Below are 144,179 nucleotides of genomic sequence, written 5' to 3'. Positions count from 1 at the left end.
AAAATGCTTTTTCATTCTCATCTACTTATTTTTTTCTTAGTGCTTAAATCTATATAAACAAACAACAGAAAAAACAGTGTTGTTCAATGTTGTCTCATTCTAGCAGGAAATTATATTGCTCCATGGAGGCATGAGTTAGTTTTTTTCTAAAGCTCTTTATATCATTAAGGAATACATTTCCAATGAAATGTTGCTTTTATTTTCCAAATTTGCAATTTATGTTTTTTAACCATAAGCACATAACAATTATCATGATAATCACTCAATTCTAAAGAGAAATTTATTATTTATATCCTTCCAGTTCCAGGAGATAAAAAATGTTTAATTTCCATTTGTATACATATTTTTGTTGCTGGGAAGTATAAATAGTGTGATCACAAAGTGATGTCAAATGTAAAAGAAAATTCCATTAAGATAAAATTCTGTGGGAAAAGTTCAATGTAAGTCAAATTCAAGAAGTGCTATAAAGTTTCCAATGGTCACCTAACTACGGTATTTAGATTACATTGGTTAGATTTAAAAGAATGATGTGACAGTTGTATTGAAATGTTTACAGTGAACTTAAGGTGATGTCCTTTGAAACTAATTAAACATCATGGAAAACTTCAGATGTCAACTTAAAAATATATAATGTGGTGCACGGTTTTCAAAATCCTTCTAGGGAATATGTAAGCAAAGAGTTAGAAGGGCGTCTTTCTTGCCTGAGGCCCAACGATCTTTTGAAAGTCAGAGCCAAGACCACATTAATTCTCTGCAGAGAATTCTGAGCCTTCTTACTTTTAGAAACCCCATTCCACAACTTTCAAACAAACTAAAATGTTTGCATGCCTCACATTAAATATAAGCTTCCTGTTGCACAACATTCTGAAAAGATTGTTGTAACTTTGATTTTTTGAAAATAGTTGTCTACAAGTACCTTATTCAGCTTAAAAGTGGCTAAGATTTCTCAGCAAGATGGAAGGATGCTGACTTGGAAACTCTGGTGATGTGAAAAAATCTACTATGAAAATTCATTTTAAATGTAGTGGACACTTGAAACTTTATGGATTTTAAATTAAACAATTAATAAAAAATCAACCTAATATTATATTTAATGATGTTTTATTTCATATTTCTACTTTATACTTCACATGTTTCTTTTTCATATGTTACAACCTTACTTCCAATACTCAAACATTTTCAAGGTCTTTGAAAAGCTTGGCAGCCCTGGGCATGATGTTGGTCATGCCAAACAATAAGTTAGTGGGAAAAGCATCCAAACAACTAATGCAATTGCAATTTCCAACAGAGTACCTGGCAAGGATGGGTGATATAGGTTTATTAAATCAAAGAATGAGAATATCTGGTGAACTAAACAGACACTTCTGGAAAGAAGAAATACAAATTTCCAGCAAATACATAAAAGATAATGAGCATCTTTACAATGAGGGAAATGCAAATCAAAACTATACTTAAGCAGAGTGTGGTGGTGCATGCCTGTATCCCAGCAACTTGGGAGGCTGAGACAGGAGGATTACAGGTTTGAGGTCAGCCTTTGCAACTTAGCAAGACCCTGTCTCAAAATAAAAATGAAAAGGGCTGCATGTGTGGCTCAGGGGTTAAGCAACTTTCGCTTCAATCCCCAGTACCAAAAACCAAATAAACAACAACAACAAAAACTACACTTGGATTTCATCTCACTTAGTTAAAATTGCAGCCATCAGGAATACAAATAATAATGCTGGAAAGGATGTAGGGGAAAGGAACACTTTTACACCATTGGTGGAATTTTAACATGAAAATTAGTATTGATGTTCCTCGAAAGACTAGGAATGAAACCACCACATGACCCAGCTATACCACTCCTTGGTTTATATCCAAAATGACTAAAATCAACATACCAGAGTAATAAATGCATACCAATATACGTAGCAGCACAATTCACAGTGGCCAAGTTGTGGAGCCAGTCTTGGTGTTTATTGATGGATAAATAAATAAAGAAAAATAGAGTTTTATTCAGACATAAAGAAAAATGAAATTATGTTATTTGAGGGAAAATGGATGGAACTTGAGAGCATTATGTTAACTGTAATAGCCCAAACTCAGAAAATTAAGGGTCATATTTTTTCTCTCATATGTGGGAACTAGAGAGATAAAAAGAAAGAAAAGGTGGAGGAGAAATCTCATGAAAAAAAAAGGGGGTCAAGGGGAGGGAGAAAGGAAGGGAATGGGGAGGGATTTGGGAATGAAATTAAATTATATTATTATGTTGCATATATGTACAAATATGTAACAATGGATTCCACTAGTATGTATAATTATAATGCACCAACAAAAAAGAATGAGTATGTCCAAACAAAGAATGATGATCATTGAGTGGAAAGGGCTTAATTGGGGGTTTGTTTCTCTAGAGCAAAGCAGTTGTTAAATTCTTGATTTTATAAGTTCTATTTGAATTTACATTCTTGCATCTGATTGATGTTATCATAATTTTAAAAAGACAGACTGTGCATCAAACTAATTAAAATGATTTAATATAGTATTTTGTTGTTCATCAGGTTTAATTGGGTTCAAATTTATCCACTGGGAACTTTCAATGAAGTACTTTTGCTATGCAAATATTACTTTTTCTGCAAGCAAATGTCTGTGGTATAGTATGCGAAGAAATCTGAATGTGTGATGCATGTGAATAATTTGCTTATTTGAATGTGTTATCAATATTTGTGATTAACAGAAAGAATCTTGTTATATTGAGACATATTACTGGTAATCAATGTTATGCTCTTTAGGGTAGGTTTAATTTCTTAAGCTAGCCTATCCTGCTCTTTGCTCTGATTTCCTGAGGAAATTGGATACATTCAATATTCTAAAAACCATAACAAAACTTTCTAAGTTATAGAGAACAGTTGAGAGAAAGGTGGAGAACAAGCAGAAAGGATTCAGTCCCTGTGGTAGAATTTAAATGCTTTGATCCAGCAGTCTTAGAAGATTCTCTCTTGGCTATCTCTGTTCAGAGTAATTATATTCAAAAGGAGTTTCTATACTGGACTTATCAGTCAGCCTGAGTAGGGAAGAGGGCACAAAGTATGGAAGTTAATGTCACAAATGTAAAGCATTGTAGATACATAGCACAAGTTCAAGATGAAGAGTCAGTTTCTAAAGCAGTCAAAGATCCATATAATGAAAACTTTCTACAGGTAATACTGTTCCAACTTGTTCTTGACAGGATATTCTCTGTTCTGCCAAGAATATAACTACGTTCTTATAGTCTGTCCCAAAAGCATAGATCTTAGGAGGCAATCCAAGGTATGTTGATGTGTTGTTTGAATTATGTGAAAAATGATACTGAAGGCCACTCTAAATATGTACACATCTGTGTTCTCAAGTCAATGGTGTGCAGCTTTATATGTGATTGAATCAAAACCTAAATATATCGAATGAAAACAAAGTCACTGGGTACGAATTTCACTTCTTTTACTATTCTAAATATACTAGACACCAATAAGTTGATTAAGATAAATTAAATTTAGGAGCCATGAAAATGCAGATGCATTGGCTCAAAGATATATTAACTACGAGTATTTAATACTAGAAAATTTGAAGAATGTGGCATAATACTAGAATCATTGGAAAAAGCAGCCATGCTTTTTATGACTGTTTACTATTCTACTGAATGGATAGATCACATTTTATTTATTTTTGCTTTGGTTTATTTAGATTATTTTCAATTTTCCCCCACCGACTAATGCTGCAGTGAGAATTCCTTTGTCTTTCTCCTTGTATATATGAGCAAGAATTTCTTTCAGAAATGTGCCTGAGTGGAATTGCAGGAAGGAATAATTTAATGAGTATGAGTGATATCAGAATATGTCACTATTTATTTTAAAAAACATTTATTGAGCACTTGATAGGCTCTAGAAATATGATGGCTAACGAGATTCAGTCCTGATGTCAGTGCTTCTCATTGTTCATGTGCATATGAATCACTTGGAATCCTGCTAAAATACAGATTTTAGTTGGTGAGTTCTGTGTGGGGTCTGAGATTTTGCATTTCTTACAAGCTCCTGAGTAGCACCAATGCTGTTGGTCCAGGGACCACACTTTGAATGGCAAAGGATTTGAGGATGCCTAGATGAGTGTTATGATATGTGATGAAGCATAGGTAGCATCTGCATTGGCACTATCTGAGGATTGTGTGATATCTGAGTTAAGTGTCCATGTGTAACATTTAGGTGATCATAGATGACAGTTGGATAAAGAAGAGATAACATTTGAATAAACATGACAAAATTTGAATAAATGCATGTGACATCTGAATAAGAAACATGTAAGGATGAAGGAGGGGAGATATCTAAAGGAGTATGTATGAACATTTGAAATCTGAGTGAGTGTATGAAACTTGAGTAACTGTAGATCCTGTGAATAAGTGTAAGTAGTTCATTGGCGTTATTAAAACTTAGGTTGTTCCACTGTATTATGTGTAATTTATATTAACTCTCTTTTTTATAGCTTGTAATAATTTTCCAATTTTTAGCATACAGAGCTATCATCTACAACTTCCTCTCTTCTTTGCTTGGCATTACTTATATCCAACTACTTTTTCAGAATCCATTTGGTTCCATTTCTTGGGTGGGGATGTTGAGAATATTCAGTTATCTTTTGGTGTCCCTTCCAATTCAATGCCAGGGAAAGTAAGCTCCAAATATATTAATCCTCCACTCCCTGAGCTGCCCTTCCTCAACCTCAGTGCCAGAATCATGCATTGTAAGAGGTTTTCTGGGTATTCAGCAGTCATACAGTTGCATTTCCTCTCTCAGCCAAGGCTCTTCTCTAGGCAGATGAGCAGCACGAGTTGTTAAGAGAGTAGCAGATGGTTTATTTAACTTAGCATGATGTTCTCTATTTCCACCATTTACCAGCAAATAACATAATTTCATTCCTTATGGCTGAATAAAACTCCATTGTGTGTGTATTTTATCACATTTTCTTTATGCATTCATTTGTTGTCTGATACCTAGGCTGCTTCCATAACTCGGTTTTTGTAAGTTATACTGCTAGAAACATTGGTATGAATTATCACTATAATAATATGCTGACTTTCAGTTTTTTAAATATAAATACCAAAGAGTGGGATATCTGAGTCATATGATTGTTCCATTACTGGTCTTCTGAAGATTCTCCATACTGCTTTCCAAAGTGGTTGCACTAATTTGCAGTCCCACCAGCAATGTTTAAGTGTACATTTTCCCTCACAACAATAATTGTTGTTTCTTGATGATTGCCATTCTAACTGGAGTGAGATGAAATTTCAGTGACTTTTGATTTGCATTTCCTTGACTGCTAACATTGTTGAACATTTTTTCATATGTTTGCTGGCCATTTGTTTCTTCTTTAGAAAAATGTCTGTTGAAATTATTTGTCCATTTATTGGCTGGGTTATTTAGTATTTTTGTGTTAAAATTTTTGAGTTCTTTATATGTTCTGGATATTAATTTCCTGTTAAAGAGTAGCTGGCAAAGATTTTCTCCAGTTCTGTAGTCTTTCTTTACATGCTCTTAATTATTTTGCTGTGCAGAAGCATTTGATTTGATGGCATCCCACTTTTCTCTCATGTGTGGAAGCCAGAGAGAGAAAAAGGAATAAAAAGGAGATCTCCTGAAAATGGAAGGGAGTCCAATAACATAGAGGAAGGACATTGAGAGGGATGGAGGAGAGGAGGGCATGGGGAAGTACTGGGATAGAAAATCTACCAAATGATGCTATTTCCATGTATAAGTATGCCATAATGAATCCTGCTTATATACATGATTATAATTCACTAATTAAAATAATAATAGTAATAATAGAAGTGGTATCAATACAGTGGACAAGTGAATTGGAGAGGGAGGAGGGCAGAGGAGGGAAAGGTACAGGGGGATGAGATTTATCAAATTATGTAATGTGCTTATATGAATATGGCACAATAGATCCCACTATTATATATTATTATAAAGTACCAATTAAAATAATAATAATGAATACTGCATTAAAACATAAAAGAGTGTATCAGATGGTGTAGAAAGGTGAGTCCAGGGTCCAGGCAGTTTATTGCCCAGTGGGAGTAACCACTCAAAACCTGGGCCATCTTCTATAGGTTAACAGGTCCCATCAAGACCAATAGAGTAGACCAATTGGAATAGAGCTTCCAATTTTTTTTTGTAGGCAAACAGAAGGAAAAATATATTGCTAACATCATTAGTCCAGCATCTCAGGACTGGGTAAAAGACCTTGAAATTTATCTGAAGCCAACTATTACCCTCCAGTTACTGTCAAGGTGCCTGCCAAGGAATAATCATACTCTGGACAACTCCATGGGCATAAAACTCATTTTAGAAGCAAACTATGACTTTGCTCTCTGTCAACTTGAGAAAAATTAGAACTAATCTGAGTGGATTGGCAAGAAATTCCTCACTTCCCCCAACCAAAAGAAAAATCTCTCTTACTGTCCTTTTTGCCCAGTGCCTGAAATATCACAATTTGTAAAAATAATTTCTCTGATTAAGCATGGCGAAGAGATTAATCTGCCAGGGTGGTAACTCCACTAAGACTTGTCATCTTCTTTGTGAATGAATTTCCCAAATGACTGGTTTACAGGGGAAGAGGATGGGAGGGTAGGAGGCACGTATTCAACTTAAACTTGGTAGGTTTCCTGTTTGTGGAGTCTCTGCTCCAGCACCCATCATTTCCAAGGTTGACATGAAATTGGTTTCCAGATCCACTACTATGGACTTCCTTCTGAGAGTTCCCTCCCTTGGGTCTTCCTGTTGATCTGTCTGCTTTGAGCCTTAGCATTCTCTTTTATGTCCTCCAAAATATCACCTGATTCCCTAGAAAACCCCCCTCTGCCATCATAGCCTGATTCTGTTTAGAACCATTCAGTGGTGACTCATTGCCAACAGAGTAAGACCCACATACCTCAGCCTGGTATTCATGCAGGGGCATAGGAAAGGGAGAATATAGGTCCATGGACACAATTTATGAAAGTGTCATGAAGATGAGAGCCAAGCAGGTATTGTGACATTTAGATGTGTTGAACATTGAATATATGAACATACCCTAGTTTGTTCTGCATTTATTCAGTTCTTTTTCTTAACTGCTGCCATATTGACCTATATTTATTATTATTAAAAGTATCATTGCTGTTGTTATTAACACAAGTTGACTGTGATCATTAATGGGACTCAGTGATATTTCCATACATGTATGCATCATTCATTGATCATGTCCACCCACTCTTCTTCTACCCTTGACCCTGCTCCCTCTAGCACACTTTCTAGCTTTAGAGTTTTCTCTTAGTTTCTATCTGTCCCCCTCCCTCCTATCTTTCCTCATCTATTGTAACCATTATTTTATTCCATACTTCTTCAAGGTTGGCTTCTTGGTTTCCATGAATGAGTTATAACATGTGGTATTTGTCTCTCTATGTCTTGCTTGTTTCATTGAACATAATAATCTCTAGTTCTGCTTATAATGCTAAAAAGACAAGATTTCATTTTTTTTTACAGCTTAGTAGTATTCTATTGTGTAAATAAACCACATTTTCTTTATCCATTCATCTACTGAAGGGCATTTAGGTTGATTCCATATCTTGGTTGTTGTGAATAGTTCTGTAATAAACATAGGAGTTCATGTACCTTTTTGACATAAAGATTTCATCTGTAGAGGAATTTATTCAGTTCTGAGTTATTCTAGCACCCGTGTAAGGAGAGAGAGAGCACAGGCACATTACATTGAGCTCAGACACCATTTTCCCTCCTCAATCTTTCCACTCTCTCTTTCCAGTCTTTTCTTGTAGTTGGTCTATGTGTATGTGGAGTACTATGAAAGAAAAGACACTTTCCCATCTTGCTGCAGGGGAAGAGGGAAAGTGCGTCAGTTGGGGTGTGGCTGTTTCTTTTATCAGGACCACTTTTCTCTCAGATAATTATAGGGCTCCCTTCCTTACCTCCTTCTGTTCTTAGGGCAACTAACTGCCTTAGTTTGTCTAGAATTGAAGTGTTTCCCAGGGCATGGGGTTTTCAGTGCTAAACCCAGGACAATTCCAGGAAAAGCAGATGGTTGATCACTCTAGTTGCTCAATTGTCTTCTTCTCAGTAAAGCCTTCACTGACAAACTACCTTGTCCAAGATAATTCATACTCCCTTCCTCACAGTTTCTGCTTTATTTTTCCGTTTCAAGTATTTGTTTATTTTCAGTCCCCCCCCCATTGCAAAATAAGCTCCCTGAAGATGGGTTATTTTTGTCTGTCTTGCCACTGCTGTATACCTAACATAATAATCGATCAATACTGATTGGTGCATCTGGTTCATTTCTAGAAAGCTTGAGATATTTTTTTTTTAAAGGCACTGAACTCCATCAGGCATGGTGGCATACATTTGTCATCCTGGCGGCTTGGGAGGCTGAGGCAGGAGTGTCCAAGTTTACTGTCAGCCTCAGCAACTTGGTGAGGCTCTATGCAACCTAGCAAGACCTTGACACAAAATAAAAAATGAAAAATGGTTGGGGATGTGGCTCAGTGGTAGAGCTCCCCTGGGTTCAATCTGCAGCATATATATTTAAAAAATCACCAAACTCCAAGACCAGGAAGCTTACTACCTGTCACAGCCATTGGGGTCACTCTGCCAGGTATCCTATTAACAAACTTTGACCTGTCATTTAATTTTATCTGCTTAGGTTCCATTCTGTAATTTTGAGCTGTTTATTCTTAAAAACCTTTTGTATCAATCTCTTCCTTTAAATTCCATTGCCCTTGCCCTAGATCAGGCCTTATCACCTTTAGAGCACTGACTCTTACAACAAATCAAATTTGTCATGCTTCAATTTGTTTCCAGCTTCAGGGTTTTGCTTTAGTTGCTTTCTCTTGCCTGGAACATTATGTCCTGGATCTGCCCATGGCTGGGCCCATCGTTTCATCTGAATCTTAGCTGAAATGTCAGCTCTTTAGGGACGATTTCCCAGATTACCTAACCAAAGAAGCCCTACTACTCACTCTTTCTTTTCCCTATTTTAACATCTATTATTTTCTGAAATTAATTCTTTTTACTTTACTTATTTGGATATTGTCTATTCTCTCTCCTACTAGCTGCATAAGAAAAAGATTTTTTTCCCTGTCTAGTTCACTGTCCTATTTCTAGAGGCTAGCACAGTGCCCAGAGTATAATAGGAGGTTCTAGGCTAGTCCCCTCCAACCCATCTTCTACCATCATCTCTAGAGATCTCTCCCTAATGTGCCAATCTGAGCATGTCAATCTTCTGCCTAAAATCTTCACAAGCTCCCTCTTGTCCCTGGGATAAAGTCACAGCTCCTCAGTGCAATGTTCAGTACTGTTTAGGAACCATGGGTACAGATGGTCCACAGTTTATTTCTGGTTCTCTCCCCATCTCCCCAGCTTAAATCCTCTAATTCAGACATATTGAACTAAGTACAGTTCCCATGGTCCAGGCTTTTTAATGTTCACATGCCTTTATTCATGTTGTTTCCTTTGCCTGGATGCCTGTCCTTTGTTTGGGCATTATGGAAACTCCCACTTCTTTAAGACTAAAGATAACAATGTATTTTATGGGCATCCTAGTTGGAAGGGGTTGGGGGTGGGCTGCTAAAACTTTCTTGCATCTGTACATGTATAGCAAACTCACTAGATTTACTTATCTGGGGTGTTGTTGATTTAAAAATGCTGCCAAATATTCACAGGATAGATTTTTCCCCTTTAAAAATTATAAATATTACCTCATATTAATTGTACAAATTAATGGGTTTCACTGTTATAAGTCTCTACATGCATAATATAATCCTTTAATCATTCCTGCATAACTTTTTTGGATTATTTTTAAATTTGTTCTAATTAGTTATACATGTCTGTAGAATACCTTTTGATACATCATACATAAATGGAGTATAACTTCTCATTCTTCTAGTTATACATGATGTAGAGTTACATAGGTTGTGTAATCAGGAAACACTGATTTAACAGACCTGTGGAGGTCAGAGGTAGGGAGTGAGCATGGGTAAGCACCTTCCAAATTCTATGTTCTATGTAATTGGCATGCTTTAAACTCAATACAATAACCAGACCTTATGGAGCTACCTTGACCCCTATGAGGTTGATATGCTAAATAATATGCAGGTTTTGTTTTGTTTTTTGCAATACTGGGTATGAAATCCAGAGCTCCATGCATGCTAGGCAAGCACTCTACCACCGATCTGTACCCCTGTCATTCCAGGATAACTTTTAAAAAACAGCTATATGGAAGTCTAACTCATATGCCATAAAGTTCACCTTATCAGTGTACAACAAAACAATTTTAACAAGTTTATAAGATTGCGTGATCATTACTGCATTTCATTTTAGAACATTTCTATCACCTTACAAAATTCCTTCTTACTTGTTTACATTTAATCTGAACTCCCACCTCTAGTCCTAAGCAATAATAGATCTTTTTTTAAAAATAGAATAAGGTCTTTATTCTTTTTTAATATTTATTTTTTAGTTACAGGTGGACACAACATCTTTATTTTACATTGATGTAGTGCTGAGGATTGAACCCAATGCCCCATGCATGGTAGGTGAGCACTCTACCTCTGAGCCACAACCCCAGCCCCATAGATCTGTTTTTCATGTCTATAAATTTGCTCTTTCTTCATATATCATATTTCTTTTTATAAAAGCACCATATAAAATGTAATATTTTTTATATAACTTCTTTTGCTTATATGTTTTTTGAAGTTCTTCCAGATTGTATCAATACTTTATTTCTTTTTTGCTGAATAGTAATTCATTGTGTGCATATACTACATTTTATTAATCCATTTATCCATCGAAGGACACTTGTGTTGCTTTTATCTCTTGGCTGTTGTAAATAACACTGCTGTGAACATGTGCATATGAGTATCTCTCTGAGATCCTGCTTTTGTTTCTGTTGGTTATGCCTCTCTCTCTCTCTCTCTCTCTCTCTCTCTCTCTCTCTCTCTCTCTCTCTCTCTCTTTGAGAAACCACCATACTGTTTTGTGTTGTAGCTTTACCATTTCACTTTCCTACCAATAATGCACTAATTGTTCTGATTTCTCCACATCCTCACCAACACTTGTTTTTTTTTTTCTTTTTTTCTGCTTGGGGTAATAGTCCTCCCACCTCCTTTTTTTTTTTTTTTTTTGGCACAGGGTATTGAACCCAGTGACACTTTACCACTGAGCTATATTTCCAGCCCATTTTACTTTTTGAGACAGGGTTTTGTTAAGTTGCTTAGGGCCTCATTAAATTGCTGGGGCTGCCCTGGAACTTGCCTCAGCCTCTCAAGTTGCTGGGATTATGTGCATGAGGATTTCCTTAATGATTAGTAGTGTGGAACACCTTTTCATGTATGTATTGGCCATTTGTATTCTTCTTTGGAGAAATGCCTGTTCAAGAATTTTGTTCATTTTTAAATTGAATTGTTGCCTTTAAATGTTTTAGTTTTTATTCTTAGAAATTTGGGGATTTTTCAAGACTTATTTCCATTGTTGATTTCTAAGCTAATTTCATTGTGGTCACACAGAACACATATTCTTCAAGTTTTATTGAGACTTGCTTTATGCACCAGAATATGGTTTATCTTGAAGAGTGTTCTATAGAAGCTTGAAAAGAATGTCTATTCTGAAATTGTTTGATCTATATACCTACCCTATATAAAGATGTATGACACATACCACATGTGTATTTTTTCTCCCTTTTGATATTATTTTAATATCTGTTACATTTACACATTATAAACTCAACAATATAGTATCATAGTTATTATTCAGTCAATCTTAACATTTTAAATAAATTAATAGAATAAATTAAAATCCCAGTTTTATACAGTCTTATGTGTGTGTCTACATATTTATCATTTCATTGTTTATATTTGAGTATATTATCTGGTGTCATTCCTTTCAGCTAAAGCACTTCCTTTAATAATTCTGGCAAGGGAGGTTAGTTAGTCACAAATTCTCTCAATCTTGATTTATCTGGGAGTATTTATTTCACTATTTTTGATAATTTTATTTTTTATTTCAGCACTTTGAACATGTCATTCTACTTACTGTCTCTGGCCTCCTCCATTGTTCCTCATGAGAAGTCAACAGTTAATATTGTTTCTTTCTTGTACATATTTCATTTTTTCTTGCTGCTTTTCATAATTTTATCTTTGTCTTTGGCCTTCAAATGTTTGAGTATAATTTATTTGATTACAATCAAAGCTTCCTACAAATCTACCCTCCTTATGACTCTCCCATGTCCTCCCCACTCCCTTTGTCCACTTTCCTGTCAATGGATAAATGGATAAAGAAAATGTGGTGTATATATACACACACTGAGTTTTTATTCAGCCATGAAGAAGAACAAAATCATGTCATTTGCAGGAAAATGTATGGAACTGGAGGTCATCATGTTAGGTGATATAAGCCCCACATAGAAAGACAAGTATCACATGTTTTCTCTAATTTGTGGAAGCAAATGAACAACAACAACAACAACAAAAGACTTGAAAGTAGAAGAGGAACTATTAGGGAAGGGGAACAGAGTTTTCTTTCTAAAATATTTCATTGTTTAGTAAAAACTGGCTTTCTAGCAGTTGCTCTTATTTCTGCATAGCTTATTGGTGAGCCAATGACTGGACACAAGTTGTGCTCAATCAACTTGAACCCAGTAAAGCTTCCTTCCTCTACCACTGGATGTATGTATGAGTAGGGAAGGGAATTCAAAGTTCAGACTGTTTCAAAGCCTGCTCCAGGTTTTATTTTCTCTTTTGAGGTAGCCTAGGTGCAGGTGGACTTTCAGGCTCCATCCAGGAATATGTTTGCTTCAACCAGGACTATAACTTCAGGGTAGTAGCATCTAAGCTATTAGTTTCTCACCCACTTGCCCATTGTTAAGCAGTCACTTCCATTTATGGTGCTGTTGGTCCTGGGTATTAACTACTACTCAAATTGAGTGATCTCTCTTTGACAGTGGCAGAGAAACTTCTGGTGTTCATGGTCTGTACCACTCTGGCAGAACTTCTTTACTGGTCTGATTGAGGGATGACGATGGGAAAACCTAAGGCCAGAATGCCATAGATTACCCATTCTTATTCCAAGTTCAGAACTTTTTAAAGTAAACACTTATTAAATTGTTATATAACTTTAGGCTCTTAAAAATTTGTTTATTTATCAATTTTGCCAAGATTTTTAGTTACTTTTTGGTGGGAAGGTTTGCTGATCTCTTCATTCAGCCAGTGCTAGAAATCTCTCTGGAAAAGACAGAAGAATGAATTGGATAATTTTCCTATATTCATACATGGATATACTACCAGTGAAACTCCATATCATGTACAACCACAGGAATGGAAACCTAATTAGGATAAGTTACTCCATGTATGTATAATATGTCAAATTACACTACTGTCAGGCATATCTAAAAAGAACAAATAAAAATATCTCCAGATTATTTTAGTCACACTTTACATAAGCTCAAGAAACTGTAATTATCCATATCCAAGAGTATCATTGTCATTCAATTTATATGAAATGGATGTGGAGGGGTTGATGGACTTTATACAGGGGAAGGCTAGTATCTCCCAAAGCCAACTACTACCCCTCTAACTACCTGGTATACTTATAAATCTTTGTTTTTGGTTGTGTTCCATCTCTTAGGTCATGGAATATTTTAGGGCTAGGGATCAGATCTAAGTGCTCTCTGGTCCCCAAACTTGTCCAGCAATAGTTTAGAACATAGAGGTTTTCTGTAAATGTTAGATGAATAAATCTACCAGCTGCAGACAAAAAGGTCAATCAATACCCAATAGAGAGAGAGGTGACCCAATGACTTTATCCCTGTAGTGTTTTCTTTCATTTGTGGAAACAAAAAAAGAAAGTGGCTCTAAAGTAGAAGAGACACTGTTAAGGAAGGGGAAAGGAGTTTTCTTTTTTAAATATTTCTTTGGGTTCACTGTTCCCAATGTGACTCAGCTAGACAGAGTAAAAAACAGCTTTGGAGAAGTGCTTAGCAAGAAAGGGTTCTTTCTGTGCTGCTTACTTGTGTGAGCCCTCAGTCAAAATATTTTCCCTCAAAAGCACACTCATACATTGCTGGTGGGACTGCAAGTTGATGCAACCAATCTGGAAAGCAGTATGGAGATTCCTTGGAAAACTTGGAATGGAACCACCATTTGACCCAGCTATCCCTCTCCCAAAGGACTTAAAGTCAGCATACTATAGTAATGCAGTCACATCAATGTTCATAGCAGTTCAAATCACAATAGCTAAACTGTGGAAGCAACCTAGATGTTCTTTAATAAATGAATGGACAAAGAAACTGTGGTATATATACACAATGGAATATTACTCAGCATTAAAAGAGAATAAAATTATGGCAATTGCATGTAAATGGATGGAATTGGAGAATATCATGCTAAGCAAAGTAAGCCAATCCCCCAAAGACAAAGGCTGAATGTTCTCTCTGATAAGTGGATGTTGATCCATAATGGGGAGGGGAAAGGCATGGGAAAAATGAAGAAAATATGATTGGGCAAAGGGGAGGTAAGGTGGGGAGGGTGCATGGGGCAGGAAAAATAGTAGAATGAGATGGACATCATTACCCTAGGTACATGTATAACTGCACATATGGTGTGACTCTACATCATGTACAACCATTGAAATGAAAAGTTGTGCTGCAATTGTGTACAATGAATCAAAATGCATTCTGCTGGCATATATACCTAATTAAAATAAATTAATTTAAAAATCCATAAAAGTATTTTCCCTCAACTACTCAGTTTGAAAAAGGAGAGTATTGGTGTGGATAGTCTTTAAGGTTCCTCCAAGCTCTGAATTTTCACAGGAATAATACCAAATACTGTTGTGTGCCAGACCTTGAAGTGAGCACTATAAATATGTATATGTGCATGTAAATATATATTCATTCTTATAACCTCACAAAATAGGATTGATTATATTTTACAAAGAGACTGAGAATTAGAGTAATTGACCTGAGGTGACATAGCAGAGGAGAAGGAAATAGTGTGTGTGTGTGCTGTGTTCTATCCCAGCTTTCACTGGTCTCTTGGCTATTGGCCCCAGAGTGGTTTTGAGATCAAGTCCTGAACCCCTGGAAGTGCTAGTTCAACCATCATTGACATAATCTAAGAGTTTTATGGCTCTGATAGAAACAGGTCCTCAGCCAGTGACTAGGTAGAGTCAAGATTGGAAAGAAGAGTTAAAGGGTAGGGACCACAATGCCATTCTCTCCTCCTCTTCTTTTGCCTTCTGAAATCTTTTTTTCAAGGTCCAAATCAAGGCTTGCTTCCTCTGGAAACCTTCCCAGTCTTAAGACTCATTCCAGAGTATTTGGTGCTATTTTCCAAAGAGCTTATATGTGGATAAAGCACTCCTAATCACCCTGAGAGGTGGTAAGGGAGGATATCATTTTTCTACCACCCCTACATTTCCACACTAGCCTTTTGACTTACTATCCTTGGAGAATGTTTATAGAGCATCTAGTTTAAGAGTAGGTGGCCCCATTGTAGAAGTCCTAGATAAAATCTTAGTAAGCCAGATATAGTGGGTATTCACTAATGGTCTTGGTTACCAATTTGTTTTCTGTACCTCATCATGCACTATCTTATGAGGCAGAGTCTACCTGCTACCAGAGAAGTTGAGAAGATCAGAAAAGCTACATATTTGCCTTGTATTCTTTGAAACTGGGGCTTGGGCACATGAGTAGTTTCCATTAATTAAATTAATTTATCGCTTGGAATCAGGTTTCAAATCTTAAGGAAAAAACCATATGGAATCTTTTCTGGTGCTGGGTATATGCAGCTACAGCAGCTCTATCTGGTTTCTACAGGCAGAAGAGTCCAGTATCAGTGATATGGTCACTGAAAATGGTGCCATCCAGTTTATAGTGGCATCGTGAGCAGTGTTTCCTCTTGGAAATTTCTTAGATGGGATTTGGGGCATCATTTTTGATTACACAGCCTCTGTATCTGATTCTCTGGCCCATCCAGACTCTTTGGGCTACTCAATACTTTTTTACCCAATTCCTTCTGCTTAATCCAGTCAAAGTTTTTTTCTATTGCTATTAGCTAAGAAATGACACATTGGGGATTCTAGTACTATCTCTGTCATTGCCTTGTTTTGTCCTCCAAAGTAAATCACTCACCTCTCTTGGTATCACTTTATCTTCTGTTAAGAGTGGCATTGCCAAATTGCAGATTCTACCTGACTTACATAAAGGAGGAAGGGGCTGTGACAGTCATTGGTTACTATGAAGAAATAGCTACATGAAGATCACCCTCAGAGTCATCACTATTTTGTCACTTTATGCCCTACTTCTTAAGAAGCTCAAGTTTTTGGGCTGCATAGTTATAGCTTTAACTTCCTTGAATCTTTTGGTATAATTGCTACTCCATCATTACTGTGTACTTATTCCTTTAATTTGGTTATAGTGTTTATTAGTGTTTTATTTAGTGTTTATTATATTAATTCTAATATAATGACTTCCTTGATGTTCTATTCAGCATCTATTTCCTCCCTTATCCAATATGTAGAAGTCATATAGTTGGATGGGGTTGACACAATCCTTTGATCCATTAATGGGCCCAAATTTCCACTAGGCTAGTTACCACAAACACATATTCCAGGACCCAATTATTGATTCTGAGATGGGCATGTACCCAAGGTAAAGTGAAGCTCAGTACTTTTGTTCAGTGGTTGTTGCCAATGTCAGTCACCCTGTTATCAGGAGAGCCAACTTTAGGATACAGTGGCTTTGTGGAGAAAGAGAAAAAAGCTGGATTCTTATTTAGTGACATCATTAAGCAATTGGACTGGTTCAGTATTCTTCTGAAGTCCATCTTACTTCTGGATTCTTTTTTAATTATATGAGCCAATAAATTCCTCCTTATTAAAGCAGTTTGAGCTGGATTTTCCATTACTTGCAACCAAAAGCATCTTAACAAAGAAATCTATGAAATTTCAAAAGATTTGGAGAAAGAGGTAAGAATGAATAATGAACAAATACTTGGGAGACCTCAGATACCTTAAACAAATGTATTCTCACCAAAGTCCACTTCTTCTCCTGTGTTCCTCTATCTTAGAAAATGGCTTCAACATTCACCCTATTGTTCAAGCTAGAAATAAACATGGAAGTCATACTATACTTCTTTCTCTCCCTCACCTCCAATCAAGTAATCCATCATGACACCTTCTACTTTATCATTTCTGCGAGGTTCCTTTATTTCTCTAATCCATTGCTTCTGGCTTAGTTCAAATACTATGGTCCATAATAATCTCTGTGACCTGGCTCCTGTTTCTTTTCACATATCTTCTCATGCTTCCCCTTCCCTTGATTTCTCTATTCCTTCTATGCTGATCTATTTCCTGCACAAAATTTGGCAGTTTCATCTATTCCTTTGTAGAAGGTAAACTCTATGGAGTCCATGGACTGTATTCATTTGTTCACTTCCGAATTCTCAGCATCTAACACATTGCTTGTACATACTATGTGCTCACTAATATTAGTAGAATTAATGAATGAAAGAATGAATCTTTCAGACTTTCCTCAAGATAACCTCTATATATGAAATATTATTTCCTTCCACTGTCTTTTCTTTGACTAATTCTTTGTCCTTCTCCACTAGACCTGGATCTTGCCTCCTCTGGTAATCCTGCTCTGACTTTTGGGCTGGATTCTTTGATCATTAAGTATTCCCACAGACTCTTGTGTTCACCTGTGTCCTAGCATTGGTCATATTATATCATCATTGTCTGTTTCAAAGTCTATATCTCCAAGTGGGCTTATTGTACTAGAAGACAGGGCCTAGGGCACATAACTTGTTTTACTCTGGAAGCCCACAATGAAAGTTTGTTGAATGAAGACTGTGCATGTGAGTGGAAGATGGAACATTTGTGTGTATTTGTTCCCACTTCCTAACACCTCAATTTGCTCTTCTCTCCCCTCTCTTCTCCCTCATTTGGTTCCAAACACCTCCATTATTTTCCACAGACTACATTTTGTTCTCCTGATGGCAGGAGAAAGCTTACATTTATTATTCACATTCCCTCTTTCCAATTTACTTGTTTTCTCCTGCCATCCACCTTCCACTCTAGTCACCACTCCCTCACACAGAGCACTCTCATGCCCTGTCCTCTCTCAAGACTCAGAATTAGGTCCTTCTTCTGCTATATTTTCTTTTTCTCCTCTTTGCCAGAAGAACACTGATTTTGCAAGGCTTAGAATTGAGAGCAGCTCAGATTCTTTGTATTCTGTTGTCTGTGTATCCTACTGCCTGTGTGTCCCATTTGTGAATCTCAGTGTCTTTGTGCTCCAATGTCTGAGTGATGTAGTATTTGAGTAGATCTCAGTGACTGTGTGTCCAAGTGTCAGTATGTTTCAGCTTCTGTGCATTCTTGTTTCTTTATGTCCTAGTGTCTGGGTTCCAGTGTCTCAGTATTCCAGTGACTGTGTGCCCAAGTTTTTTCCTCTATCTGCATCCGAGTGTCTATGTGTCTTTAGAATCAGTGTTTATGTATTCTAGCATCTATATTTCCTGGCATTGGTATTTGCCTCTTTGTATAGACGTCAGTATCCCTGCACCCCAGTGTTTGTGCACGTCCCAGTGATTGTATTGGGCAGTGTTTGTGTGTCTCAAAGTCTGTATATATCTCAGTGCCTTTGTTTTTCCTGTTTTTAATAAGTTCCAGTGGCTGTGCCTCTCATTGTCTGTGTTTCCTAGTGACTGTCACAGGGTCTGGGTATGTTCCAATAATTATGTCTCAGTTTTTGTGTTCCAGTGTCTCTTTGACCCTGTGTTTGTGTGTTCTAGGGTCTTAGTGTCTGTCTTTTGACCACATATGCTTGGGTTTGTGTGTCCCAGTCAATGTGTTCCATATCCCGATGCTTGTTTCTCTTTCATTTTTTTGGGGAGAGGGGGGATACCAGGGATCAAACCCAGGGGCACTCGACCACTGAGTCACATCCCCAGCCCTATTTTGTATTTTATTTAGAGACAGGGTCTCACTGAGTTGCTTAACACTTTGCAGTTGCTGAGGCTGGCTTTGAACTCTCAATCCTCCTGCCTCATCTTCCCGAGCTGCTGGGATTATAGGCATATACCACCATGCCTGGCTCCAATGTTTGTTTCCCAGTGCCTGTATATCTCATTGTATATGTGTCTGAGGGTTGTGTATTTCTCAATGACTATATATCTCAATGTGTGTCTTGGTGTCTTTTGTGAGTTCAAGTGTGTGTGCTTGTATATATGTGTTTATGAATCTCAGTTTCTGTGTCACGGTGTCTATGTACCCTAGTGTCTGTATACCCCAGTGTTTCTGTGCTCCAATGCCTTTTTCCTGGTGCCTCTGTGTCCTAGCATATTTATGCTCAAGAATCTGTGTATCTTGATATGTGCATATTACCATGTCATTATGTCCCAGATTATATGTGTGTGTCAATGCATTTGTTTTTCTGTGCCTATATTTCTTTGTGTATTTATGTCAAAATGTCTGACTTTCTCAGATTCAGTGTCCCAGTGCCTGTGTATGTACCTCAGTGTATATGTATGTTTCAATGTTTGCATATATCAATGTCTGGGTGTCTGATGGGCTATAAGTCACAATGTGTATTTATCAGGTCTGAGTCTGTGTGTCCCAGTGCCTGTGTGTATCTGGGTATCTGTATCTGAATCGTGATATCTGTTTTTCATTATCATTGTGCCCTAGCATCAGCATGTCACATTTTGTCTTTCAGTTCCTCTGTGCCTCTATGTATCCCAGTGTCTGTGTGTCTCTGCATCTGTGTATCCTAGTATCTGTGTGCCCCAGTATCTATGTGTCTCAGGTGTATATCCCCCAATGTTTATTTTATTCCATATCTTTAAGTAGCAGTGTTTTTGTGTCCCAGTGTCTATGTCTTAATGACTATATGCCTCAGTGTCTCTGTGTTACAGTATCTTTGTAGTCTTAGTGTCAATATTGTTAAGAATGTGTGTGACCAAGAATTTTTGTGTTTCTACAAGTCAGTTTCAGTGTATCCCAGAGCCTGTGTTTCAGGCTGTCTTTCTTATATATCAGTGTCTGTATGTTTCTGGGCCTGTGTATGTTTCATTGTCTATGTTTCTCAATGTCAGTGTGTCCCATTGTCAAAATTCTAGTGGCAGCATGTTTCATTGAGTCTCCAGTTTCAGTAGTTCTGTGCTAAGTGTCTTTGCATCTCTGTGTCCCTATGTCCCTATGTATCAGTGTTCTACGTATATGTTTATATATGTTCAACTGATTCTATGACCCAGTGTCTGTATATTCAATAATTTTTGTCTTCGTGTCTGTTTATCCATTTTTTTTTAACCCAGCGTCTGGCATGTCTCAGTGTCTGGAATGCTAATAATCTGTATATCTCAATGTCTGTGTATGTCCTGGAGTCTGTGCTATTTAGATTCTGTATATCCCTTTTTCCTGTTTATTAGTTACTATACATCCAGTGTTTGTGTGCTCCAGTGGCTGTGTATTCCAGAGTAAACATGTTGTGGTGTATCTATGACTGTTTTTGTGTGTGATGGTTTCTGTACCTCAGTTTCTATATGTTTTTGTCTACATATCCCTATGTCTACGTGTCCCAGTGTTTGTGTGTCCCAATGACTGTGTGTGAATATTTTCCAGTGCCTGCATGTCCCAATTTCTGAGTACTCCAGAGTTTGTGCTTTTCAGTATCTGTGTATTAATGCATGTGTTTCTGTGTCTCTGTGTCCCAGTGTTTGTTTGTCCCATATCTGTGCACTGCTACTTTTTTGTTCCCAGTATCTGAGTGTCCCAATGACTGTATCCTCCAGTATCTTTACATCCAATTGTCTTTGCATGTCATGACTGTGTCCCAGTGTCTGTGTATCTCAAATTTTCTGTATCCCAGTGCCCGCCTACTCCAATAGCCATAAGTTCTAATATTTGTGTTTACCCCTATGTACCAATGTTTATGAATCCCAGTGTTTTGGGATCTATGTGTCTGCTCTCAAAGTCTATAGGCACCAAATGACTGTGTGTCAACACTGTCTGCATATTCTTCAGTGTCTGAACAACACAACCTGTTTATCTGCCTGAATAACCCAGTGTCTGTTTGTTCTAATGATTGTGTGTTCCAGTATCCATCTCAGTGCCTGTGTATGTCCTAGTATCTGTGCTCCTCAGGTTCTGTATGCCAGTGTTTGCATATCCAGATTAGCTGCATGTCACTTTGTGTCTCTTAATTTCAATCTGTCTGTGAATTTCCATATCTGTGTCCTAGTGTCTGTGTCACAATGTGTAGAAACCCAGTTCTATGTAATTCCATGCCTGTATGTGTATGCCTCAATGACTATACGTTCCAGTGTTTATGTGTCCCAGTGCCTGTGTACTTCAGTGTATAAATATATCTCAGTGTTTGCTTGTTCCATTGTTTGTGAATCTCAGTGCCTGTATGTCTTAATATATATATCTCCTTGTGTCTGTGTGCCTCAGTATCTGTATGTCCCAGGTCAGCACGTTTCTGTGTCTTTGAGCTTCATTTTCTATGCCCCAGTTTCTTTGTGCCCTAGTGGTGTGTGTGTCCCTCTGTCTGTATATGCCAGTGAATGTGTGTACCTGTACCTGTGTACCAAGTCTCATCCCATTGTTTTTGTATGTCTTGCATATGTTCTAGTGTTTGTGTGTGTTGAGTATTTGTTCATACCAGTATCTCTGTGTGTTTTAGTGGTTGGCTTTATTTCCTGTTAGCTATAGGGATCTTATTATCCGTATGACAAGTGTCTTGCTGGGATCCAGTGTTTACATATTTCATATTTCAGTTTCTGAAGGTTTTTTATGTCTCAATGTCTCTGGAGCTTTCATTGTATACTGTGGTCCAGTATGTATGTCCTTGGTTCTCTAAGCCTGTGAATGTGTCACATCCTTTATGCATCTCTGTGTCATCATACAGCTTACAAGTCTCTGTTTCAGTATCTGTATATCTCCATCTCTGGGTGACTCTAAGATTCTTATATTCTTTATGTCTGTTCTTTGTCTCTGTGTCCCAGGTCTCTGTGTTTTAGTGTCTCTTATCCTTGAGTTTTGCATATCTTGAGCCTCTGTTCTAGTGTCTGTGTCTCAGAGTCTGGTCATTCAGTGAGCTTATGTGTTTGAGAGTGTGTGTGTTCCTTTTGCTGGAGATCACTGAGTTTGTGTGTTCATGATACTTTACATGTCCCTGAATCTGCATATTCCTGAATCTTTGTCTATCCTTGAATCTTTGTGCATCCTTGAATCTACATGTCTCTGAATCTTTACATGTCCCCAAGTCTTTGCATATGACCTAGTAGCTATATACCTCTATGGCTGGTTGCTTATGAAATTTTGTGTTCCATTATCCATTTGCCCCCATCTCTGTGTACTCCCAAGTCTTTTGTGCCTCTGAAACATTGTAATCCAGTGTACATGTGTCTCTGAGTCTCTATATTCTTGTATCTGGGTATTGCTGAGTCTTCGTGTTCCAGTGTCTTAATGCTCATGGGTCTGCATATGCCTCCTTCCATGTACTTGGTGTCTGTTTATTTCCAGAACTTTGTTGTCCATGTCCATGCCTCTATTGGTGTTTTGGTAGTTATTCTCTTGTCCATCTATTTCTCCCTTATTTTGTCAGTGTCTCTGTAGTTTTGCTTCATTTTGTTATTGTGGCTGTGTCTTAAGTTGCTCTGTTACTTGATGCCTTTCTTAGTCCCTAGGTCATTTTCTCTGGGTCTCTATGAATATGTTCCAGTTTCTATGGGTTTGTCTAGGTGTCTTCCTGTATCTCTTTCTATCTTACTCTATTGTGGTTTTGTTTTGATCTGATTCACCACATCTGTGTTCTCTGCCTCTCTGTATCTAGTTCCATGTTTTTTTTTAAATCTTTGAACCACTATCTTTAGGCCCCTGTGTTGAATTCACTGTCCCCATCCCTTCATTTGTGATATTGGTTGCCTGTTTATGTGTCACTATTCTCGGTGTCCCTTCATTATGTGTGTCTTTGTATTCCTCCTCTCTGGATAGATTTCTTTGTCTCTGTGTTTCTGCCCATTTGCTTATATTCTGTGTCTAGGTTTCTTTGTTCCTTTCTCTACCTTTCCAGTTGTGTTCCTGTGTCTAGCCTCTGTCTCATGTGACTGTGTTTGTGGGTTAACATTCCCATGTCGAACTGTTCTGGGTCTCTGTATTTGAATTCCTGTGTTCTTTTTGTCACTGGTCACAATGTACCTGGGTCTGCACCTTGCCTATCCTTCCTTATGTCTCTCTTATATGGCCTAAACCCTATCTCTGCTGTCGTCACTGTTCAAGTACCTTAGACTCTTCTCTTTGTCTCTGGATCTCTGAATATACGAATCTGTGTTCCTGTCTGACTCTTTGTGTTCCTTTGCATGTGTCTATGTCTCTGAGTCTTTGTTATCAAATCTAGGACCGTGTAATATCTCTGTTTTTACATCTTTATATGTCTTTGGCTCTGTGTCTCTATGTTCTTTCATCTTCTTCCCTGTCTGCAGGTCAACATGTCAGTGTATCTCTGTTTTTTTTTTTTTTTTTATCTTTCTGTCATTGGTATCTTGAACTTAGGTCCTGATCAGTGTCTCCCTAGTTGCCTTTGTGTCCCCGTATCTCTGTGTGTTTTGATTTTTCTGTTCCTATGTCTAGATCTCTTTGTATATCTATTACTAAGTTTATATGTTCTTATGGCTAAGTGTCTTCACATTAACCATTGAATGTATGTCCCTGAATTACCTTGTTTTTATCTCCTTGCATTGTTGTGACAGGGACAGTAACTCAAAATCATGGGGTCATAGAGGCTCAGCAAGAGAGCATCTGTTTTTCTCTCTAGATTTTTATTCCTGATTCTGTTGCCTTTGTATGTCTAAATCTTTCTTTGTCTGTCTGTATGTTCCTATATCCATGGTTTCTTTTGTTTTGATATCTCTGTGGCTTGTGTTTCCATAGTCTCTGTCCCTGTTTTTTTCATGTTTGTGTCCTTGTTGCTATCTTTCTGTGTGTAATTCTGTGTCTTTCATTGTGAGAATATATATTTGTGTATGTACTGCTATTTCATGGGATCTCCTTGTTTATTTCATTCATCAGCAGATATTTACTAAGCACCTACTATGTGCCAGGCACTGGGGCTACATGGATAATTCAGAAAAGGCCCTTGCCCTGAAAGAGCTTACATTCTAAGTTAGGGATCCAGATGAGTAACTAGATGATTATTACACTGTATGATAAGTGTTATAAACAAGAAGGGGTTGGGATTAGGCTATGGGAACATGGAAGAGGGAGCCAAGCTCAATCTAAGGAAAGGGTCAGAGAAGGCCTCTTAGAAGAGGTGGCAACTGAGAGGTGAAGGGTGAATTAAATTTACTTACATGAAGTAAAGAAAGAGTGTCCCATGCAGAAGGAAGAAATCATGCAAAGATCCAGTGATGGGAGGGAGTGTGGTTTGTTATGGAAACTCCAAGATCCTTAAATATACCCTGAGAGCCAGAGAAAGTTGTGACCAGACAAGAGACTCAGTTTTTGTTTTAAGAAAGTCACTTCCATGGGTGTTGTGAAGTATGGATTTGGAGGGAGTAGAGACTGCAGAGAGGAAGGACTGTGCAGAGATAGGAATCCCTAAGCCTGTAGGTCCACAGGTCTGCATATCTATATGTTTATATATCCTAGTATATGTATCTCTTAGCACATGTGTGAGTGTATGTCTTTGTGTCACTAGGTCTTTGTCCCTGGCTCACTCTATGTGCTGCCTTCTGGATGTCCCAAATTCAAGTCTTCTTGTTTTGGTGTTCAGGAACCATCACAGGACATAGGCAAGGTAGGGCTGGCCCAGCAGCTGCTCTACATGAGAGCGTTTCACCAGCCAGCAGGAAGCCCAGCGGGGCAGCAGCCTTGGTGACTCCTTCAGCAGCCTTTTGCCTAGAACTACAGGCACATCTGGATCCTGGTGCCTCCGCAGACAAGGCCCATTGGGCCCTCTCACTAGTTGAATATCTCTGTGCTGGAACTGTCCTGAGAAAGAAAATATCAGAGTTGTGTCCTTAGTCCCTGATCAGAGCTCTGAGAAGATCCTAAAGTAGGAAAACCAGAAGGAAAAGTAGGCAGGTGGATGGGAAGCAAAAGCCTGGAGAAGGGAAGAAGATGGTCACTGTGGGAAATATGGAGGATCCAGATGTGACAGGGGTGTAGTATGGAAGTAGGAAGCTAAGACAGATAAGATATCAGAGGAAGGAGGACAGCCAGATTTGGAGGAGAGACAGAGCAGATTGGAGGGAAGGAGAGAAGTACAGGGAGACCCAGAGGAGGAAAAAGTATCTGTCCAACCCAATGTCACTGTCCAAACTGTTGGGGGCCTCTTCCTCAGGTTCTACTAGTATCTCTGGATCTGCAGTCACTTTCACAGTAGGATAAAGATCCAGAGAGAACTTAATAATACTCTCATCTGACTGTGTCTCTTCTCTGCTTATAACCTTTCATGGCTTCTCATTGTCTTTAGGATAAAACCAAATTCTTCATCTTGGCACAGAGTTCTGACCACTCCAGTTCTAGCTTCTCCAGTCTCTATTCCTTTCACCCATATTCTTGCTCAGCCTTCTAATGCAATGTAGGCAGTTCTCTTTTTCTCCTGTAGAAGGTCTTTCTTGAGCTTTGAGGCTGAGCAAGATCTCCCTCCCTGGGTTCTTCTAGTTCCCTAGACTACTTTCTATTCAGGATTGATCCCTCCCTGTGATCACTGTTCATGTCTGGACCTTTCTTTTTCTCAGACCAGGAGTTCCTCAAGGGTATAGCCTGCTCTGATTCCTCTTTGTGATTGGGTATTCAGAGTGCTGGGAGCCCACTGGCCTTTCATCCTGCCAAAGGTCTCTCTTAGGACTGGTGTACCCTTGCTCCTCTCAGCCTTAGCAGTACTTACCTATTAGGCCACGGGCTGAGGAGCTGAGACCTGAGCCATTGGCCACATAGAATCCCAAGTGGGGTAGTTGTAGTGTGCTGGGATGTCTGTAGCGGTGCCGGAGGATGAGGAACTCAAGGTAGTTTCCGATGTGGAGAGTGAGGCGGGCTGCAGCAGCTACTTGGAGCTTTAGTTGGGGCTTCCTCACCAGTGCAGGCTGGTCCCAGGACAGGCGCAAGGTGCTCTCACCTTGCACAGATATGGAACTACGGCTGATGGTGATAGTGTAGGCCTGAGGTTTGTCTGTAGTGATTTTGATGATCTGGAAGTAGGTGCGGGTCTGGTCCTTGTGGCCCGGTCTTGGTGGTGCTCCAAGCAGTTTCCCACTGACATGCAGCCCTGGAGCAAGGGGAGTGTGGGTCCAGAGCATGGGCTTTCACCTGAGCATTCACACCATCACCCACAGTATGAGCAGGGATGAGGTCTTGGGGCCCAGGGTCCAGATGAACTACTACAGATTTGTGGCTGGAAGTCTAGCTCGAGAGAAAATAATTCCACCATGGTCCACCCTCAGTTTTTTGTGTGTGAGGACAGGTAATATGTGTGCACATGCTCACCCCAGTGTGGTGATTTGCACATATATGTATGTGTTTACGAGAGAGAGAGAGAGAGAGAGAGAGAGAGAGAGAGAGAGAGAGAGAGAGAATGTTTGGTTATATTGGGAGGAGTATCTCTGGGCATGTAAGTGTATCTCCATGTTTAAAGAAGGTGGCATGATAGAGTGTGTCTTTTGTTGTATGTTAATGTATGCTTGGATATGTTGGTGTTCTATGATTTGGTACAATAGTGTATGTTGTGTGTGCCTGGTTGTGTGTTGTATATACCGATGTATATCTGGGATGTCAGTGTGCATGCATATGGATATGTGTCATCACATGTGTGACTATGTCTGTGCACCATTGCATTGCATTTTATATGTCTAGAGTACTAGAGAATGTGTGCTGTCTTTGTGTGCTGAATTCCTAGAAATTGGGATGAATCTGGGAGTATCAGTTCTTGTGTGTCTGAGTGTGTTTATTGTGTATATCTGGGCATGTATCATGTGTTGCTGTGTGTCTGGATGCATATTTGCATATTTTTAGTGTGAGGAATGTAAAAATAATTTACCATATGCCCCAGTGTGTGTGTTTCTGTGAGTATCTTGGTGCTTTTGTGCATTTTTGTGTGTGTCCTCATGTGTTTTTATGGGTTACTGGGTGTTAGTGAGGTGCTAAATATCTGGGGATATTCACATGAGTATATTGGCTGTGGTGTTGTGTGGAGATGAAGTTACTGTGACTCTCACCTGCCTTTGGGTCCTCTATGAGCTGCAGCAGATCTCCTGGGCGTCCATCAAGTGTGAAGCAGATCCTCTCTTCTGAGTGTGGGATGTGGATCACAAAGTGGGGGTCCCCATCCACTGTAAGGCAGGAGATGTAACTCTGAAGTTATGGTCTTGGAAGGAATGGGATGGAGGAGAAGAAAAAGAAAGGAGAAGGGAAGTGGCTATATCTATTGAGAGAGAGAGAGAGAGAGAGAGAGAGAGAGAGAGAGAGAGAGAGAGAGAGACAGAGAGAGCCCAGCCCCACCCAGTCCCAGTGCATGAGTTGTCCTGTACTAAAGAAGGAGGGTGATGGAGATGGCTGGCTTACCAGAGGATGAGAAGGTGAAGATTCTTGGAAATGTGCCTGCAAAGGAGAGAGAGCCTGAATAGTGAGGGACAGATCTAACACATTTCTAGGAACCCTGAGACACCATGGCCTCTGAATCACCTCATCCCACACAAGGGCCAAATTCCTGAGTTCATCATTTCAGGCTTTTCTGGAATCTAGCCCCTTCCTAACTCTCCAATGTTTTATTTATGCTGTAGCTCAGCTGAACTGACTATTCTTATGAGTGCCCTGCCTTCTGGAGTGATCTTTTTCTCCTGTTTTTCCTGCCACCTGGAATGTTTTCTTTTTCCTTAACTACCAAGGAGAAATTCCTAGTTATTTTTCTATTAATGGATTAATGGGTTATCAAGAAATGACTTTGTTGTAAAAATGAACTCTGTCTACCTTGCTCTGTTTCACTGAACCACTTTGGGACTCTGCACAGGGTTCCTACCACCAAGGAGGTTCTCAGAAATGTAGCTCTTCAACCTTGGACTTCTCAGAATCCAGAACTGTTGGATGAACAAACCTTTACTCTTTATAAATTACCTAGTCTATTGACATTCAGTTATAGCTACCTAAAATGGATTGAGATAATGGGCATTGCATTAAGCTGCTAAATTTATGGTTATTTACTATGTAAGCAATAGAAAATGAATACTTCAATTTTCTCTGAGTTCCCATAATGTCATTAAGAATTCTAATTAAGTGGAAATGAAGGCTTAAGGGCTCCTTGCTTACCTTTTGCTGAACCCACAGAACTTCCCGGAGTGTCCATGCTCCCTCCAGTTTCTCCCAGAATTTCCTCAGAATCGCCATCCCAATGTGGATTTCCTGCCACACTCAAAGAAATAAGAGAAATCCTTCATACTCTCAGGGCAAAAGTTCTCTGTTCACCAAAGGGCCCGTCTTCCTACTGACTAGGAAAGCCCACACTGGCTTCTCAAAACGACCATATCTAGGACTGGGAGTTTATGTTCTTAACAATTTCTTTGTCTTTCAAGCCCAGATATGTACAAAGTTCTTCTTCCTAGCATTCATACATAAATAATACACTAATTCATTCAAGCATTGCTTAGGCTTCAGGGATATGATGTTGGAAAAGAGACATGGTTTCTGACCTGGTGAATTTGATAGTTCAGTCAGGGAGGCAGGCATAAAGAAAATCATAATTACAAATGGTGATAAATGCTGTACATAAAACAAATAATGGATTGACTGAATGAGTAATAGAGGCCTGAAGTGGCCTGCAGGGAGGGCTGATAAGGAGATCTGATCTAAGATCTAAGGCAGAACTGGAATTTTAGAGGCAATGGAAAGGAATGAAAGTAGTAGGAAGGGGGAGGACAAGTAGAGGAAGTAACTTGAAAGCAGTTCCTGAGTGGAGGCTAGGAAAGAGCCCATGGGAGGAGCAGAGAGAAGACCAGTGGGGCCCCAATTCTAGAAAATGAGTGAAGAGTGGGAGAAGATGAGGACAGAGAGTTATAGGGGTAGGGATCACTGAATGCAAGGCTTTGAAGGCCATGAAGAGGACTTTGGATTTCATCCCCAATGTGATGGGAAATGCTTGGGGGAAATTAAGTAGAAAAGTAACCTGAAGAGATTTGTGACTTTAAAAGATTCCTTTGGCTGCAGGGGGAGAATGACTTGTAGCAGGACAGGAGAGGAAGCAGAGACCAGTGATGAGGCTGGAACAGTTTTCTAGATGAGATGCAATGGTGTTCTGCTCTGAGATAATGACAGGGTTGTGATAAGTGGGTGGATTGGGGAAATATATTAGAGGTAACGTTGCCAGGAACTGGGGATGGATGGGATATTGGGGGCGGGTGAGGGAGAGGGATGTGTTGAAGAAGATGTCATTTCCAAATTTGCATCTCTATAATTTACTGCCACACTCAACTGTTTTAAATCTTTCCCTATAAGATCACCCAGGATGTGTCACTCTTTCCTATAGGAAGACAGAAGAGTGGAGTGGTGAGACACATTTATTTTGGGACCAGATTTTATGGGTTCAAATCTCTGACTAGCTGTGTAACATTAAAGAAGTTACTTTACCTCTGTGTAATTTAGTTTCCTTATGTGTAAAGCATTTATAAACAGTCTCTTGTGAGAATCAAATGAGAGGCAACAAGTACAATATGTAGAAAAGTACCTGCATGTGGAAAGAGCTAAAAATGTTATTACATTATAGTCTTTGGGAAACTTAAAGGTAATTATCATCATCTTCCCAAATTTTTATGCCCCGCTTGTTAAGCAGGGATGTTCACGGAACACAGAAAAACCAATCAGACCTCTGCTGCCAGAGATCCTCCAATTTATAATCCTATATATCTCTCTCGCTTTGGAATTATCATAAATTCTCTTGTCCAACAATGCAAATTTCAAGACTACAGCTTGACTAGTTTGTTTCTGTTCAACCTTCCCAAAGCCTTTAATTCTGTGCTTATGTACTGAGGCCCAGAAATGTTAAGCAACTAGTCCAAAGTCCCAAAGCAACTAAGCAAACAGCTAGAATCTGCACATGTCTTTTAGATTCCCAGTTCCTAGTGGTCTTCATTCACATTCTCCTTTGCCCACCATGACTTGCCCTTTTGCTCACGGCACTTACCATCTTTATCAGGAGTGAGGAAGGTATAGAAAGCTGGTGGGTTCAAGGACTCCACAAACTTGGACTCCACCATTGACTCAGATAGCAGCTCTAGCTCCTCTGGAAGAAGGAGCAGACTGATGGCCTCAGAGAGGGTGCTGGAAGGCAGCAAGATTGGCAGGTTTGGAGGGCTGCCTTCTTGCTTAGAACTGGAGTTGTTGGGTAGGACCATTGTTGGGACCCCCAGCACAGATGGTCCCAGTGCTTGCCTTGTGCCCTGGGGCCTTAACAACAGGTCTTGCTGAGGCCAGAGCCTTCCAGTGGGTAGCAGAGAAGGCGGAGTAGGGGTAAGGGGGGCAGGGAGGGGTTCTTCAAGGACAGAGGTGGTCATGGTACTGCTGGGACCTGTAGAACTTGAGACTGTGTTTGAGAATGTGTTAAAGCTCTGAGAAGGTGGGGACCTGGGTCTGGCAGGTCTAGGGGGTAGTGGAGTTTTTGGTGTATGGGGGGTTGGGGTTCCAGGTTTGGAAAGTGATAAGTTTATAGAAGTTTGGTGAGGTAAGGTACTAGGTTTAAGAGGTGATAGGATTTTAGGGGTCTTAGGCAAGAGGATACCAGGTCTAGGGTGTGGCAGGTTATTTGGGGTCTTGGGAGCAGTAATTTTAGGTCTGGTATGTGGCAGGTGTTTGGGTATCGGAAGTATAGAAACTCCAGGTCTGGGCTGTGACAGGCTTTTGGGTGATTGTGATGTGACTACCCCAGGTTGTGAGTGTGATGGGGAGTCTGTTTTAGGTTGTGATGGATTATCAGGTTTAGAATGCTGTGGGCCACCTTTGGTCTGGGCCAGGATGCCAGAACTCAGAGGTAGAACTTGTGTCTTGGAATTCATGGGTGATGTAACACCAGGATTCTGATGTGATGGAGTGCCAGTCTTTGTAAGCAATAGAGTACTAGAATTTGAGGGTGTAAGGGCAACAGGTTTTGTCTTGAGAGTTGGGTGGGCCAAGGTGCCAAAATCTTGCACTGGAGTTTTGGGCTTTGGGTGTGCTGAGGTGGATAAAGCACTAGAGCTCTGACCCAGTGGCTCTAACTCATTGGAACTGGACATCTTTGTAGAAGCCATAGCAGTTGAAGTTGGTTTTATAGGCCTTGATTTGGGGGAGACCTTGGGCACCAAGACTGGCTGAGCTGTGCCAGTCCCTAAGCCATGGCTGCTGCTGGATGACGGCATGATGGTGGTTGGCCCAGCTGTGGTGGATGGCTGTCTCTTGGCTTCCTCACTGGCTTCCTTGGGCTGCACCATGACCAGTGAAGTCAAAGGTGTGACAAAATTGTATTCAAGGGATAGGTTGAGGATTTTAGCAGCCAGCAGGTGGCGAGTGGTGGTGTCACGGGCTTGAAAGCGTGCCTCCAGCAGCTCTCTAATGGTGACATAGGCCCAGAGACGGCGGATGAATAGGGCTATGTTGAGGGCTGGCTCTCCTGGGCAACCAAATGCCTTCTGGCTGCTGTTGGTGGCTCCTTCACTGTGGCGGGCCACAAGAAGCTGACCCTTGGGGCCATGGGCTGCTAGGTGGACGCCCAGTTCCTGCTCACCTGGCTGCACCTGGCCAGCTACCACTAGCTCTGAGCCACCAAAGTAGTTGGGGAAGAGAGCCCAAGAGGAGGTCCCAACCATGCCGCCCAGATAGTCCAGACGCACATCTGCCAGCAGAGGCATGGATATCTCCTCATAAAGGCCCTCTAATTGCAGGGCTGCATCAGTGTCCTCATATATGCGTCGGGCTACTCCCCGGTTTTCCAGGGACAGGCGACGCAGCAGTGGGAAATCAGCATCATCCCCAAAGGCCAAACTGAATAGGGATACTCTATGACCCAGTGCCTGCCGAATGTTGGAGAGGATCACACTGGGGGTCGTCACGCCGGCTGTGGGCTCCCCATCTGTTAGGAAGATGATCAGAGGGATCCTCCCCATACTGGGGCCCCTCCCAGGTTCCTGGTTGCTATGGTTCAGCACTGAAGCAGCCGCCAGCAGAGCTGCATTGATGTCAGTCCCTAATCGGAGAGAAGACTGTGAGACCACGTTCTCTAGTCACTTCTACCCACACTGCAGACACACTGGATACTTCACCAATCTCCCAGGCTTAGTCATATCTCATCTTCTCTCTTTTTGCTGCTTATCCTTCCCAACTCCTTTGGTCCCACCCAGTATCTCTGAGACCTGATGGTAAGGCCCATACATCCTTGGCTTTTATAATTTTCTGTCTTTGACTGTTCTTCAATTGTTTTTTTTTTTGGGGGGGTGTCTCATTTCCTAGTCATACTGGTAGCTACCCAAAGATAGCCCCCCCACCTTCTTGCTACAGGGGAAGAAGTTGACAGGAGGGGTGGGTGGGAGAGACTTCAGTAATTGAGAGGGGATAGATCAAAAGCAGAAATTTGCTCAAATACTTAAAAATAAATATCTAGATTATTGATTTTAAAAGTCTTAGCAAATTCTTCTGAGTATTTGCTTTGAGGAGGAAGAAACTCAGGACCTAAGATAAATGTGCCCTAAGATACATAGGGAATCAGCTTTCTATTGGGAAAGGGAGATGGGAGGGTAACACAGAGCATGAAGGGACATATTTATATAAAATGAGACAGTTTCAGGCACTGTGAGAGGTGAGGAGGATGGGAAGTAAAGAGAGGGTTTTGGGAATTTTCAAAATCACCAGTCTGCCCATTTGGGTAGGGAGGTCTAACACTTACAGCCATCAGCTTCCATGTGATCCAAGTAATCCTTGGCACTGTGGACATTCTGGATAGTAGCCTGGATCGAACCTCCAGCTTTCCAGACACTAACTGTGTCAGAAAAGGAGATAATGTTGAAGTAGTCATTGGCTTGCAGGTCACTGAGGATCACATTCATGGCTTTTTTAGTCTGTGGGATATGGATGAAGTAAAGAAGATGGGACAAGATTTGAGGTTTGTGAGCTTGAAAGGCTCTTTCTATGCAAGGCACTAAGGTCTAAATGCTGTATGGCTTTAAGACACTCTGACTTCAGCATTCAGTAAGTCTAGTATTATCAAGTCAAGATGCTCTATGGGCTTTTCAGTTCAAGGCCTAGAATTGTATTATCCAATATGGTAGCCACTAGTCACATGTAGCTATTTAGACTGAAATGTGAATTAGTTAAAATTAAAGAAAATTTAAAAATGTAGTTCTTTACTTGCAATAGCCACATTCCAAGTGTTCAATAACTACATGTGACCAGTGGTTACTATAACTAGATAGCACAGAATTTTAGAATATGTTCATAATCAAGGAAGTTCTAATAGACAGCAATGGTCTAAAAAGTTCAAACTCTGTTTTCAGAGCCCTAGAATCCATGTGTTCCATGGTTCCTAACCTTATGACCCAGGACTCAATGAGTCCAGGACTCTAAAGTTCAGGAGTCTTCAGATTTCAGGTCTGTGTAGCTATCTCTCAATGACTTTGTTTTGGTTTTGCTCTAACCTGTTATCATTCTCACTCTCTGTTTATTCTAGGCTAGTCTTCTCAGCAGCCTCTAGATAACAGAGATTCTGCTTTATCTCTAAAACTATGTTCTTGTTGTGCCTTTTAGTACACCCTCCCACTTCCTCTTTATTTATTCAGATCTTCATTATTCTTTCAGTTGTTCCTTCTCCAGAAAGATCATCTTTGAGATGTCTAATTTTACCCTTCTCACCCAGATAGTCCTTGTCACAGACTGTTCACTCTTCAGATACTTATCAAATCCTCTGAGAACAGGGCTTAGAATGCTGCTTCTTCCTGTCTCTTTCCTCCATGACAATACCTAACATAGGGCCAGGCACATAGTAGGTTCAGGGAATAGGCTATGCACATTATAGTATTGAGTATCATTTATAGAACACTTACTGTGTTCCAGACACCATATTAAATACTTTAGATGCATCAGCTTATTTGATCTTTACAGAAACATAATGCAGAAGGCACTGATATCACTCCTGTTTTTTTACTGAGGCTCAAAGAGGCAAAGTGACTTTCTTATAGTCACACAGCTAGTACTTGATGTGTCAGGCACTTAAATTCCTATTTGAGAGATGCCAAATCCAGCGATCCTAAGAAAATATTATACATCCTTTAGACAGGTATGTATTTCAGAGATCACAAGAAGGACATTTGAGATTTGCCTTTCTGTACACCTTAAACTGATAGGAGATGTCTTGAATGCTTCTACTGTGGTGTCTTTCTTACTACTGGGAGAGCTCATGGGTTAGGTCATGGATCCTGGAGTAGGGAGCTGAGTGTTGTTTCCCTTGTGAGAGGGCTGAGACTTAAAATTATGGCCTTTCATATGACTACACCACCAGTTTAAATCCACATTATGTACATCCACAAGAATGGGATCTTAATTGGAATGGGTTGTACTCCATATATGTCAAAATATACTCTACTGTCATGTATAACTAAAAACAACAAATAAAATTTTTAAAAAATGAAAAAAAAGATGGCCTTTCCTGAGAATAACAGTAGAAAAGTGAGTGGCTGGGGACCTAGAAGGTCGAACCTCTTGTCAATCAGGGACAAAATATGTTTTTATAAGTCTGTTGTTTAATATCCACTTGTTTTGAAATTTCCCAGCTATCTTAGTTATTGACTACTAGTTTAATCCCATTCGGTCTGAGAGCATAGTTTGTATGATTTATATTGTTTTACATTTGTTAGGCTGTGTTTTATGGCCCAGAATGTAATCTGTTTGTAAATGTTCCTTGTGAGCTTGAGAAGAATGTGTATCCTGTTGTTGGTAGAGGAAGTATTCTACAAATGTCAATTAGATTCTGTTGATTGATGGTGCTGTTCAGGTCAACTGTATCCTTACTGATTTTCTGCCTGTGAGATTTGTCAATTACTGAGAAAGGGATAGTAAAGTCTCTAATTATAATAGTGAATTCATCTTTCTCCTTTCAGTTATATTAATTGTTACCTCATGTATTTTGGCACTGTTGTTAGGTGCATTCACATGAAGCATTGTTATGACTTCTTGGGGGATTGAATTCTGTATCAAAAATAGTATGCATTTGCTTCTCTGTTAATTTCCTTGTTCCAAAGTCCATTTTATCTTAAATGAATATATCTTCCCCAGTTTTCTTTTGCTTTGAGTTTGTATGGTATATCTTTCTCTTTTTCTTTACTTTTATTCTACCTGTGTTTTTATATTTGAAGTTTTATGTTTTTAGAGGAAGAGAGAGAGAGAGAAAGAGAGAGAGAGAGAGAGAGAGAGAGAGAGAGTTGAATTTTGTTTTATTATCTACTTTGGCAATGCATCTCTCTCTCTCTCTCTCTCTCTCTCTCTCTCTCTCTCTCTCTCTCTCTCTCATACTGGGGATTGAACCCAGGGGTGCTTAACTACTAAGCCACAAACCCATACCTTTCTTTATTTTTTTATGTGTTATAATTAGTTATACTGACAGTAGAGATAGGGTCTCACTAAGTCACTCAGGGCCTCACTAAATTGCTGAGGCTGCCTTTGAACTTGTGATTCTCCTGCCTCAGCCTCTCTAGTTGCTAGGAATATAGGAGTACACCACCATGCCAGGGAATCTGTCTTTTAATTGGCATATTTAAAACATTCATTTTTAAAGTGATTTCCTGATATACTTGGATTAATATTTGCCATATATAACTGCTTTCTGTTTGCTGCCTTATTCTTTATTCCTGTCTTTGTCTTCTACTCATTTCTGAGTTCTGTAGTTTTAATTGAGTATTTTACACTATCTAATTATTTCTCAACTCTTATCATATCCAGTTGAAAAAAAATTAGGGGTTACCCTAGATTTTGCAATGTGCACCTGCAACTAATTCAAGGCCACTTTTAGATAACACTGTATAGCTTCATGCATAGTGCAAGAACCTTGCAACAGAGTATTCCTAATACTTCCCTCTCATCCTTTATAGCATTGTTTCATTAATTGTACGTATACATAAGTCATGTTCATTCAGTGCATTTTGCTATTATGATTTTGAACAAATTGTTACCTGTTAGATAAATTAAAAATAAAAATAAAATATTTTATTTTATCTTCATTTATTCCTTCTCTAACGCTTTTTCTTCCGTTATGTGATCAAAGTATTTAAATAAATTTAAATTTTTCTCCTTACCAAAAAACTGCTTTCAAAAATTCTTGCAAAAAAAGGTCAACTGTTGGTGATTCCTGCGATTTTTGTTTGAGAAAGTAAGTCCTTAGTTCTTTTACACTGGAAGGAAAATTTTGAAGTATTGACAATGCTAAGCTGGGGTGGTTTTTTGCTTTGACACAAAATATTTCACTCCGCTCTCTTCTTGTTTCCATGATTTCTAAAGAGAGGTATCATGTAATTCATATCCTTATCCCCCTAGAGGTAAGGTGCTTTGTTCCTATGGCTTTTTTTTTTTTTCAAGATTTTCTCTTTCCCTTTGATTTTCTACAGTTTGAATGTGTTATATCTAGGTGTAGTTTTGTTTGTTTTGGTTTTTTTTTTTTTTTTGCTTTTATCATGCTTGGTGTTCTTTGAGCTTCTTGGAGCTATATGCTTTGGTGTCTGTCATTTCTTTTGGAAAATTTGCATCCACAATTACTTCAAATATTTCTTTTGTTACTTTCTCTATTTTTTGTTACTTTTTCTTCTCATTTTATTATTCCTATTCCATATGCATCATGCTTTTGTAATGGTCTTAGGGTTGTTTCATGTTCTGGGGTATTTTTTCCATTCATTTTTGAGAAGTTTCTATTGATATATTTTCAAGCTCACTGATTCTTTCCTCAACCATGTCCAATCTCCTGATGAGCTTATCAAAGGCAGTTTTCATTCTTTTTTTATTTCTAGCATTTTTATAGGGCTTCCATATCTCTGATGCTTACATTAATCATCAGTTTTTGCATGCTGTCCAATTATTTAATTAGAACCCTTGGTATATTAATCATATATATCTTAAATTCCTGCTCCAAAAATTCCAACATCTTCTACATATCTGAGTCTGGTTCAAATGATATAATTATGTCTTCAGATTTCAGGATTTTTAACCATTTTACATCCTTTTTAATTTTATGTTGAGAGTAGACATGATGAAACCAGTAAAAGGAAGTGAAGCAAATAGACTTTTAATGTGAAGTGTTATATCATCTACCTGAGACTACATTTGTTGTTGGCAGTAGTTGAAAGGGTCAGAGGCTAAAAGGTACTCCAGTGTTTGCATTTTCATCTCATCTTTTGTCTTTTGTTTTCCCTAAGGACTTTCTTCTTAAGGTCTAAAGCTTCTAGTGCTTTCACCTGTAGCCTCCATATATTATGCAGTGATTGAGTTGATGTGTTCCAGTGCACGGTGAGAAGAAGTGATCTACAATATTTTGGCTAGGTCTGTGTTTTGGTGAGCTAATGGCTCAAAAATGATTTTGAGACCCTACCCTATGCACTGTAATGGACACAAGAAGGCTGAAAAGTTCTGAAATTGAGTACATCCCTTTCCCTACACTGAAGACTGGGGATCTTACTACAGGTTGACTGATTGCTAAAACATAATTCAGTCTTAGGTCTCAAGTGCTCTGTGATTGAAAGCTTAAAGACACTACTTTATCAGGACACTCAAACATTATCATTCTAGAGCCTCTGAGTATTATGGTTTGAAATGCTGCTTCTAGAACTTTATGGATCAAGGCACAATGTCAAAGTTTCTGTTATCTATGACCCTAGAATCCTGAGTCAAGGGTGACTAATAGAAGTGGTATCATATTAAAATTAATTAATCCCAGAACTTTTAAACCTATAACAAGGGTACAATATAAGACTAGGTCTTTACATTTAAAAACTTAACTAAGAAAATCACACCAAAACTCATGACTTTGGTAAAAAAACAAAAAAACTGTCTCTATTATCTAAGGTTTTATTGATTCAGGATTCTATGAACACGGGGCGATCTGGATTGTGGGTTTTATGACCTAAAGATAAACTAGAAGGAAGAGTTACTAGAATGCTCTGTTTTAATGTCTACATGGTTCCTGTTATGTAAGGTGCCAGGGACCAAGAGGAGACCTGGCTATAGGAGACTAAAGGGTATGGGAAGGAAGGACATTGAGACTTCGGGAACCTAGAGTTCCAGCACTCACAGCTATATGAGCTTCATGAACCATCTAATGCCAAAACAGGGTCCTTCTTACCTGCTTCATCTTGATACCAAACATGGAGCCACTCACATCAATAACAAACACCACATTCTTTTCCACAGGCTGGAGGCCTCGGGGGGCAAAGTAATGAATAAAATAGCCACCATAAATCTGAACAAAAAGAAGGGAAACCAAAAAGGACTGTGAGAGCAGATTTAATCAGGCCCATCTTATCCTCCTGCACCACAGCCCTCTAGGACTGCCAGGATCCTAGGACCTCTTTCTCACTGTTTCTAGTTACAGAGGCATGTGTGCAATTGTTTGCTCAATGTCCTTCTCCCCCCACCAGAACTCTTCTGTTCAGACCTTCATCCCAGGCCTTGCCCAGAGCTGTGGAGTGAAGGAGACTGGCCTGTGGCCCAGGGCTCCAAGGATCAGGATTTCTGTAATATGTGAGTTCCTGTCCGTGAGAGAGCTGGGCTTGCACAGTCTTCAGGGTCCCCAGGGACACTTTGCCTGGGCTCCAGGAACTGTAAGTATTGTTTTAACCTCCCTCAATAGAGTGAGCCTGGGGCCCAGCTCATTGCTGCCAAGGGCTGGGAATTTGCAGGGCCTCCCTCTCCTCCTAAAACCTCCTTTCTGCTGTTGCTGGGCAGAGCAGGAGGGGAGGAGGCAGCAGAGGCCAATTGAGCTGTGTGTGCAGAGGGGATTGGTTACACCAGGTACAAATGCCTTGGGCTCCCTGGCTGTGATTGGCTGCGGTGTCTCTCCCCCTACTCCATCTCTCTCTGGCTCTCTCTGCAGAGCCAGGGGGCTGGGCAAGCTGAGCAAAGGGGAGGGGGCCAGAAGGTCCCTCAGCACCAGAGTCTGCTCAGCCCAGGGTTGTCTGGGCTTGCTGAGCCTCTGAGATCCCTGAAGCCTGAAGCCTGAAGCAGGCCTGGCTCTGGGAGACTGGCTCATCCTCCACTTGGCCCTCAGGTGCTCTGTGACCAGAAGGCTGGACACTGGCGCCTCCTACCTCACTGGGGAGAGAGGAGATGGGAAGCCCTTGACCCCCTTTGAATGAGTCCATAGGTGCACACGTGGCTTCTGTCTCCAGGTGATCCTGGCTCTCTGTCACAGTTCCCCAAGGCATGAATCACTCAACCTACCATTGCTTAAGCCATGAGAGAACTCAGCTGGCCTCGAGTATGACTCCCCTACAGGGGTAGGGAGAACTGTCATGCATATCACGCCACCCAAGCTTGGTCCCAAGCTAACCAAATCCTATTGGGACACCTGGGGCACTACCCAGCTCACCAACCTCTCGCTGGCTCCTCCACAATCACCCCACCCCACCTTCTCAATTCAGGAAGAATGTGAAGGGTGCCGGGACACACACTTGCACCACCCACCTGCCCATGGCCCCATCCATCTCCTGAAGACCATGCAGTCTTAACACAGACCCTAGGCAATTAGGGCTCTCAGCAGTCTCTATCTCTTGTCTTGCTTTCACCATCTCCCCAAAGTGCAACCCACTGGATGTCCCTTAGAGTATAAAATCAGGCGTCTTTCCCATCCATGGAGGCAACCCCTTGCTCTCAATCCCCCTCAGACTTCTATCCAGCCTCTTCTCTCCCCATGGCATTCCAGACTAAAGACTGGGTCTCCTGAGATGGTCTCTCTTCTCCAGTTCACACCTACACAACCACCAGGACTGATCCTGCTCCCAACTCATGGGGACACTGCTTTGCTCAAAGGCAGCTATGTGCTAGCTTACCTCCAAACTCAGTTTGTGTATTAGGAATCTCACCAGACTAGGCCTCACTGATGAGTTTCAGACTTGACAATGACTTCCACTCTCTCCCAAAGCCTTTCTCCCTGGCATTCTGAGATCATCAGCTGTCCACATTCTCCTAACACCTCTCAGGCCACTTCATCCAGTCTCTCTCTCTAGGACCTTTTGTCCACCCACCCCTTTTCAGTGCTTCCGGTCAGCCAGATCAGAGTGTGCAAAGACAGTGATTAGGATTGTCTCTCACTGGAGTAAACTAGCGAGGCTCGGGGTGCTGAGCAGGCTTTCTGCTGTTGGTGGGGCCTGGCAATCTGAAGCCCCAGATCAGTGGCTGCTGAACGGGGAACTCCACCTGACGGGACATCACAGCCCGGGGCCTCTGACTCCACTCTTTCTCCCTGTGTGGACTCACTCTCTAGCTTGAGTTTCACCGCTGAATCTCCACCCGTGTCCCACATCTCTTTCTGGGCCTCAGGGTACCCGTTCCCCCACCACAACTGCCGACACCCTAGCTGTGGACCTCTTCACCTGGAAGGCTGAAGATGCTTCCAACAGATGCTCAAACAACAACCTCATCAACTTCCCATGTCGCAGCCCTGAGATTGTCTCAGGTGGGAGCCACATCATTGAGCCTAACCTGGATAAGAGTGTCACCTTCAATTCTGTGCCCAGCTAGTCTGCCACCAATTCCTGATGGTTTTATCTGCTAGAGACTTCTCGGGCCGCCCCACCTCTCCCTCCAAAACAAAACAATCTCAAATTCAGAGCTACTTTTCCTTGGGTTCCCTGCTTTTTTGCAAAGTCCTCCATCTCTACAGCTTGGCCACAGCTAGCTCCTGGGTTGCCATACTCATGACCTCATAATTTACCGCCTTGTCACGGCTCCCCAGTCACCTACTGGACAAATAGTAGCTTCCTTTTTATGCCACTGCAGGAAATGCCAGCCATTTTCTGATCTCTTACCATTTTGCATCTGAAATCCATGCTTTCTGGTTCCCAAGCCATTTCTGACTCCCTGCACACACTCAGAGATGTCAGGCCTCTGTTGCTTTTACCCTGCGGCCCCACTTGGCCAGCATGCCTTTCCCTTCCCTCACGGCCCCCACACATGGCCTGTTTCTGGCATTCCTTATGTCCCAGGTCAGCTCGACATCCTGCAGGGTGCCTTCCCTGGCTCCCTTTCCTCCTCATCTTGCTGGCCGCACACCTTGTGCTCTCTTGGAAAGGGTATGTCTCATCCTGTGTCAGGGTTGTTTCCATCTGTATGGCCACAGAAGAGGCAGGATGTGTGTGGAATCCTCCAGAGTTCCCTGCACCAGCCCAAACTGGAAACAACGTCAATTAGGGGCCTAGGGAGCCCTGATGGAACAAGTAGGTGAACGCACTGGGCTTGAAAGGTGGGCACAGTCAGGTAGGTAATGGTATGGGGATGGAGTGCTCCTGGCAGATGGCAGGAGGAGTCAGAGTTCACAGTTAGTGCAAGTCCTCATTGTCCAATTGAATGGCCAGTCCCATGTACCCAGTCTCTATGCTCACTCCAGGCTATGTGGAAAAGGTAAAGAACCAAGCAGCAGAGGATGTCTCCATGAACTAAACATACCTGGATAGGTGACAGAAGGGCAGGTTATGCCCCTGCTGCCACCTGCTGACAGGGTACCCTCACTACTCCTCAGGGTAGGTCAAATGCTTCCTTCCCTCCTGCACAACAGGCTTGCCATACCTCTGCACCACTGCACATGCTATTCCCTCTCTGGTGTGCTTTTCCCTTCACCAAGTTCACCGACATGGAAGGAATGCCATTCATTACCCTCATGCTCTCTGAAATGCCAACTCCTTCTGGAAGACTATTCTGAAACCACCTTCTCTGGAACCCCCACTTTGCCCAACAGATATACACACAGTGCCTAGGGATTTGATGCACGTGATGACTGTGTGGATCTGGCTACATCAGAATGGGGAGATTAGGGGTTGAGGCCACAAATTTCTGAGTTTCTAGAGTCTAAGAGCAGGATTCGTGTAGAGGGGCTCTGCTGGGTGGCCATGTATCCAGGTAGAAGTGAATGCACAGCACACCGGAAGAGCCTGGAGGAAAGTAGAATGTTCTGGCAGGGGAGAGAGAGGAATTTCAGATGGGATGGAGTCATGAAGAAGAAGGGATTTGGCCCAGGATTAAGAGGAGGATGCTGACTGGTGGAGAAGGAGGAGAAAGACCCTCCCAGGGCAGCAACTGGTCTGAGAAAATGATTGATCATACACAGAAGACGGATCAGGTGACCCAGGAGAAAAGAATGTGTTGTGCACTGGGGCTGCTGGAGGGTGATCTTTGTGCTGGCTGCTGGGAGATGTGTGGCCCAAAGGCAGGCCAGGACCAGACCTATCAGGCTGTCTCCATCCTCCTGGAAAGTCAAGGTCTTGGGTCAGAGCTCCATAGCTCAGAAGGAGTAGGGATCTCTCAGGGTGTTCATGAGAGGGTGGGCTCAGAACTGAAGGGCTCCCTCTTTAGGCATGTGGCTCTTTCAACGAGAAAGGCCTTTGCAGCAAATGAGAGACAGCAAGAAAGCCCACGAGAGCAGGACAGTATCAGAGCCACAGAAAGCATGAGAGACTAACTGCTGGACAGTGGTTCACTTTGCCAAAGAGCTAGCTCTGAGTGGGCTATGCCTTGGTCCATTCTGGGAATGGGTTCATTTGGACCGTGATTCCACTCCTGTGGTTCCAGGTTCCCATCCCTTTGGATATACGCGTGGGTCCCAAGGTCAGAAGCTTTGAGACCTTACACATCATCCTATCCTTGTTCACTAGTTCCCATTCATCCCCAATTGTGTACACCAGGACATTGTCCAGACCTGTCCAACTTCAGAACCCATGTTCTCTCTGAGTACCTGCACATCCCCAATGATGTCCTCCATGACCACATCATATTGGACCATGAAGTCAGCCATGATGCCTGAGCTGGAGAAGGCAGACTGGTCTTGCAATGTGGGGCAGAAGATGATTCGGACACAGGTCTCTCCCTTCTCGATCCTGGTGGATGGGGGTGAATCAGCCTCACCTGTGTGGAAGGGGACAGTTGGGGCAGTGTGGCATGGAAGGCTCTCGCCAAACAGAAAATCCAGGGACATAGACAGCACAAGGGCACCATCAGGGAAGGTGAGAAATCCAACCCTTACCACCACCTGCGTACATCACCCTCCCACCTGCCCCCATGCCACTCTCTCTCCCAATCCTGCAGCCAGCTCCTGATTCACCTCCTCCATCACACCCAGCCTGACAGACCCAGCCACGTCCTCAGCTCCCAGCACTGGCAGTCTGTCCCTCACTCACAACCTCACCCTGCCATGCTTCCCATCCTCACTGGGCCAGCCTGGAGGAGTGTCACTGCTCAGCTCACCCAGAAGCCCGGGTTCCCCTCCAGAGAGGCACTGTGGTGCATGTTAGAGCAGAGACAGACACATCCACAGGGCCTGGGTCTCCTCCCATCCCCTTCCCTCTGTGGGAAATGGCAGTCTAGCCAGGTTCTCCTGTGGCATAGAATTGCATGTGCTTTCTTCCCCCGTGCCTCTGACTCCCAGCATCACGTGTGTGAATAAGCCTTTTAGTGTCTCATGAAATCACTGATGACTTTCTGGTCCCGGATGTTTGCTGAGCTGGCCACAAGATCAACTCCTCTGGAATTTTAGTCCAAGACAAGTGTCCATTTAGAAAGGTCTGTGTGCCTCCCTTTTTCCACAAAATGGAGGCCTGGGAATTCTGCTCCCCCCCCCTTCCTGTTACAGCTGTCAGGAAGCTTAGGGGCAAACTGAGCCCCCATACTCTCTGAGGTGCCTGCTCACATACATTCCCTGGGCTTCCTTCCTTTCAGAGCTCTTTGTTCTCTTTTATCCCCACAGGATTGGTTCTATCCTCTGTTTTAGCCTTTAAGGGGAAGAGGGAGGGAGCTGCCATTTATAGCTTAGGGCTTAAGAGTGCAGGCTGCAACACTCAGATGGCCCTTGGGCCCTGGTCTCTCCTGCTGTTGCCTTGTGTCACTGGAGAACTTAGTCCCTCTCTGTTACCCTTAGTCCCCTCATCTGTAGCATAGGGATGATAATTACCCTGGTTTTTAGACAGTGATTTGGGGACTAAATAAGAGCATTCATGTAAAGTATTTGGAACCATACCTGGATCTTCATGAATGCTGATTAGTGACAGCTAGTACAATCATCACCATTCATTACTCTGCATCAAATGATTTCAAGATAAGAATGTTCTCAAATTCTCACAATGGTTCTGTGCCATAGAAGACACCTCCTCTATTTTAAAGATGGGGCATTTGAAGTAGAGGGTGAAGTGATTTGCTTTGCTGACCCCATATTAGGAGAGTATCAAAGCCAGAATCGATAGCAGTCTATTGTCTGTCTGTTTCCAATTTGTCCCCCACACCGCCTCTCCGGGTCAGCAGGTTGAAATCAACCAGGACCTCCAATGCTAAACAGATCTGTGATGGTGGCCCCTTGAACTGGGGGACTTCTCTGTGCCTGTGCACTCACATCTCAGCAGATCTGTACAGGTCTGCTCAGTGGTTTCCAGCCTGGTTAGACGTTGAGTCCAGAAGCTGGTTAAGATTAAGATTCATGGGCCCTACCACAATCTAGTGTACCTGGTGCCAGAAGTTTGAGGCCCAGGAATCTGTTTCTGAAAGCTCCTGCAGTGATTCTGATGAAGCCAGCCAGGCCTTCCTAGTCTTCTGGATGAAATCTGAAGCAAGCCTGGCAGCCAGGTTGCCTCTCTGCCCCAAGGGTCCTGCAAAGGTACCCTCCAGGGCGCCTATGCTCCCTGTCTTCCCATAGTCCTTCCACTCTCAGCAGTGATCCTGGGGAAAGCCGGATTTGGCCAGTGTGGCTTCACTGCCCATAAAATTGTAAATATGTGATTTTGTGATCCAATCCAAGAGAACTTTCCCTAATATTGATTCTTTTTAATGAGATAAATCAAATATTTTGGAAGTTTGAAACATGCCCCAGATGTCTTCAACTCCAAACATGCCTTCTCCTCTTTGAGGTGGGAAGGGCCTTGGCTGTTAGCACAAGGCAAAAGCATCACTATTGTAATGCCCAACAGTAAGCAAATGATTCCCATTCAGGAAGGCCAGTGTGGTGGTTGACCCAAAAGTGATGTCCACATACTTGTGCGGTAGTTGGTGTGCAGGCGGCTGGTCCTCAAAGGTGGTACATGCACATAGAAGATGCCTGTCCTTTCTGACACTGTGACTTCTACGTTCAGCTTTGACACCAATTGACCAGGCCTCACGCTTATCATCAGCTGGTATTGGCCCTGGTGTCGCTGCAGCAGCTCCTCATAGGCCAGGGCAAAAGTCACTTCTGTGCCTGCTGCCAGGCTGGTGGAGATTTGGAATTTCTCAGATTCCCGGTCCCTGGGTAGGAAAGACAGAAGGGTGGGAGGGAATGGGATTTATGGAGGAGTAGGGGAGCTGTTAGATGCTGTGAAAGTTGACCTGGTTCTGCTTTTCTTCACCATTGTTTCAGTAGACCTAACTAGGTTTCTGGTTCAACTAAGTTCCCAACTCATAGACAGTCATGCAGGCATCCACTAATTAGCCTCTTTCCCTCCCACATTCCTCCTTTTAAACATTCTGCTTGAGAAATTATATGAAAGGTAGTTCACCCTTAAGTAAACTCATTCTGTGAAAATTCGAATCTAGAATGGGTTTGTTTTACAAAAAAAAAAAAAAAAAGTTTTCAATTTATGCCTCTTCCCCTTCAAAATAGCCCCTCACACAACCCCTCCCCTATGTGTTAGACTGAGCTTGTTTATATGGCATTAACTCAGTTTGCAGGGGCCAAATCTAAACTTTTCCTGCAGGACAAAATTCTCTTGGAATCTGGGAGGAAATATTAAAAGAAGACAATGCATTTCTGCCAACTGAATGAAACTCAGAAAACAGGATTCAATTTACAAAAATCTCACTTGCACATAACCTTCCTGGAAGGAACAAATTCTTAAACAAGCTACATCCTGAGAGCAGGAGAAAAGTAGAAATGGTGAAATAAACTTGCATTTGTTGAAAACACTATGTTGCATACTTTGATATTCATTAACTCTCATCATCTTCATTTAATCATATGAAGTACAGATCATTGTTCCCACTTTACAGAAGTAGCCCAGAGAAAACATGTCTCCCTTGATAATGAAGCTCAGAAGGCTTAGTCATATTCCCGAATGCATGGGGCCTTACCTGATGCCTACATGAGCAGCTGTCTTTCCCTGGTGATAGGCTTCCTCATAGATTTTCTTTGCTTGGCGCTTCTCTTTGACTTCTGCAACATAGACTTTATTGTTGATGGTCCTGATGGTACAGGAAAGAGAAGGGACAGAGGAGGCAGACAAAGAGAAAGAGATGATCAGAGACATGGGAAGACATAAAGAAGGAGGAGGAGAGGAATGGAAAAAAAGGGGAAGAACAAAATCATATCATAAAGCCCAAGTTTGAAAGGGAAGAAGAGAGGAGAGGAGAGGGAGATAAACCAGGGTGAAGTCATTACAATGATCTTCATTTTTTCAGATGTGGAAATAGACACCACACAGCATATGATAGACCTAGTCTTATAATTTTGTATTTTTCAAGGTATTGAATGAGTTTTGTCTTTTGACACACAAGGTGTTTTTAGGTGAGACATAACTGAACATTTTTTACTATTATTATTATAACATATTTTCTATAGCATTTATTTAAAAACATGACATTTTGAACCCACGAGCTCACAGAAATGTTTTACTTAGGATAAGACTAACTTAATATCAAAAAGTGTATCTATTTAAAGAAAATACATTAAGTAAACAACATGGTTGGGGGCATGGGTGGTAAAAGTTGTGAAAATGGTGTGTGAATTACTGCAAAGCCTTCTGAGGCTGACTAGGGACCTTCCTGTTCTCGGGCATTTCAAAGATAGATGAAAAGTGAGAAAAACAGACTTGCTATTCTTCCAATTTCTCTAAGGCCATAAACTATAAGAGAGAATAAAGAAGGAAGCGGGAGAGAACACTTTTTCCCAAGCCTTCAAGGAAGGGTCCTGGAGGAGGTGGCCTTGGAGCTGGTTCTGAAAAACAGGGAGGCTATGGATAATAATCTGCACTGATCATGCCTTCCCAATATCTTTTGTTGTCTTCTCCTCTTCCTGACCTCTAAATCTTTGGAACAATTTGAGGCTCTATTCTTGACATACTTTCCTCTCTCTCTCTCTCTCTCTCTCTCTCTCTCTCTCTCTCTCTCTCTCTCGTCCTCTGTACTTCCTATATTCATTCTCTAGGTAATATCAAGTCCTATTGCCTTAATACCGATTTGCAGCCAGGCATGGTGGCTCTCCTGTAATGCCAGTAACTCAGGACGCTGAGGCAGGAGGATCACAAGTTCGAGGCCAGTCTGGGCAACTTAACAAGACCCTATCTCAAAATAAAAATAAAAAGGGGTGGTAATGTGACTCACTGGTAGAGCACCCCTGGACTCAATCCCCAGTACTGCCAAAAAAAAAAAAAAAAAAAAGAAGAAGAAGTTTAAAATGCTATTTATACACAGATGACTCCCAAATGTATTTCCAGGGTGGATCTGTCCCCTAAACTCCAGAACTATACATCCAATTGCTTACTTGACATCTCCACTAGAATGTTCAATTGTAACCTCAAGCTTAACATACTCCAAACTGAGCTCCTAGTTTCTTCCCCCACCTCCAAAATCTGTTCCTCCCCAGGTCTTCCTTATCTCAGGAAATTGTTACTCCACCAAATCTTAGAGCCATGCTTGACTCCCCAATCCATCAGGGATTTTCAGATCTATTTTTAGAATATATCCAGAATCTGACCACTTCTCACGACCCCCACAACTCTTTCCCTGGTTCAAACTACCAATGTCTCTTGCTTGGATAAATACAGTAACCTACTAACAGGCCTTCCTCTTTAAACCCTTGCTCCTTATACTCTGTTGTCATAGCTGTCACAGAGATCCTGTTAATCCTAAATCAGGCCACGTATTTCCTCTTCTCAAAACTCTCTGTGGCTTCCATCCCCACTCAAAGTAAAAGCCAAACTCCTCACTGCACCCGCTGTGACCCTACACAATTTGGCTTGCTGTCACCTCTCTAATGCCACCTCCTCATACTCTGTCACTCATTTTGTTCCAGCCACACTGGCCTCCTTGTTATTTCTTTTGGTAAAGTTAAATTTATTTTAAAGAAATACATAAAATCATAAGTTGTTCATATTAATGGGTGTATTCATTGTGTAATGTTTAAATCAAGTGAAACATTTATCTTCTCAAGCATTTATTATTCCTTTGTGATGAAAACTTTCAAAATATTTTGGGAAATATACACTACATACTGTTATCTGTAGTCACTATACTGTGCAACAGTACCACAGAGCTTCTTGCTCCTATGTAAAAGTAACTTTGTACCCATTGATCAACACTCCCTCATCCCTCCCTTAGTCTACTCTACCCAGCCTCTGGTCACCACGATTCTATTTTCAACTTCTGCAAGATCAACTTTTTTAGATTTCACGCATACATGAGATCACATAAATACTTGTCTTTCTGTGCCTGACTTACTTCACTCAACACAATGATCTCCAGCTCCTTCCATGTTGTCACAAATGACAGGATTGCATTTTTTATGGATGAGTAGTATTTCATGGTATATGAGTGCCACATTTTCTTTATCCATCCATCAGCTTAAGGTGTTTCTATTTCTTGGTTGTAGTAAATAACACTCCTGGCTATTTCTTGAGCTTGTTCAGCATACTCCTATCTCAGAGCCTTTGCAATTACTGTTCCCTTTGCCTGGAATGTTCTTCATCCAGATCTTTGCAAGTTTTCACACCCTCTCTTTTTTAAATTATTTTTTGTTGTTGTAGATGGATAGCATGCCTTTATTTTATTTGCTTATTTTTGTACGTGGTGCTAAGGAGTGAACCCAGTGTCTCACAGTGCTAGACAAGCACTCTGCCACTAAGCCCCAGCCCCAGCCCCACATACCCTCTCTATTTTAAGATCTTTGTTCAAATGTCAGTTCCTTAAAGAGACATCTTTGATTACTCTAAAACAGCACCTTCATTCACTCTGTACCTTATTCTGATTTCTGTTTCTTTAGAGTACTTCTTATCTACAAACTGACATATTTATTTTTTCCATGTCTGTCTTCTCTATGAGATTGTGAGCTCCCTGAAGGCAAGGATTTTGTCTTTCTTATTTGCTGTAGTATCTTTGATGCCTGGAATATAGTCTGGCATATAATAAACACTCAATTATTGTTTGCAGTCTGGGCATCCCAGAAAGACAGTAAGGAAACACAGTGTGTTTCAGGGAATAGAAGATCAGAGGGGCAGAGAAGGTACGTGGAGAGAAGGTTAGAGTGCTTGGGCAGGCCTAGAGAATCAAGGCTTTGAATACAAGCTCAACGAGATCACACAGCAGTCTCTGTTTCACAAATAGAGTAACTGAGGCACAGATATTGAGAAAGATTGATCAAGGAAGCAGCTTCCAGGAACATGGGGGGGTATAGAACTGGCAGAAGAGACCACTCAGGAGAGGAGTGTTTCTAAGTAGCTGAAACAGTATTGCAGTGGCTGGACTAGTGTGGGGGTGGGCCAATCTGGCAGGGTCCCAAGGTCTCTTGGGGGGTGTGGGGGTGTAGGGTGGAGTTGCTCTGGCAGCAGCACACTGGGGCCTCTGTGTGTGTGTGCTGCCTCCAGCCAGCATACTTTCCACAGAGTCTGCCCAAGAACATTTCCTCCAGCCTGCTTTGCTTAATTTTTAAAAATTTTTCTGGTGTTTTTTCTATTGAAGCAAAAATCCAAATTCTGCCTGACTGTTTGGCCCTTGTATCATTTGACTGCCAACTTTTTGAGTTAGCCCCCATACTCCATACCATTCCTGCTTTTTTAAAAATCCCCCTTTGGTTCTGTTGGTCCCCCTTTATGCAATGATCCTGGTCCCTTCAAATCTTACCCATATGGAAATTCTGCTTCCAGGAAACCCTCCTGGAGTACCTCAGGGTCTCTCCCCAGTACTTCATGCCTCTGATTCCCCACCGATCCTAGCTACTCTCCAGAGCAGCCATAAGAGGATGTTGATGATACAGATTGTTTATGGCATGAGAACTTTCTCTCCACTAACAGGGTTGAGGGTGGCTGATCAAGGGCAGAGATTTTGACTGTGGGGCTCACTAATCTTTCAGGTCTGAGAGTGTTTACACTCAAAGTCAGAGGCTTTCTTTTATAATTCACTAGGGTGTTACATAGGCTTATGAGGCCTCCTCTAAGCTTTCACTTTCCTGCTCTTCCTTTCTTGTTTATCACCTTAGCGAAGGTCCTGTCACCTACCAGATATGACAAGACCCCCCCAAATGTAGAGCCTGTCTATATTTACTTACTTCCCACATACAGTCAGGTTATCTCTTCCTCTACTGGTTTCTCAAATTCTACCAGCACTGTAGTGTTCCAGCTTCCACATGGACTCTGTCCCTATTTCCTTACTCAGTTTCCCAACTTCCTGACTGACCCCTTCAGCATATCCCTACTTCATTATTGTCACTTCTTGCTTATAATCCTACCATGTCTCATCATTATGGGCCACAATTATTTCCAAAGTGAGGTATACATGCCCCTAGGTATGCTACAGACAAATCAGGAGGGAGTGGAATGATTTTAGCCCTCTATTTATAGAGTACTTAATATCATTGCTATAAAATATATTTACATAATGTATACATTAATAAATAAACATATTTGGGGCATGTATGATCAAGTTTGTCTTTGATACACAAACACATAAGATGGTCTGGAGACCATAAGTAAAACCCAAGTGCTCATTCTAACATTGGAAACCTTCCAGAGCCTAATCTTTCCCTACCTCTCAGTTCTCATTTCTGACCATTCTTCTACCTCCTGCTGGTACCCTATGTTCCAGTGGCATAGAAGTACATGCAGTTCTCCTAATGAGGGGAATATCTGTGTGTTTATTCCTTGAGTCCACAGCCATGCCTTCACCTTGCTTGGCTGGTGAACATCTCATATTTCAAGCTTCAGTTTAGGTGTTATATCTCAGAGGTTTTATCCAGCTGACTGGGGTTATGAAACTGACCATTGTCTCTTTTTGGGCCTCACCTTCCTACCATTCCACATTTGTATTTCTCTTTCTTTATAGCATACTTTATTAAAATCATCTGTTTCTTTTTCATGTCCCTCATTAGACAGTGCTTTTTGGGAGCAGGGACTGTGTGCAATCCATCTTCTTCTTTCTGTTGTACCCATAGTGCAAGTCACATAGTCAACATCAGGAAATCATTGTTTAAAAAGTAAAGTTAGGGCTGGGGATGTGGCTGAAGCAGTACTGCGCTTGCCTGGCATGCGTGGGGCACTGGGTTCGATCCTCAGCACCACATAAAAAAAAATAAAATAAAGATGTTGTGTCCACCGAAAAACTAAAAAATAAATATTAAAAAAGTAAAGTTAATATTATCAAGTACTTATTATGTACCTGACACTGATTTTAGTGTAAATTTCCACATATATTAACTCACTTAACCCTTGAAAGTGGATTCAAATTTTATCCCTATTTTATATATGCATATAATGAAACTCCAAAGTAAAGTAACTTGTCTTGAGTCCCATAATTAGTAGAGCCAAGATTCAAACTCAAGAAGTCTGATCTCAGAGTGCATTCTTGCAATTACCATGTTCTACTGAAAGAACAAGCAAAAGAATGTATGCTCAAATGAATGAAGTGGTGAATTTGGAACCAGACTTACATAGTGAAATTGGAGATAAAAGCAAGGTGAGGCAGATCCAGGTCAAAGATGGCTTTGTGGGCTTCAGCATGTGGATTGAACAGAACAGAGGTGACCAAGGTGTGGGCATAGCGAGATACCACGGTGGAGCGTATGGAGTAGCTCGTCATCAACAGCTGAGAAAGAAGACAGGAGGAGCATTAGGTAGATTTAATCTTTGGCTTAGGTAGATAGTACCTGAGGTCCCAAAGTTCCTGGACTGGCCTCAGAGTACATTGGGGAAGTTGAGGCCCAGAAGGGGAAAGTGGCCTCTATCATTTCTTTAGCGGACATTCTTGATAGTTTAGTAAGCTTTAGCAAATATCAGAACCAAAGGGTCACAGAAGATTAAGAATCAAAAGACCTCTGCACAACTGCTTCCCCAACTTTAATGTGTACCCAAACCTCCTAGGTATCCTGTTAAAATGCAGATTCTGATTCAGCTAGTCTGGGGTAAGGCCCGAGTTCACCTTTCTAACATACTCTCAGGAGGATGCTGATGCTGCTGGTCCATGATTTCACTTTGGAATGTATACAACACTAACAACACTTTAGAATATAACAGAGCATCAGCGTTCATTGAGCTCTACTCTGTATAAGGCATTTAGTCTTTCCTCTTTAAGAGTTCAGATGTAAAGAATTACATTTCATAAGTGCAATTGTGCACTGCAAGCACACTACACATTTGCCATTCATGATCTTATTTAATCCTGACATCAGCCATATGATCAATGCTATTATTGTCCACATTTTACAAATGTGTTAACTGAGGCTCAGAGACTGGGGTCCCACAGTAGGTATCTTCTTCTTCACCTTTTCTGAAGTTATGATCCCTCTGTCTATCCACACATAATACACAGTTTATTTCCAGAGTGGGGCAGTGGGAAATGGGGGATATTTAGGATCAGATGGACCTATGTTCAAATTCTCTTTCTGCCACTTCCTGTGTCTTAACCTCTGAACATCTGTTTTCTCTTCTTTTTTTAACAAATGGGGATAATAATAGAGCCTGGCTTATAGACATGCTCTGAGGATTAATTGAAACAGTAACTTTAATACCCCTGGTATAGCACCTGACATGTACTCAGAAAATAGTAATGCTTCTGTGTTCCTAGTTTCTCAGTCATAGGACTGAAGAAACAGACTGAACAGCTTCCCCTACTCCCCCACAAAGACATTTTTTTTCACAAATCCCAGAGCTTTGTTCCCTCATTCCAGAACTGACCTTTGTGCTTGATGAAGAGGGGCCAGGAGGTCCCTGGCATGTCAATTCAAGGAAAATGGTCAGCAAAAAGCTTACACAGATGAGGTACCTCCACCCAGACATAGTGCCACTCTGGTCTAGGTCTGCTGTTCACTTCCAGAAGGTCTGAGCCTGATCTCCAAACCCTTGCTCTTTTAAAACTCCAGGTATCCCTTCTCTTGAGAGGGAGGGACCATCCTGAAGGGTGTGGAAGGCTCTGAATGTGGCATTGAAGCCCACACAAGCCAGGATTGTCCAAGAGCTGAGGCTGGCATCTTGCCTGGAGAAGGGCCAGTTCCATGCCTCCCTTTTTCCCCTCATCCAGCTGTAAGATGAATGGAAACTAAACATACCAAAGTGCTGGGTCTGTCTGTTTGCTATGTTGGCTCAGGGTGGGGTTTTTCTTTCCTATAAACATCCAGTGGAGCCCAATAACCAGGGCCAAAGGAAGGTCACTCAGCACTGAGCATCTTAAAAAGGTAGCAGAGATGAAAGAGGGGTTGAAGATCCAAGCCCCCAATCTTGGTCCTTTCTGGTACTGACTTTAGTCTTTAGATGAGTGGGACTTACTCAGGGCCCATAACAATTTAGGAGTCCCACAGATGTGACACATGTAATCTCCAGAAGAGTTAGAAGCCAAGGTGGGCTAAGGCAGAGCAGTGGTTCAAAATGTAGGCTCTGGACTCAGATCATATGAGTTTGAATCTCAGTTCTGCCAGCTACTGACTGTGTAATAATGGGCAAGTCAACTAACCTCTTTGTAGCCTTAGTTTCCATATCTGCAAAATGAGATAATAATAGCACCTACTTCATAATGTTGTTGTGAGTTTAAGTGAATTTGTACTTTTGGAATGCTCAGCATAAGGTAGGTGTTCAGTAAATAGCTGCCAGGATGAGGGCAAACATCAAAAGTATGGGTAGCTTCTTGTCCCTCCAGTGGCTGAATGAGTTGGGAGACACCAAGTTGAGGTGCTCTGGACTCTGTGTTTGCAGGTCCTATGGAGGGTTGGGTGAAAAGTGAGGATGAGAAACTGGAAAGTACTTAGAGGTCTGCATGGGGGCCATCAGCATTCATCAGAACCCTTATCTCTCTCCTTTCTACTCTCATAGTTTACACAAGCTTCCAGCACTTACCTTCAGGGCAAAATCTCTGATGACTAACTTCCCCTGGACACTCAGATTTCCCCTATAGAATTTGACATTGAATAACAAAAACCTCTTATTCTGACATTTGGGGGTCCCAAAGTTTGTCAATTGCCACCTTCCCTAAGTCCACACTAAGTTTCCTGTTGGAATTTCTTCAGAGGGAAAGTCCTAGCTACAGAACAACTTTCCTTATATAGCAACAGAAAAGTTACACCAACTATCCAGTCACTTTCTCTTGAAGATGAATAGATAACCAAGGATTCAGAGGCAAATTAAGGAGGTCTGTAGCACAAGAGCAAAATATTAAAATAAATAGAACAACTGACCCTAGAGCAATTTGAGAACTTGGGAAACAAAAGAGAACTTCAGGGAAAAATGGTAATGTTCCTCAGTGAGATTTAAGACATGCATAAAACAAGAACTAGATGCCACAAAACAGGACCAATCAGAGAAAATAAAGACTCCTCAGAAATTGAAAACAAGTTGTTAAAATAAAAAAAAAAGCAACAGACAGACTGGAAAGTAACATGGATGAAATATTCCAGAATGTAAGGTAAAAAAATCAAAGAAACAGAAAATATGAGAGAAAATGTTAAGAGATATAGATCAATCTAGCAGGTTCAGCATTTACATAATAGAAGTTCCAGGTCAAAAGAACAGAAACCATGAAGAAAACTTTAAAAAAGGCATATTAGAAGTCAATTTCCTACAGCTAAAGAAAGATCTGCAGAGCAGGCTCCCAGAACAGCGAATCCAGGAAATACTGGATCCAACTCAAACAGTTGCTGCAGCAGTCCCCACACTGGTCCTTTGTCATCCCCTCTTCTGCCCCATCTCCCTTTAGTATATTTTCAGATCCTTTAAAAACTCAAGTTGGATCCTCTCTCCTTTATCCAAAACCCTCTGGTGGATATCACCATGGTTTACACAGCCCTATGTGAGAGGGATTGGCGAGGTGAGCCCTTATTACCTATATGACCTCATTTCCTATTAGTTTCCTCTCTTCCTTTCTCTACCACTGTAACAACCCTGGCTTTTATATCCTTCAAAAATGCCAGGCATGGGGGAAAATGCCATGCACAATCCTGCCCCAGGGCCTTTGCACTGGTTGTTCTTTCTGCTTGGAATATTCTTTCCCCGGTATCCACTTGGCTAGCTCTCTCACCTCATGCAAGTCTTTACTCACATGCTACCTTTTCAATGAGTCATTCTCTGACCACCCTATTGAGAACTGAAATAACCTCCTACCTTCACTGGTATTCTCCATCCCTTTTACCTTGCTTTATTTTTCTCCATAACACTTATCTTACATTTTAATTTTATGTGTTTTACATATTTATCTGATTCGTTTTTCTCTTTCCCTCACTAGAATTAGCTCAGTGAATTTCTTACTTCTTCACTGCTGTAGCTTCAGCTCCCAGAACAATGCCTGGAACATAGTGAACACTCAATAAATATTTGTTGAGTGAGTGAATATAATAAAAGCAATGCAATTCAAGGAAAAAGTTATTATAAACTCTGTGTGTATAATTATGCAAGAAATTCATGGTTGAAATGTAAAACAAAATAGAATATGACTATATGCAGTTAAAAGAAACTCCCATTTGACCTTGTTTGTTGCTAGAAGCATTCTCCTTTGACAGGCCCAGAAATTGTGACATTGGGCTTGTACAGAAGGAAGTGTATTCGTGGCACACTACTTGGCTGGACTTTGAAAAATATTTACATAGCCATGATAATGTAAATGTTGTTTGTTGGTTTTTCAGATTTTTGAGTCAATCATTAGAGGCAAAGCAGGGAAGACCTAGTGTGGCTACAGAACAGAATGTAAATATTAATAATCCGGATAATGCAAAAGCAAAGATAAAACTGATAGTGAAGGACTCTGAATGAGCAGGAGGAGGGAAGTGTCCCTAGTATCCTTGCCTCAAAAGTGGGCAGTTAAAAACAGCTTTCAAAAATGGATAGAATAAGAAATGAGGGTCTGAGTATTTTTTTCAAGATGCAAAATTAACCAATAACAAAAAGGAATATTGATGCTAACCATTGCAGGGGTTTAGAAGTAAAAGTGAGGGGGCAGTGTACATAAAATTCTCATTGGTATTTTTGGAAGTGAATAGGATAGTGTCTAAATTTTATAAACCAAGAAACACTGCATACATATTATCTATAGAGTTGTGAAGGGAACCACTGGGAGAACTAAAGCCAAAAAATCTTTTAAAAAATGGTTTGAAGGGATAGAATGGAGATGGGGATAGTCAAGGCAGGGGGCTATTTTCATCACATGCTTTTCTGTATTGTTTGATTTGTTGCCATGTAAACTCATGAATTTAATAAAAATCAAATGTTAAAAACCTTATGTTGATCACACAAATGAAATAATTATATACCCTATTGAACTTTATGACAATATCCACATATACATATGGATATCCAGTTAGACTTGCTTCCATAGATGAAAATCATATGTAATATGTCTAACATGTTTATGAAGAGGATTGGTGTATTACCTTGTTTTCTATTTCTATGACAAAATACCCAAGGCTGAGTAAAAACTTTATAAAGAAAAGAGACTTATTTAGTTCACAGTTTTGGAGGCTGAAAGTCCAAGATCAGGTGGCCCCATCTGTTTCTCATCTGGTGAGAGCCCCCTTGAATGCACGAAAACATGGTGCAGAAGACATCTTGGTGGGAGAACATGCAAGAAGCAGAGATCATATGGCAAGACAGGAAGCCAGAGAAATTCAGGGGCTAAGCTAACCCATTCTTGCAGAAACTTACCAGGGCCTCATGAGAGCTATATTAACCCCTTTTAAGAGTGGTGCTCTAAATGACCCAATCATCTTCCACTAGGCCTCACCTCTTAAAGGTTCCACTACCTCACCATCATCACTCTGAGGCCCAAGTCTTTGGCACATGAACCCTTGGGCGACAAACTACATCCAAATAAAAGAGTTGGAAGGAATATTCTGGAACTAGCCTAATGTAGAGGCTAAGGGTATGGTATTTTGCATCCTAGTGATCTGGGTTCAAGTCCTTTCTATGCCACTCAATAGTTGCTTTCCTTGGGACAATTCACTCTTTTTATTCCCTAATTTTGTCCTCTGTAAAATGAGGCTGGTGTTCATACAGCAGAAATGTAAGTCTTTTATAAGCAATGGCCACCTTTGAAGAGACACCTAATATGTAGTTGGTCCTCCTTTTCTGTTGAATGGGTCAATCTTGCCTCACAGCCTTGTTCTGAGACAGGAATCTATGTACAAAAAGCAGGGGAGAAGCAGTGTTAATCCAAAAGTAAGTAGTGGATTTTCTTATCTACAGGGAATTTCCTGTTTGTTTAACAAAATATAGTCATGTTGTTGTAGATATATGGCCCTCAGGGTTTAGAGTGACACAAAGTGAGTTAAATTGCCTTACACATATAAAAGGGTAAAAAAAAGATTCCAACAGCAGATCAAAGAGAGGACTTAGGAGCCTGGAAATGGAAAGCAGTGGAGCTGTCAGTATGTTGGAGGACAGATAGGGCTCACAGGAATCGGGAGTGGCAACCAGGCTATAAAGAATAAGAAAGTATTATGTACAATTTAAATTTAAATTTGCTGTGCTGTACAGCTTAGATGATTAAAGAAATAATAGGAATCATTGGAAGGAAATCTTTGTCACCCTCTGCCAGCATTACCTCTGAATTTTCCAAAATTCAGAGATACTGATTCTGTAGCTTGGGAGAAAGAAATTTTGCTTAGGACAGTACTGGTGTTAAGGATATACTGGGCTTCTCATTTGATATTCAGGAGTTGGGAGTCTTGAATGCTCTGGGATTAGAAAAGATTCATCCTGACATTATGCACTAAGCAATCTTTCACCTACTTTTTCTTATCTCCTAAATGGGGATGATAACTCATCTTTCATCTTTCTATTTAAACGATATGTAGAATCCATATAATCTCAGTTTTTTTCTTGCCAATCTATGGATGCTGAAAATAGGCCCAAGACCTAGTGTCCTAGGTTCTTCAATGTTTATGGGTGAACACTGATAGGCAAAAGATTCTAAGAGTTAATGAGAAGATGGGAAGAAGATGGGAAGAAAACTCCCGGATAAAAGGATGAAGATTATGAACATATTTGTCTTTTCTCTCCTGATAAGGTTGTCTTCTGTCCTCCAATCTCCAGATCTCAAGGAATTTTACAGTATTATGAAGGTGATAGAACTGAGATGGGATTGGGGAAGTTAAGGTTTCAGAAATCTTTGGGAGTTGTCTTTCTGATTAACTGACACTGAGATTTTGCTTCACTCTCTTGAATATCCTGAAGTTTCTAACTCTGTTACTCCAGGATCCTAAAGGCTTAAAAATGTTGGAAGCTGTAACAGAGGGTAGATCTAATAGAGTAGTAGATGTAACTGAGGGTGTTTTATGGAGAAGAATTCACATGATCTAAAACTTCTAGGCAAGAGAAGGCAGGGCACATCTGGTAATGGTGAAATATTCTGTTTAGGTGGAATCTAGGCAACTGTATATAGTTCTCAGAAAAAAAAAAACAACAGAAAAAAGGCTAAAAAAATTGTGAGAGCTAGATTTTGGGAAAGCCTTGAAAGCAGGCTCAGGTATTTCTTTAAAAACTACTCATTGGGCTGGGGTTGTAGATCAGTGGTGGAGCAACTGCCTCACACGTGCGAGCAACTGAGTTTGACTCTCAGCGCAACATAAAAATAAATTAATAAAAATATTTTTTTTTAAAAAAAAACTACTCATTTTCATGAATACCTTACCTGCCACTCACATCTCAACTCACTGCAATCAGGAAACCACTATGGGATAAACTCCAAAACAGCAATGGCTTAGATAAGACATTCATTTATTTAACTCATTAAAAGGAAGTCAAAAGCATACAGTCTGTAGTGGATCCATAAAATTGTTAGGGATCCAGGTTCTTTTCACTTTACTGCTCCATCCTAGAGTGTGACTCCAGTCCTCATGGCCTTCATTCCCAGGGGAATTATGTATCCATCTAAAAATGAGATGTTCTATTACTAATCAGGGAGAGAAGAATGGATACCAGTGTAAGTAATTGGCAATCAAACCACAAATATCTTCCCTGAACATATTCCTTCCAAGGTTACCAGAGACCCCACCAAATTGTCAAAATTCCTACATATTTTCAGGCCTCACTTTTCTTTACATCTTAGCAGCATTAAACACTATTGACCTCTCTCTCCTTTTAAAAACATTAACTTCCATTGGTTTTATGGCACTATTTTCTTCTGTTTTTTTTTTTTTTTCCTCCTAATATCTTTGGGCACTTCTTATCAGCCTCTTTCATGAGATCTTTTTCTTCCACCTATACCATAAATGCTGCGGGTCTCCAGGGCTCTTAGGCCCATGCCTCTTTTAGCATAATACATTCTTCCTGAATGCTCTTGCCCTTTCCCACGAATTCAAGAACCATTTATATACTGATGACTCCTAGATATAGAACTTCCGCCCAGACCTTTTTCCTGAGCTCCAGACATGTACATTCAACTGCTTGTACATAATTTCCATTTGTATGTTTCACAAGTGCCTCAAAATGTTCAGTTTTCCTCAAACCTGTCCCTTCTTCACTATTCCATAGCTCAGTGAAAGTGGTCACCATCCACATAATCTCTTAAATCAGGTCCTCACAAGTTTCCTCTAACATGCCCATCCTACTAACCCCTCTCTACACAATCCAATTACTACTCACAAAAATCCTATTTTTCATTTCTTTGCTATCTACTGAATTCAATCACTCCTAATTACCTCCATTGCTACCACCATGGGAAAACCCACAATCATTGCTTACCCGGATGTCTATCTGTGTCATACTCTCCCCTTCTCCATGAGACATACTCCATATAGCAGCTAGGACGTTCTTTCTTGCAACACAAATCTGTTTTATCCACCCCCTGAGTCCTTCAATAATCCCTCAGTATTCTCAGGATTAAGACTCAGTCTTCATATTGGCATTCATGACTTGTCATAATTTGGAAGGGATAGGTGACTGGGGTGCCAGAATTGGAAGAAAATGAGGGGCTATATCAAGCATGGATAGGGGCAAGAACCTGGGAGGCAAGAAAGTGGTGAGATGATATCACAAACTTGGAAGAAATAGAAATTCAGAGAAAAAGAGGAAACAGGAGAATGGAAACCCACCTTGAATATATGGGGAAATTTGTGTGTGTGTGTGTGTGTGTGTGTGTGTGAGAGAGAGAGAGAGAGAGAGAGAGAGAGAGAGAGAGAGAGAGAGACGGAGAGAGATATGAATTAGTTATAAAAACAAAGGGATTCATGACATTTTATTTGCTTTTTAAAGGTAAAGGTGTTCTCATGAACCAAAACACTTGTAATCATTTGAATCAAATTTAGATACAGGAAATGTATTGAACGTTATTTCTGCAGCTAACCACTGTGCTAAGTTAACTATGGTATTTAACAAGTTTTTAGTTGACACTTTTTAGTTTTTCAGGTCTGTATTAATATACTTTGTAAACAATGATGATTTTATCTATGTGCCACAATTTTTATGTCTTAATTTATTCTAATAGACCCCCATTGCTTATGTTAATTTATTGTGTGATTGAGGTGCCATTTCAAATGAGGTAAAAGATTATTTAGTTTGCATATGGCATAGGGGTAAGATACTATGATTTTGGAAAATAACAAGCTGAATTCTTATACAAAACAAACTTTGGAATGATCAGACATTTAAATTTAAACAATAGAGCCATAAAAGTGCTTGAAACAAACAGGGATTGTTATAAATAGAAGTGGTGAAAGCATCTTTCAGCAAGAAGCAGCATCCAAATGGAACCACCATATGACACTGCTTATACCACTCCTCCGTGTTTACCCAAAAGAATTAAAGTCAGTATATTATAGCAATACACGCATACCCATGTTTATAACAGCAAAATTCACAATAACCAAGTTATTGAATCAGCCTGGGTGCTTGTCAACAGACAAATGGGTAAAGAATATGTGGTAGATATACACAGAGGAACTTTATACAGTCATAAAGAGGAGAATTGCTTCATTTGCAGGAAAATGGAAGGAATGTAGGAACATAATGTTAGGAGGAATAAGCCAGACTCAAAAAGTCAAGGATCATATGTGGAAGCTAGAGAGAAAAAAGGAGGAAATAAGTGGTAGTAATCTCATGAAAATAGAAGAGCGACCAGTAGAGTAGAGGAAAAAGACAGGGGAAGAAGGAGGGGAGGCAACAGGGAGGTAATGGGGAATAAAACTCACCAAATTATGTTATGTGCACGTATGAATATGTCACAATGAATCCAAATACTGTGTATAATTATAATGCACTAGTAAAAATTAATTAAGTAAAAAGCAAAAAAGTAGAATCCAGTCTTGATAAAGGCAAAAGGGATGTATTTAACTACATAATAATTAAACATTCTGTATAGCAAACCCTTTTGTATATCATAAGTAACATGAAAAATACTTATAACATGACACAAGAGACATTGTTAGTGGAAATGTTATTTGGTGCACTTTTTGAAATAAGTTGACACTTTGTGTCATTTGAGTTATATAGTAATTGCATTAACAAAAAAATGATCTTGGGAGGTATCCTGTAGCAATGTATGCAACAGTGAGGGGATAAAAGGAAACAATCAGAATGTCCCTGCATGCTGGACTGGCTAAATAAGTTATGGGACATCTATACAAGGAAAGATTATGCAGCTGTTAAGAAAAATGTGCACTAAGGGAAAGAGGTTTAAACATGTAACTGGAGAGAAAAACAGGTCACAGAAGAGTTAGTATAGTGTACCATGTATGATGAGAAAACCCAAATAATTAGTAAATCAATGGAAAAAAAATCTAGATGAATGAGTATCAAAATGTTAATAGTGGTATTTGGGGGGAAATGAGCTAAGGTTAGCTTTTCTTTGGTCTGTTACATATTTTTGCATTACTCAAATTTTGACAACATCAACACATTACCTTTGTAATAAGAAAAAATAAAGATATAAAAATAAATAAATTCAATGAATGACTCGCTTTCAGGGGGTGGTTTGGGTTGGAAGGGCTTCAGACCGAGCCTGGTACAGTGGCATAAACATGGGCTTTGGCGTCAGACAGCCCTGAGCGGGGCCCCATTGCCCCACCCCCGAGGAAGGCGAGGGGGGGTGGCAGGGGGCTGCGGAAAGGGGCTGGGCTGGGCTGGGCTGTCTGCAGCTCTAGTCCAGGAGCCTGAGACTTCGGAGAGGGACTGAGAGAGGGCAGACGCATCCCAGACTCACTCGAGGACAAGGTGAGTGGCGTCGAGATTGGAGTTTTTGGGCGGTCAGACAGTGATTCCAACACCTCAAACCTACAGATAGGCAGGTGGGCAATTCTTGTTGCACCACTGCAGCTGGAGCAGAGATGTCCCGAAGTGGGCTGAAAGCAATAAGGACGACTGATAAAGTAGTAGACTGTATATGGACTGGGGAACAGAGACTAGCGGAGGAACGGAGAAAAACGGCTAACGGAGCATGTTGGGTAGAGGACAAGGAATACAAGGGTGAAGGGAATACTGAGGGGGGAGTGGAGATTCATAGAACAGAGTAGGAGATGCAGAGAGGGGTTAAAGAGTACTGGGGGAGGGTGTGTACAGTTAACACAGAGGAGGATGTAAGGAACGGGGATAGGGAATTCTGTGCAGAAAATAGGAAATGCGATGGGGAAATAGAAAGTAGGGAGCAAGGCTGAGGGAATAGGGAGGGGGATAAGGAATGAGGAGCAGGGAGCGGGGGAGGGGCAGACAGGCTGGGACGGAGGCCCCCTAGGGAGGCGGAAAGGGGCGGGACCACTTCCGGCCTGAAGGGGGGAGGGCAGTCTCCGAGTTTCGGAGGGGCTTGGAGAGAGTGGACGCACTCGGGAATTGTAGGAGGACGAGGTGAGCAGTGGGGCCCGGTTTTGGATGGGAGCCTGCTAGGGGTCGGCCCCACCCTCTGGGATCTGGAGAAAACCTGCCTTAAGGACCGGATCATACCGGATCCATCCGGCTGGAAAGGGAGGGACTGGACCCAGGTTGGCTGGGCCCAAGATAGAATCACTAGTTAAATTTGAGGAGGGGGTGTAATAGGAAAGGGGCGGAACCTGGATGTGTTTTGCCCCTGTTTGAAGGGGGGCGTGTTAGGAAAAAGGGCGGGACCAGAAGGCACTGTGGACTTGGTGGGGCGGGTGTGATTAGGGGAGGGGCGGGGACCACCAGAAGCTGCGACAATTTGGGAGAGAGGGTTGTTGGGGAGGGGGCGGGACCGAACAGCACTGCGGACCTGGAGAGAGGCGTGTATTAGGGCTGGGTGCTGGACTGAGAGCTTAACTATTGCGCATGCGCGTCGTGTATCGCTAGAAAGGGGCGTGTGAGAAAGGCCGGCACCAAGACGGGCCAGCTGCTGAATGCGCATGTGCACGGTGGACATCAAAGAAAGGGCTTGTGCTGGGAAAGCAGGCGGGGCTGAGATGGGCCCTGCAGCAGACGCGCATGCGCACTGTCGACCTGCGGCTGGGGGGGTGCATTGGGAAAAGGGGCGGGGTCCTCAGAGCTGCCGCGCTGGCACATCTTCCTGGAGAAGGGGAGGGTGCGGCTGCAGAGAATTGAGACCTAGTCTTTGGATTTCTGTATCTGAGAACAGAGTCGTTGGGGGTGGGGGAGGGGTTTGGGATTGGGGCCCTAGAAAAGGTGAGGATCAACCTCTAAGTCAAACGGGAGACAACGTGCATTGGGCTCACCGCTTGACCCAGGCCTTTTCCCCTTCAGGCTCAGCTCTTGCCAGGCCAACTTGAGACATGTCTGACACAAGCAAGAGTGGTGCGGGTCCAGCTCGCTTCCAGGTAAGGCCTCTTTCTGTCTTCTGTGCAGCTGCTTTTCCTCTCCAGCCCCTGTTGCTGCTCCAAATCCCTTGGCACTTCCCTTCCCATCCCACTTGTCCATCTCCACCCACTTCCTTGCCTGGGTTCCCTCAGGAGGGAGGAAGGGAGGAAGGGAGAGGGTGGGTGGGCCCCTCTTCTATCATAAATTCTTGCTCAGAGGAAGGGGAGGCTGAGGTGGTCAGAACACACTGCAAGTCGGAGTCAGAACAGATCAGAGAAGTGTGGCCTTGGAATTTTGGAGCCATTTGCCTGCTTGGGTGTGGGGAGAAGGTCAGTGAGCTTCCCTGTTTCCCCTTGCAGGCAAAAGCCTCAGAAAAGAACAGTAGCTCGATGATGCAGACCCTGTTAACAGTGACCCAGAACTTGGAGGTCTCAGAGACACCAAAGGGCTCAGAGGCTGCAAAGGTCTCAAAAGCCTCAGGGGTCTCAAAGGCTACAGAGGTCTCAAAGGCTACAGAGATCTCAAAGGCCTCAAAGGCTCAGGAGTCAGCTACCACCAAGGCCTCACCTACTACCACCAAGCTGACTGATGCTCAGGTTCTGGCAGCTGAAAAGAAGAGTCCAGCAGCTGACACCAAGACGCAGAATGCTGACCTGCAGGCTGTGACAGTACCTGCCACTGAGACCAAAAAGGCCAGCTGTGTAGCTGATACAAAGGTCAATACAAAGGCTCTGGAGACTGAGACTGCTACCTCTCAGGCTCCAGCAGATGAACCTGAGCCTGAGGGTGCAGCTGCCCAGGCTCAGGAGAATCAGGATACTCGACCCAAGGTCAAGGCCAAGAAAGCCCGAAAGGTAAGACTTCTGCAATCATCACCCTTGCTTTTCCATTCCTTTTTTCTCACTTGGTTTGTAATTCTCATAGTCTCAGTTTTATAGAGGATGCTGAGTCCAGGGTGGTATACACAGAGCCAGTGGGGCACATAGAAATAGAAAGAGGAAAAGATTCAGGCCCCACCCTTGGGTTGTTCCTGGTCTGCTGTGGGGATGAAACTCCCAACTGGAAGTCAGAGAAACAAACCCAGCAATCAGCAAGGCCAGTGTCCAGTGAATTAGGCTGTTACTACTGGGGCAGGATTAGGGGGTGCTTCCTGAAAGAGCTAAGGTGTAAAAAAAGGACCTGCTTTACCTAGTGATGTTGAGTTTCCTTTCTATTGATGCAGGTGAAACATCTGGATGGGGAAGAGGATGGCAACAGTGATCAAAGTCAGGCTTCTGGAACCACAGGTGGTCGAAGGGTCTCAAAGGCCCTAATGGCCTCAATGGCCCGCAGGGCCTCAAGGGGTCCCATAGCCTTTTGGGCCCGTAGGGCATCAAGAACTCGGTTGGCTGCTTGGGCCCGGAGAGCATTGCTCTCACTGAGGTCACCTAAAGCCCGCAGGGGCAAGGCCCGGCGTAGAGCTGCCAAGCTCCAGTCATCCCAGGAGCCTGAAGCACCACCACCTCGTGATGTTGCCCTTTTGCAAGGGAGGGTGAGAACTTTATCCTTTTTATCCTGCTTTTTCCACTGCCTTGGCTGAACCCTTTTCTGCTAACCTCTCAGGTTTTCTGCAGACTTATATTGCTCTTTTCATCTTTTCTTCCTCTTCCAGGCAAATGATTTGGTGAAGTACCTATTATCTAAAGACCAGACAAAGATTCCCATCAAACGCTCAGGTAGAGTCTTACTAACCTTAACCCTTCCCTAAACTCTGCCCTCCATTGCCCTCTCTCTGTGGGCTGGGAGCACCCCTCACTCTTACACTCTTACCTCTTTCCTCCCAAAGTTCTAATTTGGCAGTGCTAGAACCTGGTTATGCCACCCGTGGCATGGTTGGCAAAGGGTCAGTAGCTTGGGCATGGGGCATCTCTTTAGCCCAGGTGCTGGCAATACTCTCCCGTTGCAGACATGCTGAAGGACATCATCAAAGAATATACTGATGTGTACCCTGAAATCATTGAACGAGCAGGCTATTCATTGGAGAAGGTGAAGGGGCAGCCCTGGGGGATGGGTAGACTGGGGAAACCTTGAATAGAACAAAGGTATACAATGTCTCTTCTGGGGGAGAAACCACAGAGATGCACTAATAGATCCCCATCACTGGGAAGATGGTCAGACAGCAGCCTAAGGAGGGGCATAAATCAGCCATGGGTCATACAGCAAGTCAGTTGTGTAAGCACAGCCAAGATCCAATCCACCCAACTTAGTCCTGGCTTCTGTCTTCCCCTGGACGTGTACTTTTGTATATTTTACATACTCTCCTGTTTCCCTAGATTCCCACTAATCACAAAGATAATGACAATAGAACATTTATAGCTTGTTTACTTGTGCCTGGCACTTAGCTGTGTGCTTTGTGAGCAGTATCTCATTGATTTTTCACACATTCAAAACCCTTAGGTACACGGTTAGCTTCAGGATGTTTGGGAAGCTGAATTTTGTGATCTCACAAGTTTTTCTCCCATCCACAGGTATTTGGGATTCAGTTGAAGGAAATTGATAAGAATGACCACTTGTACATTCTTCTCAGCACCTTAGAACCCACAGATGCAGGAATACTGGGAACGTAAGCTGGAAAAGGAATGGGGTTAGAGGGGGCTTCTACTTTCATACATGGTACTACCCTTTCCTTGCCTTCTCTCCCCATGTCCTCTTAGAGGGTCAGGAAAGACAAGACCTAAAAAGCCCCTGCCCCAGATCCCACTCATGGTTAGAGTCCTGCATACAGTAGTAGTACCTGATTATGATTGACTGAAGAGCATAGGAGCCTAGGATGGGACATTCCTGCTGTTAGGTTAGTCGTCTCCTCAGAAGCTTCCCAGGCCTATTGTGGCCTGATTTTTTTCCTATTGAATGCCTGGCCTGGCCTTGGCAGAGTGGTTCTCATGGGAGGGCTTCCTGGTGTGGGCAGATTATGATGCTCCAATGGCAAGAAAGGTTTGGATATGCTGTGCATACATCTGTGCATAGTGCTTACTATGCATGGATAGTGAGATTGAAGCCTGGAGGGACCTGGAAACTTGCCCAAGGTCATGGGGAGTTTCGTCACTGGGACTTTGCCTAGAATTCTCTCAGGTCTGAGGGCTCTGGGAGAAGAAAGGACTCAGGTTGACTGGGTACCTGTGTTGTTACCTGGTCAACTTGTGACAGGTATTCTTCCATCTTCTTGGCAACATGGGATAGAGATAGGATATGATTTTCCCATTTTACTGAATGAGGCACCGTGGCTCATGTGTCTGAGTGACTTGCCTAGGGTCATATAGAGCTGGAAACATAGACTGGACAGAATTCTCACATATCAAAGGAATCTAAGAGAGGCTAGCCTAGTGAGCTGGCCAGTGTGTCTTGCACATGGCTCATGGACATAAAGTTTCTCTGTCTTATTATTCCCTTAGGACCAAGGACTCACCCAAGCTAGGTCTCCTCATGGTGCTTCTTAGCATCATCTTCATGAATGGAAATAGGTCCAGTGAGGGTGAGTGGATGGGCATGTAACCTAATGGGTGGCTGTGCTCTGAATTCCATGTGTTCATTTTCTGTCCCTATTCCCTCTTGCCTCCCCTTGCAGCTGTCATCTGGGAGGTGCTACGCAAGTTGGGGCTGCGCCCTGGGTATGATTGGGCTCTCTCAACGCTTGCTGTCCGTGTTGTCCTTTGGCAAGAGAGGACGGTCCCAGGATTGCATCAGCCTGGTGGTCTGGTGGAGCAGGCGGGGGGTGCTGGGCTGGGTGGATGGGCAAATGCTCTTATTCTGTTCCCTCTCTCACTGTATCTCGAGCTTCTATAGAGCTTCCCCCTGTGCTGAAACTTGTTTTCCATCTTGGAAATGCCTCTGCCCATGTCTGGGAAGTACTACTGTTCTTGTGGCATTGATTTGTTTGTTTATTTGTCTTTCTTCTGCTCTTAGGATACATCACTCACTCTTTGGGGATGTGAAGAAGCTCATTACTGATGAGTTTGTGAAGCAGAAGTAAGTATCTTTGGCTAGTGTTGGTGTGTTCCATGCATTTCACCTGTGTCAGAACTGAGCAGTGAAGGCATCATAAGTGAATTCCTAAATGCATGTGTGCACATGTGTGTATGTGGTGAATGCATGTATATGTGCAGCTGGTAGGTTATTTGGGGGGCATTGATAGGGAACAAGTGTAGTGTATATTTCCTGCTCTATTATGTGGACTCTTATGTGCCTTGAGAGCAACTCTACAAGGGAGAGTTTGTCATCACCAGCATTGTACATATCATGAAAACTGAGGCTCAGAGAAGTGAAGTCATTTGCACAGGGTTACATAGGTATCAAATGGAATAGTTGTGTTGGATCTTGACTCTAATTCCTTGGTTCATTTTATTGTGCTAAGAAAAACCTCATAGAAATTAATTTCCATAAAGAAATGCCTCAGTATAAAAACTTCATGTAGACAGTTTTACCATGCTGGTGACATGACTTGTACAACTGATTTCATTTTCATAACTACCCTGCAGAATGTCTTCCCATCCTCTTTTGTGTTTCAGAGACTTAAGGCTCTGAGAGGGGACATTTGAATATCCAACAGCTAGTAAAAGGCTCTTTGGGGCCTGGAGTCCAACCCTCTTGACTTTTTGACCAAGAGCCACCCTATCAATGTTCTTTGGAGAACTTGTGATGACTCACACAGATAATCTCAATCTCTCTCTCTCTCTCTCTCTCTCTCTCTCTCTCACACACACACACACACACACACACACACACACACACACATACATACATACACCACACACAATTGGTAATATAAAGAGCAGGTTGCTCTTGGTTGACTGTTTCTTCCCTTATCATCTTTCTAGTCATTTTCTATAATAGATCTTTCCAGGGGCTCAGCCAGGCTTCAGAACCCTTGTGGTGGGGTGTGCTCAGAGCAGGGGGCCTGAAGAATGCTTCTCTGTTTACAACACACCCAACAGGAGTATGGGGTTATTGTGACAAGGGCCACAAAAATTGTGGCTTCCCTATGAACAAATGCCCTACATGTGTACCCTCTACACCTCCATGTGACTTTCAGAAAGGACCAGTGAGACAGAGCTCAATACTAAGGGGAAAGCTGTAGTATTTAGTTTGGGAGGTGATCACCTAGAGCCTGTCTAGTCCATGCATGGGTTGGCCTTGGGTAACCCTGGAAATAAAGACTTTAAACTTCTCTTTTCAAGGTACCTGGACTATGCCAGAGTCCCCAATAGCAATCCCCCTGAGTATGAGTTCTTTTGGGGCCTGCGCTCCTACTATGAGACCAGCAAGATGAAAGTCCTGAAATTTGCCTGCAAGGTAATTGGAGAGCTGCTTGAGCTTGGCACATCAAGAGTGTGGGGTGCCCCTGGCTGAGACAGGCTGTGTACAGAACAGCCTGTAGTCATATCTAAACATTCTGAAGTCTCTTCTTAGTTTTCAAACATGGTGGCAGGCACTTGACAACTGACATGGTATTATCTTACTGCATGTGAGAAAACAGGTCCATAAAGGTTGGTAGGTGATATGTTCCAGTTATGGAGCTAGAAAGTGTTAGTGCAGGGATGGAATAGTATAGTAGGTGCAGAATTGCTATTAGAACTTACTGTATGATTGCTATTACATATAGCATGTAATATGGTGCCTAGAAAATAGTACGTACAGATATTTCAGGTATCTGTCCTCTGATTATGATCCTTCTAATGGTTGTTATTTCCATTTCAGGTACAAAAGAAGGATCCCAAGGAATGGGCAGCTCAGTACCGTGAGGCAATGGAAGCAGATTTGAAGGCTGCAGCTGAGGCTGCAGCTGAAGCCAAGGCGAGGGCTGAGATTAGAGCCCGAATGGGCATTGGGCTTGGCTCTGAGAATGCTGCTGGGCCCTGCAACTGGGATGAAGCTGATATTGGACCCTGGGCCAAAGCCCGGATCCAGGCTGGAGCTGAAGCTAAAGCCAAAGCCCAAGAGAGTGGTGGTGCTAGTGCTGCTGCCAGTACCAGTACTGGTACCGGTGCTGGTGCCAGTGCCAGTGCCAGTGGTGGTTTCAGTGCCAGTGCTAACCTGACCGCCACTCTCACATTTGGGCTCTTTGCTGGTCTTGGTGGAGCTGGTGCCAGTACCAGTAGCAGTTCTGGTGCCTGTGGTTTCTCCTACAAGTGAGATTTCAGGTATCTGTCATAATTTTGGTGGTAGAAGCTGGGGCTCATGGGAATGGGATGAGGAGCTGAATGAAGCCTGGTTTTGAGAATGATACAGAGTGTGTGTAAAAGACACTGCTTTGGGCATTTTATTTCTTCCTGATTGGTGAATATTAATTGAATTTTTAATTTTCTTTTACTTGTGTTTGCAGATATTGCTAATCCCAGCAGTCTTTCTCTTCAAGCCAGGGTGCACCCTCAGAAATCTACTCAAAACAGCACTCTAGGCAGCCACTATCAATCAACAGACGTTGATACTCTGCATTAAATCTATTTGCCATTTCTGAATTGGTTGCATTATTTTTTTGGTGGGCTGTCACATATTGAAAGAAATTGGAAAAGTTTCAGTTTCAGTCTATGCGTAGTTTGAGTTTAGCACATCTTCCTATGAGAAGTTCAGCAGGGGAGGGAGTCATGGGGATTATAGACACAGAAGACACTTTCTTGAAGAAGAGGTGTGAGGTGGGCAAGTCCGGATCAGAAAGCAGAAGTGTAGGAGACTGGACATATGTATGGACTCTCCTTTTCAGAAATTTGGATGAAACCGGAAGGAGAAGTAGGTAGCTAAAGAGAGATACCAGAACAAGGTGCCATTTTCTTGGGGAAGGAAAAAGTGACTTTAACAGGGCAGGAACCAATGGAAAGGGAAAAGTTGAACATTGACTCATGCAGCCTAGTCCCTGAGGTGAGAGAATGGGTTGTGGGAATCTCTTGGAGAATACACTGACTCAGGGGACTGATGTCAAGAAATAGGCCCCAGTAATAAATGAAACCATGAATTTTGGAAGAATATGGCAAGGTGCTCAGTATTAGGGCTATATGAGCCAAGAACAAGATTGATTTCTTTCAAGATTCGGGTTCTGTTTGGATTTGGGATAAGGAATGAGTGAATCTAGACCCAAGGACAGTCAATATGGGTCAAGATCTTTCCTACTGTGTCCCTGCCTGACAAGTAGTACAGATGTAGAGTGTGGAAAAGGTGGACCATGGGACCTATTCAGGCTTGGAGAAGAAGGATAAGAGTATGAAATTGATTGGGAGACAACATGGGGATCTATGGATAGGAGACTCAATGAAGTCCATGAATGGGGGCATAATGTTTAGTAAACATCCTGAGTAGCTGCTGTATATCTAACAGTGATCCAGGTATTTGGGGAGGAGTGATGAGGGGAACTGGAAGGTTATACTGGGGGAATAGTTAGGGGGATGATTGTATTTAAGAGGATAGCAGAGAGAGCTCTGGTAATGGTGATGTCCAAGAAATGAGTGGTTGAAGGGGAGAGAAGATGATGGTTCCTTGCAGGTGAGAGGTCAATAGCTTGAGAGGCCAGAGTATTGGCTGGAATATCCATGTGGATAGTCAAAGCACCTGGACTGTAGCAGGAGTTGAGGTGAAGGGGGACAGTATGAGTCAGGTACCAAAGTCCTCTCCTATACTGCCAACAAAGGGACAGGGACCTCAAGCTGTTAGAGACTTGCTTCCTTGTTTTGGGTGGTACTTCCCTGGACCATTTTTTTCCAAGAAGTCCTCACCATCTCTAATCCCTACTTTACCAGGCACCTAGTCACTGAACCAGTCTTGCAGACAATGAAGCCCTTGTAATGGCTACCTCTTCCCTACTGTAGATTCTAGAAGCAATAAAGGCAATATGTTTATTGCATAGGAAGCAGGATTTTTTTTAAAGCTCTATCCAGAGTGAGACAGTTCCTTGCCCATAGCTGTGAATTGAGACCTGCTTTCATTGCTGAGGTATCCTTCACTGGAAGCAGATGTTCTTTCATTAATAAACAGGACGAGGATTCCTCAGAAGGCTGTGTAGTTCCCAAGGTCAGAGGCAGCTTTGGCCTCCTAGGAGGCATTTCTGGTGGATAGCATGTCCAAGGATCCCTCAGATTCTCAAGTGCTATCCATTTGGAATTGGAGGGGATGAGGAATAATGGGGGATAGTGAAGAATTTAGGGACTGTGATTATAATAACAATTTAATAAAAAGTACTTGATAAAAGGTGAATCAATCATGAAGAATTCTGCCCTTCCTCCACAGACCCCTGGACTTGCAGGACGCCTCAATAATTCTTCCCTCCCACAAAGCCTAGAATTTGACAGGACAAGGGGTTGGCTTTTCCTCACTTCTCAAGTATGGGGCCTTGAAGGCAGTGAGGAAAGAAGAGAGCTAGTCTGATCCCTGACAAGTGAGGGAATATTGGAATAGGGAAGAGGAAGAGGAATATTGGCAGGGGAAATGAGGACAGATTCTGGTTCTTGTTTTTGCCGCCTTTATCAGCACGGATGCCAAATGTGAATGGACTCACAATTTCCAGTCTTTCCTTTATATCATTCATTAAATCTAAGATAATTCTTTATTGTTTCATGTATCTTCCTCTTGGCTAGGAATGGGCAGAGCTCCTTGAGCAGTTTCTCCATCTATTTATCACCTTCTAAGAAGCCCCTAGACATTTTTATCCCAATTGTCCCCTGCCCATGAAATTTGATTTCCACAAGTATACTATATATCTAATAGCTGTGTATTTATGCCTTATACATAGACTATACATAGAGTAAATAAAAGAGTAAAATGATACTTACTCTTTTTTTTCAATACAGGGTTAGTTAATGACTAAATGTTTTAAGTTAAAAGTTAAACGTGAAGGTAAATCCATGTTGAATCTAGGCATAACATTTGTCACTTCTACTATGGCTATTTTATTCATTGGCTTATTTAAAAGTCACTGTGGTATCTGCAGAACAGTTAACAGGATTGCACTTTTAGGTCATTATTGTCCTTTTGGTGAGCATGCACATGGGCCCATTCTTATAGATTTGCTCACTGTCTCTATATGCAGGCAAAGCAATTAGAACTGTGCCTTGCACACAATGTGTACTCACTACATATTTTATTACATCATTGTTATCATTCCTTCCTGCTCTCTGACCAACTGGCCTGACTTAATCCATACTGATCAGTGCTCCTGGCAAGGTTTCTTTCTGGATAAGGAGATCAACCAGATGTGTGGCCCCTAGGAGGATCTCCCTTCCTTACTTCCTATCGGGGTCACATCTGAGTGTGGTTGTAATACCACAGATCAGCTTCAGGCTAGTTCTTGGTTATCATGTGGTGTCATCTACCATCTGTAAATCATGTTCCTGGGCTGCTTCTTCAGGAAGCTGGTTATATGGGAACTTCCCACATGGCCCTAGGGGATGAGCTGAGGGAAGCAAGCAATGGGTAGGACGGTGGGTGTGATTCCTGTAACTTGTGTGGCTTCAGGATATGCTCTGGTCTGATATTGTATAGATCACTGTTCTTTTGGGATGGAATATTGTCATTGTCTGACTAATTTACAGTTTGGTGAATTGGATGGCACAAACCCAGGATGGGTGGCTTGGGTTGCAAGGTCACTTGGGGGTCCCATCATTCTTTGTTCAAACTCCAAACTCAATCAGGGCCTAGTAATTTAATGTTGAATTGATTGTGAAGTGCCAGCGGTTGTTTCTTAAAAGGAGAATAGTTATTTGATGAAGAGAGCATGGATTTTGAGCCAAGATGCTAGGAGCGTATGCCTTGATTCTCCAACTGGGACTTGTCATACACCATCCTAATCTGTCACTCAACACATTCAACCAACATGTCCTAGTGACTACAGTGTTCATGCGCTGTGCTGGGTGCTGGGTGTTCTTGTTATTAACACATGGCCAGTCTGGGGAGGGAAGCAATGACAGCACTGAAGAACCACAAATGGCTGTGGGAGCCCAGAGGAGCAAGAGATCAGCTCTCCCTCTATGAATAAGTGTGTAATTAATCATAGATGTTGTAAGCAAGAAATGTCCACACAAATGCATGCAGGTGCATTTATACCTACAACTATAGGCATTTTATGTATATAATTGATAATGAATATGAGTCAGCAATCAGTGTGTGTGGGTGGAAGGAGCCTGGGAGGTTAGGGACGTGGTTTAACCCACCAGCTCCCTTACACATAGGATCCTGTGTTCCCTCAGACACATTTCTGTCATGCTGTGGCCTTGTATCCTGCCTATAAGATTCGAGCAACATTCACTCACCAGCCTGGTCTCTGTGTCACTTCTGATGGTGAGTGTGGAGCACCCAGAGCACTCCCTGATACATAGTAGGTGCTGCATGAGTGAGATCTACAGTGATGGGGAGAGTGGTGGCAATAATTGGGAAAGTATTATTAATCCAGGATTGGTACACTGACTGTGAGCAATGGAAGTTGAGGCCTGGTGTGTGTCTGTGCATATGGGCACATATGTGTGTGTGGGACACACATGTAGAGAAGAACACATGTCCAACTGAGCTTGGGGCTGTGTGGGCAGAGTGGGGACTAGCTCCAGCCAAATTTCTTCAGGTGCAGGTGGTGCCAAGGGACAGGAGGACACTTCCAGTGGTCTCTATCTTTACTCTGAGAAACAACACTGGGAGTCACATCGGAGCCTACCTCAATAAGAAGCTGCCAGTTTAGAGGTAACAGAACAGAGCCTTAGGTCCAGGATATCAGGTGAAGCACAGTACCTGGGACATTTCCTACCTTCACAGCAGGGATTCTGAGGTCAGGTAGGAAGGCCTGGTTGTCAGGCTTGGTCTGTCTCATATCACTTGTATGACCTGAGAAAGCATTTTTACCAGATTTTGGACTTCGTCTTCCTAATCAATAAATACATGACTATGATAGCCATTCCACAAAGATGTCATAGAGATTAAATGAGGCCACATATTATCCCTGTGATGTAGATGAGGGGACTAAGGGTAACAGAGAGGGACTAAGTTCTCCAGTGACACAAGGCAACAGCAGGAGAGACCAGGGCCCAAGGGCCATCTGAGTGTTGCAGCCTGCACTCTTAAGCCCTAAGCTATAAATGGAAGCTCCCTCCCCCTTCCCCTTAAAGGCTAAAACAGAGGATAGAACCAATCCTGTGGGGATAAAAGAGAACAAAGAGCTCTGAAAGGAAGGAAGCCCAGGGAATGTATGTGAGCAGGCACCTCAGAGAGTATGGGGGCTCAGTTTGCCCCTAAGCTTCCTGACAGCTGTAACAGGAAGGGGGGGGGAGCAGAATTCCCAGGCCTCCATTTTGTGGAAAAAGGGAGGCACACAGACCTTTCTAAATGGACACTTGTCTTGGACTAAAATTCCAGAGGAGTTGATCTTGTGGCCAGCTCAGCAAACATCCGGGACCAGAAAGTCATCAGTGATTTCATGAGACACTAAAAGGCTTATTCACACACGTGATGCTGGGAGTCAGAGGCACTGGGGAAGAAAGCACATGCAATTCTATGCCACAGGAGAACCTGGCTAGACTGCCATTTCCCACAGAGGGAAGGGGATGGGAGGAGACCCAGGCCCTGTGGATGTGTCTGTCTCTGCTCTAACATGCACCACAGTGCCTCTCTGGAGGGGAACCCGGGCTTCTGGGTGAGCTGAGCAGTGACACTCCTCCAGGCTGGCCCAGTGAGGATGGGAAGCATGGCAGGGTGAGGTTGTGAGTGAGGGACAGACTGCCAGTGCTGGGAGCTGAGGACGTGGCTGGGTCTGTCAGGCTGGGTGTGATGGAGGAGGTGAATCAGGAGCTGGCTGCAGGATTGGGAGAGAGAGTGGCATGGGGGCAGGTGGGAGGGTGATGTACGCAGGTGGTGGTAAGGGTTGGATTTCTCACCTTCCCTGATGGTGCCCTTGTGCTGTCTATGTCCCTGGATTTTCTGTTTGGCGAGAGCCTTCCATGCCACACTGCCCCAACTGTCCCCTTCCACACAGGTGAGGCTGATTCACCCCCATCCACCAGGATCGAGAAGGGAGAGACCTGTGTCCGAATCATCTTCTGCCCCACATTGCAAGACCAGTCTGCCTTCTCCAGCTCAGGCATCATGGCTGACTTCATGGTCCAATATGATGTGGTCATGGAGGACATCATTGGGGATGTGCAGGTACTCAGAGAGAACATGGGTTCTGAAGTTGGACAGGTCTGGACAATGTCCTGGTGTACACAATTGGGGATGAATGGGAACTAGTGAACAAGGATAGGATGATGTGTAAGGTCTCAAAGCTTCTGACCTTGGGACCCACGCGTATATCCAAAGGGATGGGAACCTGGAACCACAGGAGTGGAATCACGGTCCAAATGAACCCATTCCCAGAATGGACCAAGGCATAGCCCACTCAGAGCTAGCTCTTTGGCAAAGTGAACCACTGTCCAGCAGTTAGTCTCTCATGCTTTCTGTGGCTCTGATACTGTCCTGCTCTCGTGGGCTTTCTTGCTGTCTCTCATTTGCTGCAAAGGCCTTTCTCGTTGAAAGAGCCACATGCCTAAAGAGGGAGCCCTTCAGTTCTGAGCCCACCCTCTCATGAACACCCTGAGAGATCCCTACTCCTTCTGAGCTATGGAGCTCTGACCCAAGACCTTGACTTTCCAGGAGGATGGAGACAGCCTGATAGGTCTGGTCCTGGCCTGCCTTTGGGCCACACATCTCCCAGCAGCCAGCACAAAGATCACCCTCCAGCAGCCCCAGTGCACAACACATTCTTTTCTCCTGGGTCACCTGATCCGTCTTCTGTGTATGATCAATCATTTTCTCAGACCAGTTGCTGCCCTGGGAGGGTCTTTCTCCTCCTTCTCCACCAGTCAGCATCCTCCTCTTAATCCTGGGCCAAATCCCTTCTTCTTCATGACTCCATCCCATCTGAAATTCCTCTCTCTCCCCTGCCAGAACATTCTACTTTCCTCCAGGCTCTTCCGGTGTGCTGTGCATTCACTTCTACCTGGATACATGGCCACCCAGCAGAGCCCCTCTACACGAATCCTGCTCTTAGACTCTAGAAACTCAGAAATTTGTGGCCTCAACCCCTAATCTCCCCATTCTGATGTAGCCAGATCCACACAGTCATCACGTGCATCAAATCCCTAGGCACTGTGTGTATATCTGTTGGGCAAAGTGGGGGTTCCAGAGAAGGTGGTTTCAGAATAGTCTTCCAGAAGGAGTTGGCATTTCAGAGAGCATGAGGGTAATGAATGGCATTCCTTCCATGTCGGTGAACTTGGTGAAGGGAAAAGCACACCAGAGAGGGAATAGCATGTGCAGTGGTGCAGAGGTATGGCAAGCCTGTTGTGCAGGAGGGAAGGAAGCATTTGACCTACCCTGAGGAGTAGTGAGGGTACCCTGTCAGCAGGTGGCAGCAGGGGCATAACCTGCCCTTCTGTCACCTATCCAGGTATGTTTAGTTCATGGAGACATCCTCTGCTGCTTGGTTCTTTACCTTTTCCACATAGCCTGGAGTGAGCATAGAGACTGGGTACATGGGACTGGCCATTCAATTGGACAATGAGGACTTGCACTAACCGTGAACTCTGACTCCTCCTGCCATCTGCCAGGAGCACTCCATCCCCATACCATTACCTACCTGACTGTGCCCACCTTTCAAGCCCAGTGCGTTCACCTACTTGTTCCATCAGGGCTCCCTAGGCCCCTAATTGACGTTGTTTCCAGTTTGGGCTGGTGCAGGGAACTCTGGAGGATTCCACACACATCCTGCCTCTTCTGTGGCCATACAGATGGAAACAACCCTGACACAGGATGAGACATACCCTTTCCAAGAGAGCACAAGGTGTGCGGCCAGCAAGATGAGGAGGAAAGGGAGCCAGGGAAGGCACCCTGCAGGATGTCGAGCTGACCTGGGACATAAGGAATGCCAGAAACAGGCCATGTGTGGGGGCCGTGAGGGAAGGGAAAGGCATGCTGGCCAAGTGGGGCCGCAGGGTAAAAGCAACAGAGGCCTGACATCTCTGAGTGTGTGCAGGGAGTCAGAAATGGCTTGGGAACCAGAAAGCATGGATTTCAGATGCAAAATGGTAAGAGATCAGAAAATGGCTGGCATTTCCTGCAGTGGCATGAAAAGGAAGCTACTATTTGTCCAGTAGGTGACTGGGGAGCCGTGACAAGGCGGTAAATTATGAGGTCATGAGTATGGCAACCCAGGAGCTAGCTGTGGCCAAGCTGTAGAGATGGAGGACTTTGCAAAAAAGCAGGGAACCCAAGGAAAAGTAGCTCTGAATTTGAGATTGTTTTGTTTTGGAGGGAGAGGTGGGGCGGCCCGAGAAGTCTCTAGCAGGTAAAACCATCAGGAATTGGTGGCAGACTAGCTGGGCACAGAATTGAAGGTGACACTCTTATCCAGGTTAGGCTCAATGATGTGGCTCCCACCTGAGACAATCTCAGGGCTGCGACATGGGAAGTTGATGAGGTTGTTGTTTGAGCATCTGTTGGAAGCATCTTCAGCCTTCCAGGTGAAGAGGTCCACAGCTAGGGTGTCGGCAGTTGTGGTGGGGGAACGGGTACCCTGAGGCCCAGAAAGAGATGTGGGACACGGGTGGAGATTCAGCGGTGAAACTCAAGCTAGAGAGTGAGTCCACACAGGGAGAAAGAGTGGAGTCAGAGGCCCCGGGCTGTGATGTCCCGTCAGGTGGAGTTCCCCGTTCAGCAGCCACTGATCTGGGGCTTCAGATTGCCAGGCCCCACCAACAGCAGAAAGCCTGCTCAGCACCCCGAGCCTCGCTAGTTTACTCCAGTGAGAGACAATCCTAATCACTGTCTTTGCACACTCTGATCTGGCTGACCGGAAGCACTGAAAAGGAGTGGGTGGACAAAAGGTCCTAGAGAGAGAGACTGGATGAAGTGGCCTGAGAGGTGTTAGGAGAATGTGGACAGCTGATGATCTCAGAATGCCAGGGAGAAAGGCTTTGGGAGAGAGTGGAAGTCATTGTCAAGTCTGAAACTCATCAGTGAGGCCTAGTCTGGTGAGATTCCTAATACACAAACTGAGTTTGGAGGTAAGCTAGCACATAGCTGCCTTTGAGCAAAGCAGTGTCCCCATGAGTTGGGAGCAGGATCAGTCCTGGTGGTTGTGTAGGTGTGAACTGGAGAAGAGAGACCATCTCAGGAGACCCAGTCTTTAGTCTGGAATGCCATGGGGAGAGAAGAGGCTGGATAGAAGTCTGAGGGGGATTGAGAGCAAGGGGTTGCCTCCATGGATGGGAAAGACGCCTGATTTTATACTCTAAGGGACATCCAGTGGGTTGCACTTTGGGGAGATGGTGAAAGCAAGACAAGAGATAGAGACTGCTGAGAGCCCTAATTGCCTAGGGTCTGTGTTAAGACTGCATGGTCTTCAGGAGATGGATGGGGCCATGGGCAGGTGGGTGGTGCAAGTGTGTGTCCCGGCACCCTTCACATTCTTCCTGAATTGAGAAGGTGGGGTGGGGTGATTGTGGAGGAGCCAGCGAGAGGTTGGTGAGCTGGGTAGTGCCCCAGGTGTCCCAATAGGATTTGGTTAGCTTGGGACCAAGCTTGGGTGGCGTGATATGCATGACAGTTCTCCCTACCCCTGTAGGGGAGTCATACTCGAGGCCAGCTGAGTTCTCTCATGGCTTAAGCAATGGTAGGTTGAGTGATTCATGCCTTGGGGAACTGTGACAGAGAGCCAGGATCACCTGGAGACAGAAGCCACGTGTGCACCTATGGACTCATTCAAAGGGGGTCAAGGGCTTCCCATCTCCTCTCTCCCCAGTGAGGTAGGAGGCGCCAGTGTCCAGCCTTCTGGTCACAGAGCACCTGAGGGCCAAGTGGAGGATGAGCCAGTCTCCCAGAGCCAGGCCTGCTTCAGGCTTCAGGCTTCAGGGATCTCAGAGGCTCAGCAAGCCCAGACAACCCTGGGCTGAGCAGACTCTGGTGCTGAGGGACCTTCTGGCCCCCTCCCCTTTGCTCAGCTTGCCCAGCCCCCTGGCTCTGCAGAGAGAGCCAGAGAGAGATGGAGTAGGGGGAGAGACACCGCAGCCAATCACAGCCAGGGAGCCCAAGGCATTTGTACCTGGTGTAACCAATCCCCTCTGCACACACAGCTCAATTGGCCTCTGCTGCCTCCTCCCCTCCTGCTCTGCCCAGCAACAGCAGAAAGGAGGTTTTAGGAGGAGAGGGAGGCCCTGCAAATTCCCAGCCCTTGGCAGCAATGAGCTGGGCCCCAGGCTCACTCTATTGAGGGAGGTTAAAACAATACTTACAGTTCCTGGAGCCCAGGCAAAGTGTCCCTGGGGACCCTGAAGACTGTGCAAGCCCAGCTCTCTCACGGACAGGAACTCACATATTACAGAAATCCTGATCCTTGGAGCCCTGGGCCACAGGCCAGTCTCCTTCACTCCACAGCTCTGGGCAAGGCCTGGGATGAAGGTCTGAACAGAAGAGTTCTGGTGGGGGGAGAAGGACATTGAGCAAACAATTGCACACATGCCTCTGTAACTAGAAACAGTGAGAAAGAGGTCCTAGGATCCTGGCAGTCCTAGAGGGCTGTGGTGCAGGAGGATAAGATGGGCCTGATTAAATCTGCTCTCACAGTCCTTTTTGGTTTCCCTTCTTTTTGTTCAGATTTATGGTGGCTATTTTATTCATTACTTTGCCCCCCCCCAGGCCTCCAGCCTGTGGAAAAGAATGTGGTGTTTGTTATTGATGTGAGTGGCTCCATGTTTGGTATCAAGATGAAGCAGGTATGCGTACCTATGTTTCATTCTTGGTCTTGGCTATAGGAGGCCCAGTAAGCTGAGAATTTTGTAACAATAGTACCTCATGCCTATTGTTACACTTTCCATCAATCTTGTTCTCCTATATCCATGTCTTTTCTAGGCCCCTTATACCTTACATAACAGGAATGATGTAAACATGATCTCACAGTTTTGTAGGAACATTTTAACTTTTGTCTAAGCAGCATGAAACCATGATACCCTTTGCTACCAATTTCCAGTTTTCAATTTGTTCCTAGCTTGTAATTCCTGCCAGGTAGAGTATCTTGTGTTCCTAGATTTGTGAATTAATAAAACCTTAGGTTATAAAGATTATTATTCTTTTAGAAGCCACTTTTAAAAAATTAACGTTTTATAATGCCATAGCCTGGTATTATATAGTAGTATCATTATAAATGTGAAACCATATACTTTTGAGGCCATAAATTTTAGTATGTTATTCCTTCTATCATTCACCCTTGAATCAGGATTCTGGGAATATATACCACAGAGTCTTTGATTTAGTGCCTTGATCTTCTGGAAGCAGCATTTCAAACTGTACCAATATGAGGCTCCAGAATAATAATGTTCAAGTTTCCTTGGACAGTGGTAAGTTTGTACCTAAAAGCTTTCAACCACAGATCCCTTGAGACCTAAGACTTACAAATTTGTGTTTTAGCACTCATTTATCCTGTAGGAGGGGAAACATCCCAACCTAGCGCTCTCACCTTTGGTGTATAGAAGTGATATACCCAACTTCAGAACTTTTCAGCCTTCTTGTGTCCCTTACAGTGCATTGAGCAGGGTCTCAAAATCACTTGTGAAGTTCATAACCAGGATCATTAGCTCACCAAAAGACTGAGACCTAACCAAAAGGATTATAGAATGCTTCCTCTCATTCTGCACTTCAACCCATCAACTCAAGCTTTGCATAATATTTGGAGGGTATAAGTGAAAGCACTGCAAACCTTAGACCTTATATAAGAAAGAAGTTCTTAGGAAAGCTAAGGAGAAGAGGAGCCAAAGCATAGACAATGGAGTACATTTTAGATTCTGACCCTTACAACTACTGTGAAAAACAAGTGTATCTTAACTCTCAGTTGGATAACATAACACCTCACATTAAAGTCTATTTGCTTCACTTCCTTACATTAAAGTCTATTTGCTTCATTTCTTTTTACCCGATTCATCATGTCTACTCTCAACATAAAATAAAAAAAGCATGTTAAAAGGAAAACCTTTCCACAATATGAAGAGATAAGTATAGCATTTGAACTTGTTACAGATGTGTGGAAGAGCAGGAATTTAAAATAAGTATGATTAATATGCCAAAGGCTCTAATGAAAAGATTGGACAACGTGGAAGAATTGATGGTTAATGTAAAAAGCATAAATATGGGAACCCTTAAAATAAAAGAAATTGTAGAAATAAAACCTAGTGTAATAGGAATGAATAATGCCTTTGATGGGCTAATCAAGAGATTGGACATAGGAGAAGAAAGTAGCAGTAAACTTCATAATAAGATATATCAATGGTCAATAAATATATAAAGAAATGTTTAACGTCAACTGAAATTAGGGAAATGCAAATCAAAACTATACTGAGATTTCATCTCATACCATTCAGAATGGCAGTCACTAAGAATAGAAATAATAATAAATGCTGGAAGGGATGTGAAGAAAAAGGAACACTTTTACCCTGTTGGTGGGATTATAAACTAGCACAACCACTGTATAAATCAGTATGGAGGTGCCTCAAAAGACTAGGCATGGAACTGCCACATAACCCAGCTATACCACTCTTTTGATATTTATTCTGAAGAATTAAAGTCATCATACTATAGTGACGCACACTTTATAATAGCTAAACTATGGGATCAGCCTAGGTGTCCATGAATAGATGAATAGGTAAAGAAATTAAGTATAGGGGCTGGGGTTGTGGCTCAGCAATAGTGCTCACCTTGCATGTGAGAGGCCCTGGGTTTGATCCTCAGCACCACATAAACATAAATAAATAAAAAAATAAAGATATTGTGTTCAACTACAACTAAAAAATAAATTAAAAAGAAATTATGTGTATATACACAATCGAATTTTTATTCAGTCAAAAAAGAAAAATGAAATTATGTCATTTGCAGGAAAATAGATGGAACTAGAGACCATTATGTTAAACCAAAAAAGCCCAACTCATAAGGTCAAAGGTCATATGTTTTCTCTCATGTGAAAGCTAGAGCAGAAAAAGGAAAAGAATGTTGGGGTGGGCAAATCTCATGAAAATAAAAGGGAGATCAGTAGAGTAGAAGAAAGTGACCATGGGGAGGCAGGAAAAAGGGAAAGGGAAAATACTGAGGAATGATATTGTCCAAGTTATATTGTTATATTGTATGAATATTGCATGTGTATGTGAATAGGTAACAACAAATCCCACCATAAAGTACAATTATAATACATCAGTAAAAACTATGGGAAAAAGTATCAGTGAGCTTTATGATATATCAATGGAAGTTTCTCAAACTGAAAAGTAAAAAGAGAAAAAAGAAAAAAAGAATGGAAGCCAGGCATGGTGGTGCATGCCTGTAATCCCAGTGGCTCAGGAGGCTAAGGCAGGAAGATAGTGAGTTCAGAGCCAACCTCAGCAACAGTGAGGCACTAAGCAACTCAGTGAGTCCCTATCTCTAAACAAAATACAAAATAGGGCTGGAGATGTGGCTCAGTGGTTGAGTGTCCCTGAGTTCAATTCTTGGTACCACTTCCGCCCCGAAAAAAAAAAAAAAAAAAAAAAAAGAAAAGAAACGAAACGAAACGAGAATGGAAAACTGTGGAATAAAATAAGAATAAAGTATAAGGGCAACAAATAGAAAAGTTTCAAATATACCAAATATCAATACAACCATATATCAATAATAACTTTAAATATTGGTGGTTTCAATATACCAATACAATAGAAACTCTCAGCAGGGTGGATAATTAGACAACAACTTTATGTTGTCTGCAATGATCCCAATTTAATTATAAAGGCAAACAGATATTGAAAGTAAAGAGATAAAGATTACCATGCTAATACAAATGCAAATAAAGTTGAAATAATTGTATTAATTACAGATAAAATAGACTTCAGATCCAGGAAAGTATTTATGAATTATTATTAAGAGAAAGAAAAATCTCAAGAGCACCCAATGAAAGAGAAATATTATCTTTAAGCAACAATAATAAGTCTTATATCTAAACTTTGAAAATTAACTATGGAAAATGGAAGGCAATGGAGTGTACGTTAAGGGAGTTAGAAAAAAAATTACTCAAGTTAATATTCAGCAAAAATGTTCTTTATTTGACATGTTTGGGTAAACAAATACTGAGACAATTTGTTGCCAGCAAACTCAAACTACAAGAAATATGAAAGGATGTTGTTTAGGCTGTAGCAAAATGAATCCAGATGGACGAAGTGGAATGTGGGAAGAATGTAAGTTTCTTGGAAAATATCTATGTGAATAAACATGAGGGAATACTGACTCTTTGATGCAACAATATTATTTGCTATGGAAGTTATAGACTGCAGAAGCAAAAGATATCAAAGTATTAGTGTTGATGGCATAAAATAAATAAATGTACTTAAAATAATTTATATATTTTTTAATTGTTTGGGAAGTGGTAAAACGGCTATGATAGATCCTAAATCAAGTGTAACAGTTTGGATCTGGAATTTTTCTTAAAGGCTCATGTGTTGAAAGCTTGATCCCCAATGCAGCAATATTCAGAGGTAGGGGCTTGGGGAAGTGATTACATCATGAAGACTCTGACCTCATCAGTGGAATAATTCATTGATGGATTAATAATTTAATGGCAATATGGATAAAGAAAGTGAGGCATGTATGCATGCACAATGGAGCTATAGAGATTTCAGCCATAAAGAAGAATGAAATTATGTCATTTGCAGGAAAATGGATGGAACTTGAGAATATTATGTTAAGTGACATAAACCAAACTTAGAAAATTAAGGGTTGAATGTTTTCTCATATGTGGAAGGTAGAGAGGAAAAAGGAAAAGAAAGTTGGAGGGATCTCAAGAAAACTAGTAGAAGAAAAGACAAGGAGAGGGAAGAAGGGAAGGAAAGGAAAGGGAAAATAGTGGGGAGTGATATTGGCCAAATTTTATTGTCATATTGTGTATATACGAATATGTAATAACAAATCTCACCATGATATACAACTATAATGCACCAATAAAAATATGGAAAAGATAATTTGGTGGCTTTATTGGAAGGTGTTGGAAACTGTAGGAGGTGGTGGGGCCTTGTTGAAGCACACTATGTTGTACCCCGGAAGGGTCTAACTTGAACCTGGCCTCCTTTTTACTACCTCTCTGCTTTCTGGCTGACATAAGTTGAGCAGTTTTCCTCTGTCATGTCCTTCTATCATGATGTTCATCTTCACCTATGGCCCAAAGCAATGAAATAAGCCAACCATGGACTGTGAGCTCTGAAACCATGAGACAAAATAAACCTTTCCTCCTCTAAGTTGTTTATGTCAGTTACTTTGGTCAAAATGATAAAAAGATAACACATCAAACATGCATAATGCAATTTTTAGGGCAAACATTATATCAAAAGTACAGTAATACACAATATAAATCTAATACATGAAATAAAATTGAAGAGTAGAATACTAATTAATCTGAAGAGGAATAAAGATACAAAGTTATGTGGGACAGATATAGTAATATATATTAAATAAACCATGCATGTGTTAAACACTAAACATAGGTAGGGCTCACACATCAAAACAATTGATGACCTTAAATTTAAGAACAAAAAAAGGCTAAAAGTAAAAGTCTACTTTGTGTACCTGTATTATTGCCAGCCCAAATAGACTTTGGATCAAGAAGTATTACCAAAGACAAAGGCATGTCTTTGAAATGACATAGGGGTCAATTCAGTTGTAAGACATAACATTTATAATTTTGTATGCAGTCAGGCACGGTGGCACATGCCTGTAATCCCAGAAGTTCAGAAGGCTGCAGGAGGATCATGAGTTCAAAGCTAGCCCCAGCAACTTAGCAAGGTCCTAAGTAACTCATTGAGACCCTGTCTCTAAATAAATTATAAAAAAGGGCTGGGAAATGTTGCTTACTGCTTGAGTGCCTCTGGACTCAATCCCTGGTACTAAAAAAATAAATTAATTTGTATGCACCCATTATTATAGGTATTAAATATTAAGATATTGATAGAAATAAGAGGAGGCCTGAACAATCATAAGTAGATATTTTAACAATTTTCTCAGTAACTGGTGAAACCACTTATTAGCAAATATGTAACTTGATTTGAGATATATATATATATATATATATATATATATATATATATATATATATATATCATTGTCAATGGATCTTTAATTTATTTGCCTATATGTGGTGCTGAGAATCACACCCATTGCCTCACACATGCTTAGGCAAGTGCTCTACCACTGAGCCATAATTCCAGCCCCCAAAAAGCATATTTAACACTTCGATGTAAATGACATTAAGGGAATACCACATGTTGTAGTCAGCTTTTTCACTGCGATGACTTAAAGACCCCACCAGAAAAAATTTAGAGGAGGAAAAGTTTATTTGAAGACTCACAGTTCCAGAGGTCTTAGTCTGGAGAAGGCCAGCTCCATTACTCAGGGATCCAGATGAGGCAGGATACCATGGCAGAAGAGCATGGTGGAGGGAAGCAGTTCACTTCATGGTGATCAAGAAGGAGAGAGAGAGAGAGAGAGAGAGAGAGAGAGAGAGAGAGAGAGAGAGAGAGAGAGAGAGAGAGAGAGATTCCACTTGCTAGATATAAATATATGCCCCAAGGCCACACCCCCAATTCCCACCTCCTCTAGCCACACGCCACCACTTCAGTTACCACTCAGTGAATCCCTATCAGGGGATTAAGTCACCAATTGGGTTAAGACTCTTACAACCCAATCATTTCTCCTCTGAACCTTCTTGCATTGTCTCACATGTGAGCTTGTGGAGGACACTGCACATCTCAACCATAACAACACACCAATTATAGCAGAATGGAATTCTTTTTTAAAGTTTTTTTATTGTACATATTTATACATGTTTTATGGTTATAATATGATGTTTCAATACATATATGCATTGAGTAATGATCAAATCAGGGCAATTTGTATACCCATTGCTTCCAATAATTTATTGTATCTTTGTGGTACAAACCAAATTCTCTTCTACCTACTTGGAAATATACATTATTATTTCTCTTCTAGCCATTTGAAAATATAGAATACATTATTGCTAACTATTCGACTTTCTGCACAATATTCTTACTCCTATTGAGTATAACTTTGTACTTACTGATCAACCTCTCCCCATCTCTAGCCTTTGGTAATCACTATTATACTCTGTACTTTTATGAGATCAACTCTTTTTCAATTCCACACAGGAGTGAAATCATGCAGTATTTGTCTTTCTGTGCAAGACTTTATTCACTTAACATAATGTTCTCTGGGTTTATACATGTTGTCACAAGTGAAGGAATTTCATGGCCAAATAGTACTCCACTGTGTACTACTTTTTAAAATCCATTCATTTGTTGGTAGACACTTAGGTTAAGTTCACATCTTGGCTATTGTAGACAGTGTTACAATGACCATGGAAGTAGAGATCTTTGACATACTGGTTTCCTTTCCTTTGGATATGTAACGGGTAGTGGAATTGTTGAACTACATGGTAGTTCCATTTTTATTTTTTTTTTTTGTGAATCTACATACTGTTTTACGTAATAAGTGTTCCATTTTCTCCATATCCTAAAGAATATTTGTTACCTTTGTTTTTTTGATAAAAGTCATTCTAACAAGTGTGAGGTAATATCTCCTTAAAGTTTTAATTTGAATTTACCTAATTACTGGTAATGTTGAGAATTTTGTCATATATCCATTGGCCATTTATATGCATTCTTTTGAGAAATGTGTGTTCAAGTCTATTGGTTATTACATGTCTTTTGACAATTTGAGTTATCTCTCTGGTCACTATTGAAGTGTTTGAGTGCATTATATATTTTAAATATTAACTCCTTATCAGATGTTTAGTTTATACACACTCCACAGATTGTCTTTTCACTCTTGATTATTTCCATGACTGTACAGAAGATTTGTTGTTTGATGTAATCCTATTTGTCTATTGTGGTTTTGTTTCCTGTCCTTCTGGGACAGGAAATATTTTTTAAAAAACATTACCCAGACCAATGTCATAGAGATTTTCCTCCATGTTTTTTTGTAGGAGGTTTATAGTTTCAGGCCTTACAATTATGTTTTTAATCCATTTTGAGTTAAATTTTATATTTTGTGAGATGAGAGTTTAAAGTTATTCTTGTGAATGTGGAGGTATAGAGTTACTGAAGGAACTATTCTTTTCACATTGTATGTTCTTGGCATCTTTGTCAAAAATCAATTGACCAGAGGTGTATGGGTTTGTTTCTGGCTTCTCTATTCTATTCCGTTGGTCTATGCATCTATGTTTATTCCAGTATCAGGCTGTTTTGATTACTATAGCTTTGTAATATATTTAAAATCAGGCATTATGATGCTTTTAGCTTTGCTGATTTTTTGCTCATGGCTTCTTTGGCTATTCATGATCTTTTGTAGTTCCATATGAATTTTATGATTGTCTTTTCTATTTCTAGGAAAACTGTCACTGAAATTTTGTTAGGTGTTTTGTTTTGGTTCTGGAATTGCCTCCTTTTGAAAGGTTTATCACAAAGTAGTTCAGAAGTAAGGTTTTTGGGAAGTGACTGGATTATAAGAGTCCTAATCTTATTAATGGGTTAATCCATTGATGGATTCATAGTTGAATGGACTATTTGGAGGTGGTTCTATCTGTAGAAGGTGGGAATAAGCATGATGCTGGGGAGTTTATCTTATCCATGGCCCCTTTTGCTCACTCTCTGCTCCTGGCCCCTGTGAGGTGACAAGTTCTGATCCACCATGCCCTCTCTGCCAATTTGCTCTGCCTTACACAGCCCATAATAATGGAGCCAGTGGACCATAGATGGAAACTTCTGAAACCATAAGCCAAAATGAATCTTTTCTCCTCTAAATTGTTATCCTCAGGTGTTCTGTTTCAGTGATGAAAAGTTGACTAACACAGTGGGGATTGCTTTGGATCTCCAGATCCCTTTGGGTGGTATGGACATTTTAACAATATTAATTCTTCCAATCCATGAACATGGAGCATTATTTCTACTTATTTGTGACTTTCAAAATTTTTAATCAATGTTTAATAGTTTTGAGTGTATAGATGTTTAACCTGCTTAATTTCATTCATTTAAAATATTTTATTTTTTAAATGCTATCACAAATGAAATTGTTTACTTGATTTCTTTTTTGGAGACTTTGTTTTTAGTGTATTAAAACATCACTTATTTTTATATGGATTTTATTTTTATTTTTATTTTTTTGGATTTTTTATTTTAATTTTTTTAGTCATACATGACAGCAGAATGTATTTTTTTTTTTTTTTTTTTTTTACCCAGTGCCTCACACATGTTAGGCAAGCGCGATACCGCTGAGCCACAACCCCAGTCCTGTTGTTTGTATTCTTTTTTTTTTTATTTTTTTTTTATTTTTTTTTTATTGGTCGTTCATAACATTACATAGTTCTTAATACATCATATTACATGGTTGATTCACGTGGATTATGAACTCCCGCTTTTACCCCGTATACAAATTGCTGTATCACATCAGTTTCCCTTCCATTGATTGACATATTGCCTTTCTAGTGTCTGATGTATTTTGCTGTCTGTCCTATTCTCTACTATCCCCCCTCCCCTCCCCTCCCCTCCCCTCCTCTTTTCTCTCTCTACCCCTTCTACTGTAAATCATTTCTTCCATTTGTATTATCTTGTCTTGCCGCTCCTTTCCTCTTATATGACATTTTGTATAACCCTGAGGATCGCCTTCCATTTCCATGCAATTTCCCTTCTCACTCCCTTTCCCTCCCACCTCTCATCCCTATTTAATGTAAATCTTCTTCTCAAGCTCTTCGTCCCTACCCTGTCCTTGTTTACTCCCCTTATATCAAAGGAGTCATTTGGTATTTGTTTTTTAAAGATTGACTAGCTTCACTTAGCATAATCTGCTCTAATGCCATCCATTTCCCTCCAAATTCTATGATTTTGTCATTTTTTAATGCAGAGTAATACTCCATAGTATATAAATGCCACATTTTTTTTATCCATTCATCTATTGAAGGGCATCTAGGCTGGTTCCACAGTCTTGCTATCGTGAATTGAGCTGCTATGAACATCGATGTAGCAGTGTCCCTGTAGCATGCTCTTGTTAGGGCTTTAGGGAATAGACCGAGAAGGGGAATAGCTGGGTCAAATGGTGGTTCCAAGCAGAATGTATTTTGACATATAATACATACAGGGAATGTACATACATCAATCATATTGTCTATTCTATTCTGCTGCCCTATATGGATTTTATATCCTGCAACTTTATTGAATTTCTTTAGTCATTCCAATTTTGTGTGTGTGTGTGTGTGTTTTTTTTTTGTGTGTGTGTGTGTTAGGGTGTTCTCAATATAAGATCATGTTGTCTGCAAACAGAGTTAATTTAACTTCTTCCAGTCCAATATGGATGTCTTTTTATTTCTTCTTCTTGCCTAATTGCCCTAGACAGAAAGTCTAGTACTACCTTGAATAAGAGTGGTGATAGTGAGCATCTTTGTCTTTTTTTCTTAGAGGAAAAGCTTTCCACTTTTCACCATTGAGTATGATGTTACCTGTGGTCTTGTCAAATATGTTTTTTATTGTGTTGAGGTACTTTATTGTATACCTAAATAAATACAATTTGAATGATTTATACACCATCATTATAACATTAAAGTGTTCTGAATTAAATTGTGTACTTCCTTAACCAGTGCATTTTGGTTTTTTGTTGCGAACTTGTTTTCTTTGAGCTTGAAGAATTCCCATTAAAATTTCTTTTAAGACAGGTCAAATTGTAATGAACACATTCCCTTTTATTTGTCTGGGAAAGTATTTATCTTTTCTTCATGTCTGAAGGAAACCTTTGCCAGGTACACTATTATTAATTGTTAGTTTTTTAGTTTAAAAATTTGAATATATAATCCCACTCCTCCTGGCTTATAAGGTTTATGAAGGGATATCTGCTGAGAGTCTAACTTTTATTCACTTATACATGATACCCTATTTTCTTCTATTGTTGATTTTTGAATCCTGTCTACACTTTTGATTTTGGAAAGTTTGAGTCTATGAGTATATAGTATAGTCTTGTTTGGACTGAATTTGGGAATATATCCATAGATTTGGGATTGTTTAGCTATTATTTCTTCTTTTTCTAAAAAATCCAAAAACTAGAAAACTAAACAATTACCCCCCAAAAATATATTATCATAAGTGGAAATTAGAACAATGGTTATATCTATGTATAGTTATATTTTTTAAATTATTTAAAAATTTTTATAGGTTCATAATAGTTAAACATAACATTAGGATTTATTTTGACATACTATAAATGCCTAAAGTATAATTTGCTCTAATTGAGTCCTCAGTGCTTACCCTTACCCTCTCCTCCCGCTGTTCCTTTTCCTCTACTGATCTATCTATCTATCTATCTATTTATCTATCTATCTATCTATCTATATATTTAAAATTGGTCTGTGGCTATACATAATGGAGAGATTCACTGTAGTATATTCATATGTGTACACTGGAAAGTTAGGTCAGATTCATTCCACTGCTTTTCACTTAACCTGTCCCTCCTCCCTCCCTCTCAATCCACTTCTTCTACTCCCCTATCTTTCTTTTATTTTGAGGGAATTCCTGCCCCCCCCATTTCTTTTCTCTCTCTACTTTCTGCTTTCTTTCCCCATAATTTTAGATTAACTTCTGCATATCAGAGAAAATATTTGACCTTTTTTCTGAGTCCTGCTTATTTCACTTAGCATTATAGCCTCCAGCTATTATTTTTTTAAATACACTTTCTATTCCTTTCTCTTACTCATTTCTTTTTTTAACTTCCATATTTCAAACATTAATCATGCTATTCCACAAATCCTGTAGGCAATCTTTATTCATTTGTGTTTTTTTCTCTATGACTGAGTAATTTTAAATAATTTATCTTTGAGTTCTGAAATTCTACCACTTGATCAATTCTGCTGGTGGTGGTTTCTCTTTCAGTTTTCATTTCATTCATGGTATTCTAGAATTTTTTTTTGTTTTTTATTTTGACCAGGCAGGACCACAGGTTTATTGGGGAGTCCAGGCACACACACTCAGGTCATTACATGACAAGAGTATGATTACTCGGGAAAAGGAAGGTGCCCTCTGCCCACAGCTGGGCCCAGGCAATGGGATGCAGTCTCCTCTCTCGTGGCCTAGACACAGCTGGGTCACTTCCTCCATGGCAGTTGATGGAGGGGTCTGCTAAGGTGAGCCATAACCTGGCAGGGAGCTAGCAGGCCAAGTTCAGAGAGAGTGGCTAGGGCTGATCCTCACTCGAGAGACTATAGCATCAGTAGCTGTTCAGCACCTTCTTGTGGCTGGTTTCCCAGATTTCACCAGCCAAGAACATCTTGTCTATGATGTGTAAATCTTGTAGAAGTTGAACACCAGATCCAGTTCACAGACATTGAGGAAACACTCATTTGAGACCCCCATGAGGTTGTGAATGGCTTCCAGATAGGCCAGGTCATTGTCATTGATAACCACACATTTGCAGATGTATGAGCCAGCATAGCTATTTCCTCTAGCTTCACATATAGGGATGGTTTGGTACAGGGATTATCTCAATGTCTGCTCCATTTTCATATTTAGTTTTGAGAAAGAATAGAACAGGCACTGACATTTAGAAACTTGCCTGCTACTCACAGAATACCAAATTCAGATAATTTTATTCTGAAACCCTGAAAAAATGAGACAAAGAAAAGTCACTTGATAATTTTATCCAAGCCTAGAAAAAAGCAAGGTTTCTATGCCACTAACAAATTGCCAAACACTTGCCTCTCTTAGCCAAAATGAGTGGCTGCCACTTCTTTACTGATTACAACTTTATCCCTAGTCTCAAGATTTATTAGTATATCCAATAATAGAACTATCCCAACTTTTTGACAGTGTTCAATCTAAAATGAACAATCCTTTCCTTATAGTCTTCTCAAAATCCACCAACCAAAACCCAATCTTATAATAGGACCTTTGTAACACTGTTATTGAGACAACTGCTGTGTCCCCCTGGTGTTTGCTCTCCCTCCCTGCAATAAGTAATATAGCCAACTTATTCTAATATAAATGTGTAACTGGCTGGAGAGCATTGAAAGAATTGGAGATTTACTAAGATTCAGCTGAGACTCTTACTTCCTTGGACTACAACCTTCAACTCAATAACAGTTGTACACATCTAGACCTCTTGTTTCTCTTGGTGCCCAATATGACACCTACCCTTGGCTGGGAGGTTGGTCGAGCTCTGGTAATTTATTGAAGATATATTTATTTTGTTTTTCTTAAAATGAATCCTTCTTTGGGATTTTGGTTTTCTGATTTGATTTGTGGTGTTGTTTGATGAAATTGTATTCTAGCATCCATCACTTGCTTCTTTAATTTATTCTCTAATTGCTTGACTGATGTCTAGAATGCTGTTTTTATACAAGAATAAAAATACTTTTGAGGGGGAAGAGATTGATGGAGACCTAATAATTTCATCTTAAAGCCAGCCTTGGGGCCAAGAAATTCAGATTTCTTGTTTCTCTTTGAGAAAATTTACTGTAGTTAACATTTCAACCTTATAAGGACTTTTCCTTCATTCTTTTTTTGTGTGTGTCCTTGTGATCCACTTTTGTTTTAGTTTCATCTGCCTGGAATCAGGATGCTTGTCTGGCCCGTGATCAGTAATAATTGGTCTTTGGCCAAAATGCAGAGATACAAGGTTACATGAGCACCATTCTTTCAGATGTGGTGCAGTTCTCATAGAGTGTTTTCTATCTAAAACTGTTTTCTCTTCTAGATTGACAGTTATTTATTTATTCTTTTATCACTACAACATGAATTTGGGGCACACCTTCATAACTAGCACAATATAAGTTTGGAATACAGTGGCTACTTGGAAAAATTTTGGTATGGACAACAACAAAATGATGATTGTCTCATTCGATGGTCTCCATTTTTTAGTTGGTATGAGGAGGAATCTAAATATAATTTGGACTAAAAATCTGCTACCTTAAAGATTATTTAGCTAAAGCTAATGCAAACTATAAGCAACTTAAGACTTTTTTCCTTGTGGATTCACCACAAACCCATTCCAGTTCTTTCCATTTGTGTATCATGATCCTATTGATTTGCCTTTACCATTGGAATTTTATTAAACTCTAATGGAATCCTAACCCTCAACTCAGACTCCTTTTAAGTAAGTTGCACTATCTTTTCTTCAATATTACTTAATATTGTAAATCCCCCACAGAAGAGAGAATCTGGCTGTGACTGCTATATAGATCTTAAGCATTGGCCATATTCAAGGTCTTCATGCAATTTTTATATACTCGTTTAATTTTACAATAGAAGGAGAAAATTTGGTAAAGAACTCAAACTTATATTGGGTACATAGAATCAAGGCCTTCATCACCTGTACCAAGAAATTCTCCTTTTGATGGAGTCAGGAGATATAAAAACTTGGTTGGAAAAGGTTAATTGAAAAAAGGCAGAAATTGACTTCAAAAATAGGGAAAAGAATTTTACTTAATTATGATAACTTAAACCACCAGAAACAGGCCAGGACCTTTTGGAAACCATACCACAAGTTTTCTCTGCTAAAAACAAAACAAAACAAAAAACACCAGGGGCTGAGGTTGTGGCTCAGTGGCAGAGGGCATGCCCACGTGAGGCACTGGGTTCGATCCTCAGCACCACATAAAAATAAAAGTAAACAAAATAAAGATATTGTGTCCATCTATAACTAAAAAAAGCAGACCTGGATTCAATCTTGCAAACAATAGAAGAATAAATCCGTAAAAGGGGAGAGAGAGAGAATCAGGGTGGGGGGACACTGATCAGAATCCTTTAGACAATTCAGGGTTAGCTCCCAATCCTGACACTTCTAATGCTCTTTCTACTTTTTTTTGTTGTTGTTGATGAATTAAAACTAGAAACTATAGATATGTTAAGTGGACAAAAGAACAGCTGTCAGATTATGCCACTGTATGAAATTCAGCATTTGACTGAATATTTTGAGGTGACTTTAGATACCAAAAAGGAAAATAAACCTCAAGATAAAGCATTTAAATAGATCTTTCTCTCTTTCAAGGGGCAATAAACACTCCCCTTAACAAAGACACTTGCCAATACTATAAACAAAAGGGACAGTGGAAAGATAACCATCTTTATTTTAAGGGGTGGGGGTACTGGGGATTGAATCCAGGAGTGCTTAACCACTGAACCACATCCTTAGCCCCTTTTTAAAAAAATATTTCATTTATGGATAAGATCTTGTGGAGTTGCTTGGGGCCTCACTAAGTTGCTGAGGCTGGCTTTAAACTCATAATCCTCCTATTTTAGCCTCCTGAGTAGCTGAGATTACTGGTGTGCACCACTGCCCATCTTATCATAACTAAAAGACGACTGAATTAATGTTCTTCCCCTTCCTAAGGAATTTTGAAGACTTTCTGAATAGGCATTCCCTTAAATAATAAAGAGAACTAACTTTTATAATAGAAAAATTAAAAAAAAAACTTTTTGATAGATATGGGAACCATTTTTTCTCTTAGATTGTTTACAAAACTTCAGTGGTAGGAATTTTGATCATCCAACTATTTCTGTTGCTCCAAACTGTGACTGTAACTTTTGACCCATCACTAGTCAATATGGATTTCTTTTTCTGTGATACACATCAATAAATTTATTGAAAGAGATCATTTATATGAATGGTTGCCAAATGAAATGTCCCCCATGTGAGCAGTTCCTCAAATTATCTGAACATTCTCCTTTGTATGATCCTTTAATAATGCAATCCTGATTCAAATTTTTTTAGGAGGTTCCCTATTCTGTCCAGGCTAGCAGGTCTACTGAGGTGGGAAGAATTCAATTTCAAAGTAGAAAGTGCCTTCTTTAAATTCTTACCTAAAGTTGTTCAATGACTTTTAAAGCTTAAACTAAGGAAGGATTGAGACCTATTGTGGAACATTTTATAAAGTGGTGACTCTTTCTTGCACTATTTTATGTAATATTCCAATGTTATCTATTTAAAAGACTTATGGATATGGATACTGATTTGTGTAAGAGCTTATGTCCAAAAGTAAGATTGTAACACTTTGTTTCTCAGGAGTCAATCCCTCATCGAAATATTATTTTATTGTCAATATCACATGAAGCCACTCACTTCATTGTGATTAATTTATGTTCAGCCATTTTTAACATCTCATTAGATGCCAAATAGTCCATATTTATTTTCTTATGTAAAATCAATGACATACCTGAACTATTATTCTCCAGGGGTTTACCTAAATAATTTCTTATCGCTTTCAAATTCCTGATTGAGAACTTAAGGATTTGAGATTTACTTGTGATTTTCTTCTAATGATCTTTTTTATGTTCAAATAATGACATTTTAGTATGCTCAAAAAATGGAAAAAGAGCTAAGGTTAATTCTTCATATCTATTAAATCTCTACAATAGTTAACAATGCTGAGATTGCTTCACTAGGATAAACCATTTTCTTTTTTATTAATTTTATTGGAATATAATAATTACACATAATAGTGGGATTCATTATGATATATGCATATGCAGCATAATTTGATCTGTTTCATTTCTTGTACCTCCTTTTTTCTCCACTCCTCTATCCCACTACTCTGCTTGTTTCTTTTATATTTTCTTTTTATTTACAAAGTGTCAGGATGAGTAGTAAAGTGTATTGATTCAATTATATAGAAATATATGTGGAAATATATTTCAATGATTGTATACTTTTCATGTTAAAAGAAGCATGTGCAAGTTTAAGGGCAAAGACTGGCATAAAATTATCTACTAAAAGACTGCATTTTATAATTCTAAATTCACATATTCTTTTCCCATCTTATTCACAAAATATTCACTAGAGGTACTGACTCAGCTACACAGGAATCATTAGTGGTCTACTGATTTTGGTCTTTCATTAGATCTGATAGCTAAAGTTATACAACAAGACCCTCAACTCAGTAACAGAGTGCCCAGCTGAGACTTCTTATCTAAGAGCAATAGTAGCAGTAGCAACAGCAGCAAAATGTGTGGAAGCCTCAGCTGACTTACTGCTAAAGGTGTCCAAAAAATACAGTGGTTTCCTAAACTGTGCAGGCTTCTTTACTGATGGAAAATATGTGATATTTTTTATCTAATTGCTTGACATTCTATTAAATATTACTGCTTTCCCTTAAAATAATACTAACCACTAGTGTAACATAAAAATTCAATTATACCTTTTTATATGAAGGAGAACCTCATGCATGTTTAGTCCATGTTAGAAAGTTATCTGTGCCCTGTAAAGATTTGTTAGTGATTTCATCGGTGAATCCTGACCTAATTTTATTTATGAATGGTTCCTATTTAAAATCACATTGGAAGTTATCAAGCAGATTATTATATCATTCATACACTTAAATTTGTCTTTTGAATAAACGTAACTCCCAGAAATCAAATCAGCTCAATGGCTTAAATTAACTGCACTCACAAAGCCTGCCAACTGGCAAAACCTGGAAGAGAAACTATTTATAGAGATAGTAGATATGTATTTGGGGTAGTCCCACAACTTTGGAATGCTTCACAAAGAGATTTTCTTACCTCAGCAGTAACCCTATAAAATGAATGACCTTTAGATGCTTTTAGAACTTTTTGATACTTTGCTGTTACCCATAAAAATAGATATAATAACAGTGGAAGGTCATTCAAAGCACAAAGATCCAGAATCTTAAGGCATTTCTTTAGCTACCACTATGATGAAAAAGGCAACATTAACCAAAATACTTGCCCCTGAAATTATACAGTGAAGAAAAATCTTAGAGGAATTAGAGGCAAAGGTAAGCTCCTAATTTGGGAAAATTAGGATGTTCATTTAAACAGAGTTTAGCATGCTTCATGGTACTACCTATAATAGTACAGATAAATTAAACCAACATAGGTGAAGTAATTTTAGAGTTATTGCTTAGAATGGTTCCAAAACAAATCATATCCACCAATGACACAAATCTGGTAAAGCTGTAGAGATGAGAGATGAATAGATACTCAAAGCTCTTTGAGTATCTACAAATGAACTTTACACAAATATTTTATTCAGTGGTTGTAAATGTGTTCTGGTTATTCTCTGAGTGGGCTGAAACTTTTATTTGGCCCAAATGGGCAAAAACATTGCTTATTTCTGTTTTTCAACTTGGAGAATTCTCCATTATTTCTCCAATTTTTATTGGTATTGTTGTTAAGTAACTGTAAATTTTACCTTATACTCATAAATTTCAATATCCTTACCATCCACAGTCCCTGGAAAAAGTAAAAACAATTAATGGAATTCTAAAATTGAAATCAACAAAGCTGTCAGAAACCCTTTAACAACCATGGTCAAGTGTATTACCAGTTATCTTTAATCTCTGTTAGATTCATCATCATTGGAACTTGCTTATTATCTTTTATTAATTAATATACTTAGCCATGTGCATTTGGGAATTTTACCACCCAGTCTTAGATTCCGCCCTATTAAAAGCAGATACAATCAGTTACTGCAAGGGATTTATATAAAACCTCTAACTTTATTATGAGATACAAAGGCCTTTCCAAAATAGGGAGGAGCAGACCACACTTGCACGTTAAGAGGAGTAGAGACAGTACTGTGGCCCCATCTACTTACACATGGGGTGGCTTTCCCCACTGGCTTCCATCTAGTGACAACAGCCAGGACCTACAAGACCATCATCCAGGTTCCTGAAGGAAAGGTATTGGTAACCTGCAGGGACATTACAAGATTATAAGGTAGAAACTCTAATACCTCAAATTCACACTGCTAGAGAGAAAGACACACAGACAACATGAGAAAACAAGGGAAGAAAGTGCCTGAAACAAACCAAGCTGATACAATAATAGATTCCATGGACAGCATAGTAGATGAAATGTCAGAGAAGGAGTTCAGAGTGTACATAATTAAAATGATCTGCAAAGCAAAGAATGAATTAAGAGAGCAAATACAGGCAACAATTGACCACTCCAACAAAGAGATATGAGAGGAAATACAGGTAGCAAAAGATTACTTCAAGAAAGAGATAGAGACTTTGAAAAACAAACAGAAATCTTTGAAATGAAGGACATAATAAATCAAATAAAAAATTCATTAGAAAGCATCAACAACAGACCATATCACTTGGAAGACAGAACCTCAGGCAATGAAGACAAAATATATGCTTTTAATAATACAGATGACCACACAGTGAAGATGGTGAGAAACCATGAACAGAACCTCCAAGAACTATGGGACAATGTGAAAAGACCAAATCTAACAATCATCAGGATAGAGGAAGGCACAGAGGTACAAACCAAAGGAATAATATCAGAAAATTTCTCAAACATGAATAATTAATTGAAAAATCAAATACAAGAGGCATACCAGACAGCAAATGTACAAAATTACAACAGATCCACATCAAGTCACATTATAATGAAAATGCCTAGCATACAGAATAAGGATAGAATTTTTTAAAAAAGTTGTAGTTGTAGATGTTCTCTCTCTCTCTCTCTCTCTCTCTCTCTCTCTTTTCCTTCCTTCCTTCCTTCCTTCCTTCCTTCCTTCCTTCCTTCCTTCCTTCCTTCCTTTGTGGTGCTGAAGATCAAACCCAGTACCTCACACATGCCTGGCAGGCTCTCTACCTCTGATCCTTAACAGCAGTCCAAGGGTAGAATTTCGAAAGCCACAAGAGAAAAGTTTCACATTACATATAGGGGGAAAATAACTTGTATCTCAGCAGATTTCTCAACCCAGACCATCAAAGCTAGGAGATCCTGGAACAACACATACCAAGCTCTGAAAAAAATGGACACCAATCAAGAATCTTATATCAAGTAAAATTAAGTTTCAGGTTTGATGATGAAATAAAATCCTTCCATGATAAACAAAAGTTAAAAGAATTTACAACTAGACAGCCAGCACTAGAGAATAATCTTGGCAAAATATTCCATGAGGAGGAAATTAAAAACAACAATGAAAATCAGCAAAAGGAGGAACTACACTAAAGGAAAATCCAATCAAAGGAGAAACCAAGTCAAGTTAAAAACCAAAAACAAACCAAAATGACCAGGAATACAAACCATGTCTCAGTAATAACCCTGAATGTTAATGGCCTAAACTCATCAATTAAAAGACATAAACTGGCAGATTGGATTAAGAAAAAGATACAAAAATATGCTGCCTTCAAGAGACTCATCTCATAGGAAAAGACATCAACAGACTGAAGGTGAAAGGATGTGAAAAAAACATATCATTCACATGGGCCATGTAAATAAGCGGAATGTTCCATTCTAATATCAGGTAAGTTATCAAACCAAAGTTAATCAGAAGAGATAAAAAAGGAGATTTCATACTGCTTAAGAAGACCATACACCAACAAGACATAATAATCATAAATATTTATGCCCCAAACAATGGAGCATCTACATATAACAAACCTAACCCTTCTCAATTTCAAGAAGCAAATAGATCACAACACAATAATACTGGGTGACTTTAACACACCTCTCTCACCACTGGATAGATCTTCTAAACAAAACTAAACAAAGAAACTATAGAACCCAATAATACAATCACTAATTTAGACTTAACAAACATATATAGACAAAGATAGATATTGTGACATTTTCATTACCTAGCTTTTATAATTTAGGTCCTAGATTTAGAGACCTGTTTCAAAGACTGATAGTTTTATTTCTGATAATTGCCTGTACTACAGTCTTAAATGCTGGGCTGCAGTGGTAGACCACATGCCTAGCATGTGTGAGGCATTGGGTTCGATCCTCAGTACCACATTAAAAAATAAATAAATAAACTAAACTAAAGGTATTTAAAAAGTCTTAGCTCGGCACAGTGGCACACACCTGTAATCGCAGCTGCTTAGGAGGCTGAGGCAGGAGGATCACGAATTCAAAGCCAGCTCAGCAATGGCGAGGCGCTAAACAACTCAGTGAGACTCTGTCTCTAAATAAAATACAAAATAGGGCTGGGGATGTGGCTCAGTGGTCCAGTGCCCCCTCAATCCCCAGTATTCCCCTCACAAAAAAGTCTTAAATGCTGCTTTCTAGCCATTGTCATGTCAGACAATCCAACAAATCTTCCCACAACAGAAGGTGCGACTAACCTTGGACCAATTATAGATAATATTCAATGGGTACCCTTCTGATCTTAACTAGACAAATTCAGACAATGTAAAAATCTGGATACTGTGGATTACTGTCTTGTGGCCTGACTTCATCTGTCCACCAAAAGTGGCACTGAGAAAGAAAGAAAGAGTGGACCCTGACATTCAGAAGCTGTACTGGCACTAAAAGCTATTTCATGATATTCTCTTATTATACATAAATAATCTCACATGATACCAAAGTTACTCTAAGGTCATGATAAAATGGAACAAAACTTGTAACAACAGAAATTTATTTCTCACAATTCTGGAGGCTGGGAATTTTAAGATCAAGGTGCTGACAGATTTGGTGTCTGGTGAAGGACTACTTCTGATTTTGCAGATGGCTATCTTCTTGTAGTATCTTTACACAGATAAAAAGGTGAGGGAGTTCTCTGGGGTCTCTTTTGTTTTTAAAAAATTTTTAGATATTGATGGATCTTTATTTTATTCATTTATTTATATGTGGTGCTGATAATCGAACCCAGTGCCTCACACATGCTAGGCAAGCACTCTACCACTGAGCCACCACCCCAGCCCCTGGGATCTCTTTTATAAGGGTGTGAATTCCATTCATGAGGATCCCACCCTTATGACCTAATCACTTTCCAAATGTCCCACCCCTATACTATCACATTTGTGGTTAGGATTTCAATATATAAAATCTAGGGGAACATAAATATTCAGTTCATAACAGACTGTTATTAACAGATACGTATTATAAATTCATGGTTTTCCAGATAGACATATATATAGATACATACATATATACCATACAAAGGATACAAGCAGGGATGAGGTGTGTATGGGTATAGAAGGGCGTGTATTTCCTTGTGCTGTATATTGAGACAGCCTAGGATCGTTTGCATTACAAAGACAATGAGCATACCTAATGATCAGGTATTACTTTCTAAGTACCAGTCTTCTCTAAAAGGAATCATGACTCCTTGAAGAAATGGCTTGGGTAAGACTATGAAATACAAGATCAATATAGAATGTTTTCCTGTACTAGAAAGTAAGAACATGCTCAAATGATGATGAGAATGTCAAAACGACACCAATGGGAGCTGAAAGCATCTCCCAATGGCTATATCTGTGGTAGTTTGAGCATTAAAATAATAATCATAATGATTTATAACACATTGAATAGAATAAAAATCCATGATCTATGCCAATAAAATAAATGAGTAAATAAATAAAAGGAAAGTTCTTCCTTATAGTAAAATGAGAACCAGTAAATTAGAATAATGATAAAATTCAAAAATTAACATTTGATAATCACCATATCATTTATGAATCATCAATGGTTCATTAGTAGGTGAAAATTAGATGAGAAAGATAATATTGATATGAAATCAAATAACTCCACATGATAATTTGTTAGCTACAAAGGTTAGAATTCAAATTTTGGAGTGGAGAAATCTTGGAAATACAAACTTAACAAAGTGATCAAAGTTAACACCATCAACAATAGGGCAAACAGATCCTATGTGCCCACCAAAATTACACACTGATTCCTGCCCCAAATTTATAATCATCTATTTGCATGGAAACTTCAATAGAATGAAAATTATTTGTGCCCCCCCCCCCAAATGAGGCCCTAATCCCCAATGTGGCTGTATTTGGAGATAGAACCTCTAAGGAAGTAATTAAGGTTAAATGAGTTCGTAAGGGGCCCCAGTCCAATAGGATTATTATCCTTACAAGAATAGATACCAGAGAACTCTCTTTCTACAACACATGCATAGAGAAGAGATCATATAAACACTAAGTTTACACTAACAGCTGTCTCAAAAAAAACACTAACAGCTGTCTCAAAAAAAACAAGAGGCTTCAGAATGAAACCTAACAGAACTTTTGAGAAATAAAATTTCTGTTGTTTAAGACACCTAATCTGTGGTATTTTGTTGTGGCAACACTATCAGACTAAGACATATTATTTCAGTTTTTACATTTAGATTCCTGGTGCATTTGGAGTTTATTCTGTGTGGCATGAGGAATTAATTTACTTCTATATCTTTTTTTTCCAAATGTTCAGTTTGCGCATCATTTATGTAAAGATATTATTTTTGCACCATAGATTTGAGATATTATTTTTGTATTATACTAAGTTTCTGCATGACTTGGGTTTGCTTCTGGATGTGCTATTCTATTTGTTTTGTTTTGTTGTCTACTTGTGTGCCTATAACATATGATTTTGATATTAAGGGCTTCATAGTATTTTAAAATATCTTGTAGGATTTGTAGATTATCACACTTCCCTCTCTTTTCCTGTGCCTCATCTGCCTCCTTCTCCTTCTTCATCTTTGTCTTCATCTTTATCTTCTTTTTCTTTTGAGATATATTATTTCTTTGTTGCCCAGGCTGGTCTTGAACTTCTGGCCTCCAGTGGTCCTCCCAATTCAGCCACCAGAGCAGCTATGACTAGAGGTATGTACCATTGTGCCTGGCAAGATTGTACATAATGTAATGTGATATTTCAATACATGTTTATATTGTGTAAATTTTTTGTGTGGTGCTGGGGATTGAACACAGGGCCTCATGCATGCTTGGCAAGTGCTCTAACACTGAACTATACCCCATCCTTGTACCTCTTCTTTTTGTTTTTTCAGTACAAGGGAATGACCCAGGTACCACTTGACCACTGAGTCACATTCCCAGCCTTTTTTATTCTTTATTTTGAGACAGGGTCTTGATAAATTGCTTAGAGCTGCATTAAATTGCTGGGGATGGCCTTAAACTTGTGATCCTTCTGCTTCAGCCTTCTGAGCCACTTGGATTGCATGTGTGTTCCACCATGTCAAGCTCCTTTTCTTTTCTTTTTTTTTAAAAATATTTTTAGTTGTAGATGGACAAAATACCGTTGTTTTATTTAGTTTTATGTGGTGCTGAGGATTGAACCCTGTGCCTCACAAGTGCTAGGCAGGTGATCTAATATTGAGCTACAACCCCAGTCCTCCTTTTCTTTATCAATATTTTCCTAGCTATTTTTTTATATTTAGCTCTCTTTGCAGAATATTCTATCAATTTGTCCAGCTTCATAAAAACTTTTTGGTATTTTTATTAGAATTTCATAAAATATATACAGAAGGTCCTCAACATACATTGGGGTTACAGTCTAACCCCAAACAACACAGCATACTATAGAGTATTAGTTGTTTATCCTTAAAATTACATGGCTGATGAGGAACTGTGGCTTGATGTTGTTGCCCAACATCATGAAAATGTATCCTTTTAAAAAATTTGTTCTAATTAGTTATACATGACAGTAGGATGCATTCTGACACATCATACATGAATGAAGTATATCTTCTCATTCTTCTGGTTGTACATGATGTAGGATCATGTAGTCATATATGTACATAGGGTTTTAATGTCCAATTCATTCTACTATCCTTCCTATCCCCGTACCCCCTCAGCTCCCTTCACTCCCCTCTGCATGATCCAAAGTACCTCTATTCTTTCCTAGTCCTCCCTCTTATTGTGATTTAGCATCTGCATATCAGAGAAAACATGAGAATATATCTTAATGTGTACCTCTAGCCTTGGAAAAGATAAAAATCAAAAGTACATATTTTTACTGAATGCACATCTTTTTTACACTAATCACAAAACAAAAAATCTGAAAGTCCAACCTTCCTAAGTCAGGAACCATCTGTATATTAACTTGAAAGAGGGTGGATTAGCATTTTTATGGTGTTTAGTCATTGTATCCAAGATTAAAGGTTGTTGTTGACTAGTTCAGTTTGACTTTTGTGTCTTTCAGGAGTTTTCTTAGTCTGTTAAGACTGTTGTAGCATAAACTGAGAAGTTTATAAAAAATATAAATTTATTTCTCACAGTTGTGGAGTCTGGGAGGTCAAAGATCAAGGCCCTGGCATATTTGGTACCTGATGAGGGGCTCACTTTCTGATCGTAGATAGTGCCTTTTCACTATGTCTTCATATGATGAAAGAGTAAAGGAAGCTCTCTGGGGTGTCTTCTAAGGACAAATCCCATATATGAAGGCTCCTTTCATAACCTAATCACCTTACCAAAGGCCCTACATTCTAAGAACATCACCTTCAGTGTAGGGATTTTTAACATAAGAAATTTTGGAGGACATAGCAGTCACACCATAGCAGTAGTGTTTTAAAATTTCCCTTGTATAGGTTGAAACAAAATAAATTTTTGAATTCTGCCTTGGGAAGCCAGGATTCATAATTTACCATGTGAATGGGATATTAAAATATTTATACTGCTGCAAGTAATGTTGGTTTATTGAATTTATAAATCTTTATTTTTATTGAAGTTCTCAAGTAAAATGTATGCCAGTCTAATAATGGAACAGTTATTCATCACTTTGAAAGAAAATATGAGTGATTCATAGAAGTTATGCTGCCACAATTAGAAAGTTATTTGAGATTCAAGGCCATTTATTATGTTAACCTTAGAAAGCGTGGTATATTGGAAAGAGACCATTCAGAATTTGGTTGAAATCCTGGGTCTTTATGCATGTTTGACTTTCTGAGAGTTGAATAATTAGTTTAAATTATTTTTATTTCTATAAAGCAGGAAAGCTCCTCAAGGGTCATAATAAAAATAAACAATAATGTCTGCAAAACATTTGGGTATATAACACATAGAGCATTAGTAATTATTGTAATAGCAGATGTTTATTGAGTACTTCCAATGAACTAGGTACTGTGCAAATGCTTTATGCAGATGTTCTCATTTAATTTCCTACAAATACCATCTTAAAGAAAACAGCTGTTACCTTTACCATGTTACATATGAGGAGACTGATACTTAAAGAATGGAAACAATTTTCTCAAAGTCACACACAGCTGCAGGGATCTGATTCTTCCAGGCTCTGAACCAAGTAGCCTACATTCTTTACTTTAAATAAATTTAAATAAATAAAATTGACAGATAACAAAATTTGCATATTGAAAGTGTACAGTTGGGCATGCAATAGGGTGTGGTACAGTCCTAATAAACTATCTTCCTTATCAAGATAAGGAACCATCAGGTTTAGAAATTTCCCCTATCCTTCTTATAATCCTTCCTTTCAGCCTTTTCCATATCTACTCCCTTCTTCTTCTAAGCAGCCTTTGGTATGTTTTCTATAAGTTTAAATTTCATTTCTTAGAGCTTTATATAGATGTAATATGTTATTTCAGTGCAGTGTGTAGTCTTGAGTTGTTTGGATTTTTAAATTCAGTGAAATTATTTTGAGGCTAGTTCATGTTTTTGTGTGTGCCGATAACTCATTCCTTTATATTGCTAAGTAGTGTTCCATTTTGTGGTTATTTATTTGTTTATTCATTTATGTGTTGGGTTATATTCAGGTTTTATTTATTACAAACAAATTTGCCATTATCCTTTGTTTATAAGTCTTTGTACGAATACATGTTTTTATCCATCTTTCATACATCTTGGATACCATTATCCTATGGTAGATGTACATTTACCTTTTAAATGAACTGCAAAGCTGTTTTTCAGTTATTGTGTCAGTCATGCTTCTACAGAGATACAGAGATGGTACCATAAGAATATTAAGACATTTTTCACAAATATTGGCATGGTAAATCCAAAACCTTTAGGGCAGGCACTCAGGAAAGGCAACCTGGAACTCAGGCACAAGTTAAAGTTTCCTCTTCAGAGAAGTCTTAGTTCTGTTCTTAAGACCTTTTAAGGGATTGAATCAGACTCATACATATTATCTAGAATAGTCTTCTTAAACTGATTGCACATTTTGTTGTCTATAAATTACATTCATAGGAAGAGACCCAATATGGCAGGATAGAGGGAGGCTGCATTCTGTGTTGCTCCATGACCTGGGATTCAAGTAGTGGGAATGTTTCTCTGCGAGTGATTAGAGGACCCCCAACAGTTGCTTCCGTACAGGAATTATGGCTGCCATGCCCACACGGTCTCCAGGCCTCAGCATCAGGGAAGGACTCCTGGCCACTCACCCACGCTGGACCTCCGGGTGCCTGAGTAGGACCACAGGCATCAGCACCCACACAGAACTCCTGCCCACCCTACCAGCACAGGAATCCTGCCTGCTGCTCTCATGCAGGATACCTGCTCATGCAAAGAACTCCAGCCTCCACTCCCATGTTGACCCCCATCTACCAACGTGGGACTCCCTTGGTTGCCTCCATCTTGGGGCATTGCAAACACTGCCATACTCCCCTACATGCAGTAGCCTGCACCTGGGGACACAACACAGGGTCTGGAGACAGCTGACAGCCACAACACTGTATGCCACCAAGCTGCATCTCAGAACACACCACCCACAACTGCCCCGCCCCACCTGACCCCATACCCCATTGCTGAAAGCAGCCACCTCCATCTTGGGACACCTTTGTTGCCATCTTCAGTTGGGCAACCCTCAGCTTGGAACACCTACTGGGGCTTAGAAGCAATATCAAAGTACCTTTAGTCCCCAACTGCCCCCTCTCCCTGGCAGCCACTAACCCAGCACAGTGCTTGCGGCTACACAGCTGGTCCATAGCTCGCAAAACCTGGTCCTGAACTGCCCAGTACAAAACAGCTCTCCACCACATGTGCACAGCCCCCAGAGTGCAGCCCACAAGACCTCCAGAGAGAAAGGTCCATGATTGGGAAATAGAAAGGGAGGGGGCGAGTGAGACACAGTTTAGAGACTAAATTAGAGACCAGGAATTGTGAGGTCTAACAGTCAATATAAGGAGATAAGACCAGATACCCACATCACATGAGCAGGCCCCAAAGGAGATCCTTTGGGTGCAGACTCCCATTGGGGACTGGCAAATGCTATACCCCACATCCAGGAGCTCTGCACCCAAGACCAACCCTACCACCCTACTTACCTTCACCATCCTGAGGGTGGAGACACCAGCAAACAGACAACCCCACTTATTGGATGAGAAGGGAAGTGGGAAAATACTGGACTCCAACAAAAACAATCCTTGTATATCTGTCAAGATTTTTTTTTCCTGTCTCTCCCTCTTTTTCCACCCTCACATCCCCAACATTTGTGAAATTAAGTACTTTTCTGAATTAGGCTACTGAGGACTGGGATGTCTAAATAGTACAGTACAGTTGTGTTGTATATTCTTTTATCTCCTATTTTTACATTTTTATTTTTCTTAATATGTATGTTTGATTTTTGTACTCTATTGTCTTCCCACTTACTCGTCTTTCCCAAATCACTTTCTCTCTCTTCTCCTGCTATTAACCAATGTCTTCAGATTCCTCTTTCACACTTTCTAAGATCTAATAACTATATCCTCACCTCTTACTCCCTCAAAATGTCATCCTACACCTCACCCCCAGTTCTTTGTCCACCATCAAAAACTGTAGACCATTTTGCAAACATACTGTTTATATTGTAGATAATAATTGAACTCTCCATTTCTGTATACTGTGACAAAACCATCAACGTCTTAATAGCAGCTATTTGGTTTAATGCTGTATATTGTTTGTATTGGGATCTGTTAATATTGTTCTCCCTCTTAAAGGAGAGGAATTGGAACCCTGCAGGGACACTATAAGCCTATAGGGTAAAAACTGTAATGCCTCGGATCTGCAGTGCTAGAAGAGAAGACAAGCGAACAACATGAAAAAACAAGAGAAGAAAGTGCCCCAAACAAATCAAAATACTACATTATTAGAAGAAATGACAGAGAAAGAGTTCAGGATGTACATAATTAAAATGTTCTATGAAGTAAAGGATGATATAAGAGAGCAAATACAGAAGCAAAAGATCATTTCAATAAAGAACTACATAAGCAATACAGGAAACAAAAGGTTACTTCAGTAAGGAGAAAGAGGTTCTGGAAAAAAAACAGAAATCCTTGAAATGAAAGAAACAATAAACCAAATTAAAAACTCAATAGAAAACATCACCAACAGATTAGATCACTTGGAAGATAGGACCTCAGACAATTAAGACCAAATATGTAATCTTTAAAAGAACATTGTCCAAACAGTGAAAATGGTAAGAAACCATGAGCAGAACATTCAGGAATTATGGGACAACATAAAAAGACCAAATCTAAAAATTATTGGGATAGAGGAAGGAACAGAAATACAAACCAAAAGAATAAGCAATCTATTCAATGAAATAATATCAGAAAATTTTCCAAACATGAAGAATGAATTGGAAAATGAAGTACAAGAAGCTTACAGGACAACATATGTACAAAATCACAACAGATCCACACCAAGGCATATTATAATGAAAATACCCAACATACAGAATAAGGAGAGAATTTTAAAAGCCACAAGAGAAAGGAATCAGATTACATATAGGGGGAAATCAATTAGGATATCTGCAGATTTTTCAACCCAGATCCTGAAAGCTAGAAGATCCTGGAACAACATATATCAAGCTCTGAAAGAAAATGGATGTCAACTGAGAATTTTGTATCCAGCTAAATTAAGGTTTAGATTTGATGACAAAATAAAAACCTTCCATGACAAACAAAAGTTTAAAGAATTTACAACTAGAAAGCCAGCACTACAGAACATCCTCCACAAAATATTCCATGAGGAGAAAATGAAAAACAACAATGAAAGTAAGCAAAGGGAGGTATTACACTAAAGGAAAAACCAATCAAAGGAGAAATCAAATCAAGTTAAATACCAAAAAACAAACAAAAATGACTGGGAAAACAAATCATGTCTCAATAATAACCCTGAATGTCAATGGCCTAAACTCACCATCAAAAGACATAAACTGGCAGGTTGGATTAAAAAATAAAGACCCAACAATATGCTACTTTCAAGAGACTCATCTCATAGGAAAAGACATCCACAGGCTGAAGGTGAAAGATTGGGCAAAAACATACACTCACATGGATTGCAGAAATAAGCAGGGGTTTCCATTCTCATAGCAAATAAAGTAGACTTCAAGCTAAAGTTAATCAAAAGGGATAAAGAAGGACATTTCAGGGCTGGGGTTGTGGCTCAGCAGTACAGCGCCCGCCTAGCACAGATAAGGCCCTGGGTTTGATCCTCAGCACTACATAAAAATAAATAAATTAATTTAAGTTATTGTGTCCAACTACAACTAAAAAATAAGTATTAAAAAAAGAAGGACAGTTCATACTGCTTAAGGGAACCATAATCAACAAGACATAACAATTATAAATATATATGCCCCAAACAATGGAGTATCAATGTCATCAAACAAACTCTTCTCAGTCCAAGAGTGAAATAGACCACAACACAATAATTCTGTGTGACTTTAGCATGTCTCTTTCACCACTGGATAGATCTTTAAAAAAAGGCACTAAACAAAGAAACTATAGAACTCAATAATACAACCAATAATTTAGACTTAACAGACATATATAGAATATTTCATACATCAAGGAGTGAATGAATACACTTTCTTCTCAACAGCACATGGATCCTTCTCTAAAAATAGACCATATATTATGCCACAAAGAAACTCTTAGCAAATACAAAAAAGTAGAGATACTACTCTGCATTATGTCAGATCATAATGGAATGAAATTAGAAATCAATGATAAAATAAAAAAATAGAAGTTATTCCAACACCTGGAGACTAAATAATATGCTGTTGAATGAACAATGGGTTGCAAAAGACATCAAGGAAGAGATTAAAAAATTCTTAGGTTAATGAGAACACAGATACAACATATGAAAATCTCCGGGACACTATGAAGGCAGTACTAAGAGGAAAGTTCATTGCATGGAATTCATTTCTTAAAAGAAGAAAATGTCAACAAATAAAGGACCTAACATTACATCTCAAAGCCCTTGAAAAAGAAGAACAAATCAACACCAAAAGCATTAGAAGACAAGAAGTAATTAAAATCAGAGCTGAAATCAATGAAATTGAAACAAAAAAAATAATTGAAAAAATTGACAAAACAAAAAGTTGGTTCTCTGAAAAAAATAAATAAAATTGATAAATGATTAGCCATGCTAATGAAGAGGAGAGAGAAAACTCAAATTACTAACATTTGGATGAAAAAGGAAATATCACGATGGACACTACAGAAATACAGAAGATAATTAGAAATTATTTTGAAAATGTATACTCCAATAAAATAGAAAGTATCAAAGGCATCAACAAATTTCTAGAGTCATATGATTTGCCCAAACTGAATCAGGATGATATATACAATTTAAACAGATCAATTTCAAGCAATGAAATAGAAGACACCACCAGAAGCCTACCAACCAAGAAAAACTCAGAACCAGATGGATACACAGCTGAGTTCTACAAGACCTTCAAAGAAGAACTAATACCAATACTCTCAAATTATTTCATGAAATAGAAAAAGAAAGAACACTTCCAAACTCATTCTATGAGGTTAATATCATCTTGATTCCAAAACCAAAGACACATAAAAAAATAAAACTTCAGACCAATATTTCTAATGAACATAGATGCAAAAATTCTCAATAAAATTTTGGCAAACTGAATACAAAAACATATAAAAAAAGGTAGTGCACCAATATTAAGTGGGATTCATCTCAATGTAAGGTTGGTTCAACATACGGAAATCAATAATTGTTATTCATCACATCCATAGACTTAATAATAAGAATCATATAATCATCTTAATAGATGCAGAAAAAGCACTTGACAAAATATAGCACCCCTGATGTTCAAAACACTAGAAAAACTAGGGATAACAGGAACATATCTCAACAATGTAAAAGCTATCTATGCTAAGCCCCAGGCCAACATCATTCTAAATGGAGAACAATTGAAAACATTTGTCCTAAAAACTGGAACAAGATAGGGATGCCCTCTTTCACCACTTCTATTCACCATAGTCCTGGAAACTCTAGCCAGAACAATTAGACAAACGAAAGAAATTAAAGGGTTACAGATAGGAAAAGAAGAACTCAAACTATCAGTATTTGCCAACAATAGGATTCTATACCTAGAAGATCCAAAAAATTCCACCAGAAAACTTCTAGAACTAATAAATGAATTCAGCAAAGTAGCAGGATATAAAATCAACACCTGTAAATCAAAGGTATTTCTGTACATCAGCGAAAAATCCTCTGAAAGACAAACTAGGAAAACTACCCCATTTACAATAGCCTAAAAAAAAAAAACTTGGGAATCAACTTAATGAAAGAGGTGAAAGACCTCTACAATGAAAATTACAGAATGCAAAAGAAAGAAATTAAAGAAGACCTTAAAAACGGAAATATCTCCCTTGTTCTTGAATAGGCAGAATTAATATTGTCAAAATGACCACATACCAAAAGCACTATACAGATTTAATGCAATTCCAATCAATATCCCAATGACATTCCTCATAGAAATAGAAAAAGCAGTCATAAAATTGATCTGGAAAAATAAGAGACCCAGAATAGCTAAAGCAATACTTAGCAAGAGAGTGAAGTAGGTGGCATCACCATACCAAACCTTAAACTATACTACAAAGCTATAGTAACAAAATGGCATTGTATTGGCACCAAAAGAGACAAACCCACAAAATTATAATTATTTTATATTAGACAAAAATGCCAAAACATATATTGAATAAAAGGTATCCACTTCAACAAATGGTGCTGGGAAAACTGGAAATCCATATGCAGCAAAATGAAATTAAGCCCCTATTTCTCACCATGCACAAAACTCAACTCAAAGTGGATCAAGGACCTAGGAATTAAAACAGAGATCCTGTGCCTAATAGAAGAAAAAGTAGGCCCAAATCTTCATCATGTTGGATTAGGCCCCAACTTCCTTAATAAGACTCCTATAATGTAAGAAATAAAATCAAGAATCAATAAATGGGATGGATTCAAACTAAAAAGCTTCTACTCATCGAAAGAAACAATCAGTGATGTGAATAGAGAGCTTAGAGAATGGGAACCAATTTTCAGCACACACACATAGGATACAGCACTAATCTCTAAGATATAGAAAAAAACTAAAAATTCTTGACACCAATAAATAAATAAGCCAAATAACTCAAACAATAAATGGGCCAAGGAGATGAACAAACATTTCTCTGAGAATGACATACAATTAATCAACAAACACATGACAAAAATGTTCAATATCTCTAGCAATTAGAGAAATGCAAATCAAAACTACTGTAAGATTTCATTTCATTCCAGTCAGATGGCAGCTATTAAGAACACAAACAACAGAGCTGGGGTTGTGCCTCAGTGGTAGAGTGCTTGCCTAGCATGCACGAGGCACTGGGTTTGATCCTCAGCACCATATAAATATAAAATAAAGATACCATGTCCACTTAAAACTAAAAAATAAATATTTAAGAATAAAAAGGAATACAAACAACAATAAGTGTTGGTGAGGATGTGGGGAAAATGGCACACTCATACATTGTTGGTGGGACTGAAAATTTGTGCAGCCAATATGGAAAGCAGTATGGAGTTTCCTTGGAAAACTTGGAATGGAACCACCATTTGACTCAGCTATTCCACTCCTCAGTTTATACCCAAGGACTTAAAAACAGCATACTACATGAATGCAGCTACATCAATGTTTTAGCAGCACAATTCACAATAGCTAAATTGTGGAACCAATCCAGATGCCCTTCAGTAGATGAGTGGATAGAGAAACTTTGGTATATATACATAATGGGATATTACTCAGCAGTAAAAGAGAATAAAATCATGGCATTTGCAGGTAAATGGATAGATTTTGAGAATAACATACTAAGCAAAATAAGCCAATTCCAAAAACCCAAAGGCCAAATTGTTTTCTCTAATATGTGAGTGCTGATCAATAATGGATGTGGGAGGGGAAGCATGGGAGGAATGGAGGAACTTTAGATAGGGCAAAGGGGAGGGAGAGAGCATGAGGGTAGGAAAGATGGTGGCATGAGATGGACACAATTACCCTAAGTACATGTATGAAGACATGAATGGTGTGACTCCACTTTGTGCTATTTGATTTGTAACTCTCCGTTTTACCCACCTACCAAACCCTTGGCAACCACCATTCCACTTTTCAATTCTATGAATTTGGCTGTTTCAGATATAATTTATGAGTGGAACCATGCAGTATATGTCATTCTCTGACTGGTTTATTTCACTTAACATAAGGTCCTCAAGGATCACCCATGTTGTTAAATATTGCAGAATTTTCTTCTTTTTAAAGGTTTCAGTAGTATTCCATATTTTCTTTTTAAAGTTTTTTATTTGTTCTTTTCAGATATACATGACAGTATTTTGACATGTCATAGATACATGGAGTATAACTTATTCTAATTAGAACATTCTTGTTGTGAATGATGTTTCACTTGTCATGTATTCGTATCTGAACATAGGAAAGTTATGTCTGATTCATTCCACTGTCCTTCTTATTCCCATGCCCCCTCACTTCCCTTCATTCTCTGTTGCATATTTTTTAATTTATCTGTTGATGGATATTTAAATTGTTTCCACATCTTGGTTAATAGTGTTGCTATTAACAAAGGAGTGCTAATATCTTCGAGACCCTGATATTAATTCTTTTGGATATATACCTAGAAATAAAACTGCTGAATCATACAGACGTTTTACTTTAAAATGTTTGAGAAACTTCCATATTCTTTTCCATGGTGAATGCATTATATTACATTCCTGCCAACAGTGTAGTGTACAACTATGATTCTAATATCTGCACATTCTCATCAATACTTGTCTTTTATTTTTTGATAATGGTCATCCTAACAAGTGTGAGGTTATTCTTTTAATTTGTATTTCCCTGATAGTAATTTTGAGCGTTTTCTCATGTATCTGTTGGCTCTTTCTATGTGTTCATTGGAGAAATGTCTCTTCAATTACTTAGCCCAATTAAAAAATTATAAATTATTTTCTTCATTTTGTTCCTGAATTGTAGGAGTTCCTTATTATATTGGGGAAATTAATTGATTATAAGATTTATATTTTGTAAATATTTTATTCCATTCCATAGGATTCCTTTTACTCTGTTGTCTGATTCCTTTGCTTTGTAGAACCTTTTCAGTTTGATGAAGTTTCACTTGTCTATTTTTGCTTTTGTTACCTCTGCCTTTTGTGTCATATCCATTAAATTACTGTCAAGGCCAATGTCATGATGATTTCCTCTATATTTTCTTTTGGAAATTTCAGAGTTTCTGGTATTATTTTTTAAATCTTTAATGTATTTTCAATTTTTTTGTAGTTGTAAATGGACAACATAGCTTTATTTGTTTATTTTTATGGGGTGCTGAGGATCAAACCCAGAGCCTTGCACATGCTAGACAAGTCTTCTGCCACTGAGCTACAGCCACAACCCTCAGTTGATTTTTGTATAAAATGGGAGTCAACATTCTAATTTTGTTCTGTATTTATATACACTTTTCTCGACACTATTTACTGAAGACAGTTTCCTTTGCCCATTGTGTGTTCTGGGCAACTTTGATGAAAAATCAATTGGCTGTAACTACTTGGACTTATTTAAAGGCTCTCTTTTCCTCATTGCTCTATGTATGTGTTTTTAGCTTAACACCAGTCTGCTTGGATTATTGTTTCTTTGTAATAGATTTTGGAAATTTGATTATAATTTACTTAAGTGTAGCTTCATCACCTTTCTTGTGCTTGGGGTCTGTGAGATTCTTGAGTCTGTGAATTTATGTTTTCATTATGTTTAGAAAATTTTGGAGTACCACTCCTTCAAATATTTCCCATATCCTCCCCTCCCTTCTGTCCTTCAGGGACTTATATCACTTGTATATTAGAGACTTAATTGATGTCTTTGTTTATTCTTGGGAAAAAAATACTTTTTATCTTTGTGTTTCATTTTATCTTAAGTTCAATGATACTCTCTGCAATGTTTAATATACCACAAATACCATTTAATATTTTCCATGTCATATAAAATTTTATTTTGCATATCTTATATACTGTCAATGTCTCTGATTTGAGCATATAGAAGACAGTTGGGTAACCTGTTTTAATGTCCTTGTCTGTTAATCGTAACATTTTTGTCAATTCTGAGTCAGTTTTTATCAACCAATGTTTCTCCTCATAAATCTATCATATATTCCTCTTTTGTATGCCTGATAATTTTTAATAGATCTGAGACTTTGTGAAATTACTTTGTTTGGTGCTTTTTTTTATTATTATGAATATCTTTCACGTTTGTTCTGGGACAAATTAGGTTAATAGGGAACTGTTTAATTTTTGGAGTATTGCTTTTATGTTTTGCTAGGCAGGAATAGAGCAGTTCTCAATCAATCTGGGGCTAATTAGTCCCTTATACTGAGTCAAGTCCCTTCTGTGTTCTCTAACCAGTGTCCCATGGGTCATGAGATTTTCTAGTCTGGCTATGGGAACAGACACTCTTTTCCACTCTGAGTAAACATCAAGGATTCTTTCCTCTAATCCTTTGAGGTAGTTTTCTGACATGCATGCACTAATTGGTACTCAACTGAATACTTGAGAAGAACCCACTGAAGATCTCTGGAGTTCTTACTCTATTCATCAATATTGTCTCTTTTCTCTACCACATTAACTCAATCTTCTTTGGTCTCTTTAACTGTCAACTCCATCTTCTGAACTTCAGTGGTCCTGAGGGCTCCACCTGAATTCTACCTCCCTGTCTCTCAAGACAAATGATAGGCTTAAGCAGTTGTAGAGCTTATATCATTTGTTTATCATTTTTCTAGGATCCTTCTCCTTTGCTCCCTGATATCTGGTATCTTCAAATCAGCTGTTCCATGAATTTTGACCTTTTGGGGGATTCTTGTTGGTGACAAGGTAAATCTAATTCTTAGTTCTCCATAATTCCCAGAAGCAATACCACGAACAAATATTCTTAAGCCCTAAGTTATAAATGGCAACTCCCTCTGACCCCTTCTTCTTAAAAGTTTAAAGCAGAGGGTAGAACCAATCCTGGAGGGATAAAACAACAAAGACTTCTGTAAAGAAGGAAGCCCAGGGAATGTATGTGAGCAGGTGCCATAGATGTATAGTGGCTCAGTTTGCCCCTAAGCTTCCTGACAGCTGTAGCAGGAAGGAGGGGGAGCAGAATTCCCAGGCCTCCATTTTGTGGAAAAAGGGAGGCACACAGACCTTTCTAAATGGACACTTGTCTTGGACTAAAATTCCAGAGGAGTTGATCTTGTGGCCAGCTCAGCAAACATCCGGGACCAGAAAGTCATCAGTGATTTCATGAGTCGCTAAAAGGCTTATTCACACACGTGATGCTGGGAGTCAGAGGCACTGGGGAAGAAAGCACATGCAATTCTATGCCACAGGAGAACCTGGCTAGACTGCCATTTCCCACAGAGGGAAGGGGATGGGAGGAGACCCAGGCCCTGTGGATGTGTCTGTCTCTGCTCTAACATGCACCACAGTGCCTCTCTGGAGGGGAACCCGGGCTTCTGGGTGAGCTGAGCAGTGACACTCCTCCAGGCTGGCCCAGTGAGGATGGGAAGCATGGCAGGGTGAGGTTGTGAGTGAGGGACAGACTGCCAGTGCTGGGAGCTGAGGACGTGGCTAGGTCTGTCAGGCTGGGTGTGATGCAGGAGGTGAATCAGGAGCTGGCTGCAGGTTTGGGAGAGAGAGTGACATGGGGGCAGGTGGAAGGGTGTTACAGGCAGGAGGAATAGTGGGTGGTAATAAGTTTAGACTTCTCACTCTTTCCAGACATTGCTCCTCTTTTTCCTATACTTTTCCTTTTCTCACCTATATACATCATATAAAAATACATATTTTAAAATTTATTTTTAGGTACACATGGCAGTAGAGTGTATTTTCACAAATTAAGAATTTACATATTAATGAGATACCATGTAATGTTTCAATAAATATAAACATTGTGTAATATTTAATCAGGTTGAACATATCTATCTTCTCAAACAAATACCATTTTATTATGGTCCTTTCTTCTAGCTTTTTTGGAATGTACAATGTGTTATTATTATCTGGTCACTCAACTGTGTACTAGCACACCATAATTTATTGCTCCTATCTAACTGTAACTTAGTATTTATTGTTCAAATTTTCTTCAACTTTCCCTTTCTCCATCTGCATTTCTGCTGAGTCCTCTATTCTTCCTTACCCAGCCTTCTCTACCCATATAGTTGAGATTAACTTGCTCCCATCCACCAGGATTGAGAGGGGAAAGACTCTATTCATATCATCTGCCACTCATCATTGCAAGGCCAATCTGCCTTCACCAGTTAAGGCATCATGGAAAACCTTATGTTTCAATACTATGTTCATGAAGTGCACCATTGGAGATGTGCCAGTGAGGGGTCCAAAGTAGTAGAAAGAGCAGGGACTTTCAGATTGACACTTTTTTTAATTCCCTAGTTGTGTAAGTGAAGCTAAACTTCCTAATCTCCTAAGGCCTATAGAGAGTCTAATCTTAAATGATTGGAACACATAACATAGAAAGCAGATATAACTGTATTAGTATTAGATAAAGTGAAAATTAAGTTTAACTTCATTAAGTAGGATAAAGAGAGTCATCAATAATAATACAACATAAGGGATTATAATAACATATAAACTAAATACCTACAACCAGAACTATTAAAATGGGAAATAGAAATACACATTTAATTTTTTTAGTTGTTGATGGACCTTTATTTTATGTTTTTATTTTTATGTGGTGCTGAGGATCAAACCCAGTGCCTCACACATTCTAGGCAAGCACTCTAACACTGAATAACAACCCCAGCCATAGAAATACATATTTTTAGTAGACACTTTAATTCTCTTATTTCAAAGTGGAACATACCTATTAGGCAAAAAATACAAAGTAGTTGAATTAACATTTACAAATTGAATATAAATATGTAAATAATTATTTTAAAAGTTTTTTTATAGTTGTCAATGGATCTTTATTTTTACTTATTTGTATGCGGTGCCAAAAATCAAACCCAGTGCCTCACACATGCTAGGCGAGCACTCTGCCACTGAGCCACAACCCCAGCCTTATCTTTTAAATAAGTGATGTTGATTTTTCTTCATAGATCCATAAAACAGTATCAAACAATTCCTGAGCTTTCATAAAGTGTTTGCCCTTTGCTTTTGTAATTTGGACACAGATTAGTCATCATTAAGAGGGCAGATATGTAAACAAATAATAGTAATAAATTGGTCTAGGTGACCAATTTATTGTACCAATTTATTGGAACACAAGGAAAAGAGAAATTAGTTCCATTTGTGCTGAGGTTGGGAAACCAGAAATGAGGAGACAAAAAAAGTCTCATAGAAAAACATATATTTGGGTGAAATAAAACATAAATAGGATCTCTCTTTAATTAGAATGGCAAGGTTCAGAGAAGGATAGTTTTAGTCAGAAGGGATAGTATATGTAGAAATATACAGCATAAAGAGGAGCGTGAAACAGCATGGCATGTAGGGAGAAACATATTATCTACCCCAAACTAAAGGGATTCTCCACTTTAGAGTATACTGCCACCAGGTGGCAGGAAGGGTCTTATTCTTGTGTTCTGAGGTGTAGACATAATCAGTTAACTTAGAAATGTGTTAGCTTTTCCTTTTAGAATCATTTCTAAACTTAATTATATCAATAGTAAAAAAAATCAAAACTGTCAACTTAAGGGTGTAAGAAATGTTTCTTTCCTTTTTCCTATAACACTGATCTTTTCTTTTTTACCATCATAATTGCACTGGATGGTGGAAATTTAATTTCAGCTATTTAGTTACCTACTTTCCCTTGGCCCTCTACTTTCCCCAAGAATTATATTTAAAATCTGGAGAGAGAATGAAGAGTTGGTCATCTAACACTCTGTGCTCTTTATATATCCATGCTCATATCACTGAGCTATGTTCTCCTTGTGTGGCCATTGGTCATTTGTCTATGCTTGTCACTGATATACCTTCCTTGTTCTGATAATAGAACCCTTTTGGTTTTCTTATTTAGAAAATGTTTGTTTCTGCATTGCTCTGCACTGCAGGAAATTATGAGTAGGTCTATTTGACTATATACTATTTCTTCATTCTCACAAAATATAATGCACCAGGGGATTCTGGGACACTGCCAGATACATGTTCTTTACCATAAAGAGGGAAAATAATATTTCTTTCTCATTTCTGATATCCAAACTAATCTGTGAATTTTATCATCTCATCCTAGATTTTAGCAGGCTACATATTCTCTCTTTGGAGTCCTCTGTGGCATCTAACTTTCTTTTGTTTGTGTTTGAGACTTTTCCACTCTTCTTATATTGGGGAAATTTAATCTAAAAGAAAAACTGACTCACTGTTCATTTAATAGTTCTGAAAAATTTTGCCTTATGTATGGCCAGGTCAAGGCTTTTCAAAGTCAAGAGCCAAGAATTGACTGCTATTTTTTTTTTTTTACTTCATCTGACTTTCTGACCCACATATAGTACAGACAGAATACCTTCTAAATACGGATATATCTAAATAGAGCTATGTAGTTGAGTGGAACAAAAAGGAATGCTGAAGAGAGCTAGGTATTTGGAATGACTGCTGGTGGAACTGTGAGCGGTCGCTGAGCAGAGACTTGTTTATGAGTTCTAGGGCATAAGTGTGGGGCCCCAGGAAAGACTGGGACCATAGATGGGAGCTGGGGTCATTCTAGGCAGATAAGTGATTTTACCACCAGAAGCTCTTGTCACATGTCTAGGCAAAAGATTCGAGAGGAATAGCTGAGGAATTGGTATAAACCTGGGCTGGCATTATTTTTGTGTTTTTTTTTTTTTTTTTTTTTTTTTTTTTTTGTGGCTAGCAGGGATGGTTTTAAGGTCCATGGAGTGTATTGCTAAAATTATTGGACTGAGGACACAAGAAAAGAATATAATATGTTTATCTTCCAAGCAATGAGCCATTTCAAGGTTCAGACTGTTTATCATTTATATAAACAGAGAAAGGAAGAATAGCCAAAGTGCCAGCTCCTCAATAGTCCTTGTTCCACACAGTAAAAAGAATGACAACAAAACAAAAGGGACCAGATAACTACAACATAAATTATGGGATACTTCAGTGCTGAGAAACCAGTTCTAAACTTCATATAAGTAGTTTTGTATTTTTCATCTCTATTCTGAAGGAAGGAAGCCCCCTGCTTCATCAGAACCCAGGAGGCAAAGGAATTGTTTCATAACAGCCTCTTAGGGGAGCTAGGGAGGCAAGTGGGAAATGACCTTGTAACAGCTCCTTACAGGCCTGGGAGGATTACAAGGCATTCAACCAAGACTCAAATTAGCTATAGTTGATGCCTTTGCCTATATGGCTAACGTGGATATGTGCAAGGTTGCCAGAGTGCTGCGGCAGAGACTTTATTCTTCTGTCCTTTCATTTCCTCTAGCCTTGTTGTAAAAAAGTGCCTGGGGGTAGAGACAAGGATGAGAGGATTTCTCTGAGCAGGCTCTATTTCAGGTTTCAGGGGAGCACAGAACCTCAGCAAGTCCAAACATCTCAGGACTGAGCTGACATTTGTCCTAAGGGGCCTCACAGATCCTTCCCCTTCCTTTAGCTTTCCCAGCCCCCTGGCTTTGCAGAAAGAGAGATGGAGTAGGGAGAGTGACTCAGCAGCCAATCACAGCCAGAGCAAAGCCCAAGGCATTTGTACCTGGTGTAACCAATCCTCTCTGCACACACAGCTCAATTGGCCTCTGCTGCTTCCTCCTCTCCTGCTCTGCCCAGCAACAGTTGAAAGGAGGTTTCTGGAGGAGAAGGAGGCCCTGCCAACTCCCAGCCCCTGACAGAGAATGGACTGGATCTCAGACTAGTTCTGTAGAGGAAAAAAAAATGTATATCCATAGCTCCTTGATCCCAAGATTTCTGTGACTAAAATGTCTATGAAGACACCCCAATATATCTGTGCCCTTGATATCTTACAGAATCTGGTAAAGAGTAGCTGGACAAGTGTAGCCTACAAGAACCTATATTCAAAGATCCAAATGGCGTCAACTTAGTTGAAGAGACAGGAGTCTGTGAATGAGAGGGACATATTGATTCCCAAGTATAATTCCTCTTGCACTTCCTCAAGAAATCACAACCCTTTCCTCTTTCCATTAGCATGGTGACTTGGACACTTAGTCTCTTTTCACCACTGTATCCCCATCCTGGATGAGAGATAATGAGATAGTTTGCAGAGTCAGATCCCCTGGTCAATTTAGTTGACACCATCAGGCTACTGGGAACAATAAAATTTTCTCTTGTGGCCCAGAAATAACCTCTGTAAAACTACTTAGCTGCTGGGAAACAAACTGCCAGAATGGGAACCTGAATATGAGATTAGGAAAATATCTTTCAGGTAAAGAAGAAATCCACTAAATTTCACACTGTGTAAGCCTGTATATCATGAGATTCCAAAGAGAATATTGATATTTTATCCATGAGACAAAATCACTCTCATTGTTAGGTCATGGGAAGACCACAAAATTTTAAAAATTCTGACTGTAGTATGGAAGACTCCCCAGGCAGCATTAACATTTACTGTGGACAAACAGGAGAAGGACCAAGAGGAATTAGTCTTTTTACTGAGGTTTGTGCTTTTCATACTGGTGTTGATTCATACTGCCTGCAACATACTGTCCTTAGCTAGATTCCACTCCCTTCAAGAAAAAACAAAGCTAGTACAAAGGCTGAGTTATCTTCTTCCCTAAGGGGATTAGAGAGGCTTTATGCGGTAGTGAAGGTGTGTTGGAGACTTTCTTACAACCAAGTTTGCCAAACCTCTTCATTTCTTTTGGAAATTGGGACACTAGCCACTGCGGTGCTATGCAGGTCCCGTGAGCATATTTGAAAAATTACTAATGGGATTTTGAAATAATTCAGATTGTATAATGAACTGATGTAATTTATGAGTAAGTCCTTTGGGGCCAATGCATGTTTAAGTGGTTGTAACCGATACTGCTAAATGAATTGTGGGCATAGATGTGTTAAGTACATGTAATACATCTCTTGCCTATATAGGATGTTCCCAATGGGGGAAGCTCACAATTAGAATAGTGGTAGAAGGAAGAGTACACAACTGGGAGCATATCTAGCTCTCCTAGCTTGGCCATGCAGTATCAGCAAAGCAGTATAAGATACCAGGGAAAGGGAAGATAGTAGAAAGGAATACTTGTCTTGATTAAAGAATTGCTAGAGACAGAAGTGCTTAAGGAAATGATTCCACAGTCTGTACAGATAGTCTATTCAGTTGGGCAAGTCAGCCTTAAGGAGCCCCTTGAGCTACAAGTGTCAGTGATTGACATTTATGCAGACTGGAGCCTGTGACCAAAGATGTAGCCACTAGGCCATGGTGTTCCCTGGAGTCTTGGATATAGCTTTTGCCTGACATGATCACTAGGTACCCCATTTGAAAGACTATTATTGGTTGTTGCTGGGCATTGGTGGACTCTTAGAAAATAACAAAACAACAGTCAGTATTGTGACACCCTGACATCACTACCATGAGATGGGTCAGAAATGAGAACACTAACAAAATGGCAGTTGCTTAATGAGCAATTATTATGAAATGGAAGTGATATATCAGGAAAAAATAAGCTACATAATATAGAACCTCAAATTTACAAGGAAAGGTGGCTGGTCAGTGCTACTTGAGAGGATGATTCAGATGTGGTGTCTCTGCCAGCACTTTGGGCTTTTTGGAGGCTCTAGTACACTGAAGTTCTAGTATACTGAACATGCCTGAGCCTGGCTCACAGATGGATCAACTATGTTCAATGACAATGGAATATACTAGGTCACTGCTGTTGTGAAGCCCCAAAGAAAGCCATGCACTACAACTGTGCACAAAAACGAACTTCTGTTCAGTGGTACATTTCCATGGTGGCTTGCTATGGAAAAGGCACTCTGTTCCACTTCAACTGACTCTTTGGTAGGAGGCAATAATATGGCAGTGTAGTGACTGGCAGCAACATAATTGGATAATAAAGTGTCAGCCTCTAAGGAGACAAATATTGTCGGAAACTGAACAATACTCACAACCTTTGTTTGTGACCTATGTGAACAGATGAAAAACATTTTAACAATGAGTATCAAAATAAACATCAAGATGATCAAATCAGCACTACACAGAGAAGGACACCTGGATATGACCTCCACCCAGTTATGGCATCACACAATGTATTGTAATCTATCTACAATTCATGACTGGAACCAAAATACAAGACCTAGTGATTCCAGAACATGAGGCCAAAAAGTCTGGCAAATGTGTTCAGATGGACAGCTGAACACAATTGGCAAAGGGGAACTTTGGGGGCATATAACTAGAAGTACCAGACCTGGCCAGTCTAGTATATAGTACACCTTAACTTCTCCTTGATTTCCATAGACATCTTTTCAAGGTATGGTATTGCCATCCCCATCTGCTTAGCCAACGCAAGTCATCCTAGTCACTTAAATGTACCATGTTACATATTTGGATTCTTTAAACATATGATTAGGCATTGGTGCTCTCTTTATAGCAAAAAGTATACAGCAGGGGGAAGCTACATAGACATTTGTCGGGTTGTTTATGGCCTGTGTCATCCTAGGCAGCAGGTGTCATTGGAATTTAGAATGGACTCTTAAAAGAAAATATGAAACCTTCAGGACAGCCAAGTGGCAGTTTCCAGTGGAGCACACACTTAAGATGAGCACTTTGGTTTGTGGCCCAGAAGGGTGCCTCACATTTAAATAGAATGTCTAATTATGAGGTTGGGGAGGGTAAAGATATCCAGAGCAACTATCTTCAAGATAGTTAATCCTCACTCTACTTTTATTTCCTCCAAAACTGTCCTTGGGCTAAAGGGTGACTGGAATTTGTGAGCATCAAAGAAGGGGAAGGTTGGTGATAAAATAAATTTAATTTTTTGATTACAAGTATTCATTGTACATATTCATAGAATTCAGTATGATATTTCAGTACATTCCTATAGTGTTCACTGATCAAATCCAGTGTCCCTTTATTGATCCTTTCTCACCTTCCTAACCTCTCGTAATCACTATTCAACATTCAGAGTGACTTTTTAAAATATTTCAACACATGTGAGAGAACATGAGGTACTTGCCTTCCTATTTCTGGTTATTTCACTGAACCTAACGTTCTTCAGTTTCATTCATTTTGATGCAAATGACAGGATTTTATTTTTCTTTGTGTCAGAACAATATTCCATGTTTCACATTTTCTTTTTTCATTGGTACATTATAGTTTTACATAGTAATGAGATTCATTGTGATATATTCATACATGCACATCTCATAGTTTGTTCTTTCTTTCCCTCATGTCCCCTGTTTCCCTCCCCTCTTCCCTATTGGATCCCCTTCCTCTAGTTTACTGGTGTCACTTCTGTTTTCTTGAGATCCTTTTTCATTCCTGTTTTTGCTTTGGCTTTTACATGTGAGAGAAAACATGACCCTTAATTTTCTGAATCTGGCTGTTCTCACCTAACTTAATGTTTTCCAGATCTATCCATTCTCCTACAAATGACATAATTTTATTCTTCTTTATGATTGGACAAAACTCAATTGTGTATATGTACCACAGTTTCCTTATCCAGTCATCTCTTGATGGACACCTATGTTAGCTCCACAATTTGGCCATTGTGAATTGTGCTTCTATAAACATGGGAATGCAAGTATCAATGTAGTATGCTGATTTTAATTCTTTTGGGTAAATACAAAGAATGTTATAGCTGTCTCTTATCTCCATAGTGTTTTCACTAATTTCCAATCCCACTAACAGTGTATAAGTGTTCCTTTTCCCCCATATCCTCACCAGCATTTATCATTATTTGTATTCCTGATGATTGTCATTCTAGCTGGAGTGAGATGAAATCTCAGTATAGTTTTGATTTGCATTTCCCTGATTGCTAAAGATGTTGAACATTTTCTCATATATCTGTTGGCCATTTGTATTTCTTATTTTGAGAAGTGTTTATTCAGATCATTAGCCCAGTTTTTCATTGGATTACCAGTTTTTTTTAAGTTTCTTATGTATTTTAGACATTAATACTTTATCAGATGAATAGCTGGAAAATACTTTCCTGCATTCTGTAGGTTGTCTTTTGCTTTGTTGATTGTTTCTTTTGGTGTGCTTTTTAGTTTGATGTAATCCTATTTTTCAAATTTTATTTTGTTTCTTGGGGTCATATCAAAAAATCATTGCTTATGTAAATGTGTTGACGTATTTCTACTATCTTTTCTTATAGTTTCATAGTATCAGATTTCACATTTAAGTATTTGATACATTTTGAGTTGATTTTTGCATAGGGTAAGAGGGGTCAACTTTCAATCTTTTGCATATAGATTCCCAGTTTTCTTGATATTATTTATTGAAAAGGCTGTATGTTTTTAGCACCTGTATCACGAATCAATTGGCTGTAGATGCATGGGTTCATTTTTGGTATTTCTCCTCCATTGCATTGGTTTCTGAGTCTGTTTCCACGCTAATATCATGCTCCTTTGTTTACTAAGGCTCTATAGTATGTCCTTGGAATGAGGTAGGTACTGGGATGTCCTAACCTTTATCCTTTTTATTCAGTATGTAGTATGCTGACTTTAATTCTTTTGGGTAAGTACAAAGAATGTTATAGCTGTCTCTTATCTCCATAGTGTTTGCACTAATTTCCAATCCCACTAGCAGTGTATAAGTGTTCCTTTTCCCCCATATCCTCACCAGCATTTATCATTATTTGTATTCCTGATGATTGTCATTCAGGTTTTTTATTCAGGATTGCTTTGGCTATTAGGGGTCTTTTGTGTTCCCTTATGAATTTCAGGATTTTTTTTCTAGTTCTGTGAAGAATGTCATTGGTATTTTGATGGTGATTTCACTGAATCTATAGATTTTGGGGGGTACTATGGACATTTCAACAATATTAATTCTTCTAATCCATGAACATGCAAAGTATTTCCATCTTTTGTGTCTTCTTCAATTTCTTTGATCAGTGATTTGCAATTTTCATTATAGAGTTCTTTCACTTCTTTGGTCAAAATTATTCCTAGGTAGATTAATTTTTGTAGCTGTTATAAATAGAAATGCTTTAGTGATTTTTTTTTAGTTTTTTTTAGTTGTTGAAAGATACTTATTTTATTTATTTACATGTGGTGCTGAGAAATGAACCCAGTCCCTCACTCATGCCAGGCAAGTGTGCTACCACTGAGCCCCAGCCCCAGCCCCTGCTTTAATGATTTCTTTCCCAGAAATCTTATCATTGGGTATAAAAATACTACAACTCTCATGACAAATTTCATCCTGCATGTGTGTGTGTGTGTGTGTGTGTGTGTTGAGATTGAACCTTGAACCCAGAGGCACTTTACCACTGAGCCATAACTCCAGGCCTTTTCACTTTTCTTTTAACACAGGATCTTCCTAAATTGTCAAGGTCAGCCTCAAATTTGTGATCCTCATGACTCAGGCTCTCAAGTTGCTGGGATTACAGGTGAGTGCCACCATGCCTGGCTCTGTGTATATTTTTGAAAAAAAAATTGATATAGTTAATTCTGAGTATCTTTCATATACCCACATAAGCCACACAGCTTTAACCACAGCTTATCTGAGTCTTAGTTGAATGCCTTTGTTCTCTCTGAATGCAAGATGAATGGAGTTCTTTAAGGAGTTGTCACAAGGTCATCTCCTATTTCACAAGGCCATTTCCCACTTGTCTCTCTCTCCTGGGAAGCTGTCATGAGAGAGTTTTTCATTATATTATGAGTTCTGGAAAGGTATAGAGCTTCCTGTCTCACTTCTGTGAAAATAGAGATGCAGACTGTAAACAATTTAGCTGAAGTCTAGAGTTGATGTCTCAGCACTGGAGTATCCCACAATGTATGTGGTAGTTATATGGCTCCTTTTAGTTTGATATTGTTCTTTTTGGTTTGTGGGACAAAAACTATAATGAGCTGGAAACTTTGGCTATTCTTCCATTGTCTATGTAAGTAATAAACTGTGTTAATCTAAAAGATGCTCATTTTATCTATTGGCTAAATCAGTCAGAACTTTGCCTTTGCCTTCTCACATCTTGTATATGCTTGACAAGGACATTGTTTTTTAGAAACATGGCTTTATTTTATTTATACCTTTGTTTTATTTACTTATTTTTATGTGGTGGTTAGGATTGAACCCAGGGCCTCACTCGTGCTAGAGGAGTGCTCTACCGCTGAGCCACAACCCCAACCCCAACCCCCCCAAGGACATTTTTAAGGAGCCTTCTGTTTTATTGGTCATTGTATTCACATTGCTAACTGATTCTTTATTATGATATATCCTACCAGTATTTTCTGAAGCTACTATTGTCATTTGTATGTCCTGGTTAGTTAGTTAACTATTTTTTCACATAAATACTACCAACTTTTGTATATTGACTTTGTGTCCTGCAACTTCACTCAACTTGTTTATTAGATCTAATCATTTTTATGAATTCTTCAGGGTTTTTTTTGAACATACAGATTTATCACTTTATTTATCATTATCATTTGAAGCTTGATTCATAAACTATTTGAAGTATTTAAAAATTCTGTATTATAAGAATCAAAGAGTACAATTATCCACTGCTTCATGGGTTCAAGTTATATATATTAAAACCAAATGGCATTTTTCCATGAGGAGACTATACAATATAATAAATGACAAAGGACCCAAAAAGCAGTTTTTCATCATTTTCAGTATCTAAACAAACATTCTGAATGTTCATAGCTCTTTTGTTATATTATTTTATATTCAAATATCTATCTACATTCTGAGTCAATTACTTGACCAAAACAATTTAGGAAAATAATTAGCTTTGAAGCAAAAGATTTTCCATCTACAAGATCACATTCAAAGGAATTCATGTTGCAATGTTGACAAAATCTGCTGGCTACTCTGGAACAACATGCAGTGTGCCCACTACATTGACAAATGTGGTAGGTCACTTGGGTACAAACATGGAATAGTTATGCATAGTTCATCCAGGACAGTGCTGGCTCCCCAGCTAAAATAACCCATGAAATATAGCACATTAACTGCAGTTGATTTGATTTTAGGAAAACCACATTGAGATTTACAATACAGTATCTTTTCATCCCACCCTCAGTCATTGACAGGAATTTTGTTGGCTACCATGCTGTTTACTTTGTGGATGGTGGTAGTAAATGAATGAAGACAGATTTCCTCAGAGTTGGTAATAAACTGTAATCCCAACTCTTCCTGTTTTTCAGATACTACCAAATCTTTGTATAAATCAGTAGATCAAATGAACAAGAAATTTCCAACCTTGGTAGAAACGTCACTGTCCCAAAATCTGATTGATCACTGAATGGATTTCATCCTGGATAGCTTTCTGAGACTTCTCTCTGGGAGCACTGTCGTCTTTTGCAGTCTTGTCACAATATCAAACTGCCACCTCTTGAGGAGCTCCCTGTTTTTGTTCTTTGAGATGACCACCACCAGCTTCTGAAATGAGCACTTGTAGAGACAATCTTTCAGCTGATCCACCACACTGTTGAGGTACTTTATGTGTTCAGTGTCCGTAGTTACCAGCAGGGTGAGTCCATACTTCTGTACTCAAGTGAAGGTTTTAGAGGGATATATGCCACATGTTACAGAATACTGTTGATGTCATGATCTCTGTGGTCCCACTCAGGGTGATACTGGACTTCTGGGACAGCTATAGCACCATGGCGAGTCTATGACCAAGATGAGTGCTAACCCGAGGCTCCAGCCACCCAGTTCAAAAGTCAGATTTTTTTAAAATATATTTAATCCTGTATATAGTTGTGACTCTGATCCTGGGGGTCAGGGTACAACACTGGCATTGCCAGGGATAAAGGAGACATGTTCCAAAGACTCTGGCCCTTTGTAACAGAGTACATTTGAAATTAAAGTCCCAGTGCCAACATGGCACAACATTAATTCAAGAGAGAGGGTACTGCATCATGATGACTCTGAACCCTGGAGCAGTGAGACACAGCAGTGGCCTAGGCTCTGTGAGGATGGGTGCATTGGTAGCAAGGACCCAGAATGGTAGATTGCAGCAGTGGTGTGGTTCTGAGAAGGGTGAGTGAATGGGAGGGAGCAGTGTAATGTTGAATTAATCTCCAGTGAGGTGGTGTGTTTCATCAGCTCAGACTCTGGAGGATTGGGCCAGATCCAAGGACAGGGGCACGGTTGCTATCTGACCCAGAGGACAGGGTGATACAGATCAGCAAAGGCTGTTTCTCTGAGAGATTAGGGGTCATGATAGCTTGGGCACCAGGGTTGCAGCTGCTCTCCTGGATCAAGGCTCCATTTCCCTTGGATAGAACACCAGGATGGATCAGGTGCCAAAGGGGTATGGCTAGTGGGTATGTATTTTGTGAAGCCAGAACAATAGAATGGGTCATATGATAAAGTATTGTATGGCTACTCTGCTGGTTCAAGGTTGGCTTCTCCATAGGCAGAACCACCTGTTCCTTGGAAGAAGGTTGCCATATGGACTTGGGCACTGGTGTCTCAGCTGTTCTGCTGGGCCTAAGATTTGAACAGCTCATACTGGAACACTGAAGTCACCAAAATGGGGAAGATGGAGTGCCTCCTAGGCAGGGTGTAGGGAGTTGTAGTGGCTCATTTGAGGAACAGTGCAATGATATCAGTCTCAGGGATGAAATAATTCTGTGGCTACTGGCCTCCAGAACAGAATATATGCTAGGAATGGTTCCAGTTTCAAGATGGCACCATGCAATAGCAGCTTGGGTCACAGGGGAAGCAAAATGTGGGATCCTTCTCTACAGTAATGCAGTTGTGTGTACTCTAGGCATATCCCTAAACTGGACTCAGGACCTGTGAGGAATTCCCCATACCAGAGACTACTGGTATCCACCACAGAAGAGGAGAATATTGGGAGCCTCCTTATTGCTTTTTCACAAGAGGGAGAAGTTGCTCCAAGCTGATCCCAACTAGGAAGACAAAGTGGCAGAAGCGAGTGTTTGATCCCTTCTCTATGCAGTCATTCTGAGTTTCTGTAATCCACAGGGTTTCTTCCATTGCCTTGCCATAGTCCAATGGTCTTTTTGGATACAGTAGTCAAAATGTAGTTGCTTAATTGTTGTTTGGGTCTTTTCCTGTGTGTGCAGCCAGCATTAGGCACCTGTAATTAGCCATCTTGCTGATATTGCTCCCTTTGTTTTCTGGGTACTTCCTTACTTTCTTTTACTACAAGATGATTCAGTTTTGTATTTCTCCCACTCCAACCCTTAGAATCAGCCATTTATCCAGAGGACTGGTTCCTTCTATTGGAGAATATTATTTAGAAACAAGGATTTGGGTGTTGGGTTTACTAATTGTTATTGAAGTGTCATTTTTTCCTGACCTTCTCAGCAAGCAGAACTAGGGAATATATTTCTTCTGTATAACAAGTCATGAGTACAAATATCTTTCATTGTTTGTGTTTATACATCTGTATATGTATTAAGATAAATGTGATTTCATATTAAGTTTTTGACTCCACTCCAGGTTTAGTCCTAGCCTTCCCTATGCTTATCTATAACTTTTCTCTCTGATGACAAGAAGTTTAGCTATCACCATCTACCATTCATTTACTTATTTCTCAATCTTGGTATTACATAAAAGGTTTCAGGCATTGTTAACCCATCCAATGATGAGAAAAGAAATTTACTACCTAGAATACATGATGTATATACAGCTTTTTTATCTTTAGTTATATCATTTTTAGTCAAAACAATTTCCTAACAATACTTAGATAAACTATTACTTTCCATCCTTTACAAGATTTCTTAGGTGATTTTATCCTTCAATTCTTTCTTTATCCATCATCATACAACTGAATGTGATTGTAGCATACATTTGTAATAAAGTTAGATTCATTTGTCATGGCCTTTATTTCATTCAGGGATCCCTGTACATTCTGGTTAATTCTTTGTTTGCATATATTGAAGTACACTCTTTGTGATGTATAGCTCTATGGGTTTTGACAAAGGCATAGAGACATCTACCCACCATCTTAGTAACACACAGAACAGTTCTACTACCCTACATTTTTCTGATTATCCCTTTGTAGTTTACCATACTCCCCTCCACCAAACTCTAGGAATCACTGATCTGTTTTCCATCCATATAGTTGTGTTTTTCACATAAAAAATAAATGCATGTAATAGGTATTAATAAAATACTGTTTGTTTATCCATTACTCTGTTGAACTGCTTGGTTGCTTCTTGATTTAGTGAACATGAATGATTTTTTTCAACATTTACTTTCAGGCTGTTGTGTAACCATAAGCATTTAGTTTACTTGGGTACATAGCAAAGAATGAGATTGCTGATTGAATGGTAAGTCTTTGCCTAAGTTCACTAGAACCTGCCAAATTATTTTCCAAAGTAGATTACGATTTTGCATTTCTACTAGCAATAAATGAGAGTTCCTGTTGCTCTATAGCCTTGCTAGAATTTGGCATCATCAGTTAAAACATTTTTTTTGCCATTCTAATAGCTGTGGCCTAATATGCTTTTCCTTAATTAAAAATAATATTAAGCATTTTGAAAGCATGATCAATATAATTTATTTTTGGGGAAATGCAAAATAAAACAATACAAAATATTACTACATAATGTGGAACATTTTTTTAAAATTATGTTTTGAAATAATTTATAGGTTCATAATATGTTGATAAAAAGTATAACAGTTGAATTTGAGTTACCTGTTATAACCACAAGATAATTTATGTAAGTCCTAAGACAACCACAAAAATAATACCTATAGAAGTTACACAAAAGAAAAGAAGTTACAAGAAAGATATTTCAAACCATATCAATATAAGAAAAAATCAACAACAAAACACAAAGACAGAGAGAGAAGAAATGATATAAAATAGAACTATAAGACTAACAAGAGCCTAATGGCAATAGTAAATACTTCCCTATCAATAATTACTTTAAATGTAAATGGATTAAACATGCCATCAAGAGATACAGAGAAACTGGTTTTAAAATAGAGAAGAATGTCAAGTATTTGCATCTATAAGAAACTCACATTAGATCTAAGCATACAGATAGGTTTGAAAAAAATATTTCATGCAAATGGTCAAACAAAATAGAACAGGGATGAGTATACTGATGTCAGACAAAATAAACTTTAAGTCAAAAAATATCATGAGAGATTAAATTAGGACATTTATAATAATAAAAGTATCAATTCACCAGGAAGATATTACAATTATAACTATATACACCAAAAATTAGAGCACCTAAATACATGAAATGAACATTAATAGACATGAAGGCAAAAAAAGGTAGAAATAAAGGAAAAGGAGAGTTCAAGACCCCAATTTCAGTAGTGAATACAGCATTCAGACAGAAAATCAATAAAGAAACAGAGGACTTGAATAGCACTGCAGACAAAATGGACCCAACAGACATATAGAGGATTCTATTCTACAACAACAACAATGCATATTCTTTTCAACTCACATATAGAAATTTCCAGCATGGATGACATGATAAGTCACAAAATAAGTGTTTGCAAATTTAAGAAGTTTAAAATCATACTAAGTATATTTTAGGAGAAAATGAATGAAACTAGCAATCAACAGCAGAAGGAAAGTTGGAGAACCCACCTATACAGGTAAATCATGTAATGCAATCTTGCACAACCATTGAGTCAGAGAGGAATCAAAAGAGAAAATTCAAAAATACCTTGATACAAACAAAAATGAAAACACAACATACCCAAACTAATGTAATGTAGCAGAAACAGTACAGAGAAAAGTTCATAATAATAAATGCCTGAATTGAGAAGTAAGAAAACTCAAATAAATAATATAAATTATACCCCAAGGAATTAGAAAAAGAACAAATTGAGCCTAAGGTTAGAAGAAGGAAGGAAATAACACATGCATGACATAGAAAATAGAGAAATGGTGGGGAAAAAATCTATGAAACTATTAACAGTTTTTTTTTTTTTTGTACCAGGGATTGCACTCAGGGGCACTCAACCACTGAGCCACATCCACAGCCCAATTTTGTATTTTTTAGGGACAGGGTCTCACTGAGTTCCTTAGTGCCTTTGCCATTGCTGAGGCTAGCTTTGAATTCACGATCCTCATGCCTCAACCTCTTGAGTCACTGGGATTACAGGTGTGTGCCACTGCACCTTGCCTACTAACAGTTTTTTTTTTTTTTTAAGATCAACAAATTGACAAATTCTTGAATAACTAAGAAAAGATGAGGGAAGACTAAAAATCAGAAATGAAATAAGAAATATGACAACTGATGCCAGAGAAGAACAAAGGATCATAAGAGACTACATTAAAATTAATTATATGTCAATGAACTATACAAGAAGAAATTAATAAATTCCCTAAAACATTCCTTTGATGATCAAATCATGAAGAAGTAGAAAGTCTTAATAGACTGAAAAACTAGTATGGAGACTGAATCAGTAATCAAAAGCTTGTTAACAAAGAAAAGACCAGAACCAAAGGGTTTCATTGGGAATTTGCATTGCATATTTAAATAACTCACAAACTTTTTCTTCAAGCTCTTTCAAAAAATTGAAGAGGAGGTTACTCTCATTTTATTGGTACAGAATTACCTTGATACAAAAGTCAGACAAAAACCACAAAAATGAAAACTACAGGTCAATATCCCTGTGTGAATCTATTTTCCATTGCTATACCAAAATGTCTTACACTGGGTACTTTTTTTTATAAAGTTTATTTAGCTTATAGTTCTGGATACTCAAGAACATGGTGCTAGCATCTGCTTATCTCTAGAGAGAACTTAATGTTGAATGGAATCAATGGCAACAGCATAAATGGAAGAGGTCAAAAGTCAAGGCAAAAAACCAGAGAGAGATTTAGCGCTCAGATTTGAACTTTTTTATAACACCATACTCTGGAGAAAGCCAACTCATTACACATGCTACTATTAATCCCATCTAAAGGCAATGTCAGCAATGATCCAAATTCCTTTCACCTAGGCCTCATTTCTTAAAGTTTCTAACAGTGCAATGCCACCATAGTGAGGATCAAGTTGCCAACACATGAACCCTTGCAGGGGTGGGGGACCACAACCCAATCCTTACCATTCTATCCTTGGCACACAAGCTTAATTGTCCTTCTCAAAATGCAAAATACACTCATTTCATCTCAAATAGTCCCCAAATCTTAACTTATTCCATCATCACTCAAATGTTCTAGGGGTGAATCTGTCCAAAAATATCTTCAAAACAGTAACAACAAACAACAAAGTTATCAATGGGTACAGTGGCACATGCCTGTAATCCCAGTGGTTTAGGAGGATGATGCAGGAGGATTGCAAGTTCAAAGTCAGCCTCAGCAATTTAGAGAGGACATGAACAACTTAGAGAGACCCTGTCTTAAAAAATAAGAAGGGCTGGGGATGTGGCTCAGGGTTAAGTGCCCCAACCAAGTTCAATCCCTGGTACCAAACAAAAACAAAAACAAAAACCTGCAGTTATCAGTATAGGGTTGTAGCTCAGTGATAGAGTGCTTGCCTAGTATATATGAGGCCCTGGGCTTGATCCTCAGCATCACATAAAAATAAATAAATAAAAATAAAGTTATTGTGTCCATCTACAAATATATACATCTACATATATATATGTGTGTGTGTGTGTGTGTGTGTGTGTGTATAACCATATATGTAAAAAAATGAATATAATCCAGCCTTAAAGAAGAATGAAATTATGGCATTTGCCAGTAAATGGATGAAGCTGGATAATATCATGCTAAGTGAAACAAACCAATCCCCCAAACCAAAGGCTGAATGTTTTTTCTGATATGTGGATGCTAATTCACATTAAAGGCAGGGGTGCTAGGGAAGAATAGAGGTACTTTGGATTAGACATAGGGGAGTGAAGTGGGGGCATGGGTGTTGGAAGGATAATAGAATGAATCAGACATTATTACCTTATATGCATATGTTATTATGAGACTGGTATAATTCTATATCATGTACAACCAGAAGAATGAGAAGTTATACTCCATTTAAGTATGATGTATCACAATGCATTCTTCTGTCATGTATAAATAATTAGAACAAATAAAAAATAAAATGTGAAAAAACCCCAGTTATCTAATTCCAAGATACAATGGTAGAATGGAAATAGCCAGACTGAAACCCAGAAGGACAGAAATTAAATTTTATTTATTTATTTATTTATTCAAATTTTTGTACATGACAGCAGAATGCATTTCAATTAATAGTACATATATAATAGAGCACAATTTTTCCTGTTTCTGGTTGTACATAGAGTCACACCATTTGTGTCTTCATACATACTTAGGATAATGATGTCCAACTCATTCCACCATTTTTCCTAACTCCATTCTCCCTCTCTTTTCCTCCCTCCCCTTTGCCCTATTTAAAGTTCCTGCATTCCTTCCATGCTCCCCCCCCCCCGCCCGCCCCCCGCCCCCCCTCACCCCCCTCACCCCCATTATGGATCAGCATCTGCATATCAGAGAAAACATTCAGCCTTTGTTTTTTTGGGATTTGCTAACTTCACTTGGCATGATATTCTCCAATTCTATCCATTTACCTGAAAAATCATGATTTTATTCTCTTTTCATGCTAAGATTCCATACTACAGTTTCTTTATCTATTCATCTATTGAAAGGCATCCAGGTTGGTTCCACAATTTAACTATTGTGAATTATGATGCTATAAACATTGATGTGGCTATGTCACTGTAGCATTCTTGTTTTAAGTCCTTTGAGTATAAACTGAAGAGTGGGATAGCTGGGTCAAATGGTGGCTCCATTCCAAGTTTTCTGAGGAATCTCCATACTGCTTTACATATTGGCTGCACCAATTTGCAGTCCCACCAGCAATGTACGAGTATGTCTTTTTCCCACATCCTCACCAACACCTATTGTTGTTTGTATTCTTAATAGCTGCCATTCTGACTGGAGTGAGATGGAATCTTAGAGTAGTTTTGATTTGCATTTCTCTTTTTTTTAAAGAGAGAGTGAGAGTGAGAGAGAGAGAGAGAGAGAGAGAATTTTAATATTTATTTTTCAGTATTTGGCGGACACAACATCTTTTTTTGTATGTGGTGCTGAGGATCGAACCCGTGCCGCACGCATGCCAGGCGATCATGCTATCGCTTGAGCCACATCCCCAGCCCTGCATTTCTCTAATTGCTAGAGATGTTGAACATTTTTTTCATATATTTGTTGATTGACTGCATATCCTCTTCTGAGAAGTGTTTGTTCATTTCCTTGGCCCATTTTTTGATTGGGTTATTTATTTATTTATTTATTTATTTTTGGTGTTAAGTTTTTTGAGTCCAAGTCCAGCATCTGGGGCTGGCCCAGGGCTGAGCATCTGCTTTTCACAGCCTCATTTGGCTAAGCTGAGAACAGGCTGCTCAACTTCTTCATGGGACAAAGGTGAATGGGTGGGACAACCTGGGTATTTCTCAGGGGCCTCAGTAGAACCTTCCATGACTCCATAACTTAAAAATTTAGGTATAGAAGGAATGCATCTCAACAAAATACTGTATTTAAGAAAACCCACAGCCTATATCATACCGAATGGGAAAACATGAAAACATTATCTTTAAGGTCAGGAATAAGATAAGTGTATTACTTAGCTTTACATTACTGTAATGAAATACCTGAAATGATTAACTTGTAAGAGAAAAGCCTTATTTAGTTCATGGTTCTGGAGGTTTCAGTCTAAGATTGTGTGGACCAATGGCTTTGGGCCTCTGGTGGAGGTAATGGATGACAACGTTAGGGGACAGGCAATGGAGAAAACCCACTCATTGTATGAGTCAGAAAGCAGAAGTTTGACTGGATGGGTTGGAGTCCCATAATCCCCTTCATGGGCCTGCCCTCAGTGACTTAAAGATATGGCATAAATTCCCACCCCCTAAGATCACCAGATAAAATCCCAATAGTGCCACTCCAGGGACAAAACCCTTAATACATGGACATTTAGGGACATTATATATAAAAACTATAGCAAAAAGGATGTCTACTTTCACCATTTTATTTCAACATTGTGTTGGAAATCTTGGCCAAAGGGGGGAAAAAATCAAGAGGAAGAAATAAAGATCATTCAAGTAGGAAAGAAGGAGATGAATAATTTTTGTTAGAAGACAACAGTATCTATTTGTCAATACCTATATCTATGTGGGCTTAACATGCCAAAAGCCCTGGGTTCAATCCCCAGGACCATGAAAAAGGGATTTCACAGGAAACAAAAGGAAAATAGAAAAATGGGATCACACAAAACTGAAATACTTTTGCATAGCCAAGGAAACAATCAACAGAGTCAAAGACAATCTACAGAATGGCAGAAAATATATGCAAGATATACACCTGACAGGGATTGATATACAGAATATATAAGGAACTCTGAACATTCAGTAATATAAAAACAATACAATTTTAAACGGGCAATAGATCTAACGAGACATTCCTCAAAAAGAATGTACAAATAGGGCTGGGGTTGTAGCTCAGTGGTAGAGCACTTGCCTAGCATGTGTGAGGCACGGGGTTTGATTCTCAGCACCACATAAAAATAAATAAACAAGATAAAGATATTGTGTCTATATATAACTAAAAAAAATTTAAAAGGATGTACAAATAAATGGCCAATAGGCATATGAAAAATGCTAATCATCACTATCCATCAGGGAAATTAAAATCAAAACCACAGTTAGAGATCATCTCACCCCAGTAATAATGGTTATTGTAAGAAAGACTAGCAATAACAAGTAAGTATGTGGAGAAGAGGGACCCCCTATACACTGGTTGATGGGAATTTAAATTAGCTCCGCCAATATGGAAAACAGCATGGAGTTTCCTCAAAAAATTAAAAATGTGATATATATATATATGTATTACTATTAATATATATATATATATATATTACTATTAATCCATTTAAATAGAAGTGAGATACTCTCATTTGAGGCAACATGGATAGAACTGGAGGTAATTAAGTACACCATGATCCTATTCATATATGGAAACTAAAATGTTGATCTCATACAAATTAAGAGTAGAATCATGGTTACCAGAGACTTAGTAGAGTAGGGTTGGAAGGATGAGGAAAGATTGATGAATAGGTACTAAGAATTTCTTGTTCCAATCTAACATCAGTTACTACAGATAGTATACTCTGCATTTTTAAAAGCTAGAAGAAAGGATTTTGACAAAAAAGAAGTAATAAATATTTGAGGAGATAAATGTATTTTACCTGATTTAAACATTACATTAATATGGATTTTATGATTTTTAGGTATCAGTTTAATATCAGTTTAAAATAAAGTTGTAAAAAGTAGCTTTTTCATACTTCAATCAGGAAACAAACTATTCATCATAGCTACAAATAAAATAAAATTCCTTGAAATTAATTTAACCAAGGTAGTCAAATATTTCAACAACAAAAATTACAGAACACTGGTTACTGCTCTGTAATGTACACATGTAGAATATGTAGAGTTTGGAGTAGTTGATACTTGTTTGTGGGCATTACTAAGGTTTAATACTGGACTCTTACCATTCTAATTCCCACTATAACATTTGTATTGTAGTGGTTTGATAGGTGAAAATCCTTAGATTTTTTCGTAAGTATGTTATGTGAATTTTTTTTTCACATGGCTTTATTGAAAAGGCTTGAAGCTGTGAAGCCAGTAGTTGGTATGAAACATCATCATAATATGGGTTATCTCAACCCATCACCATCCTCCAGATGAGTGAGAACTGTGCTTGGCCAATACTGCCCATTATGAGAACTTCCAGGACATCCAGTGCTACCATTGGTCTGTTATAAGCCTGAATAATCAGCTTTTGACATATCCATGGCTTATTGCTGAAACCTAACTCCCTGATGGCCACAGTACTTGGTTATAAAACTCTTGTTTGCTTTAAAGATTATCGTACAATTTTTATTGACATGTTTTTATAATTATCTGTGTAAACATCTGCAATACTTTTTTCAGCAATTTAAAATATTTAACAGTTACTTTATTGTTCTTCAATGCAAAAATTTGTCAAAAAAGACAATGTAATGTAAAACCAGTGTATAAATGTGGATTTATGTGAAGTGTATATGAATTTGATAGAGAATAATGCATGTTTATTTTATCAGTGTAAAAATTGATTCAGTTTTCATGTTGATAAAACAGTACTGATATTATTGTTGCATGCTGGATCCAAGATGTTCAATATATAGTTACAATTTTGTATTATTTTCACTTCTTGTAAGCTTTAAACCATGAGCTTACCTCTTATTTGACTTTGTTTTCTATATGCTTTAGAACTTAAGTGGCATTAGTCATAACCTGATTGTACGAGAGTTACAATTTGTTATAGAACATCCTGAAATTTGTTTTCATGGATGGAGCTGATTTAGATTTGATGAGCAGATTTAGAGAAGCTTTTACTGTGACAATCTTTATAATTCACCAGAGGTATCCAGTGCTTATGTGGAAGTGACTGAGTTAGGTCTTAAATTTTTTGATTAACCATTCCAAACCCTTTCACTTTGTCAATATTAGAATGTTCAATGTAGAAGCTCCTCTTTTGTGTCTTTATACATTCAGGTAAAGTACTATTAATGGTTCTGAGAAAGACAGTGGGCTTTAGAGTTATAGTGTACTGCCTTATGATTAGCTTGTCCGTAGACCAAATCAGTTGTATCATGAGAAAACATAAGTATTTGTTGGATCAGTAAAATAACATGACCAGCTGGAAAATCTAAGAAGCAGGTCCCAAGGTAGGTCAGGACAGTGTGTTAAGTGATGCTATTAGTGTATGATGCTATGATTTAGTATTTATTAAGGGAAAAGATTTAGACTAAGAAAAAATGTTTAAAAATTCCAGCTTGTGCTTATCAGGTCTCAAAAAATAAAACTAAAATGTAAACAAAAAGGTAAATAAATCACACATTTATTGAGGCTACTGCTTTACATGTTACCTAATTTTCTTGTTTTGGTTTGGTGTGGTTCATTTGGTTGAATTATAGAAATATTCTTACCAGTCTCAGATTGAAAAGCCTAGTTATCTTGATGGAATTGTTAGTGGCATATAGGGTATAATATAGTTAGCATTTGAAATAAAAATATTTTTCTGTCAATCAATAAGCTCTTATTTCACACAACAAAGTATGATATTTTATAGCTGCCACTGTTTTTCATTACTGATCTTTTAAGTATGCCCTTAGAATGTATAGGAAAGTTTTCATATTAAATGACAAATCTTTTTTAAAATGATATTTTGAATTTTTGAATTTTTTATTATGTTTTAATTTTAACTTTTCAGTGTTCAAACTCCTTAGCATTTATGCTTACTTTTCTTAGTACCTTTAGCAGTAAAGTATATCACATTTTACTAACCACCAATTCATAATTTCTTCGTCTTAGTTTATATTCATAGATTTTGTTTAGGATTGAGCATATACAGCATAGAAACAGGGGGGTTTAAAAAAATCATAAGAACACAACCTGGCTATGAGGTTTTTCTGCTGCTTTCTTTGGTTTGTCATGTTACTTGACAATTTTTGATGCTTCATCCTGGTGAAACAGTTTTTATACCTGCTGTCTATATGAGCTCTACTGATACTAAACCAAGGTTTTATTTCATTTTGTTTTGTTTGTTAACATATTGCACTTTTACTTTTTGTGTAAAAACTTATCTTTAAAGAGAGATAAGATAATGCTGAATTTAAAACTCAGCATTGGGACATTTGGCCAAAAGATGTTTGAGCATGTGACACACCTTTTTTGTGTGTGCATATATACTCATACACAATTTATTTATTTATTTATTTATTTATATATCTCCTTTCTTGTTCATAGTGACATTAGTCTCTGAGTTCACTCATATGGTCTCTGCTCCCAGGTGTCTACAAAATATATAGTTTCATAGATAAAGCTGTACTTTGATTTTAGATATTATTTTAATGACTTTAGTTTTTACTACTTTGAAATGGGAAGCTTAAGTATTACTAATAACAAGGATTTGATTTAAAGTAAAAGTTAGGAAGAACATCAATTCTTTCTAAACACAATTTACAATATCGTTGTCATTGTTGCATATATATGATGAATTTAAACAGATGTATAGGCATTGGAAATGTGATATTCTCTGATGTAAGTCCCAGAACTAGGACTTAAGGAACATTTTTAATGAAGGATCATAAGTACATTATCTCTTCATTTCCAAGAACATAAAGGATAATCTAATACTATTTCATATTTGGTTGGCTTGTATGTCATATATGTACTTTGAAGATTTAGATTTATATCTGTAACTAGAAAATATACTAACCCAAGGTCTAGTTATCAGGCCAGATCCTTACTGAAAACTATTTTCATCTCTGTCAAATATTAAACTAATGTTGTCTTCATTTTAATATGATTCTGTGAAAGATTTTGAATTATTAAAATTATTTCTTTTAAGGTGTAGTTATTATGTCCTATTTCACATATTTCCTTTCCCAATCTCTATTAGAAATGGATTTCTTAGTTTCTATTCTAAATAAAGTTTTCTGGTTTGCTTATAAATGTAATATTATGCAGTTGTTTCAACACATTAACCCAAACATCCAAAAGGATATCTATACAACTTTACAAGGTGATTGTGATATTGATTGCTTCTAATCTTCAGATACAAATACTACAACTCTGAAAATAATTAAGACCAATATAAAGTCAAAGATGCAAGTTTATTGTATTTTGTTGATTAAATTCATAAATTGTAATATCTTTTTTAAAGCGAGAGAGAGAATTTTTAATATTTATTTTTTAGTTTTTGGTGGATACAACATTTTTATTTTTATTTTTATGTGGATTGAACCCAGCGGGGCATGCACGCCAGGCGAGCATACTACCACTTGAGCCATATCCTCAGTCCAAATTTTAATATCTTAAATGAGAAAAACTTAAAAGATTTTATAGCATCTTAGAAAATATGCTACTTTAATTATTTCCATGAATATATATTAATAAGTAACTTAAAAATAAAAAATGACAAAACACTGATGAAAAAAATTGAAGAGGACATAGAAAAAAGGAAAGACGTTTTGTGTTCATGACCTGAAAGATTTAATATTGTTAAAATGTCCTTATTATACAAAGGGTCTTCAGATTCACTGCAATTGCCATCAAAATACAAATAACATTCTTCACAAACTAGGAAAAGCATTCCTAAAATTTGTATAGACTCACAGAATATACTGAATAGTAAAAGAAATTCTGATCAGAAAGAACAAATCTGGAGGCCTTACAATACCTGACTTGAAAACATACTAGAAAAAGATAGTAACCAAAGCAGCATGGTACTTACTTAAAAACAAACACATAGACCAATGGAACAAAGTATGCTCTGTAGTTCTATAGGACTCAGAAATAAATTCATGTACTTAGAGCCAACTGATTTTCAACAAAGGTAGCAAAAACATACATCAGAGGAAGAAAGTTTTCTTAAATAAAATGTGCCAGCAAAACTGGACATCCATGCGCTGAAGAATCAAGATAGGTTCCTCATACCATATAAAAAAATAAACTCAAAGTAGATCAAAGACTTAACTGTAAGAGACGAATTATGAAAGTATTAAAAGAAAATGCAGGGGAAATGCTTTAAGATATTGGTTTGGGCAAAGACTTTTTAGATATAACCCCATAAATATAGGGAAGAAAAATTTAAAAAGACAAATGGGATTACTCAAATTTTAAAAATCTCAGGACTGAGGGTATAGCTCAGTGGTAAAACACCTGTCTAACACGGACAAGGCCCTGGGTCGAGTACCCAGCACTGAAAATAATAAAAGAAAAATAAAGCAGAAAAAAGAAACAAATTAAAAATCTTCCCTACAGCAAAGGAATCAAGAGAATGTAGAGGCAACCTAAATAATGGAAGAGATATTTACAAATTTAATCTGACAAGGGAATAATTTCTGGAATATATAAGTAACCCAAGCAATAACAGGCAACGACAAAAATCCAAACCGACCAACCAAACAACCAACTAATCTATTATAAAAATGAGACAA

At 39.5% G+C, this 144,179-nt stretch overlaps 2 protein-coding genes, 1 non-coding gene and 2 pseudogenes across 5 annotated transcripts; 2 read left to right on the top strand and 3 right to left on the bottom strand.

Annotated features, from left to right (window-relative positions):
* Nucleotides 1–24,825: 24,825 nt before the first annotated feature.
* Nucleotides 24,826–53,239, bottom strand: Itih6 (inter-alpha-trypsin inhibitor heavy chain family member 6). Of its 2 annotated transcripts, XM_077794060.1 has the most exons (14): nt 53,138–53,239; nt 51,895–52,049; nt 46,332–46,442; nt 45,262–45,509; nt 42,979–43,148; nt 38,377–38,493; nt 32,947–33,118; nt 30,465–32,250; nt 30,217–30,353; nt 28,350–28,442; nt 27,609–27,644; nt 27,263–27,376; nt 25,939–26,316; nt 24,826–25,037 (listed from the first exon to the last, which is right to left on the bottom strand). In XM_077794060.1, the coding sequence occupies exons 1-14, from the start codon at nt 53,237–53,239 to the stop codon at nt 24,826–24,828; spliced, it is 3,831 nt and encodes a 1,276-aa protein (XP_077650186.1). The 2 variants fall into 2 exon arrangements, with proteins under 2 accessions (XP_077650186.1, XP_026263222.1); XM_026407437.1 differs by having other exon boundaries at nt 30,217–32,250.
* A 9,252-nt stretch (nt 53,240–62,491) lies between these two features.
* On the top strand, nt 62,492–70,629 carry Maged2 (MAGE family member D2). Of its 2 annotated transcripts, none has more exons than XM_026407398.2 (13): nt 62,492–62,587; nt 64,082–64,155; nt 64,495–64,989; nt 65,358–65,666; nt 65,787–65,850; nt 66,081–66,160; nt 66,643–66,737; nt 67,567–67,646; nt 67,740–67,782; nt 68,078–68,140; nt 69,349–69,463; nt 69,869–70,311; nt 70,494–70,629. In XM_026407398.2, exons 2-12 carry the CDS (start codon nt 64,111–64,113, stop codon nt 70,301–70,303), a joined length of 1,824 nt encoding a protein of 607 aa, XP_026263183.1. In that variant the 5' UTR covers nt 62,492–62,587; nt 64,082–64,110; the 3' UTR covers nt 70,304–70,311; nt 70,494–70,629. The 2 variants fall into 2 exon arrangements, with proteins under 2 accessions (XP_026263183.1, XP_026263182.1); XM_026407397.2 differs by lacking the exon at nt 62,492–62,587 and adding an exon at nt 63,131–63,214.
* Nucleotides 69,046–69,173, top strand: LOC113195797 (small nucleolar RNA SNORA11). The gene has a single exon (XR_003302467.1). It is a non-coding gene; the product is annotated as a small nucleolar RNA SNORA11 (small nucleolar RNA).
* A 21,776-nt stretch (nt 70,630–92,405) lies between the features above and the next one.
* On the bottom strand, nt 92,406–107,797 carry LOC144250696 (AP-2 complex subunit sigma-like; annotated as a pseudogene).
* A 21,449-nt stretch (nt 107,798–129,246) lies between these two features.
* LOC113195759 (mitotic spindle assembly checkpoint protein MAD2A pseudogene) lies at nt 129,247–129,835 on the bottom strand (annotated as a pseudogene).
* Between the last annotated feature and the right edge of the window lie 14,344 nt (nt 129,836–144,179).

The sequence above is a fragment of the Urocitellus parryii genome, chromosome X, assembly GCF_045843805.1.
Source record: "Urocitellus parryii isolate mUroPar1 chromosome X, mUroPar1.hap1, whole genome shotgun sequence".
Taxonomy (NCBI): Eukaryota; Metazoa; Chordata; class Mammalia; order Rodentia; family Sciuridae; genus Urocitellus; species Urocitellus parryii.
This window is presented reverse-complemented; position numbering and strand designations above follow the sequence as displayed.

Coding starts and splice junctions, on each gene's coding strand:
- Itih6 (XM_026407437.1), bottom strand. CDS start 53,239: ATGTCTGGGTGGAGGTACCTCATCTGTGTAAGCTTTTTGCTGACCATT. Junction 43,149..45,261: donor GCACACCAACTACCGCACAA/GTATGTGGACAT, acceptor CCTTCCACACAG/GTGAGGCTGATTCACCCCCA. Junction 26,317..27,262: donor CATAGAGGACCCAAAGGCAG/GTGAGAGTCACA, acceptor CCCTTGCTCCAG/GGCTGCATGTCAGTGGGAAA.
- Maged2 (XM_026407398.2), top strand. CDS start 64,111: ATGTCTGACACAAGCAAGAGTGGTGCGGGTCCAGCTCGCTTCCAG. Junction 67,783..68,077: donor AAGTTGGGGCTGCGCCCTGG/GTATGATTGGGC, acceptor TTCTGCTCTTAG/GATACATCACTCACTCTTTG. Junction 68,141..69,348: donor GATGAGTTTGTGAAGCAGAA/GTAAGTATCTTT, acceptor TCTCTTTTCAAG/GTACCTGGACTATGCCAGAG.